The following is a 144,179-nucleotide window of genomic DNA, read 5'->3' as shown; positions in this document are numbered from 1 at the left end:
ATCAACATTCTTGTGCTCGCCTCTGCAGCTGTTTCAACCCCAGCTTCAGCTTAATTGATTAAATATCACAGTTTTTTTCCTGCTGCATCAAAGCTTTTCTTTGTTTCCTGCTGCTGTGGACGACCGGCTCGCCACAGCGTTCAGCGTAGTAAATGATGCTGCTGTATTAAGGGCAGCTCAGAATATGCTTGTGAAGAAAAAGATTCTCACTGCATGCATAATGCGCCACAACATAATTACCCCCAAACCATTAAGCGTCAGATATTATCGTATACAGTGGGGCCAAAGTGTATTTGGCAGCCACCGGTTTTGCAAGTTATCGCACTTAAATATAGATGAGGGAGGTTTGTGCGTTCCATCACAGGTGCACTTCAACTGGGAGAGACAGAATGTATCAATATAAATAACAATTATTATTCAATGACCTGAAGAGAGTTGGGGCCACAGCTACAAAGTTTTGAGTTGGGCTTTTACTATTGACCAAATATTTGTTTTCTGCACCTTTATACAGATTTTTCAATGATTTCCAGAATTTCTTTTTTTCCACATTCTGTCTCGCACAGTTGGACGTGTACCTGTGATGAAAATGACAGACCTCTGACCTTTTTAAGTGGAATAACTTGGACAATCGGTGGCAGACAAATACAAATGTAGATGAGACATCATCTCTGTGAAACAGGGTTCTTCTAAGCGTTGTAAAGATACCGATGCAAATGGCACCACATCAGATTCACCAGTTTCCAGCAGTTTTGTTGAGGCTGCTTTAAAAGCTGGATTTTCCAGATTCATTCTGGTGCTTCTTCATCCTACTCAAGAGCAGTGTTTCAGATATGTCACTGTGTGTGTGTGTGTGTGTGTGTGTGTGTGTGTGTGCTTAACAGCTAAAAGTCCTGCTCTCTGTCCATGTTCAGGCCACCTCAGCCAGCTGAGCCTGCAGCAGCATCAACACAGGCTGCCTCTGGGACATTTCCAGGTGAGGCGGATGCTCACGGCAGATGACATCCAGGATGACTTTGACTGGGACTCTATCGTCTAAACTGAGCCGTTTGTGGACGGCAAGAGACATGTTACGACAGGTGAGATGAGGATCACACTCACCTGTATGAAAAGACAGAAGACAATCCAAAAGAAAACAAATGAAAATCCATTTTCTGATCTTAGGAGCCTTTTTGTAAAAAAAAAAAAATCAACCATCTATAAAGTGGATGATTCTAGAGACAATCATTGAAAAAAGACTTTCACAGGATTGGACCAAGCCAAGATTGTCCAAAGCAAAAGGACGTCTAAAGCTCTTTGAACTGTCTCATGTTTTGACCCCTCTCAGTGCCAACAGGGTTACAAGTCGCCAAAGTGTTGTAAAAATCATCTGTGAATTGTTTGATGGTTTCGTATCCAGCGTCTGCAGAGATTCGGCACCTGTCTGAAATGACTAGAAAACCAAACTCACTGCAGAAGGTCCTTCAGTGCTTCTCTCACACACATTCAGCAGGCCCGTCCAGTTCATCATTCATTCTTTTGTCACTGGAATATTGCACACCTCTGTGGTGTGTGGATCCAAACAACTGCTGCCAGGAGAGGGAAACAATCGTGCTCGCGGTGGATGAGTAGAGCACCACCTGCTGTTCAAAACAAGCAACACATCGCTTTTTTTGCCTAAAAGAAATTCCTATGCACCACAATTTCTTTACAATTTTTGTTCCGTTACATTGCACAATTTACTTTACCATTGTAATTGTTTGGAACAATGCATAGTGCCATGTTCTCAGGGTGTTACATCCACGTCAGACCACAAAGCCATTTAGTTGTGAGGTTCTTGCGTGGTGTTCGGTGCTGTCAGTGTTTACTTCCCGTTGGCCTCCTCCTCAGAAGGTTGTCTTCATTTGTCAGGTTATAAGCTAATTGATTTAAATATGGTTTTCAGCAGCTCAAAAAAAAAGAGCAACTAATTAAAATGAAAATGAGACGCTGGCTCGGTTTGGACTTTGTCGGCAGTTTGACTTTAATTTTTTTACTGTGTTGTTTAATTTTGTCTGTCTGTAACAAGTGTATAGTCGTCTCTAATTTTCATTATCATACAGTTCCATACAAAAATAAAATAGATGTTAGAGCTCATACTTTTCTTTAAATGAAGTGGGTACACAGTGAAATAAAGAGAAATAAAGTGCTCCGTGGTTTTGGAAGTGATCTCAGTGATTGTTGGTCAATACAAGGTTTCATAGTGGAAGAAAAAGAAAAATACTCTCATTCTATTATATCCATTAAATGCTGTATTACAGTGACCAGCATATATATCCTGTATGTTTGTGTGTTGTTGTCCCTGTAAATAACAGAATGTCTCTCCTGTTTGACCATGAAAGACCCAGACCCCCCCAAAAAAAGAAAACAGCAAATGGAAAAAACGTATTTTGTTAATTGCCCTTTAGAAGACAGGAGTATGTATATACCTCCAATATATTGTAAATAGTGAGAAAAAATGACAATGGAGTTATTGTTTGTCATAAAAAAATCAAATCTGTGTATGACGGTTTAAGAGTTGAAATCTGTTTCAGTGTTTATTAAATTGTCATTGACCATTTTTACTGCGCTAACCTTGCGTCTGCTGTTGTTATTTAAACGCCTGTCGTGCGTTGTTGAATTAGCGGCCTCACCAAAAAAATACAAATAAAAAAAAATCGTTAAATGATGTGTGACAAGTTGCTGCACTTGCAACTGAGTCTAAATCGTTTTTTAAATTTCAAACCAGAGAATGACTCAATTTCTTCCTTGCTTGTTTTTGCACCTTCGACCCTTCTACCTTGTTGCCCAACAGGTGTCAGCCTAGTGCCGTCCCGCAGTTTGTTTGCCCTTGATGCATGTAGGCTCAGCAGACCACCCATGCCTGCCGGTGAGAGAGTCACACATAATGCTCTAACTGTATTTGCAGAGCCCTCTCATTGGGTAACGTGTTGGAGAAAGCATCTCCCTTTCGCCGCTGTGTCGGCCGTTCATTTGCACCTCGTTCGTTTATTTACCCTGTGAAACTGACAGGCAGACGCTTTGTGGAGGCTTGTGCTTGGCCCGACTCCGTTGCAGCTTGTGATAGGTGGCGTGAACTGAAGCTGTGATCCGCTGCAGACACCTTGTTGACTCTTTAACGCTGTCATTAAGGCTCATTTGGAGACGGCTCGGAGCTCTGTTTACATCCGACCCCATTCGTTCAGCTAATTGTACCGGCTGCTACTGTGCTGCACGCCATGAGTCGTCTGTCTTGTCCTGATAGAAAAGTCGGCCGGTTGTTTATCAGTATTTCTCAGTGTGTATGTGCTTGATAAACCGTTTGCAATATGATTCTGGCTGTCCACCAAGAGCAGAGCGAGTCTGCCATGGATCAGGAGGGCCTAAACTACCTTACTGCCCCAATCCGGCCGTCCTCCTCCCAACCCAACCAAACCCGCCCAGCCCAACACCGGTACCAGCACCCCTCCTCCACTCTCAGCTCAGTCGCTCACACTCTCCCGTCTCTCCTGCTGTGCGTCAGTCTGTCTTTGCCTCCACTTCGTCAAAGTGGCCAGAGCTCATCTCCTCTCCTCTCCTCTCTACATATTCCACTCTTTTGCTCCTCCAGCTGTGTGACAGCATCTGACCCGGTTTTCCACTTCTCCTCACTTTTCCAAAACTTTTTTATTTCTTTTTTTGGGGTCCTTAACCCTTCCCCTTTGGAGAGCCGGTCGGTGTGTGTCTGGCGGCAACGAATACGAGGGCTCTGGTGCCGTGCTCTTTGCCCTGAGGGAGTCCCTGAAGGTTACGACTGAAGGAAAGACGCTTTCACCGAGATGAACGTCCAGCTGCTGCTCCTGCTGGCCCTCGTGGGGCCTTTCTGCCCCTTCACACAAGCAAGTAAGTTCATTCTCAGTTCTGGCTGTCCTGCTGTTAGCACACTCTGTCCCCGCTCTCCCTCTGCCTGCATGTGCCCACACCACACCGCTCTTTGTCTGCTTTAATTCCATGCGGTATAAATAATAACACTCCGGAGGCTGCTTTTACAACTTAGACTTAACTTACATTTCATGTGTTTCCATTCAATAATTATATTCTTACGTTCCATTACATTCAAACACTTTTTTTTTTATGTTTCTGGTTTGAAATAATCACTGAAAAACTTTGACCATATGTTTATCCTGAGCTGAGAAAAGGAGTTTAAAACAATAATGGATGGTCTCATTTTCACCCTCCTCCTCCTCGCCGGATGGAGGGAGAAGTTTGATTAACAGGCAGGAGGAATAAATGTGATGTAATAGCAGGAACTCTGCTGCCTCGTGTCTCTAAATTCTTGGCACCGGCCAAGAAAAGAAAGGAATATCCTTTGGACGGCTCCCAAAGCAGTGCTCATACTCCGGGGTGGGGGCTCTGGGGGTGGCGTCAGACTGTAATTTACACCGTACACATTTAACTGAAAACCAATCTGCTGTCTCCTCTCATTTTACTCCTGATTCTCTCCTTTCGTACCCGCTGCGACCGCTTTCCTCCGTCGCTCTGGTTTTCCCTTTGCATCTCGTCGCCTCTCCCTTCATGTTTGGGTGTTTTCCCTTTCTTCTTCTTTTCTTTCTGTTTCCTTCCTTTGCCTTGACCAGCAGTATGTGTGCATGCCCAGAGGAAGCATGCAGGCACTGGGTGGAGTGGGTGGGAGTGTGTGTGTGTGGCTGGGGCATGCGGGAGCCTCAGAGCGGTGCAGGTTTTTGCGTGAGGGTATTAATAGAGAGAAGCTCTATATTTAAGGAGAGAGAACACCCGCTACGTGATGAGCTTCATGAGGCACCCCACCCTTTTAGTCCTCATGTTGTTCGACCATGCGGCATCCCGCCCCTTGGCATTTGGCTGTTTTTGGTGGGGTATCAAGCTTTACCACTCAAACTCCCTCCCACTCCTCTGCCATCTTTTAACAGTCCTCCACCTTGCTCCAACTCTCTGCCCTCTTTTCCCCATTCCAGCTTGATGAGTCTGAACCCGGAGGTTGATGTGGACACGGGGGGGGGGGGGGGCTATTTTTAAACAGCAACCTTTTACCAGTCAGAGGCAACATGCCAGCCTCATTTCCATGGAATTCACTCTGACAAAGTCCTTAAACGTTCAGGATGAGTCTTCACTTCAAAAGTTAATTCCAGTTCTCTGCTTCACAGTCTTTTAACACCTTGAGTTACTTAACTAGCATACCCAATGCATCCTGTAACCCCCCCCTCACCCGGCTCGAACAGCCCCCCCTCTTAATGAGTTTTGTCAGCCTCTCTGGGCCTATAACATCTCCGTCACATGTGGCCGCTGAAGGAAGAGGTCAATGACCTTTAACGCTGCCCGCTGATGGAAAAGATTCAAATGTTTGCGGTCGTACTTCAAATTTCAAATATTTGCGGGCAAAGATCAAACATTTCTTCTTTCAAAGGAGAAAAAATTTGAACTCGAAACACGACAAGTAAAGCTTTGAAAAAGCAATGAGAGAAAAAAAGAACTGTTTATGGAAGGGAGTGCGACGCAACAAGTCGGATGGATGCGAGTGTGCGTCTCCTCAAATGTCTCATACCTCGAGCACACAAAAAAAGGTCAAGCTGCTAACTAAGGAGCACTTACTAAACCGAGAGGGTGTTTCATGACGTGGGAGTTGGATTTGAAGGTTAAAAGATAAAAACTGCATTAAGAGATCTGCTCCGTGAAATGGGACGTGAGGAGTGGCGCTTTTATCTGAACACTTTGTTTACAAGGAAATGGAGGGATGAGAGTGATGTCACGGCACGATCTGTTCCTTTCTGCTGTGATTCATTACGTTTTAGGTATTTAATCATAACCGAGATAAGGAGCTCCTGAGCTGGTACCCCTGGCCACCCCTGGCGATGGAGTCCAGATGTCCTGCCGTTTCCTCCTGCCCAATGAAGCCAGCAGAGGAAAGAATGAGTCCCTGTCCGAGCTCGGATGCCCATTGTGTTGTGTTTGTGATAAGACGGGCTCCACTCCAGCCTGTCCGCTGATTAAACCCTGCTTAACCCCCCCCCCCCCCCCCGTATCTACAAGGCCGACTTCGACTGGTTGCGCGGGGGAGGTTGCAGCTTGTGCCATCCTATCATGGTGCAGTAAACATGGGCAGGGCAACTATCGCTCAAATGTCTCTCCTCCAGTGCTGTAAAAACATTCCAGGGCTCCAAAGGTGGATCCTCTCACACTCCCTCATACCATCTGCCAGGACCCTTTCCTCCCACTCGGGAGGTGGAACTGGACGCTCTCTCTCACACACACAAACAGAAACCTCAGTGACAGCTGATTGGGATCATAACTGATGGAAGTCGGTACTCCCCTCATCACGCCCCGCCCTTGCTTGGAGGCTTTATTTATGCCGGCATGGCTGTATTCCTTTACTCCGCTTAGTTTTAGCTCTTTTTTTTAAGTTTTAAAGTCCACCTCTCTGCACATTTGTTTGTTCAATTAGTAATTAATAATAATAATAATTAATACTAATATTACTACTTTCAGTAATACACCTTTTTTCTTGCCCCGTTCATTTTGTATCTCGGTTGTCCACAACCCTTCATCCTTTCTTTTTACATAAAGGATGAGTGAAGTGGGAATTTGTCAACCCTTCAGTGTCCAGTCATGATGGCCACTCACACGTACAGCATGAACCCACTGGTAGGATGATTTCAGACTGTTCCACGCCAGAGAGCACGTGTGGTCAAAGATGATGTCATCGCGGGCAAACTGACCTGGGCGTACCACTGAAGTGCCACAGTTACGTAATCATATCCAAGGCTCTAATTGAAGGAATGAAAAACTGGAACTGATTCTAACTCTGCAATATATTTATTGGCTGATGACAAGCAGCTTTGGGTCCTTGATTTTTTTCATGTCTATAGCCATCACATGAGAAGCGTGCATTCTGACCCAGACTCAATCCTGGTAGAAATCCTCAGCAGCTTCAGGGGTCCAGTTCTGGGTCCGAGCTCCTGTTCCAATCCCCCTGAGACTGAACGAGACACCCTGCTTTCCCTTCTGCGCTCCCTCTTTCTTTCTCTACCGTTCTCTTCAGGAATTCCTCCTTATCAAAGACATCAGCAGCGGGCAAGCCCCTTAGGGAGCGGCACAGTCGTGGAGCGTGGAGCTTAAAGCGAGCGAGGATGCAGACCGCATCAGTCTCGCTGTGATACTCGCTGATGCCGCTGTGTTTGCAGTGGGGAGGAAACACGACTCTAATTGTAGGAGCTGCACACATAATGAAGCAATTGTCATAAGAGGTTGAGGGGCCACTGCACAGAGCACGCAGCCTTACTCTGGTGCGTCCGACGACTTCATCCTCACTCACAGACATTCCAAACAAACAGTCTGGGTCGCGTTTGGAACCTCCCGCCGCAGTGGGAACAAATGTTTTGTTATATTTATCCCGCCTGTTGCTAATGACACACGGGCCAACACAGGACTAGGAATAACTGCACCGGTGGTTCGACACGAACAGAGTGGTATTTTTACCCCGAAGTATTCTTTATTATTTCATGCATTTAGAACAATTGTAGAAGAGGATGATGATGTCAGACGCTGAGTTTAGAAAACTCTTACTTCTGGAGAAACAGAAAGGGGACTTTTGCCTTCCAGGAGAGGTTATTTCAGGCCAGTGTCCTGTCAGTGGAAAGTTAACTGCAGAATGCCATTTCAGTGCCATGCTGAAATCTCCCCTGCTTAATTCCAAAGTGGTGCTGTCGTTGGGAGAAGTAGCTACGCGGTTATTTGGGAAATTATATGTTTGTATCCAAGACGCCTAATAGTCCAGGCCTTAATGAAAGGCAAAAAGGATCAATTCACGTCTTCATGTGGTTGCCAACTACAAAACGGGATCCTCCAATTAGATCCTTATATAAAAATGTTCAAATTAACCCATTTATAACGAGGAGAAAAGCACAATTTATGGACACTCAACGTGTGGATTTCATTTCCTCAGGGTCTTAAACCTTAACATTTAGAAAGTCCCGATGTGGGCTCCTTCACATGATAAGGCGTTGTCTCTGCACCCCCCCACCCATGGGGGGGGGGGGGGGGGGGGGGGGGCATTTTAAATCCCTGAGCGTGAAAGTCCCTTCCCTCGCTTTCCTTTCACATCAGCTGCTGCTGCAGCAGCTCCCTCCACAGGAAATGAGGCAGAGGATGTGGCATGCCAGCAGGCTAACACAAAGCCTTGCAACAGGATGAAGGAGGAGGGGCTCTGGGGTGTGGTGGTGGTGCAGTCGTGGTAGCCGTCCTCTGGTGATGGAGGAAAGAGGAAAGTTAATGCCATCACACTGATTCATGCAGGAATCTAAACAGTTACATTCTCGCCGTTCTTCTTCTTTTTTTGTACAGAACTGAAACGAGATGAAAACTCATTTTAAAATTTGCTCATGACTCAAACTATTCAACTTATCAATATCAACATACTGGAATATTAACAAATGTGATTTCACTCTTCTCACGTGTCCATTTCCTGTACTGCAAAAAAAAAAAAACACTTGGAAACTTCAAAAACAAAATCCCCTTTATATTATTATGTGCAGCATTTGATTCTTTAGGGGAAATGTCTGATTGGCTATCACATATAACATGAAACCTATAACAGAAACAATATGCAGCAGCTAAAGGATCTATTCCTTTATTTATACCTGAAAACATCTGTGACCCCTAATTGCTTTCACAGGCCCCACAATCGTCCCCACTGCCCAAGATGATGTCATCACTGAAGGCGAAGCAGACGTCGGCCACCCACCCATGACGGAGGCGCCAAAGGAGGACTTTACCGTTGTGACTGGCCTTCCTGAGACGGACCTGCCATCAGTAGCCCATGAGGACGTCTCCACAGCAGTTGTCACAGAGGCGACAGCGTCTCCCCTCGCAGACAGTACTGAGGAGTCCATCACTGAGACGGCAACGGAGACAGAGGTCCCGGGCGTTCCTACCTCGGGACCAGAACCCCTCATCCCTGATCATCCCACTGAGGAGACCAAAGCCACGAGTGAAGCAGCAGAGTCCGAGGTCCAATCGGTGACGACAGCAGCATCCGAGTTGGGCACCGACGTGGTCATCGAAGACGAGGCAGTGGGTGAGGAAATGTTTATGGTTGGATTGGATGGTCGAGGTATTTCCTCCGTGTGATTCGCTCTATCTCAGAGGTTATTGATTGACGCAAACTGAGCCTGAAAATTACATGAAAAGCTTAATTGAAATTGGATGATGTGAAAATGACTTGCATTGTGTCCCACAGAGGGTCTGACCTCTGGCCAGGTAGTTGGCATCGTGATCGGCGCTCTGCTGGCGGTGGTCATCGGCATTGTTGTGGTAATTGCCCTGGTGCGGAGGATGGACAAATACTCGTAAGTCGCTCCTCGGTGATGAACCCTGTGATGGCATGTCAGTGGTGTAATGCGTCTGATAAGATAACCTCTCATACCCATCGACGGGACAGCAATCCCACACCCTCCCCTCTGAGAACAGTCACGAGCTGCGTGTCTGTGAGTGATAAATGTTGCTCGTGTCACAGGTCTGCCAAGAACAAAAAAAACAACAACTTTAAAACACACCTGACACACTTTGTCTCATGGTCCGAGGAAGAAAACTGTCCATTTACGGTGACAAATGGCTCCAATCGGTTTGTTTATTGACCCAGTGTCTGTCTTCGCGGCCCGCGACCACTAAGCAGGCAGGATGTTATACCAACATCTGATTTAATTCCTGGAAACAGAGTACGTGTTTCTCAAAAGTGGGGCAGCAACACAAAGTTGTCAACTTCTGATTGTTTTTTCTAATTATCAGCCCTTCTGTAGTTGATTTTATTATTTACTCTTTATATCATATTATATTATCTTAAGATCTGCCAAAACCTTTTCTTTAAAATGGAAAATGAAGTCCTAAAACTAATCCTTTAACATGTACTGTTTATTTACCTCAGCCCTTAATATTTTAATTAGATACACAAATCTTTTATTTTTTCCACCACCATGTGCCCTCTTTGCAGAAATTTATTTTTCTACACCAGGAAGACAATTTATTGCTTAAATCAAGCTCGGCTAGGAAGTACTGCAGAAGAATCGTCTGTTTTCAACCAGTCACTGACGCTTTCTCTCTGTTTTTGTCCCAAAGCCCTTGAGGAAAAAACAACCAAGCAGCAGGAGCACCCAAAGTTCTGGAAATTCTGAACTACTGAGCTGTGACATCATTTCTGATCTTTAAAACAAGCACAAAACCAGAACTCAACTCACCAACCAGGATTGTGGACAGTTGCCCCCCCCCCCCCCCCCCCCCAAAAAAAAAAAAATGGGGAGGGAGGGTTATGTGTGTTTATGTATGTACCATATGTGTGTGAGACAAGAGGTGTACATGAGCTAACATCCTCCTCCCGGGCGACTTCCCTGACCCCACCCCCCCACCCCCACCCAGGAGCTGCTTGATCATAGGCTCTGTCCGTCCCTACTCCCTTGGACAGAACAAACCAAGATGATAGAAGCATGTCACAAAGAAATTCAGGCCTGTTCAAATGCATTTTGTAGAAAAAAAAAAAAAGAATGAGAAGGAGAAAGATTGGACTCCCATGTGTAAAATCTCTTCAGAGAGTGACTGATTTAATATTGTGTGCTTAGTTTGGGAGGGCTTTAATTAAAATGAAACGGGAGCAGGAGAGACTGTTACAAATTCCACATGATGTATATACAATGCAAGGGGACTACATAGTGCACAGCTAATGAATATCGTATGTGTTGCAGTTGCATAGGCTAGCGATTGATATAATAGATTGCACAGCATATACAGGCAGCCTGCTGGAGACTATTGTTTTTAGCTCACTAAGACGCCTCTGAGCGCCGGTCGAGCCTTTTTCCTCACGTCGTTTGATGTGTTGGCCAACTGTATGAAGCACTGCCTGTGCAGACGTTGTTTCAGCATGACACTAGCGTGGGGCGAACAGGAAAGAAAAAGGCCACCTCATATTAAAGAGTCACGTGACGTTCTGCCCCACTTTGACACTGACGTAGGAAAAACCTAATGCATATCTGTGAAATTCAGCAGAAGGGTTTGTGCCACTGTCTCGAGTCTTCTCTTGGTATTCAGGAGGATTTGAACTTTGAAGTGCATGATGGATATAAATTTACTGTATATTTAACTGCCACCCATTCCAGAAAGAACCGATTTGATGACTTCCGGCTTGCTCCTCATGAAGGTGTGTACGCAGCCAGCGTTTATTAGAAGTAGTGATAGCATAGTGATAGCGCTAACTTTTTCATGCGCTCCTGTTAATGGATTGATACGACAGCCGTGCACTCTTTCAATTGAGCTAATCCCAGATTGCATGCACGTGGATGAAGTTTTATAGTTGCACTTAGTTTCAGTGCAGTGAGAGTAAGGCAGCAATGCCTTGTTTTTTAATCAGATGCCTGCTAAATGATTGTACAAATAATGAAGTCTCAGCTTAGCTCCGCTTGCTCAACAAACTCATTATATGTGCACTGAATGAGTGATGTAATGTTTCATGAATAGGCTTTAGACACTGCAAATGTTTGCAAAGACATATGTTTGTTTCCTCTCTTCTGCTTTGACACATCATCTTATCAGTTCTAGTTTTTAAATGTGTGTCATACGACTTGTTTGAACCCTTTTAATTTAATTGCTGTGTTATTGTTCATACTGTTTCAATAAAAAAAGAAAAGAATGTGAAACCCTCCAAAAAAAAATATCCCTCTGAATTGTTGTCTTAAAGCTTTTTTTAGCCTTTCGCGTGTGGAAATCATGAATCACTTGTTCAACTATATATTTGTCCTTCAGGCATTTCCTATCAAATAGATTATGTAAGCACAATGCCTAAGAGTCGCCACATTCCTGAGCAGCGCTGTATTCAGCCTTGAGTCAGGCCAAGAGTATCTAAAACAATTAAAATCTCATGACACATACACTCTATTTCCAAGTGCAACCCACACTGGATTAACTGGGCTCCATGCTGGCGGCATCCAGTCCTCTGCCTCTGTGATTGGCCCATTCAAGAAATACTTCCAATATTCAAAAAGCAACCCTTTTTTGGGGGGGAGCGAGAGAGAAACAGCACCAAATATGGAGGAGCATGTGGTCTGAAACCGTTGAATCGGTTGGGCCCTCTGACAGTTAGGTGTGTTGGGTTTTTTTTATGCCGTGTTGTGGACTTTGTCATGCAGCGCTGTTAAGTTAAGGCACGGCTCCAACAGTCGGCCGCGAGCTGCACAGAGATGCTCTGTGTCTGGCTTCCTCTCCTCCGTGTGGTTTCAGGCAGCGACCCAACACCCACCTCCTCAGCCTCTGCCCAACCGGCGAGCTTCATAACGCTCTTTAGGTCACACTCTCGCCTCAGACTGCCGGGGAAACAATGGAGCCTTTTGAGAGGGGCAGATGGAAGGGGCTATGGGCTGTGGCTGTGAAGCTGTTCACCAGCAGGTCCCCGCTCTTCCCTTCGGCAAGGGGGGTTCTGTGCAGCGCTATAGGGTGGGGTCACTTCCTGGGTGGGCCCAGCAATGATCATGCGCGTTTCCACACACACACACACACACTTACATAGACAGAAACCTGAATCTTTAACTCTGTGCCCTCTCTGTGGATGAAAACACGTTAAACCTACCATAACAGTCATGCTCCAGTGAAATGTTCCAGCAGGAGCAGCAATTAAGGCAGACCATAAAAGTGTGGGATTCACAGACACGGTGTCTCGATCTGATTCATGATGCTTGGTTCCAACATTGCACACACAGGTCTGTCTCATATTTAATTATGAGACTTAAAACTGTGTGGGTTGTAGACATTCTGTACTGTTCTGTAATGTGCTGCATGGACCTGCATGATGAAATAAATTAAATAGATACCGTTAATGGGGTCGCGTCAAAAATGCGACTGAATTCAAAATGAGAAGTGGATAAACTGCTCGGCTACCGTGGACAGAAGAGAACCTGCTGTTCCCTCTAAATAAAATCAGTGCATTTTGATAAAAAAAATGACATTTTCATCAAAGTCCATATAGTGGAACCAGAAATACCAGTAACTTCCACTGGGCCGAAAGCTCTGGCCTGAACTGGGCATCATCTTTATTGGTAGGGAACTGTTGGTGCACACTCAGCTAATTGTAATCCTAACAGTGTAAAGAAAGCACAGATTGTTTAACAATAGAGGAAACTGATTTTTTTTTTCCAAATGCAGGGATTTATATAAACACCATGCATCAGGAACATTCTGTCCTACGCCTGGTGGAGTATCTGTGTCCGATCCAATCAACTAATGATACTTAAATATGTCAGAATATTGAAAAGGAAAACATTACATACACACAAAAAACACAAAATGTACTAAAATGAAAGGACATTTTAAACAATTATACAATTCAGCTCTACAGTAAATTATCATTGTTGTTGTTTTTTTTTGTTTTGGCTTCCAACTTAGGGATTTGAAATATACCCTTAAATCAAGCAGCACAAATATCCGAACACTGATCATTACATATCACTTCTGGGTTTCCTTTTATTATAACAACAACTGTGCTGGTCAATAACCAATATCAATTAAGCAACCCATCAGACTCCCTCTAGGTTAATTGTGCTTCAGCAAATCAGTGAACTGCAGTTATGATCCACGTGTATTCATATATCCATAAAGCGGCTGCCTGTTGATGTTCCTGGTGTTTGGAGAGCTCAGTGACTCAGTCATGCTTAAAATGGAAGAAACATTCATACCTTCAGGTATCTCTTATCTGATACTGAGCGTGTGTGATTGTGGGAAGAAGCTGGTGTTCATGGAGGATATTCCTGCACAGGGAAAGAATGCACAACAGACACAGTAAGGCCCGCTCCTCTTTTTGCTACGACTACGTTACTGGAACAGCAGCAGTTTAAAAACGTAGAGCCTGTATAAAATCACATTGAATTAAAAACAATGCATTTGTGGTTTCATTTTGATATTTTCTTTAAATCAATAACAAATGAATTTTATATCTCGGTTACTCTTACAGAAAAAAGTAGATGAATTTTAGAGCATTTTTATGAGCTACTGTTTGACAGTAGCAAATCAGTGCTCTTCTTCATGTGTGCCACTAGTTTATGTCTGCACTCTGGGGGGTTCGTGTCATGAGGATGACATGAACGCCATCCAACTGTGTAGGTCGTCTTCAATGCGAGGAGAAGCCTACAAAGAGCATGGGCTTGTGATGCCATGACATAAATGTCATGGGCTCGTGGAGTTTGAGTGCTGCGGACAGCTGGGTGGATAGACAGGGTGGAGGGGCAAGGGAGGGGGATAAAGTTGGGTGACAGGCAGAGTGTGTGTGTGAGTGTGTGTGTTAGGCCGGATACAGTGTAGATGATGCAACAGAGGTGAATTTGCTGGAGTGTGACTGTGTGGCAGCGGAGACCATAAAGGTGAAAGAACAGAAGGACTAATGTTAAAATGTGATTCTGGGGGGGGGGGGGTCTCGGCGTGTACAGTCAGTATATAAATATACGGTACACAGGGCTACAGTTGTGTTTACTTGTGCAAATTATCAAATGTTTTTTCACTAAATAGTTGGTATTTGTCTACAAATTAACATATTCTTCCCTGCACATCTGGTATTTCCCACGAGATGAGGCAAAAACATTTTTTTGGTCCCAGTGACACGACATGTCATTCCATCCAAGGCAAGGCTTTGTCTGTGTGTCACTCACTTCCTATAAGGCACCCTCATCGTTTCATACCAAAGCCCTGCTCACTGAGCCTTATGATGCACATGCATGCTGTGGGCTATGGACCACTCCTTTGTGATTCAATTGTCAAGTGTTGAGGAAAACAGAAGCACATGTTTGAACACATCATAAATCATCTTGTCAGCTCAGTCTGGATGCTGGTTTCTCAGTAGCTACAGTTGACATGACACTACAGATAATAACATTGGCTTTTTTGTAACATCAGAATTAAAATGGCCACCAAACTACCACATGTTCTGCATGATGACATCAAATTAAAAGTTTATACATTGGCTCTGTGTAGATTGCACTCCAGTACACAATTGCGTTTTGACAATTCCAGGCAATTTTGAGTTTTTGGGTTATGTATATGAATTATAATGTCAATATATAATATATATGTATAATATAAAAGAGCTCACAATAGTAAAAGTATAACAATATTTCGTTTGTATTAAAAACAGCTATTGCCAACTTGTTAATCTTTTTCTTATTGCATATCCCCATCTAGCGATCAAACCGATGTACTGCAGTAGTAGTACTACAATAAAGCGATGAGGCAAGTGTTTTTTCGATTTATTTACATACATATTGTGTAATTATCAGCAACATATCAGCTTCTGATCATTCAAATCCCTCAATCATGAATGCATGCATGGTTAAATCCGGTAAAGTATTTTTTCTGAGCGTGAAGTTGTATATAATAAAAATAAAAACAATTACTCAGCCATAGGAGACAATGCTCTTTGGTGCGTTGACAAATGCTTTAATTGCAATAAATAATGTCTGATGCGTGAAGATTCTCGTTTTTAGCAGAGGTAAACAGCCACCTTCCGCTCTTGTGTTTCTTTTTCAAGGGCTTTAACAAACCTGTCTTTGATTGGTTCAAATTTCACATCCGCATTTTCTGACCAATCAGGGCACCGAAGCCTCATTGGCGCATCACGGAAGAAAACACAACCTTCTTTATGAGGAATATATGCCTGAATTTGGCTGCTAAAGGAAGTAGGTGCGTAAATTGAAACACGCCGTTCTTTGTAGACTATTCCGTATTTGTAGCGGTTGTGTCCGAACATGCTGTCCTATATATAGCCGGGGCTTCGCGAGCTAGCGATGCAGCTAGTATTTATACTACACGCTTTAGCGTCGACAACAGCTGTTTTCGTTCACATGGCAAACGAAAGTCTTGTCCCGGAAACTCGACGGTCATTGTTTTGTTCTAGTTTGGACGCGCCGTCCGTGTGTCTCGAGGACGCTGGATGGGATTAGTTTAGAGAACGTTTCTGTGGACGAGCTAGCAAAGCGTCCGTAGCAAAACAGTGAATGTGACGACGTGTTGTGTGGCCAGCGAGCAATGGTGCAAGGACTCGGGAGGGCGCGTCATCAAAGCAGGTGAAATAGATGCGAGGGAGAAACGCCCAGGCTGGGGCGATAATTAACTCGAGTTAAAGTAAGTATTATTGTTATGGATGCATTTGATCCGTGAAAGTGTCGCATAAGTTTGTTTCGCCGCGTTTGCACGCAGGTCGAGGTTTAACGCCGCGACCGGCTCACATAATCCAGTAAGCAGGCCTTTAAATGCTGCGGGGAGACTTTTCGGTTCTTTATTTTGTTGCTTATCGAGGCTGATTTAATGCTTTACGTGTTAATCGCGCAGCAGGAAACAGTGACGGGATTATTGCAACAGATTTCAGGGTCTATCTTTACATGTCCTCGAGTATAGTCAAGTGCGTGAACGCGGTTAGTACTGGAATAATTCAGGATCAAATATATATATATTTATATTTACAATGAGAAAATTACACAGTAAGAGCAGACGGCGATTTTGAGTGTTGGCGCATGTTTGACGAGGAAGAGGTAGAAGATGACTTGATGTTCATTTAACCAGGAAGTCCTTTGATGTGCTTGTTTGAGGGTGACCCGCACGCGACAGCTTCCTGGTTTTAGGAATCACTAATAATAATAGTCGTTGTTGTAAAAAAAAAAAAAAAGCGCTTTGCACCACTTTCATCTGTTAACGATTCGCTCTCATGCTGATATGCAGCCACAGGCTTTGAGAAATAGTAACGCGTGTAATGAGACGACCGCATCTGCCATTTTGTCCCACCAAAGCCGAGATGCGCGTCGACAGGCGCCAGGTCGGAGGTTTCCATCCTACCTGAGAGAGAGAGAGAGAGGGAGGGAGAGAGAGAGAGAGAGCTCCTCTAAAGGGAGGTCGGTGTCACCTGAATGCTGGAGGGGCACCAGCGGTGACCCCGAGGCTGACTCAACAGCGCTCTGTGCTCGGCTGCTCCCACCCACAGATGCTCGCTGAGATTATGTCATGCTTCTCTTAATTCGGTCGTTTCGGGTTGGTGTAATTCTATTATGGAATTGGCTTCAGTCTTTAACATGTGTCTGTCGTCCCCCTCAGGGTCGTTGTTGTTGTTGTTGTTTTTTTCTCCTTCCAAGACGAAAGCCAAAACATGCTGTGTAGCCTCGCCATTAAAATCAGAAGGCGCTGATTAAAAATAAAATAAATCCGTACACTGCAACTGTACCGTTTAACTTTGATGCTGGCTTGTTGATTTGGCTGTAAATGTCGATTTTAACAAAAAACAATAATTAAAATAAATTAATACATATAAAAAATATGAGGAAAAATAACAATTACCAAAAATATTCGTATTTAATGAAAGAATTTCAGCACAAAATACAGGCAATGCTAACTCAAACTACGGTTAAATGCTATTGTTAATGTATTTGATGTATTTATATTGATGCTGATTTTCATTCAGCCGGATCATGGTGATCCTTGAAAGCTGAATCCACTGGACTTGTGTTTGGGGTCTAAAGACATTTGCTTCTTCAGTTATCTCTGGTGGGAAGTACAGATATTTTCTTGGATTAAATGAAATATGCAGATTTGCTAAATTACAGTCTCATCTTCATCTTCCCTACAGGGTGGACAGCTGCCATAATTTCTGCGGTACAGACGCCTTTCAGAGAACTGGATACAACCTTCAAAGAAGATGGATGACTCTCCCAATTTGTACATCTCTGAACCCGGAGAGGATGAAGATGTGGACGTTTATGAAGAGGGAAATGACTCGACTCGGGAAAGGGAAAGGGATTGGAAGCCTTTTCCCTGCCAGCGCTGCTACAGACATTTTACCAGTCAGCAAGGCTTGGAGCGACACATGCACACCCATATGAACAGCAAGTCACAGGCATACAAAAGCAGTAAGAGCAACAAGTCTTCTGGTTCAAACCTGGGTCAGCGGCAGCATGAGAAGATCACAGCTCACCGTTCAGAAGGTTCAACCATGCAGCTTCGTGCTTCCTCCATCACGAGCTCTGATACTCCGTCAGCTGCAGACAACGCCGCTCTGCCAGACAAGCGGGAATCACAAGTGGACAATCATGCGTGCAAGTATTGTGAAAAGATATTCACGACGCATACCAACAAGCGACGGCACGAGCGCAGGATCCACGAACAGCAACAACTGCAACTGTCAGACGCAGTTAAAGCCCAACCGCCCCAGGAGGAAAGTCTTCAAAGGCTAGCCGGTGAAACGTCGCAACACGAAACGGGGCTCGGTGTCGGCGCGGCAGCTGTTCTGGAGAATGAAGAGGAACATCCTGAACAGTACATGCTCGACGTGTCGAGCAATATTTCAGAGAATCTCAGCTTTTACATCGATGGGAAGATAGTGTCAACAAGTACAGTCAGTGGCTGCGAAGCAGCTGAAGTCCGTTCTGGGTCTTCAACTTTCGTTAGACTGGATTCCCTGATTCTAGACTCCGCCCATATCAGCCAGGTTTTAAACGCAGACTTGGTTCTAGGCAAAGATATAACTGGTCAGCCGTTGGTAAAGAGAAGAACGGCAACGCCGCCTCTCTTGCCACAAATTAAAACTGAGCTGGAGTCTGAGGTTGTGGTTTCTTCCTCCTCTTCATCATACGTGTCTTCTTTGATAGAGAATCTGCTTCCCCAGCATGCGGAGTCAACAGCTGTTCAGAAGGAAAGAACAGTGTTCCTGTCCCCGAAGCTCAAGCAGCTCCTAGAAAAGCAAGACGGCCTTAAACCGGCACTGGCCCTCATCACAGATGGCCAGACGGCCTGCTCTCCGGTGTCCCTCTCTGTCCTGCCGGCTGGAACGGGGAGGTTTAAAAGACGGACTGGGTCTCCGCCCAGCTCCCCACTGCTAAACCCAACGTCCAACGAGGAAACGCCAGCGGAAGAGTGCGACGGCGTAAGTCCAGGACAGAACGACGCCCAGCGCGGCTTCTCGCCGGCGGATGGTGCAGCGTCCCCTGTAGGGGATCCGGGGGTGAAGGCGGTCTTAACAGAGCTCTCGCCCCCCCTGACCCGCAGTAATTCATGTAACCAACAGCCGCTCGATCTCTCAAACACAGTCAAAAGAGTTGAAGGTGCGCTGGACTTGAGTTTACAGAGAAAGACCCCCGGTGAGACCGAACTGACATTAAATGTAGTTTCACCGACGGTCGTCAAAGACGAGCAAACAGACGCTGACATGTTTGAGATGGCCTTAATGGGTGTGGCAGAGGAAAATGCAAATATTGGGAATCCCGTGACGCCTCTCGTCACCGACTTCACCATAGTTACCAGTCCAGATATGATGACCCCGGGGGACGCTGTTGCAGACGGACTCGTCTTTGGACTTGCCCTACCCACCAGCTCTCTGAATCCATCAGCAGCCGCTCTTACCCCTGTTGCCTTGCCGCCACCGTCACCGTGCACGATAGCGTTTGCTTCCCACGCCTCGCATACCATTCTCCCGACGACTCCATCGCTGATCACGGTTTTGGCCCCTTCACCAATGTCCGACCCTTCAAGCCAAGAGATCCAGCTGTTGGCCCCAAACATATCTCCTGAGCCCTTGGTAATCTGCACTGAGAATCCATTAAACTCTTCACAGTGCTCTTTAGCCACTGCTTTTTCGTCTGCAAACTCTGCCGACATCGTCGCTCTCTCCCAGTCCCTCGATCCGACTCTAAATCTGCCGAGCCACATGTTTCTCACCGATCAAATAACGCTCGCCCCACCTATGATGGCGCATGCTCCTGTATCAGAAGTGCCATTCACACCCACCGTAACATTAAACGATTCCCTTATCAACTCTTACAACATTACAAGCGAAACCGTGCTTATAGAGTGCACGATAGCGCTGGAAGCCCCACAAAGTGTGGTCCCTGCTGCGATTCCGTTAGAAGAAAATTCTCCTGAGCCTCCGGCAGCATCACAGGTGGCTGTTAATCACGTGGAACCGCAGCAGATCGTATCGGCGCCCAACCCTCAGACCGTGGACTCCGCAGTTCTTGTTTCATCCATTGCAGAATCGGTAACGCTATCCGCTGCCGCCTCAGTGATGGCTGATTGCCCTGCTGTGGGTGAATTAAGTCCTGACCTTGAACCTGTTGTCGATGCACATCCTCCAGCCAGGACGGAAGAGAAACCTGCAGACGGTGCCGTTTCCATGCCAGAACTGCCATCTCAATCCTCGCCTTCATCTGTGAAAGCTGAAGAGGAGGAATCCTCGAGCGATGCGGAAATACAGACGTTCACAAAGAATTTCATCTGCAATGTGTGCCGTAAGCTTTTTCATTCGATGAAGGACCTAGGGAACCACGTGGGTGGTCATGCAGACGAATGGCCTTTCAAATGTGAGTTCTGCCTGCTGCTTTTTGGCAAACCGTCTGCATTGCTTGACCATCGATCAAGCCTCCACGGCGTCGGCAAGTCTTACGTGTGCAGCGCGTGCACAAAGGAGTTCGTCTACCTTTGCAATCTGAAGCAGCATCAGGAGGAGCTACATCCTGGCCAGCAGTGTACACACACTGAAGAAGAAAAGGGGAAACTCAGACCTCAGAACCACAACTCGTCAAAAGTCGGCACGGATTCGTTGCTGCCCAAAGAAGCAGGGGAAGCCAAGATAGCAGTGAAAAAAGAAGGAGGTGAAGAAGATGTTGCTGCTGAAGAGGTTTTTACAACAATCAAAGTCCTGGCCGCAGATGGAGGTAAATTCAAGGGCCCCGATGTTCGTCTCGGCATCAACCAGCATTACCCCAGCTTCAAGCCCCCTCCATTTCCGTACCATAACCGATCACCTGCTGGATCAGTGGCGTCGGCCACAAACTTCACCACCCATAACATCCCGCAGACGTTCACTACAGCTATTCGGTGCACCAAGTGTGGAAAAAGCTTTGACAACATGCCAGAGCTACACAAGCATATCCTTGCATGTGCAAATGCCAGTGATAAAAGGCGATACACGCCGAAAAAAAATCCCATCCCTCTCCGCCATTTTGCTAAGACGCAAAATGGCGTTCTGGCTACCACTAATTCTGCCAATGAGCTCAATGGTTCAAACAGACCCAGCCACTCGAATAGATCCAAATCCAACCGAGACCCTTCAGTTAAGGTGAAGTTCAAGGCATTAAACAAAAGGAAGAACAAGTTGGTGCAGAGGGTCATGCCTCAGAGGAACAAGTCAGTCCCTTCATCAAATAGAATATCGCCTGCACAGGAGCAGCAGGAAGTTTTTGTTTGCCCTCACTGCAGCAGGGAGTTCACGATGCGTCGCAGCAGAACCAAACACATGGCGGTCTGCCCCAAGAAAACTAAAGAGGCGAAGAAACGGAAGGACGGAGGGATCTCGGTCACAAAGGAAAATGATGGCGACTTGCATAGAGGGGTCGAAGAGAAACAAGCTTCCCCCCAGCATAAAACGAGACTCCAGACTTCTGGCCACGCAAAGAGGCCTGCCAGCCTGCCAGTTCAAACGGTGTTTTCCAGCAAGAGAAGTAAAATAATCATAAAAGAGTCCCTGCAGCCAAAGCAAGAGACGGACACTCTGAATGAACTTCCCATTGTTCGCACTTTCAACCCCTCCATGCGCCAGTATAGCAGAGTGCAGTCTGGCGTCAAAGGAATCCCCATTAAAATCACCATCGTGAAGCCACAACCGGCTGCACCGCGGAAGGACGAGCTGCCTCCCAGCCAGATCCAAAAGGACTCGGCCGGAGCCGTTACCAGCAGCGCCGAACAGAGTCCGACAGGTTGAGCTCGACCCGGCGGCGCATCGAGAATCATCAGGTGATAAAGCACACTTATCTGCAAATGATGGGAATCACCTAATGTCATTGCAAACAGAAAGGATGCACACAGTCATTTCTCATTTGTTCTGAAAAGATTAGTTCCTTTGTTGCTAACCCCCCCCCCCCCCCGAAAAACCCATAAACACCGTGTGAATGGTTGCTGTTAGTATCAAAGCCCTTTAAGATCACAATGGAATGATCGACTGCTAAAACAACCTCGCTGCTCTATTCATATTGAATATTATTTATGAAAATAAACATTGAAACAGCTAAAATAAATTCATTCAAGAGAATCTATATATATAAAAAAAACACACCAGATATTTCTGTGTTGTGTTTACTGTTTTCAGGACTGCTGATGGAGCGCCAAAATAACCTGAAGGGAGTTCATTGCTAACCACACTGGTTAGCAGTTAGCTCCCATGGACTGCATCTGTACAATAAACTGAACCCACCGGACTGAACTGAGCATGGACAAAGGGGATTGATGAGGATCCTGCAGTGAGTGGACGTTTCAGTGTTTTAATACTTTTCTAGTAGCTTGGATGTTTGTAAGGTTGGTTTGTAAATCCATTTTGTAAATGTTCCTTTTGATGCTGGGATTTGCACGTTAATGTTAATCTGACTGCTGTGTTGAGCAGGCAGGCTCCTCTTCCTACATGCGTCCTCGGCGGGTGGCAATCGATGCCTCTGCCAGGGAGCGCTCGCGTTCATGTGAGCGCCCGATGTTTTTGTTTTCGGTTTGTTTGTCCATGTGCAAGATGGCTCCAAAAGCTGTCCACAGACATTTAAGGAATGATGCTTACTGATGGAATTTGGGCCAAAGGATGATTCCGTTTCGAGGTGGGTCCGGCTACCATCACTGATTCCAGATCAGCTCTTCGCTGTCTTCATATTTGTGAGCTCCTAAAAAATAATATGAGCTTGATTAATAAAAATACATTATTGACATTGATTATTTCCCACCACCATGCCTAATTACATCCAACTACTATCTGATTGTTCTGATTTTAGTGACCTTAGCAATGGCATTGGTGGAAGTATTTGTAGTTCCTGCATGCACCTGCACTCTTCCTTATCTGTCTGTGGCCTCTTGGTTTGAACTTGTTGCTTGCTGCAAACCAGTGAAATGACGATATCGACTCTGGATGGATTACGTTGATGTAATTGGGCCTGATGTTGCTCTGACAGAAACCAGTGCATTTAAAGAAGTCTCATTGAGAAAGATTAGAAACACAAGACTGAATATTTATAGAAAACTAACTTACCCCAAATTGTATAAAATCTGGTCGATGCAGTTACTACTGTATGTACATGTATAAAGTTTTGAGAGCGATGCTCTTGATGTGCCATCAGATGTAAATATGTGATGGACAAACATAATTTTGTGTTATTACATTTCTTTTGGTGGCAAAATAAGATGCTTTTTGTTTTCAAAAGTTGAAGGTTTATTTTAAATATATATATTTAGAAAATAAGCTTGTGTTCTATCATGTTTATAAAAATAAATAAATAAAAGGCTTTGGTGCCTAATCTTGTTTTGGCCACCACAAACACAATTTCCACTTTTAGGAAGCACTGCAGTTTAACGTTTTTCCACTGCAATCCAAACAGTACTTCTGTATTTTATTTCATGTTATTTTCTGTATTGATTTGGAAGCAGTTTTGCAATTTTCAGAAATTGTAATTTTTTTTTGTCCATTTCAACAAACTGTTTGTTTAGGTTATTGATTGTGTGAAGGCACTTCATTGTTGCTTATTTATTTATCAGTTAATTGTGTGAAGTTTATTCAGCAAATTCTAACGTGTAATAATTACAAAACTGTAAAATCAAAAGATCGTAGTGTACTTTCTGCTGAAACTCTGCAGTGACATAATCTTGTTTTATTTAGTTGTTTTATAAGCAGCTAGTTTGACGAATCATACAGGGTAGTTCTATTTAATTTTGTAAACTGAAACTTGACAATAACCTGAATATGAGCGAGTGCTTCTGCCTTTTCTTCTTCGAGAGAGACTGATCTGTACTGGATGTATGGGACTGTTAACTGTGAAAGTACTCGTAGCATTTTGATTTGTAAATTGAGTCGTTATATTTATTAATAATTTAAAGTTGTGTCATCAATCTCAGAACAGTTTGTATGATTTTGCACTAAAGGTTTTTCAAGTAGATGTTTAAAATAAATGAGGAATGTTAAGTTTATCTGTGACACTTGTGTGAAATCTTTAATAAACAACTCAAATTAATCACACTGGTGTATTGCTGCTATTCAGAGATTCCACTAGAACGGTTTTGATGGCGTTAACAGACCTGCAGAATATCTGCTGCACTGACTGTGGAATAATAAAATGTCCAGCAGGTGGCACTCTTTCTGCCTTTAACTTCAGTAGAGGGGAGACTTTCATATTTAAAAAATAAAAGCAAATCCTGGTGATGCTTAGTTGTATTTTTACCATTTTCTCTCCAGCCCTAGAATTTGAGTATTTAGAAATTGCAACAGTATCCAGAGCCTCTGCCTCCTGGCCTTTCATAAGACTGCGCTGAATAATCTTTAAGCTTTTGTCCGTTTTATTTATTTATCCCACATATTTATCTTCGACAAACAGTTTAAATAATTTCACAAGTAACAGAGCAACAAGCAGCCAAGCCAAATGCAATAGTCACGCAGGAACGAAGATAATCGATACAAAATCAAGGCAAAATCAAAAAGCCACCACCTTGTCTTGACGTGCGCAAACCAAAAAAACCAACCGAAGTGGGCAAGATAAAGAAAATTTCCCGAGTCAATGCCGCGGAAAAGACGTCACCTTCAGGATCTAACTGGCACTCAGGATCAGCACTGGACAGCTCAATGGAGCTATCCAGTGCTGATCCTGAGTGCCATATGTAGCCGGGATCAACATGTCAGCACATGCTGGAAAAACAACAAACAACTTTGGATAGTCACCGCCAGCAGATTATTAATTTCCTGACTGCAGCGTGTTGCTATTGTTAGTGCCATGTTGCTGAATTTTTCCGTTTGATCAGTTCACTACTTAAGTTGCAAACATTGCATATTCAATTGTATAGTTGTAAATATATATGGATAGATTATTGCTGTTATTATAACATAAATCCTTTCAATTGATCAGGTTAAGAAAACCACATTACTCCATCGATCAATAATCAAACTTATTCAAGTAAATAATATTAAATAATAAATAAATAAAGATATCATCCAACACAAGTTATGGCATTAGCTTTGTTCAAAACTCTTTTGTCACAGTTGAGAGGGGCAGAACTGCAGAACAACCATCAAATGTGGGCTGTTAAGAACATGTGACAGATGCAGCATTTTACAAAAACAAATGTCTGAACACATCCTACATCAGAAGCTGCATAGACTTACAGACTGTATTGGGTTGATGCTTTTATGACTCGATATGACTGCAGCAGCCACGGTGACATGCACTGAGGTGGAATCATCGCAGTTAGTACCCTCATCTTTGTGCTATGGCGACAGCAGACCTGAGCAGGTGAGCTGGTTCAGCCGGGGCTCCGGTGTAACGTTTGTTCTCCCTTGGTGAATCTTATAAATTCTCTCGTCAGGGGCTTGTAGTGCATTTGTGACAAATCAACACAATTGGTTTGAGTTTCAATTACCCCCCCCCTCTCAGACAACTTCAAAGCGCCAACTAAAAAAAAGATGGAGAGAAGCCTGCAAGCCAGTTCAGACGGCTTGAGGTGCGCTGCATTCGTACATGACTCTCCTCACACCATTATGATTGAGTTGTCAGACTGAACTGAACAGAAACTGCCGGTACAGAGAGAGAGAGAGGGAGGACAAATCCGAGGCTTTCAGATACCATCTCTCAGGATTCGTTGCAGAAGTGCATAAAAAGACAGTTGAGACGCTTGATGTTCTTTTAGGCATTCAGAATGATGAAATAAACGATCAGGCTTCAGGTGATTTAAGCAGCAGTGACAGGCCATGCGGTTGCTCAGGGTCTACAAGAATATGAATAATGAGATCAGCACCAGCTTCCAAATATGAAGCTGCATTTGTCTGCTCAACTTAACTTAGGATTGCAGCCCAGAGCCATTTGAATTCTCATAGGGGGCTACCATGAGAGATGAGGACACGTGATCAGGAATGATAGAATACAGAAGCATCCGTCCCGGAATTCTGAGGAGAAACCTTTCATGTCCTCCTCATTAATTTCATCATCCTGACTGGAAGTTTGATAAACAATATTGAAGCTGAGCTGAAGCAGCGTGAGATGAAGTGTCGTTTTCCCCTCTCCGAAGGTGCTCGGCTGTAGGGAAGCGGCCGTGTTGCATTTGGATGATGCCTCCCAGCAGTGATGAATGACTTTGTAGGTGAACACTATAGTGCTGACGGTAAGCCTGTCGTGATCACAGAGTTGCACGTGAAGACACACGGGGCAGGTCGGTCACGATCTGGCGCCGCTCGTTCTGGCGGAGGTGTGTTTGGAGGCAGCTATATTTCATAAACTGTTGTTTTTCTTTTTCTTTCCCTTTCATTCTTATCGTCAACACTATTTTAATATTAACCACAGCTTTGTGGTATGATTAAAGTAATCCCCCCCCCCCTCCGAGCAGCAGTTGGGAGGAGGCGACAATGCATCAGGATACTGGGATACAGCCCCCCCCCCCCCCCCCCCCCCACATGCGGTTTAGGAGGGAGCAGAACAGACATAATAATGAGGGCATTAATAAACAATGTGAATCCATTTTTAATGATCCACTGGCCCCTTTAGCTTTTTTTTTTTGTCCAATGGTTGAATTCTTCAGCTCAAAATCTGTTTTGCTTTCAGATGGACTCAAATAATATATGCACCCCCCCCCCCCCCAACCTACACAAGCAAAGTACTGCATAAGACTGGAGTCTCATGCAGTACTTCTGTGAGAGACAGAGAGCTGCAGGATTCGTCTTCTCTTTCTCTTTGGGTGACGTAGGGAAGTTAAGGGGTTAATTTTCCTGAGGGAAATATGGAGCCATGCATCAAACACAGATCACAGAATGAAGACGACAAAGTAAGGCGTGGGTGTACGTCAAATGAAAAAGCTGAATATGAGACGAGTATTTGGCTTTTTGTTCCCCCCCCCAAACCAGTTTTCTGTTTTCTGTGTCTGGTCAAAGTAAGTGATGCAGGTTGGCTGCATGAACTGTTGTCTTTACTTTACGTCTGCGTTGCTGAGTGAAGTTCTCTGTCTGATGACGGCGACGCTGAATGAACAGACCTCATAGGCCACGTTGACAGAATGCTCCGTTCTCACGGCGTCCCTCGTTTGTTTTACCTCGTTTGATGCTCCACTGACTTGTTCTCATCTGTTGTGCATCTTTTCCAGCCAATTCTCCACAGAGGATTATAAAAAACAACCAGAGAGATCAAGGAGAGCAGCCAGAGATGACAAAGCAGCACCAACTAAACAGCAAACAGTCCAACTGGCTATGCGCACACGCACACTGTCATCTCTGTTCTCACGTTCATTGGGGGGGGGGGGGGGGTCTGTCTTCTCTCTGCAGCAGGCTGCTTCTTCTCTCTCTCTCTCTCTCTCTCTCTCTCTCTTGTATGTGCTCTGTGTGAAGCAGCGCCACGCTGGAGCGCTAGGGAGCAGACTCAGAACGGACCCTGTATGCAGATCTCCCGTCAGCTGAGCGGCAGCAGCATCTCTGACAGACTCTGAAGCAGCGAGACGCGGGACTGACCTGCGGTCAGAGCGGAGGAAGCTCAGGGAAAGGCGTGAGAGTCGTGAGGCGGTTTCAGCCGTGAATGAGCTCCAGACTTGGAGCCGGAGCCTCAGCGCGTTGTCCCTTCTCTTCCCTGAAGCAGAAAGACCATGGAGGAGACGCTCACCTGCCGCCGCAGCCCGTTCTCCCAGGTGTTCGGCCGTCAGGGTCAGCTCATGCAAGCCAGTGAGTGTTAAACAGCCGCCTTCAAAGTGTGTGTTCTGGCGTGTAACTTATTTGCATGTAGTGTTTAAATGCCAAACGCAGCTTATTGCTGAGAGTCCTTCAAATTACACTGTTGTGATAATGCAATTTAAGTCCAGCAATATTGGTATGGAATAATGAGCAGGGAGGAAACAGTTGAAGACGTGTTACTCGGTTTCACTAAAAACAATTGACATGATTTCTAACATAATTTTCCTTTTGAAGCTGAAAAAAGATCAATCATTCCGTTCTCGCAGTCTTTTAATCCTGTCAGGCTTTATTCCTTTATCGAGGGCTATTAATATATTTTAATATTCTCTGTTTTGTTAAAAAAAAAACTGTATAAAAGACAATATTTAGATTTCATGCTCATTCATTCCACGTGGCTCGGTCAATATTGAATCTGACACACAGATGTGTTAACGTTGACCGAGTGTGACGCTCCTCTCAGGTGTAAAAGAGAGGTGTCAGGTGTGAAAGTGTGTGTGATGCACCAGACTGGAGCAAAGCGAAGGAAAGGATAGGAAAGGAAAGGAAAGGAAAGGAAAGGAAAGGAAAGGACATTTATGAACGGAACAAATTTCAGTTAAAATTCAGGACACGGGACGATTTAATGAATCCTCACAATTTTCAAAATGTTTCTGCGTTAAATGCTACTCTATAGATTCATTGGCATACATTTTAGTTTGTATGAATAGGACTACCGATTGGAAATGATTTTACACATGATGCCAGAATGAATAACAATTTGCCGTATTTGCCTCTGCAAAAACCACTTTTTTTTGATGGATTGTTCTACAGAACTGCTCTCCTGTGATTTTCTCTGCTTGTACATCAATAGTTGTCCTTCATTTGTTTCTAGAGTCTTCAGTTGTATTTGGGATGGCTGGATAGTTCTCCTGATGTGGGCAATTAAAATGATTTCTCACTTCACACCCAGTGTGAGTGGGAATGCCGCTGAAGCTGACAGAGTCCCACTCTGGAAAATAAACTGGAGACTTAAATTGTTTGGATGCACGTGCAGCTTTTTCTTTGTGTGTGTAATTTGTTTACCGACTAAAAGAACAGTCACACTGAATACTAATTCTTTATTTAACAATTGTTCAGAGGCTAACATTTCACTGATTCTCTGTCGTTTCTCTGTCGTTTTTGCTCAATCAAATGAAATTAAAGACAGCATGGAGTCAAACAGTGGAGCTCCTTCTCAGCGACTTATCTGTCACAGCATAAGGGAGAGCTCTGGTGAATTAAATCTAACCACTACTCTGTGTTTGTGTGAAGAACATCATCATCATCGTCATCATCATGTGGTGAATTACTGTCAGGCTTATGCGCCCAAGTTATCTATGCTGTTTGAAGCCTGGGCTGCATGTCTGTGATTTCGGATGTGCTGGAGAGGAAAGGGAAGGGGAGTGAAAAGCAAGGGAGGGGAAAGGATGGGGGGCAAAAAAAAAAGTGAGCAAGCTGAAAATTGTGTGAATATGAAATGGGTGTTTCTTTTTTCTATTTTTAGCCAGATCCTTACTTACTGTTACACGGCTGCTGCAGGAATAATCCACAGGAGCTCTGGCCAACTATATCTGCACCGTAATTAGAGGGGGATTTTATTTTTTTGTTATCATTGGCTGTCACCCATCATTGGATCAGAAGTCCCTCAGCTCAAGCAAAGGCCTGCCTGAACTGCAGAAAGAAATTCCATTACATGAGCATTGCACATCCAAGACTTGAATATTAAAAACCTTCGGGTGGTACCTGGCAGAATAAATACTTCACAGACTTTTTTTTTTTTTTGTAAATCAAATTCACGTGGCAGTGCCAGGTGCATAATCCTGCAACAATTCCCCTTCCCCCCTGTTGAGGTGTGATTCTGTGTTCAGTGTTTTGATGTGTTGTCAAAAATCCCTAAGAGGGAAATGCTCCAGTTTGCAGAAGTGCGACAACTAAGTTCCCATGACATGAAATAATCACAGTGTTTCAGAAAATCTGTTTCTTATGTGTAAAACCTCTCAAAGTAAATGCATTTAAGGCCAATACAGATCTCCTCTGATCGCTCACTGCCTTTAGGCTTCCAGTAAACCGGGTCTAAAGATAAAAGACACTTCCAAACATAGAAATCTGCTTTAAAGGCCACTGCACAACAGTTCACTGCTCAGTTGCAGGAAATGATCTGACGAATACATAGGGTGTTGGAGGATTGGGGATCAGTATAATCACGTTGGCGAAAGCAAATCGAACAAACACAAGCTCCCCATGTTGTCATCCCTGCTATTGTTTTGTGTCCCACATCCCACTTATAAACCTGAAAATAAACCAGCATGTAAACATCCAGGATGGATTTTGTGTTTGCTATTTGTCCGTCTGTGTGCTGACTTGCAGATTGACATGTTTAAAGCTGCACTGACAGATTTTGATAAATTAACTCTTCTCTTTTTTCAAAAAGATGTGATAAATGCATATATATATATATTTTTACTTTTATGTAAAAATAATGCAAAAACTAGAAATTGTTTTCTTACTTATGTTTGAATTTACCCTTGAATAGCCTCCAGAGCTTCAGTAAAACACTGGCAAAGATCTGCTCAGCAAAAGCGAACGTGATGCGATGTTCTTATAGGCGACTGCTGCAACATATTTTTGGTATTCTTTGAAGTGATTAATTCCTCGCCTCCCACTCATGTTATAGCTCCAGTGCACTCGCAGATTCCTCACACCTTCTTACCCAGTGGGCTTTCCTGTAGTGTGGGATTAGCTTCATGCTCCTGGTGTTGCTAATCATGTAGTGGAAGTCACGTTGCAAGTCAGTGTTCACTCAGGTATCATGTCTTTTTCTCACTTCAGCTTCCAATTTTGACTCTTTACAAGACCCTTTCTTGTTTTATTTGCTCTTTGAAAAACTGTCTATTACAATTATCGCCCTTGTGACTCCATCAGTAGTATTGCTCATGATCCATCTGCTGTCATCTTCAAGGGTGCAAAAATAAATTAATGGAACATAATTTAAAGAACTGAAGACCTGAGAGACACAATCACATTTACAATGGCTTCACACAAATATTTCGCCACATTAGAAAAATCATCATAAATCTATTAATGTGAAAACCGCTTGGTCAGCAATACTTTGGGCTGTACATTTCTGCATACTTACAGGTTTTCCTCAATTTGCCTGTTGTTTTTCATGTTAGAATAATATGTGCATCTGAGAAGAATTATAGTCCACATAATATAATTGATCTAAATTGCATTTACCGACATTTTTTAAATTTAAAGTTCAGTACAGTATTACAGGGTTTGCATATTCTTTAAGAATATTAATTGCTAATAATTTCAATATTATATTACATCATATAATAATAATAATATTATGGTATTCAGTTGTCATTAATATTTAGTCTCTGTGAAGACTGTTAACATCATAGCAAGTGAACATTCTACAGAGCATATAGGTGCATGTGAAGACATTAGTAAGAATGTAGCTGAAGTAATAATTTCAATGGGCCTTCTTCATTTTGGAAACCAATTTTAATCTCAATGGATCTCAATACGGAAAAGTCTGTATTGAACAGTAGAACATTTCTGCATCATAACATGAATCAAACTGGATTCCGTTACATTAGCCTCAGCAAACATACATTATGCATGGCCTCATCTTTAAGTCTGTTTCACTCGGGATGTTTCCAGAAAGATATATTTATTTATAAACTGTTTTTTATTTTCATTTAATAAAAAAATCTTACTGCGTGCAATATATGTTTCCATGGTGACCTACATTAAAAGGAGACTCCTTTGTGACACCACTGGCCAGGAATTTTACATCTTTTGGTATCAGGGTAGCGTCCTTTAGCTCTGAGGGTGGGATTGGGTGTCATCCCATCTCGAATGCCCAGATTGTTGAGGAGGTGGGATGGTCTCAGCAAGTCTACCAATCCAAACCAGTTCCATGCGGACACAAAGGTATTTGTGTTGACACAGAGAGTCAAAAACAATATTGTATTGTTTTGTATTTTTAAGGCAGTAACTTAAACACACCACGAGGTGGTGGTGTAGTTCTGCTGAGCCAAGCAATTTGAGTTTAGTCCTTCGTAGGACACCGTAGTTTACTGCTATAACCATGTTTAGCTCACTTTTCTCATAGTGAAACAAGGAAAACCCTTCACTGATGGAGAATACATGAAGCAGGCTGCCCTATGGACTGTGGTAAGCTTTGTGTCACTGATTTATAGATGTGCACTATGACGTATAATGGTCAACTAAGCACTTAGTAGTTCAGTAAACATGTTTAAATACTGAAAACTGTAAAAACAGATGATTTACAAATGATTTTATAAAAATAAGTAAGTGTTGGCACTCTGGGCTTGAGTATATTGTGGCACGCCTCATGAAAAAGGTTCCCGCTTTCAATGTTAAAATGTCTTATATTTTCCTGACCCCATTCTGGATCAGATCCAGAAGACATTTTGCATGATAGTGCATATCAGACCACTTTATGACTGTGATTTTTGGTGCTTGAATTGAATGCATATTTCACAAGATGAATGTATGTATATATATATATATATATTTTATTTTATTATTTTAATTATAAGTAAATGAAAAAGTACAAATCCATATATTTTTTGGTATCCAGATGGGTATCCAGATCGCTCTCAAAATTGTCTAGGTTCTAAATTAGACCAAGATTCATCCAGCTAACAGTCAATCAATCAATCAATTATTCAAACAAATGGCTTCAAAAACACAACCTCCTTGGCAGAGGTAAAAAGTAATCTCATAGGAAAAAAAGAAGTAAAGTATCTTGACGTACTTTATGTCCAGACCTATTACTGATGCATGCAGACCATCTGTCTGCACCAGTGGGTCTACTCTTACTCACGAGTTAGAAATCAGGCTATGACCATCAGTAAACCTAAAACCCAGCAGGAGCTCAGAATCACATGAGAATGGGAGACACGGTCACCCAACCAAGACCATACGCAAAAAAGAAATGTTGTTTCTGAAATGTAACATATTTATTATATTAATACATATATTCAAGTGAACAGAAAATAAAAATACCATAATAAAGGGTGTGTGAATGAAAAACTCAGAAAATTGGTCTGTTTGGGTTCTGAAAAAAACGATTAATAAATAAATAACCTAAACTGATATTGATTGTTTTGAAGCGAACCTTCTCTTTGCTGACTAAAAAGCATTTGTGCACTCCCATCCACAGCGCTGCATTGCTCGTTCGACTTCATTCACCAATACTCCTGCTGTTTCTTTGAAATTGAAATTTGTTGTTTGAACTGGTGTCTTCTAGAAAGCTGTTTTTCTAACACTATGTTCTAATTTACTTAGGCAGCACATGGGGACAAGAAAAAGTGGGCTCATAAAGAAGTCAAACAAAAAAAACCTGCCCCAAAATACCCCCCCAAAAAACAAAGAAATAATAATCCCAAAAGGAGTCGTGTCTTAAACTGCTCAACGGCCGGTAGTTCAGTAAAGTGTTGTTTCAGTGTGGAGAAAAGCAACCCTAACACACCTGCTGTAGAGTTCAACAGCTTCCTCGACGACTGAAGCTAATGATTATTGCTGGTTTAATTAAAGCTGAGACTCTTTGTGGAGCTTAATGAGCAACATTTCACAAACTGGGAAACTGAAAGTTGGTCTCATTAACCTCTAGAAGTTGCAGACGGTAATATTGAGATGTGGAAAATTCAACAGGGTCTCGAGATTAAAATGAAAGGGTGATTTCATAGGTGTGTGCAGAGCCTTCGTATCCACCTTGTGGTTTAGAGAGCTTTCACTGTGTGAAGCTCTCCGTGTTATTATTCTGCGGGTGATGGAAACTTAATTTCCTATATCAAGCTCTGAGTGATGAACACTGCAGAGATGAAAAGCGAGAGTCTGTGGTCTATGACGTGTGACATTTCAAGCTTCAATTGCTGGAAAAATGAACTATTCCCTCTTTTCCTGTGACGAAAACCACTTTTAGTTATGTGGGAGGACATGCCATGCGTCTTTGAGGTGAGCAGACACTCTGACATGGTTCTATTAGTTACTTCACAGATTGAATCGATCTCACCAGCCGTTCCTCGCTGGCTGTTAGCTCTGTCTCTCGCTCTCGCTCTCTAGCCATACTTTAAACTTAGGCTTCATTATGAGGACATTAACTAAGTCACCACCAAGTCCTAAAAATATTTCGTTGCCAAATGATGTTTGAACTTATTTTTTTTAAACTATTATAGCAGTTTGAAACAACTCAGTGGCAGTAAGTTGATGTTGACCCAGAAACAAAGCAAGTAACAACTGGTGATTATCTATTATTCAACGGTGTTATTACACATTTATTATGTATGTATGCCAAAGTAGTTCCTTACAAAATATTTTTGTGTGCATGTAATTTATCCGACTTGAGAACATTCATCCTAACTTGGCGTGTCCGTTTCTAACGGCTCAAGAAAATGCAGTGTTGGATTTTGTACTATGTAGCTATTGGACTCGCCCACTTCACTTCACTTCACTTCACTTTTATTGTTTTGTCCCTCGGAGGGCAATTTGGTTTACAGCAGTTCCACACACTTTCTACAACATTTAAGGGACATGTAAGGCAAGAGTTACGTTTAAGGGACATGTAAAGCAGCATCGTTGTAAAGGTGCATAGTGATTCCTCAGGATAACGACATAGGCACTTTAAAATCATATCTTATGTTCGGAAACAGCAGCTAGTAAACACTGCAAGTAAACACTGAGGAATCATAATCTACCATGACATCATCATCATCCCAGATGAATCAACTCCACCACGTTCACCAACATGCAGGTGCATTCTCATTAACATTTGCTGCTTAGAAATTCAGTTTCCATGAACATTCAGCTGCATCAAAAGTTATCAAAAGGGGAAACCTTCCCATTATTTTCCTTTTTTCCACGTGAAAAAAGGGGCGTACAGGTTGTAAAGTTTAATTTAAATTTTACAACCTGTACACCTTGTGTATTTTTTATTGATTCTTGGTCTCTGAAACTCTGCTCCCTTGTGGCAGATGTGTTGTAAATAATGTAGAAGAGAGAACTCTGAAGCCAGATTTCTTAAAATAAAACTATGGTATTGAGAATAAAATGTGATGCTGTTGGTTTAACACTATTTCAGGGATCATGGAGCGTGGCGCCTTGTTTGTCTGACTCATCCGCAAGGCAACTGTAATCCTCACTAATCACTGAGAGTTGATTATGTTTGCTCTTGTGATTGTTCCGCAGTGTTTTGTGTTATTTGGCATTTACATGATGTCTGTTTCCTTTCTTGGTTAGATTTCTCTGCAGTGGCAGTTGGACGATGCGTCAGCAGCAGCATGCAATCTTTCTGCCAATCATGTCGATCGGAGTCTTTAATCCGTCACTTTGCTATTTCTAAATCCTCACTTCAGGCACATGTGCTCTCTGATCTATAGGCAATCTGTCTCTGCAGAGTTTTCCTCCGGGAGACAGATCATTGATGAGTGATAAGATCTTAGGCTTTAATCCCAATGCGAACAGGATTGCAGGACAAATTGCACATTTGGAACAAATAGTGTCTTTGAGCTCAAGTTTAAATTTTTTCAAAGAACATTTGTCGAAGGCCAGTGATTAGAAGTCATGGAAGCATTCGCTTCATCTTCATCGTGACGAAATCTCACAGCATGCTCTCTTTCTGCACCGCAGGCATGGCCGTACCCATCTGTCGCCATTACAAGTCATGATCTGAGGCTTCTATGTGTACGGCCTCAGGCAAGGCATCTTGCTGTGGCCAATTTTACTTGTGTAATTTTAGAAAGTCTTGTCTGTGTCAAGTTTTGAAAAGTGGATCTGCACTTTCAACCACTTGTTCAGACTCACTGGTCTGAACAAGCCACAGTCTTTATGCTTAAGAAAGATTAAGATGCGTTCTTAGATTTGCCATATTAATTAGTACACAGAAGTACCCAACTTTAATTATAACTATTTCAGCTGCAGGTTATCAGGCCAACAAATGAGTATGTTACCATCATAATTGTATATTATATCATCTACCCAAGGTTAGATGGCTATGCTTCTTTGCCTGGATGTGCGGAGGGACTATAAAGTCTCACATTGCGCTGCCTGTCGCTATCGGACACACTACCGCCTGAGGGACTAATCTCACTCTAGCTGAGGTGTTAGGATAGAACAGCGCAGCGGGATGGAAAACCATTCATCCCTGTTACACTGATCGGGCCTCAGGGATCAGTCGTCAGTGTGACTCAACTGCAACCTCCACAGGCAAGAGAAATCCATCAAATGTATCAATATGCTAGAAATGTGTCCTGTGGAAATGTGTGACATGAATTATTTATTGTAATTCATTTGAAACGACAATAATAGGAAGTACAATAAGAAGATCAATAGCTATTTGTTTTAGCAGGTGGCATGCAAACTGTAGAATTAACAGCTAGAAACAGTTAGCAGCTGACAAAAAATAGTGGAAGTAGTTTACTGTAATTAAACTTATGTGTCGGAGAGAGGTCTTCGTCTATAGCTGCACAACCTCTGAGTGAAAAGAGCGGCTGAGCATTTCAGGTGTTCTGATGCCCTTCAAAATAAAATAACATTCCTTAAATATTTCATATTGTACAGTAAAATCTTCTTAGTTTTCCCCTTGAAATCATTGCTGGATGTTTTGTTTACTTTTACTCCTACATGCCTCCCGATGCTCCCGACAACCTCTTCCAATTTTCCTTTTAAATCAAAAGACAAAGACATTTACTGAAAAGATCATGAAAAGCATTTGAATTACCGTATTGGCCCGAATATAACACGGTGTTTTTTGCATTGAAATTAGGCTGAAAAAGTCGGGTCGTGTTATATTCGGGGTCTAGATGGCGCCAGATATCGTTACAACTAATGGTGAACTGAAGCGAACGCCTATCATTATTTTATTGTGATGTTTTTCCTTATTCATATGTGGTGAGATGTGTCTGTGTGGATGTGTGTGTGTGTGTGTGTGTGCGCGCGTCCAGCTGGGGCGTGTCCCGCCGGAGCAAGCGAGTGTGTGTGAGAGATAAAGAGAGAGAGCACGCAGAGCAGCAACAGAGAGAACTCTGAGACAGAGATATGCGAGCGATAGGAGGAAACTGAGTTTTGTTTAACAGTGCAAGTAAAATAAAGCAGCTTCAGTGATTCAGCATGTCTGGCCGGCGTCCATCTTGTGTTGCTGCGCTTCAGCCTTCGTCCCCAGCGTGGTCTGGAAGTTAACCCCGGAGGCGCTGGAGAACAACGATCCCCCCAGTTAGACTTCACTTTGATGGTTAATGCAGTTATTGCAATTTTGTTGTTTTATCAGTAGATTGGTTTATTTACATTTAAAAAACCAGAAGCCATTCATTTACAAATGTGATTGCGCTTTAGTTCACATATTTAAATGTTCAGATATTAAGATGTGAGACAGTTTTTGCATGATTTGAATGTGCCAAAATAACATGCTTTTTCTCTCGAATTTATTGTTATAATCATTTGTTTCAGATGTACTGTAATTATTTTCTGTATAAAAATTGAAATTAGTGTTCAAAAAGTATTTTCTCAAACTTGAGTCTTGAAAAAGAGGGGGTCGTATTATATCCGGGGTCGTGTTATATTCGGGCCAATACGGTACATGGTGCACTATTTTGTTAAAGTGTGTGCCTCCTCCCACTGGAGCCTTCACACCAATCCATCAGGCCTATACTGTTTGTGGAAGGGCATTTTCCCTGCAATGGAAAACATCAGCACCACGTGAAGATGATCTGATTACGACAGGCCTGCACTCGCATCATGCTGGAGCTCTGTGAAGAACTGTTCAGTGTTCTGCAGCATGAAATAGTATTGGACTGACACATAAATACAAATGCTACACTAGGTATTGTAGCGTTCCTAGTTGACTTGTAGCATTCCTTGTAGACTTGTCAACATGTCAGTCATTTAAGTTTTGAAAAATGACATGAGCTTTTAATTTATTATCATTTGGTTGCTGTGTTTGACTTCTTGCCTGATATTCTTTTGATTAAAGTTTTTTCACCAGCCTTGAGAAATTGCTTCAAGTCAAGTCTAGTTCTCTCCTTCTTATTTTTAGATTAAAATGTTTTCAGAAACATTTTCTTATTATTATTTGTTTTTAGTTTTTAGCTCTAAAATGAAAGGTTTCTAGATATCTGCCCATTTGTCATGACTACATAACCGTTTCAATCTTATTAGTGATGGATCCACAGGAGCGGTTTCATCACCTAAATATACCCTGATGGAACTTAAATATTAAACCCTGACAGAAGTCTGTCATTTTACATGAATCCAACTTATTTATGTTTTGGCAGCAGCTTCTGTGCCCCAGAGCCAAATCAGCAGGGATGACAGCGAAAGGAAATGGGCTTGTCAAGTGTGATTCATGTCCCTCATGCCTCACCCTCGCTCCTGGAGCCAGTATCCTGACTTCTCATATGTAGCCCGAGAAACGACAGCCTTATGTTATTAATAGAATCCTCTTCACTGATGAACAGTTTTACCAATAAAACACAGCCGGGAGTCTAATCTTCTTTGCTATTATTCACCATATATTTTTTTATGCACTAAATATTAGTGACTAGCTGCTGTTCCAGGTGTGCAGAGAAAGCGTTGGTAGAAAGAGAGTTTTGGTAATCAAAATTCGCACGGCATCGAAATCATTTTTCTTTTCTTTTTTTTTTTAAGTTCCACAAAAAATTGCTGCCTCAGGAATGTGAGACTTTCATGGAGTTCTCAGATGTTCAGCCTTGAGTTTCAATGTGAGATTTTTATCCGGGGATCCACATTTTATACGTGGCAGTAAAGGCGGCTTCAATAAACGAGTGAAATGTCTTTTATGACAAACACAGGCAGAGATTCACCAGCCTCTAGATACTTGGCCTAGATCCAAACTTTGACAGTATTCACAAAGAACATTTTTAAAGTGCGCAGATCTGCTGTGACAGCACAGAGTCCGACCACCCGGTGTCTGTGAAAAGACTCCATATAATATTCTCAAAGCATGTACACGGCAGGCAATTTATTTATTTATTTGAGCACAGAGTAATCTCAGACTTGGGCGGTATTGAATCCTTCCTGTTTGTGCAGAGACATCTCACATAAGGCTTTTCATTTTTAATTGAAGAGCCCTGACTCTGTTTTATCAGCTGACAAGTTTATTAGGCTAGAATTTTATTAGAGGATGAAGTTAATGCAAAACTAACTTAAGATACGGCCACGGTCCCTCTGGATCCAGACTTCAAAGGCTGTTTCTGATTGTTCTGTCTCACATGCTGAACTACAAGTACAAGCTTAAGCTGGTTTGTAATCCATTCAAGAATTGGGGCTGTTGTTTCAAATATAGCAGAGAAAGATGAGAATGAGGGCAAAGAGAGGAAGAGAGCTTCAGTTGAGCTCAGCAGAAACAGAGAGAAAACAACTGAGGGGGTGTTTTCTCTGTTGGAGGCAGAAATAGGAAGATATGGAGAAAACAAAACAAAAAAAAAATCACAGATACATATTTTAAGTGCATTGTGAACCATATGCAGGACACCACATCTAATTTGTGCTTCTCTCTGCTTACCCCCCCCCCCCATTACCGCGGTAACAGATAGGATTAGTGGGATTTAATGAGCTCTGCAGAGAGGAGGACTGTTCTACTGGTTGCTGTAGAACAGCCGCAGAACCCTCCCGGGTTCCACTGCTTGAAGCAAATGATGTGTTTTACCACTCCCTCTCTGCCACTTTATCATCAGCATGTGAACCTCGCAGCATTACATGCTTTCATGAAAATACCTGGCCTGAAAATACGCAGAAAGGGTGAAGAACCGTTCATGGTGTGAGAAAAATCTGCAGTTTATTCAGAGATGTCGCTTCTGTGTTTTCATGACTGGGAGAAGACACAGAATAGAGCTGCAAATTCAGAGTGTTTAACGATTCCACTCTTTAATTAGTCTAATAAATATGTCACAATATCTTACATTTTGATTGTGCCCAAAGGACTTCATTTTGTCCAAAACTGAAAGGTTAGCAATTTATAATTATATAAATTGGGAAAGAAAAACTTAAAATAGGAAATGTTTTGGCATTTTTGCTAGATATTTAGGATAGTTTATGATTAAAGATGACATGATCTTTTTTGTTGTTGTCAGAATAAAATTTGCCTTCAACCATGTGGCCAGGCAAACTTGTTTATCACAGCAGTTTGAAAGTCTTTTTATTTCCAATGCTGCAAATGTTTTAATACACTTTCCAAAAGAATGTATTTAGATCCTATTTTATTTTACAAACTCGTAGTGGACGAATTTCAGGTGGTTGCATTTAGAGAGATACAGAATTGCAAAAGTCCTTGACCCTCACCATGTCTGAGGAAAACTAAAGCTGGGAATGTTTTTATTGCTGCTTGTGTTTTATATAATTTATTTTTTATAAATGCATGGCTTCAAGGACAAAATGATATTCAACCTGCATTTATGCATTCTGTATAATGGATGATCTGTATTATTTAATATTGCCTCAAAAAATGTAAGACGCCCCTCCAAAAAATCAGGGGCCAAACTTTATTGATATCACATAAGATTTAAATGCTGAATATATCTTTGCACGGCGCTGTAATGCACCGTTCTTGAAATCAAATATTCCGGTCTTGTATATTTTTACGTGTTTACAGCCTTAGACCTTAGATTAATGAAATGAACAAAATTGTGCATTTTTGTATTAAATTATATGGATTGCTTAAATAAAATCAGGTTCTTTGCTCCACGGGAACGCACCAGCGCTGCATTGTTTTATGCTTCCGTTAGGGGGCAGTGTCGTATAACATTACTGATTAGGATTTTTGACTCTTGCAAATGCATTTGTTTTTTTTCCTGACATTTATGAAGACAGAAACAGCAGGTGTTTCCTTCCTTACTAATTCAGTATCAAATCCGTAACAAAGCTTTGTTTTCCCTCAGCATAAAATGATTTGTCCTGTCATTCAGAGCAGAATAATATTTCCTGCATGACTTTATAATTCTGTTCTAAAATGTGTCAGAGCGCTCCATCCTGAATTTGGCTGCACATAGCCTGACGTTTCTACACCCTAATGTTGACTTGACTTAAAATAACTTTGTTATTGCAACGTTAATGATGCTATTAATGGACTCATGCATACTTTAATAGTTTTTTCAGCTCTTACAACCCATCTGTTCCTTTTGCCAGACATTTAAGAAGTGCATCATATTAAAGTGATCTTAAATGTTCACACACTGAACAGCATGCCATTCTTCTAGTTGGTAAAAGTCATTCCAAAGGAATATGAACACGAAAATGACTATTTCCTGGCTGGACCCGAATTATGAGACTATTGGATCCTTTGATCCAAATCCATCTGGAGAATATGGTTTGAGAAAAAGCAATGTGACGAATAAGACAAATCTGTTTTCTCGTTTTTACATTTCTTTAATGTTCTTATTATCGGATGTCGGTGTGTACAACTGTTGCACTCTCATCATCAACAGCTGAGGAAATGGACCTGTGATTCAAATATTTGGGTTTTCTTCACAAGTCTACTTAGATTTTACTAGTTCACTACCAATAGTAGGATAAATAAAGCATTGCATATTGTTCTGCATCTTGGAGAGATGATGTTGTCTACATATTTCAATAGCGGTTTAAATAAATATGGATTCCATTTGAGTTCAATCAGATCTAGTTTTATTTAGTAAGTTCATTATAATGTACTGCCTTTACGCTCTTCCTGCGTCATCCTGATTGTCCCCGTTGTTTTCACGCTGATATTCTCCTTTTTTATTATTTGCATTTTAGCTTTATATTGCCAAAACTGTATTATTATTACATGAGAACTGAAACATACAACATAAAATGCATTTTAATTCCTGTGCAATAAAATGAAATGTAAAGTACCACAGATTTCCTATTCCAAGGTAGGATAAAAAAGTCAACTGAGAGAAAATGAAAGAAGACAGGAAGAGCACAGTCGCTGAAATGGAATAACAATTTCCTTTTCTTTTCATGCAATTTTATTTTTCTCTTCCCTTCTCATCTCATGCATTTTCCTGTCTCATCAGGTTTCAGATTTGCTAAAGGCAAACTGCAGGTGAAATCTATTTCAGTTTGCGGCTGAAGACACAGAATGTCAGAGCCTGTAATTTGATGCAGGTTGTATTATTATCCTTGGCAGCAATATCCCTGCATTACTCTGTCCATCACTGTGACAGAGTGGCTCACTATAAACACACAGAGTTTCCGTGCTTCTTGTTTTATGTGACCAACTAAAGTAAACTCTGACTGAAGCACAAGCATCTGTTAATATCAGTGAATTATGTCATCTGTAAAACGATGAATTATATAGTCAGTAATTATAGGTGGTCTGCTTGTTGACTAAAGTACACCATGTAGGATGTGAAATAAGTATTTATGTATAAAATAATACATGTCCATCTAATAAAGAGACCACACTGTGTATTTCTTTAGAGTAAATGTATCCTTATTCACTTCCTGTTCCTTAGGAAACAAACTGGATCGCTCTCCTCACAATTATTACCCTGTCGTTGTCGCCAGGGCCTGGATGTTTAACCAAATGGCCACTAGAGGGCGCCATGAGTAAGTGGTTGAATGAGGCTCTAATGAAGGTTTGACTGATAAATGTGCAAATGTGATTCACATTTAAGTTAAAGCTGAAATTCGAAGTAAGCAAGTATTTATCCTTTCACCTTTACTCTGTTCCCTCTCCGTCTTGCTGTGGTCCGTTACCCAGGTGACAACCAGCCCACTCGCGTATTCAGACATCCGTCTGCTCAATGCTCACCTCGAGGGGACACAGTCTTCCTCTTCAGTCTCTTCTTATCTCCTTTGCCTTCAGTGCTGACAGGCCATATTTTCTTCTCAAAGCTTGTTTGATTGGAAATGTCAACCACTCAAATAATTTGTTTGGGTTATGTAATGCATTAACCTATGCACTTGCTCTCTCTCTGCCTGGGCTTTTCGGTTTGAAAGAGGCTTTTTATTTTCATCCTGAAAAGCATATCCAGATTCTTGTTCTGAAATCACCCGTCTCTATAAGGATTTAGCAGGCTGGATTTCTTTATTTGGTGGAGATGGGCTGGATTCCATCAGAACAGGGGTCAGAGTATGTATCCGAGAGCATCTGGACACAAGGTTAATCCTTGATCAACATACATCTCTCTCTCCCTACTGGCAAATACTTTAAATGTGAGGGTTTTTTTAGGGACGTTTGTGTCCCAGGAAGATGGATAATGAGACATTAGGGGGTTCCTGCATGTACTGCCAAAAGATGTGCTGAAAATAGACAAAAATATGCAAATGCACTTTTCTTTAACTTTTTAATTCATCCGACATTTCTACCAAGTGGGTGGTCTCGAAAATAGCTTTGCTGACCTTTCAAAGACTGAGGGGATTAATGGCATGTAGAAGAGGAGTGAGGAAGTCTGTGTGTCCATTTAAGTGTGTGTTTGAGAAGAAGGAAATAGTGCAAGGGTGGCTCGGCTTTAATGTGGAAACGGACAAGGGCAAGAACAGAGAAACAAAAACAGGATGGCTCTCAGGCTGACATGGAACATTCCGGAGCAGAAAGGGTGTCGGCAGAGAGCGTTGGTGACGGCGTGTAGCACGAGGAAACCAGTTGCTCAGTAAAAGGCTAGCTCTGCAAGCATGGAGGAATATATTAATGTACGTTATTATCTAACCACGCCTGCCTGCACACTTATAGAAATGACATACAAAAAATGCTCTTTTCTAATAAGCTTCTGGAACACAATCTCTTGTTTGGCAGACAAAGAGGAGTGTAGCGACATAGCATGAATATATTTTTTTTGACCATCACTTTGGCTAAGTCCAAATACAACTGATTCTTTGTGTCAGAATTTCACTGTGGTGCCATTTATTTTTGTGTCTCTCTCTAGCTGTGCAGTCTCTGAACAGCCTGAATGACCAGATTGCGAGCTTCATGGTGACTGGATCCAGGCCCCTGGAGCAGGAGGCGCGTGCTTTCCGTCCTCCAGAGAAGGAGACGATGCACAAGTCCATGACCCTAATGAGGCACCTCCTTGTGGATGCACAGGTACAGGAAATGGTGCATTTGTTAGCTCACATGAGGATGGAGAAAGTGACAGTGGTGACATAACTCCCCTCCCAACTGCTGTCTAGTTTTTGTTAGTTCTCCACCACACTATTCCCCCCTTCTATTGTCTGACACAACATACGTGCGACTGCATGTTTTACCTGTAATAAACAGGCTATACCACTTTTCACCCCCCCCCCCCCCCCCAAATAGAGCTGCAGATGTTTACTCATCTTTGATTGTTTGACTGGTTGGTTTAAGTATACAGTATATGAGATATATATTGCTTAACAATGATATGTAGCTGTCGATGCACATTTAAAGGGATTTCATGCATCTGTCAGCTACAGAAATCTTCACCAGCATTAATTTGCGTCAGTGAAACGGTTGTAAGCAGTGACGGTAGTGACGTAAGCAACTCAATTCGCAATTTGACTTTTATTTGCAATACCAGTTTGATATTTGGATGCAATAAATCTAGTTTATCTCATGTTTGGTAGAGTCAGAATGGCGCCAGCTTCAAGATCAACCTGTTACTGTGAGACTTCTTCTAATAGTGAACTGTAAATGAGCAATCTGGTGCAAAAAGACAACGTACAGCATCAGTACTACACACATCGGCTTCTTAATTGGTCAATCAGGTGAAGCTTAATCAAGCAAACTTTGAATCATTAATCATTAATGTCTAGCTCCATTTTCTTGCAGCAAATGAAAACATTTTGCGTTTGGACTTCAGGTCAAAGACGAAAAGCTAAATGAGTGTTCTACCAGGCAGACGCTGTTCCAGGCATTTTCCCTCTAAATGATGAATTGCTTGATAAACATGAACATAAATGGAGGTTAATCAGTTTGAAAACACAGAGCGACATATAATTCAGCGAGATTATCCAGGAACGATATAAATGGCATGCATTTTATGTCATTTATAAATTGCTGGATGATGGTCTGTTTGGGAACAAGGATAAAAATAAATAAATAAAAAAAGACACTGTTTGTAAAACAGAAAAACACCTCCTTTATGTTAACACCTGCCAGACTTGTGTAGGAGTCTGCCTCATGGTTCATTTCATGTTAGTGTAATTTGTTTTTGAGGACGCAGAATGCTATTTGAGAGCCGCTCGTATGCAATGAAAATATTGACTGTGTCTAGCGGGGATGCATCATGCTATCAGAGTTAATTTCCCTTTACTGAATATGATTTACTCAGTCAGAAATGACTTCATTGTGCTCATAAATGAATTTTCTGTCGAATCAATCACCCAATTAAAGACCTGCGATGACTGATGTCTATAGTAATGATAGGAACATAAAATTACCGGCACTTTATCTCCTCCTCTCCTTGTCCTTCCTTTGTGATGGGGGGGCGGGCAGAAGGAGGAGATGTCCGTATCCTCTCTCTGCTAATTGGAAATGCTGCCAGCTGGAGAGGCAATGTCACGAGTGTGATTGAAACACATGCGATTTAATACACACATGCTTGTAGTGTTAATTCTAACAATGTGATCTGTATTCCCTTATAGAATTGCTAATCGATTTTCATTTGCTGAAAATGTAATGTATGCGCTAGAAAGTCACAGACGTTGAATGAAGCTGGTCATTAACTTTAATACACAAGGTTTGCGAGGCGTTAAACGATTTCTGGCTTCCTCTCTGTTTGCCTATTAGTTTTCAGTCCTTTGTCCAAAATCAAAATGGATCAGCACACTGGAAATAAATACATATTTTGTTTGCTCTGATCAATATGCTCCATGCAATAAAGGCAGGTGTATAATTATATATATAAAAAAAAAATCTACACATTTAATTAGTCAGATCAAACCTATTGATCCATTCATTTGTGTGGATTGATGGATGGGCCTACTTTGAAAAACACAAGAAATATCAAATTAAATCTACAATAGAATAAACATTTGAATGTCATCAAATTTATTGAGGTGGCTGTCATTGTGTCACAATTTTAAAAAACAATTTTTTGGTTGACAGAAAGTACTGTATGTACGTTTTTTTTGATTGTTTCCAGAGATGTGATTGATCAATCCCGATTGTGACTTTATCATTGAGTTCTGTGGGGCTCCTGCCCACCGGTTTACAAACACACTGGCTTAATGAGAGCGACAACCTTCCTCTGACCTTTTCAGCTTGACCATAGAACACGACAGTCTTACTGCAAGCTGCCTTCTGTGGATCCGTCTCTTCCTCCGAAGGCTCATCTGCCGTGTTTCCTTCAGTCAAACTGAAAGGAAATTGGCTGCTGAACCTTTGCCCCTGATCCTCCCGCTGCCCCCCCGTGCCGTACCTGGCTGTGACTACATTAGCCGAGCTCACACTCATCACCGGCGTGGAACCGGGAACGTGGGCGCTATTCCGAGGCCAGTAGAGGTGACTTTGATGATGACTGAGTAGAGGCACTGATAAATAAGGTCTACCTGACTCCCTCCGACCTCCACTCTGTTATAATCACCAGCTCGTAGCTGCAGACATGTCTGTCTTTCAGAAATAGGAAAGCAAGTCCATATGCACAGTTGTATTTTTTTTTTTTTGGTGGAAAAAGTGCAGACAATTTTATAGCTAAAGAAAAATGAATGAAATGTATGGGGAGCATATTTCATTCTATTCAATGTTCAGAAAGGTCAGTAGTTGTAGCACAGAGTAAATCAATACTGCTAGCATTGTCTGCAGGCTGCAGACTCTGCTCCCTCATTAACTGTTGTAGCGCTGTAGACGTCTGAACTCGGTGGCTTGTGAATGCATTTGGATACAATGGTTGGGTAGTAGTTGTGACTTCAAGCTGCACTAATGCAAATGTTCAAATTAATGGTAAAACTAGAGCTGCAGTTAATCGCGAGGACATGACTAATGCGTGTCTGTTTTTACTTGACAAGAGGTCAATTTTGATTATTTCCTAATTAGATGTAATATTGGCTCAGTGAAGAGTCTCGGGGATTCTCATCAGGCAGCGACTCTAATATTAGCTGTGTTCATTCAGGACTGGGCTGTTACCATATCTCGGCAGTGTCTTTAAATTTGCTAGCCATTCATAATTTCCTGACATTACCGCAGCCGCACTGTTCTTCTGCTGTAGCGGCGTTTTCTTCAGTGGGTCGAGAGTTGTTCTCCAACACATGGATACATCCGGAATGAATGACTGGACTTTCAGCTTTGTGGTGTTTGCAGAACGAAATTTGAGTTCTTTGGCCATCAGTTTGCACTTGGCTGATGCACCAGCAAACAGTCGGTAACGACCCTCTACATGATGTCATGTGTGCCACATGCTCCTTCAGTGCAGACCCCTTGTGCTGTGACCATATTGTGAGCCTTATCAAAGAGTAATACTTTAGACTCGAGCTGTTTCTGTGGAAAGACAGTCGCTGCAATGCGTGCACGACTTCTGTTTGATTTAAATTCCCATTAAAAGCTTGGTTAAGCGAGCTTTTTATTAAATTGCAATTATTTGCGCATTGATGCATTAATCTTTACCACCCTTGTAAAAGGAGACTGTTTCCTAACCCCTGTGCAAACCCAAGTGGCTACATTTTCAATCCAGTGGACAACGTGTCATGTTTACCGCTTGTTCTGTTACACAGAGGTGCTTATGTAAAAATCAATGGAATCTGCTTACATGACATCCTGTTGTGTTCTCAGGTATTAATCCTCTGTCTACAGTGAGTGCAGACTGAATATCTGAGTCACTTACCTATCTGGGCCAAATTAATATTTCATCTCAAAATAATGACTTGCACATGCATTAGCCAACGGTGCTGGCCCTGTGCCCAGGGTCATGGACGAGCACCAGCTGCCAAGGGCCTCAGACAAGTGAGGGGAGGAGCTGTTGGGGAGTGAGAGTGTGTGTCGGAGCTGATGGGGTCAGTCTGTCCCCCCTTTGACTGGGGCCCTGCAGAGTCTGATCCTTGTCTATGCATAATGCATCATCTTTGTCCGGTTCGCCCTCTCAACTCTTCCTGCCACTCCACCAGGCCTGTCGGATCGGCCCTAGCAGATCGATGCACTTCCATTCTGTGGCAATGTAGTGTTGCCCAGTTCAATATGACGAATGGGGGTTGGTTCATTTTGTCTTCATCGACTGATTGAAAGCGTGATCCGTTAGTTGTTTCTCCACTGCCAAAACAGGAACCAATATTTTCAGCCTAGCTGCCTATCTTCATCGTGTTGTTTGAATCTGAATATGAGTCCTTCACGTCAATGGCATCACCTTGAACTTGAAGTCCGTCTTGTGTGTGCATTTTACATTCCTGGCAGCCTCTCCTTTAAGCTATAAATGCTCAGTCGAATGAATGTCATTTGAATTTTGTGATGGTACTTACACAAGCAAGGCCAGACCCTTGTCACTTTTAATGCTGCTGCTTTCAAGCGTATTGCTCTTAATGAAATTCCCCCGGGAGACCTGATTCAAAGAGTGGATAGTATCTAGATATAAAAATATGTAAAATGATATCTTTAATGCTTTATCTGCGATTTAAGAGTATTTCTTTTGTGCCACAACAACTGAATTGTGGGATGCATGGTGATGCAGTGGGTAGTGCTGTTGCCACACAGCAAGCAGGTCCTCGGGGGGGGGGGGGGGGGGGGGGGTCACTCCGGGTTCTCTGGCTTCATCTCACCACCAAAAAGCATCCACTGTCGGCGAATTAATTTGTTTATGGAAGCATGAATGAGAGGGTGGTAAATTGGCGACTTGTCAATGCCCAATGTCAAGAATAAGGAATATATCGAAAACAGTTGAATTAAGTGATAACAGTTCAGAATTTTGTGTGCAGAGTAAAGAGCAGCATCATGAAACAGTGATGATAATAGACTTGCTATGTAAGAAACTATATTCTTTACTTTAACATCAAGTTTGACCGTCTCTGCAGGGAAGTGAGATTTATAAGACATTTATCCAAATCCCATTTTGACTAACAATATTATCTATTGTGAAGAATATTAAAAGACAGACAACAATTAGATTTGTTAGACGTTGTGCACATACTAATTAAAGATACACTGATATGCGGTGGAGCCTGACTGTTTTTTTTTTGCCAATTACAGCTTATCAGCTCGTTCGTCATCTGATAACAAAAGTGTGTTTATGAGAGAACACTGACAGATGTATTTACCAGAGCACATCCTGGTCATGAACACGCATCTTTTGTGATGCTTCGATAGCTTGAATATGAGCTGTTAATACTCATTCTTCCTGTCTTTTTTCTTAATTTCAGTTTGCATGTGAGTCAAGTTTGGGGTATTGGGTTTGCGCTAATATCCATGCAAATTATTACCTGGCAAGTAGACAGCGAGATTTCCCGACTTGCCTTGCATCGACAGACCCTTTACATGTTTCAAACTCGCTGTGCATGACAAAAACTGAAAAAACGACTTTCAATAGATCCGGGGGGGGGGTGTGCTTAACAGAGCGGGGTAGAGCGATTATAATTGTGCTTGGCTTTAACACACTGCACAGTTCCCAAGCCATTTTCCCAATAAGCTTGAAGCATTCTGATCAGAGGTTAAGGTCCGTCACTAACATTGACAAATGCAACCTTGGGGATAGCGACAGAACATGGTTAATTTGATCCACAATGAGATTCTGTCGCTACTAAGCCTTCAAGTCGGTCTCCAGAACACGGCGGCAGCAGTAACTATAACTCTCCCTTCGGCCTCCTGGGAGAGCGAAAGATAAATGTGCATCCTTTCAAGGTGAAATCTTTGCTTGAGGTCAAATTTGAGCAAACAATTCCAGTCATGCAGTTAAACCGAGAACCAATGCTTCCAGATTGCAGATTAGGCTGTGTATTGAAATGCCTGATTTATCCTCCCCTAAACGGTTGTGTTTAATTTTGGAATTGATTTAGAAGTTTGCTTCTGGCTGGCGTTTAAATGGTTGTGAGTACGACCATCTCTAGAGATGCAGCAGCTGAGTTGTTACCGATAAGAAAGGGATCAGAATTAATACAGCTAAGAACCGGATTTAATTCATCCACCACAATCCTGCATGCTAAGTGGTTTATGGACGACCTTGTTTATATTCTAGAAACCTTTGACCTTTTGTTTCAATGGGTTCAGTCAGAATTACACGCTATTTGACCTTTCAGACTGTTCAACAATTAATTACAAGATTTTGAGACATTTATGTGACTTCCCACATCTTTCTGCTTGAATGAGGTTTCCCTAGAAGTTGCCAATGGATGTCGATGACGTTTTGAGCAAGGATTGAGAGTGATGCAGACCTGAGTGAGTTTGTGTTTATATTGTGTTCCTTGCCTTTGTTTCAATGAAACAATGACTCCCACCTCTAAAAACATGCAATTTTGGCTAATTGATTAAACCAAATTGTCCGTAGTGTGTGAGTGTGAATGGTTGTCTGTCTCTGTGTGGTCCCACAATGCACTGGCGATGCCCCGCCTCCCGCCCACCCACAGCAAGCTGGGATTGGCTCCAGCAGAGCAGACGAAAATCAATGAAATCAATGAATAATAAACACATTGGCTCGATGTGTATACATGATGATTATATAATTAAAAAGGTGCAGCTAATTACTTCAGCAACAGTAAATGAAGTCGACATTTCTAATCGCAGTTAACGCACTGTCACTCTCGGCTCAGGTAAATGACCCCAAGCGTTACAACATGCCCACACTGTCAGACGCAGCAGGTCGAGCCATATCTAGTCGCTTTGGCTGTTCACTGCGCCACTCCAAGACATGGTGAAAGATCTCAAACAAGGAGATAATTCCGTTAGTGGCCCACGATGGTGATCCGCCTCTTCATGTGGAGAATCGTCTGAGAGGCTGAGCTGCATCTGATTCGGTACCTTCCTGATCCAACTTGTTCATCCCTTGATGTCGAGGAAGCCAGTCTGCTGCTTGTGTCTAGCCATGCACGCACGAGGCAGTGTGTTTCTATGGAAACAGATTATTTTGATGGTATAAACAGAAGTTATGGGCGGAGATAGTCAGTTCCAGCATGTAATGTGTGAGCCTTTCCTGTTCTGTGTGTTTCCTCCATACTTCCACATAGTATCTCCCGAGATGAAGGGATTTGCTCTCAATATCAGGAACGTATTGGGCCGCCCGAGACACAGATGTAGCTGTACTGTTTTGTGGAAGTTAATTCATTGCTCACGCGAATGTGTGCGTGCAAACGTGCACACAGAGTCACTGCTGTTTCTGCATTCTGCTTCAGTCCGTGACAGCCAGTGACTGCGCCGACCTTTTCTTTGTCTGTGTACCAAATTAACTCCGACTTTGCATCTGCCAAGCGAGACACAGTATCCGTGGTAACAGCGGGTCATAGCAAAGTTACGAGGGTTAAGAGAGTAAATTAAGCTGATGGTGAAGGACATGCAGACTTTGGCGTAGGCGTAATTGTAAAGTTTGTAATTTACATTATGAGCAAGATGACGCCTTACAATAGCTCTGTGCTGCTTTCTGGCCCCTTCACAGTGGGAGTCAGGGTTTATGCAGTACGCTTTGTTGACCTTAATATTAGATGTTTACAAGACAACCCACACACCATTGTGGGACTATGGACAATACCCTTTGATGATAATGCCAGATTGCGGTGCTTCAATGTCATGCTGTCCCCTGCATAGCATCCACTGTTTTTATTTCTGTCCCTTTTGATACGAAGTATACACAGTAAATGAATGTAAATATGTTGTGTGCTTTCTGCACATACTTGTAATTCATTTCATTTTTTTTTCCTTCAAATGTATATATTCTTGTTATTTTTATTACTCTATTTTGTCTCATGCGGATGTATGAGTGAATTTATGCTACCAGGGAATGGATTGTGTGCTATTTTAATTTCATTGTACACCGTACAATGACAATAAAAGATTTCTATTTCTATTTCATCCTCTCATCATTGATGAGGCGCTGAGTAATGCGAGCATGAACTGAAATCTGAGATTTGCATGTGTGCTATTGTCAAAGTTAATGATGCACAGCAAGGGTTACAACAAGAAAATGTTTTGCTCACCACCATTGTGTCCAGTGTCTCTGCGTCTAACAAGTTAAAGATAAATGAATATTAAAATGTGAATTGAATTGCATAGAAAGTAGTGAAGGAGGTGCTGCAACGCTTTCACGCTTGATTTATGGCACAAGTGGAATTTGTTTTTGGTCGTCTAAGGGAGCTAATATTGGATTGGATTGTTCCTCTTGTGTGAGATAGTGGTGATCGGAGATTACGTTGTCGGCATTCATATTTGGAAACTGACCAAAGCTTTTATTTGTGTTGAAAAGAACATCACAATTGACACTGTGGTCAGTATAGCATTGCTTTTGTCAATCAAGGGATGATTCACAATATCAAATGTTTTGCATTAATTTTCTGACTTTCAAATTCAAGTAGTGGCAAATGATAATAGCGACTTAAAACATGTCCGCTTCATGCAGCACAAGAAACATCTTTTAGATACTTTTGAGAATCAGAACAAAATAATTTTATGTGATGGAGTCCTGACTAGTATTAGTTATAAGGAAGACAGTATATTTACAGAACTTTATTCATGGTGGGTCCCAGAGGTTAATAATATTTGTAAAAAGTGTGAGTACAACATACTTGGATTGTATCTAAAATATTTGAGGACTACAAGTTTTGGCACAATTTGCAGAAATCTGCAGACCAGTGTGGTCAATGCTGTTTATACTGCCTACAATTCTGGATTCAGCATGGAGGATTCTAAGCATGCATACTTGTCGCAGCTCCCAGCAGTGTCCTGTACACCCCTTTGCAAGATTACCAAAGGATGGAAAATGGTTCATCAATAGTCAATATCCATTAAAGATGCAAGGCTTGGATCGATTCTCTGAATAAGCCAATTTCCAAAATTCAGGTCTTGGTAGCAAATTACATTGGATCACCTCTAGAATTCAGACACATATAAATTGCAAGTTAAATATTTTTTACATCAATCAATGCGGCACGTTTGTCATATGGTAAGATGCAAATTAGCATTTTGAGCCAGCTCAACCTATCAATGGAAAGAGTTAATGACACTGCGGTGGAGCTTCAAGCTATTTCATATAGTAGACGTGTCACCAGTCTGTTCAGGCAAACAAACGCAGACACAACATCCACAGTCAGAGCCAATGAGAAAGCGTGTGATCACGTTTCAAAACAGAAAGGCAAGAATCGAGTCAAGGACGAGGTGTTGCGCACCCCCCCCCCCCCCCCCCCCCGGTACCAAACCTGCTGCAGTGTAATGCCGAATTTATGGACAAATGGATTTTTGAATAGATGTGTCTGCACTCTGTTGCACAATAGAAATTGTTAGCCTGGGGCTGCTCATTTCATGTGGGCCATCGGTGGAACAAGGGCTGGCGGGGTGGGAAACCCACATTTGAATGAGCTGATGGAAGGATGAAAGCATTCTTTAAATATGTGGTGAGGGGTGGGGGGTGGGGGGGGGTTGTCACATTCCTGACACATGTCACTTCAGTAAAGCCCGCTAGGCAAGTCAGCAGGAGATGACACACAGAACAATTCTGACACTGATCTGATAACGATTTGGTGCTGTCATCAAGACTATCTCGTCTCATTGGATTCCTTTCCCTGAAAATGAGGTTGAAAGGAATAAATAATGAGAGCGAGAACTTCATCAAGGCTCATCTCAGCAGTGTGTGGTTTGCAGATAATCTCTTTTCTGGTGGCTGGTTGTAAATAATGAAGTTGTGTGTTATCTTTGGAATCATTAACATTTTTGTCTCATGCATGAATGCAGGGCATGCAGCCCCTGTGTGTTTGTGAGTGGGTGTGCCATTGGTTTTGGAGAATGAATCTGTGTAGTGAAGTGATCTGGTGGTTTCCTTGTGATAAGAACCCCCAGAGCAAACACTTGAGCTTTGGGTTATAATTGTTCATTTTATTTAGATTTATCTTAGGGTAGATTTAACACATTCTTATTCCGGGCCTTGTGCATCAATGCGTTTTTTTGACGCCTTATTCAGAGCAGTGCACAAAGTCCAACATGTGGGGGACATGAAACAACCCTTTCATCGTGTTTAGGCACCATTTAGGCGGTTTGGGAGGAGACATGTGACATTTACTTTAACACAGGATATGAAGCGTCCCAGTTCCCCATTGCAAAGCTCTCTTGCTCTGTAAACTGTGTGTGCTGACAGTTTTTTTTTTTTTGGACGTGGGCTGGTTAACATTACAAACTGCAGTCTGCTTTAAAATACAGTGCATCTGATATGGACAGCATTTGTGTCCAAATAGGAAGCAGAGGAACATGAGGAATGGAGGAATGGCAGTGATCACACAAGAGATATCTTCAGGGATAGAAAGACGCATCCATCCATCTTCTTGTAGACGACACTCTCCCGCGCAAATTCTTCTCGGTATTTCCAAAGACGAGGGTTGTACAGTGAATGGTGGCAAGCCTCCTGGGAAATTAGCTATCGTTCTAAAGAATTAAGTTCAATGAAAGAAACTATAGCTTTGGGAACGCACTCTACCATGATCTATTATATTTGCCTGGCACTCGACCTCCTCCTGAATATGACTCACAAAAGAAATCCACTCAAGGCAACAGCAAAAAAACAAAATACAAATATTGCACACTACAAATATTACCTACTGCCCTTTAAAAGAAGAGACTTAGCACAGCAGTTCCTGCTATTTTACTTTGAAAAGGAACATTCCTGCTGGTGCCGCATGTGATATCGGCTGCGACTTTGATCTTGGCCAGCGGTTACACCCTGTAGACGTGGACAGGGCAGGACCCCCCTGTGGCTAAATACCAGAGCAAATGGGATTAGTTTATGGCTTCCCATGATGATGATGATGATGAATATATTTATTAGATAGAATGTTAGAGTACAAGTACAGTCACACAGTAGCATGTATTACAGTACTAGTACAGTCACACAGTAGCATGTATTACAGTACAAGTACAGTCAAACAGTAGCATGTATTACAGTACAAATAACGTCAAACATCCTGTCTAAGAGGAGCATTTCAAAAAAGCCCTTGCGGGCTTGTTTCCGTTGAAAGTCCTTCGTACATAAATCATCCACAAAAAACAATACAAATAACAATACAAATAAAAATAAATCCAATACAAATAAAAATAAATCCAACCCATGAAGTCTGCTGAGCCCTCACTCAAACACAGTAATAGGTAACAGTGCATTTCCATTGCTTATGTCATGCATACACTTTATGTGGACAGTAGGCGTCTGCATGAAGTGAGCTTGCCAGAGCTGGAGTCCCTGAACAGAAAAGATTCATTGACATATGTTTAGGGTTGAGTGAGGGTTTTACATCCACGAGTCTCGTGTCACCAGGCTCATCTTGTTTTTTTGAATTAAGAACTAGTTCCATGATGAAATTAGGATATCCACTATTGAATAAATTGAGAGCATTAAACACAGCTGCCTGTGAAAACATGGGAATCAAAAGATTTTGTGTGAAAATTAGCTAAAGGTATATTTACACATATTAAAAAATTAACAAGATCCTTTGAGGAGATTCACCTCAAACAAACCTGTTAATTGTCTCCAACTTTGCCAATTAAATTTTTTCCACTGTGTTTTTCTTTTTCTTTCTCTTTTAAACGATTATGGATGGATGTACCTGTGCAGTTACTAACACTTCTAGAGTGTTCATATGTATAATGTCTGCATTTTTTCCTTGCTTCCTCTCAATCTGTTACAGTTTGTCCATAAATTCTTCCTATATACCATTTCTTCAATTTCAGTTTAACGGTCATCAAATCTGACGTTCAGTTTTGCCGACTCTGTCTGGGCACACTTGGGCTTATTTCAATTTATCTCCTTCAGATAACTCAGCCGCTTCAAATGGATAAATATTAAATTAGAACAAATGAGTCTCACTTTCTCACCAGGCAATTGTGTTCTCCTCCCCGGAGGCTTTTAGCATTTCTGCTGCAATATGAATAGAAATCGGGGGGGGGAGGGGAATCACACACGACACATTTTAACTGCTAAATGAACAACCTCTGCATTATTGAGTCGGTTTTACCTGACCAACGTTTCGTATAACTATTCTTTCATACTCATCGTGTCCTTTTCATGCTCATCATCAGCACAGACTCTGGTTGCCAGAGAACATCGCACTGCTGCTCGTTCGACGGTGTAACATTGTCAATCTTCAGTCTGATTGAGCGTCTCCGGCAGGAACCTTTTAGGACGAAGGTATAAGATAGCGTAGCATCTGACTATCCGGCGCAGGCTACCAGATGCTTGTGTGATGGGGACATTCTGCGATGCTGAAGGCTGCGGCATCTCGTTGGGCAGCAGCAAGGCTTCGGTGTAATATCCTGAAACAAGCATGCAATTTCCTATATTGCTGTTCTGAAATCAGTCTTCGTACCATTGATACGCCTATCTGTCTGCTGGCCTATTTATCAATCTGCTGTGTTATTGCTCAATGTATTTATTTTTGTTGAATTCTTGTGCAGCCACCATGGTTGTGTGTCTGCTTGCTGCATGCTGTAGGCGTTAAAGTGAGAAAATGCATCACTATTTTACTATTTTACTGCATCAGCCTCATTGGCTTTTGTACATCCTTCTGAAGTTGATGTAAAACATGTGTTTATACACTGCAGCAATACATTTAGTCATATTATAATATCAGTCCTAAGGTTACCCAAAGCACAATAAATCAAGATACACTAGGACTGAATGTACCGTAAAGTTACTGTCCTGAAAGACTGTTGGCGTCAAGGACGGTCGGGGTTGACGTGTCATTCTAAGGCTTTTAGGTGCCTGTGCAATTATGGCTAACAAAATGTCGCAGAGAAACGCATGGAGCTTGTTAATATAAATGCGTTTCGGAAGCCACACATTTCTCCCTTCACTGAGAGCCGCAGTATACTACTCCTCCCTCACGATTCTTAAGTGAGGCATCTGGGAGGATGAATGATGTCAGGATTACGACAGAGAAACTTCACTTTGATCTGGGATTTGATTTTGTGGGTGACCAAAAGAAAAAAGATGCAGCATGCATGAATGTCTCAGATGTTTCAGCTTTTAGCATTGAAGTTGAAACCAGACTGTTAGTAGGAGATTCATCCTAAACCCAAAGTGTTGTTTTGTATAAATGTACCGTACAACTTGCTCTCCAGCGGAGCATCCATCAGCGTTCTCCTTGATGCTCTACTTCTCATTTGCAACCTAATTAAATCAGCCTTGTTAAGTTTGGAGGATTTGTTTGCACCTGCAAAAGCCTTTCTGCTCATATGGATGTGAAAATTAAAAGTCTCTTATTGCTCACATTATGCTCATTTCTGTCTTTTCGAGACTGAGCGTTACTTTGAAGAATGAATGATCCGCAGCGAGAGTGCTCACCTGGAAAGACCTGGGTAATGTTGCGCAGCGCTGCGGAAGCCGTCCTTGGCCATTTAGCCGTAGCGTCACCTCTCTGTGAACACAATGCAATCCATTATCAAACGTGGCTGAGTCTCCTGTGGTGTGTGTGTGTGTGTATGGATATTAATGGATCGCAGTAATTTACATTTCAATTCCAGACACTCCATGAGAAATTAGTCTTATGCAAATTGTGGATTGGTGAATTGTGAAAGAGAAATGATTGACATTTTTTCCAAGAAATACCGCTAGATGAGTTTAATAGATTTTCTGCATTCATTAAGTGGAGGAAATAGAAATGACCCAAGTCGAGGTAGAATTAGCATGATCTATTCGAGGGTCTCACGGGGTCGATTAGCTGGCGACGACCAGAGAGCGACAGAAAGCCGAGCAATGTTTGATTGATGTCTATTCATATTCATTTTGATGGAAAGGTGTAATTACTTCACTATCTCGGAATCGGATCCAAATTACAAAGGTCGGACTTCCAGCGTCTGACTTCCTCTCTGTATTTTTGCTATGACTGTTTGAAAAGGTCAGATGATCAAAGTATGTAAATAGCATGGTTAAAGTGGCAGAATCTGCCACACAGCTTTGTGTTGTGTGGTCGTTGCTGCTGCTGGTATGTGACATTTCTGCAATAAGTGACAGCGCCGTTAACTGATGCTCGCTGCGTTCCTCGCCGTGCTTTAATCCCAGGAGGCGTTCTCCTGCATGCTGTTGAGATATGAAACGCAGCATGTCTGAATCCGTAGACAACAAACGCATAAACCTGTCAGGCGGACACAACATGAATGAAAGAAAATATATTGTAATCAACGCTGAGATATGAAAGTGTCCTGACTAGTGCGTTCACGCTAGACATCAACAATATTTATTTTCCTTCTCCTTCACCTTGAAATACGAGATTCTGGTTCCAGCACAATAAATGATGCTGACAGATTCTCCAAATTTTAACAAAAGGTGTAGAGACGCAATCTGCTCTGACGTCAGCATTTGTCGCCTCCTTGCAGTATTCATTATGATTGCCGACGTTGTGCTTAGTTTAGAATGTTTGAATTTTTTGCCGGCAGACTATTGATCTGAGGTTTTGTGGGACTCTACACAGAAAACTGTTGCTGAATACTGATCACTGATCACCGTGTCCTGCATCGTCAACTTCTGCATTATTACCCCTAACGTTTCATAAATAGTGAAAGATTTGCATCTTTCATTGCTTCTTCCTTATTCGATTTCATTCCCGGCTGTTTAATTTCACAAGGAGTAAATGTTTTATTTAATGTGTATACTGTTTAAATAATGTGTTTATTGTTTGTTGACCCTTTTGACCATCACATGTTGCCACGGGAACAGAATTTCTTCTCTCTTACTTGCCTGCAGCCAATTCAACTCTAGTTAATCTTTGTCCTGTGCTGTTTTCTGGTTATATATTTAAAGTACAACATTCTAAAGACATATATTTATTGTTTATGATGAGTTATAGAATGTTTTCATTGTTTAAACTTAAAATAGTGCTCGTCAAACCGACGATGACATTTCAGTACTTCCTCTCCTGCTCCACTCCTTCCTTTAGAATCAACTTCACAGTGGGATTCACTGCATTCACCGAGTTGCAAATCATATGTGACTACATTGCAAACAAACTCATCCCGAGCATGCAGAAGTTTAGACTAGACTGGCAGCAGCTGCAAGAGCTCCCCAAACGCTGGTGCATCCTCCCTTGCTGGATAACTTGGATCAGTCTCAATCTTGTGCTCACACTTCTGAACTCTCGCTTTCACTCCATCAATGCAGCAACACTGTACTGTTCTTGACTCGCTGTTAACACCTGGGTGGATTCCTGGAGGCTGTGGGGTCAAACAGAGATGACCTTTGAAAATTGGTAAATATAGGGTGAAAAAAAATAGGAAACAATTTATTCTCACATCACATAGACTTATGACCCCCCCCCCCCCCCCCCCCCCCTCCCCGCTAGTGAGGTGGGGCAGCGCTGGGAATCCCAGGAGGCACAGATTCAGCTTTTTTAAAGCAATAATTCAGCGAAAGTGTTTTTCAGCAGGTCTTTGTATTTTCATAACCATGCACCACGTTCTATTCACTTTGTAAGAATAACTATCAAATCACAATCAAACATCACTCTGTTAGCAGGGACACCAATATGTAGGATAATCAGGTACACATTGTGGTAGACAGCAGATGACACAACTAAACAAATCAAAACTACGACACACATCCTGATGTTGGCGTGTCCATGCAGACTAGGCCCAGACGGTAATCAAATATTACCCCCCGGTATATCATTGTTCCTAAAATCAGCACTTAACTGGTTGACAAACACTTTATGCAAATTTAATTCTGAAGAAAATGCTTTACTCTGCAAATATCTGCATATTTTCGGGAGACAGCGTACGGCAGGAGAAGCGGATTCCCTGTGGTGTGTTTGAAGCTCTTTCCAGTACCGTTGCTGCTTCCTCTCTCTCCCCTGTAATAACAATGGCAAAGCAACGGCCTATTTAATTCTGCTACAAATGAATCAAGTGTAAACATCATTAGGTGTTGATTTCAGAGAATTGAATTCATTTGCAAAATTTGGTTTGGTAGTCTCAGCTCTGTCTTTTAGAGAAGTGGAGTTATGCGCTGGAAAAGAGAGGAATGAAGGTGAGCAGGAGTAAAACAGAGTATATGTGTGTAAATGAGAAGATCCCAGGGGGGACAGTGAGGTTACAAGGAATAGACGTAAAGAAGGTAGAGGACTTCAGGTACCTCGGGTCAACAGTGCAGAGTGATGGAGAGAATGTGGAAAGGAAGTGAGGAATCATGTGCAGGCAGGCTGGAACGGGTGGAGGAAAGTATCAGGTGTGCTCTGTGATAGGAGAGTGTCAGCGAGGATGAAGGGAAAGGTCTACAAGACAGTGGTGAGGACAGCCATGATGGACGACTTAGAGACAGTGGCTACGAGGAAAAGACAGGAGGCGGAGATAGAAGTGGTGGAGATGAAGATGCTGAGGTTCTCCTTGGGAGTGACCAGGTTGGATAGGATTGGAAATGAGGCAATAAGAGGGACAGTGAAGGTTGGACGTTTTGGAGATAAGGTCAGAGAGACCAGACTTTGATGGTTTGGACATGTCCAGAGGAGAGACAGGGACTATATCGGCAGATAATGCTGAGGGTGGAGCTGCCAGGGAACAGAGCAAGAGGATGACCCAGGAGAAGATACATGGACATAGTGAGGGAGGACATGAGAGTGGCTGGTGTTGTGGAGGACGATGCAAAGGAAAGGATGAAGGGATTTGCTGTGGCGACCCCTCACGGGACAAGCCGAAAGTACAGTAGTACTAGTCGTAGTCTTCAATTAGATTCCATAAACCATAAAATATTATTTTCGTGATTCAGACTCTAAGTTTGTGTAATCAAAGTGAATTGCCGCATTATTTTATTCTTGGCTTTGACTGAAGACAAATGCATTTGTCTCCAATTATATCTTTATTATAACATTTCCCACCTTTCATGTGGCAATAATACATTTTATGTCAAACTCCTGTTGATGGTATATTATTTCCTTCATGCCACATCGACCAAGAAGGCCGAGTTCTCCTCCTTTATCTGTTCTTCCCCAGACACCAGTGACATTGTTGGGATTAAGGAAGAACGACCGGCTTTGCCATCTTGGATTCCTGGTCTGCGCCTCTGGGTAGAAACGGGGCTTGCTTGCCACTCAAAAACTAAATTAACTTGTAAACCTGCCACGTTTCCGGCAGCGAATAGCAAATAGCATTCCAGAGGATGTTATGGATGAGGGTGCGTTTTGGAGCTGGCGGTTGGCTCCGATATGCAGTTCTGTTTTTTCCATCCAGCATATTGCAGCAGAGACATGAGGTGGAGAGGGGCTGGGTTGCATTTTTCGGAGCACCGGTAATAGTATTAAAGTCTGATATTTATTGGCAGCTCACATTTCAGCTTCCAACTTAGTTTCGGCTAATGCTGCTCCCCCAATGCAGCACTAATATTGCAATACAGACACTGTGTGAACATGACATGTCAGTTGAGACCAAGCAAATAAGTGATCTTTTTGTTTTTCTTTTATCATGTCGCTTTTTGTACTTCATTGACTCGTGCTGCTCCAGCGTCGTTGGGATATGCAAACGTGTTCTGCGCCTTGCTGGTGTGTGCGGTCCTACTTTATGCTAATTTACCTGATATCCTTCGTTTCAGTAATTTGCTTGGCATAGTTGTGTAACTTTGATTGTTGCCCAGTTAGCTTGCTTTGTATAGTTGTGGGTGTCAGATTGGGATTTTAGCCTCTCTAATCCTAACATCAGTTAAACTTGAAATGTGCTGTGTGAATATTTGAATTCCTCTAAAACGCATCTTAAAAAGAGGTTTACTGCGTGAAGGGATGCCTGTCTGTCATCCATGTGCTGTGTCTTTGAATGGAAGTCGTTTTGAAAGGATGCATCAAACCAGCCAGTGTCAACACAACAGCTAAAAAGAGCCCCTCTCGATCCCCGTCACGACGGCTGCTGAATACTGAGCAGAGGAGACACAAGCTGCCCCTCATGCTGAAATACACAATTATCATTCTCTATCTGACTCACAGTCACACAAAGATGCAGTTAACTCTACCGAATGAAGCGCCACACACCTACGCCAGGATTTCAGTACGCAGCGCACTGAACGGCATCGCACTGAAACTGCACGCTCTTCTTTCAGCAGGATAAATGGACCATCTGTGAGCTCTTCAGGCCACCAGCCAACGACATTGGAACTGCATCTTGCACGTTTGTTGTTTGCTGGCATTTGGAGTTTGAAAAGCCTGTTTTGTTCTTGCTGTTCTGCAAACATCTGGACGTGGATGTCAGAAGTGCTTTAATCTCTTTCGACTAGTCTTTGGTAGTTTCTTTATTGTCTATGCTGTTTCATGAGTAAATAAAGTACTGTTTGGTTTTTTGAAGATGAAAACATCCATTTCCAAGCCACATTCCCTGGGAGGCAATCAATGATATCAGGAAACCAGATTCCACGCCACATAATCTGTATGAGATGTTATTTCCCTGTTTGTCTCACTTCAAAGGAGGGCCTATCTTAATTCCGATCAACATCCATACACCTGTTTGTGTCTGGGATTAGCCTCGATCGCTTACGTTGCAGCTCGGGTCCATTTTTCACGCCCATATATGTCCGTTTCTCTTCCCCTGTCTGAATCTGTTAGCCATGTGAAATCAGTGTGAACGCAACATGAGATTAGAGAAACTGGGAAGAGGACATCGGATATTCTAACTGAACAAGGGGGGGTGGGGGTGTCAAAAAATCTGCACCTGTGTTTTTATTTATAGTCCAACGTAAAGACAGCAGAGGCACCGATGTTCCTTCCTGACATGATCTCAACTAATTTTATTGTAAATCGGAAGGTGACTGTAATCTCTGATTTAGGATTGAGTAGAGATGAAAAGAAAAACAAGTGGCATGAGAACTAAGCAAGGCATCCCTTTTAGAATCATTTTTTTTTTTAAATCTAATGTTATTAACATTTATGAGGATTAGTTTCCAATACCATCTTGCTCAAGGTTGGCAAAATATTTGGACACCCGACAGTGGTGTAAGGGTTAAACGATGGGTCAGACAGTGCCGCAGTTCGGCGTGGATCCGGACACAGCAGCCCAAAAGTCACGCCATCTTGCAGCAGGAACACGGCACGAGGTGACGCTTCATCACCGCTCATTCTTTCACGATGGTTTAGCCTGTTTTATGTCGCCGTGGCTAAAACAGAGCGAAAAATTACACAGAAATATCAGTTTATAAGGATGGCGTGAATTCGCCGGTATTTCCCAGTTACAGCGGACTTACAGTTGAGCCGCCGTAGCGCTCGTCTGTGGTCTGATACCATTCCCCTTTCTGCTCTATTATTAACTTTTGAAAACTCCACCTGGCTCTTGGGTGCTGCATGTCCCTTTGTGACAACAAGCAAGGTCAAACTCTCGTTCACCTTTGGACATCAGAAACGTAAGTGAGTCTCAGTCACTAACACTTTGGGAATCCAGCTGGGTTTGGACTCTAACACTTGGCAGGAAGCTGGTGACCTTTCAGTTTTCACAACTGTCTCTGTAATACCACTGGGTTAGAGAGACTGACACCACAAAACAGAGCCGCCTGCTGTCCTCCCAAGCAAGATCCATTTTCAGATATAAACAGTGAAGTAATAGAGGCTCTGGGGATGAATATATAACAACGCGGCCTTGTCTGTGCACCAATCATACTGTCTGCTTTCAGGGTCCCACCCGGGTGGGATGACCTCTTGACTTGCCCACTCCCACTTTGCGGGAATGATTTTTCATCTACAATTGAGATGATGTACACGACTTCTATGAAAACTGCTTTTACAAAACTTGGCTTGAAGCTGCAACACTAGCCTTAATTAATTATTAGAAACATAAAGTCTTATAATAGCAGAATATTTTTTTTGCCTTTATATTTAAAAAATATTCAAAAACTGATAAACAGGTGATAGGCATTTTGTCGCTCAGTAGTTCCAGTTTTTAGCTGTAAGCCCGGAAAACATAAAGTTCCTAAAAGCTACGAGATTAAATGGTTTAAGTAGAGAGAGCAAGAATAATAAATGATTCAGTTAGTAGGTCAAACCCCAGTCGATGAATGTACGTTACCTACTAATACACCTTATATGCAGCTTCACTGACAGGCTCTGGACCGCTGGGAAAAGACTGACAGCGTAAGCTTGGATATATAAATAGATCCAAACGTGGACACCACAGCGTCCTAATTACCCACAACAGCCCAACCGACTTCCACGACACCTGACGAGATGAGTTTCATTAATGAACATCAAATGACTTTGGGATTTCTAACTCCCCTGTGTGTGTGTGTGTGTGTGTGTCATTTTCCCTTCCTGTCAACAATACATCGTATGCAGGCCTGGATCATTTATTAAAACTTGATCATTGACTGAGGGTTTCTTATGTGCCGATAGGGTGAGTGTGTGTGTTGCTACACACCCTTACTTTGATGGTACTGAGACATCAGTTACCTACACACACACACACTCTCACTGTTTGCCCGAGGCTACAGTAACATTTTCTCGGAGTTCGCCCCAGTTGCTCGTGACGTGTGCGATGTGGGGGCTGATTCATGCTACATGCGGGATGGGTTGGGGTCAAGCTCCATGCAACCTTGAGCAGCATAGCACAGCTGCACTGCTCACTGGGCGGGCATGCTTTGACAGCCAAATGTGAGACTAAAACAGGATCATACTGGGTTGTTGGGTGGAAACCGGAACAGAGTTTGCATGCTCCGCAATTCCGCAGTCCGGACCCTCAACATATTCTTGCGTAGACGCTTTGCTTGGCTTGCAAATTGATTGGCTGGATTAAGTATAGGCTGCAACGGCCGTTTTCACAGACTATTCTGTATTTCTGTACACCAAACAAAATAAGGTGAAGCCAAACTGCCCCATGGGGTGTACTTTATTCTTTATTCAGAATGTCTGCTTGTCAACAGCAAATACTGGCATCAAACCTCTTGCCTTGCACGTCCTTTAATGAGACACTTAACCTCTAGGTTTCAGGGAAACCAGCCAAAGTATTATTATTTGATTCAGTTACTGACACAGCAGAGCAAACACAGAATAGAGAGAAGTGCAATTAACAAGGATAATTTCTACCAGCTGGTAAATGACACTTTCTGCCTGCTGGATGGAGAGGATTTAGCAGCCCCATCAAAAAAGTAAAAAATACAAATTATTTTTTATTTAACTCTTTAGCCGCCACAGTAATTACAATAAAATATTCAGTTTTGATGTCACTTTTTTAAAAGGTTGTAACTTAAAAATTGTTAGAGATAAAGAGAAATGAGAAAAATGGGCAAGATAAAGAACATTACCCGAGTCAATGCCGTGGAAAAGACGTCACTTTCAGGATCAGCAATGGACAGCTCCATATATCAGGGGTGTCAAAACTAATGACTTATAGATACACAAATAGATACACTTTTTGTGTATTCTGCCCCTTTTCATGCAGTGTGAGGGCTTTTTGTTAAATGAGATATTCTGGTATCAAATCATCTCTTATTTGAAACTTGGTGGTATTTTAAAATGTGAAAATAATATCAAACAATATGTCAGGTAAAATAAAGCTGCACTGACACACTAATGCCTTCAACTAATTTAATTTAGTAAAGGAGGGAGACCATGGAGAAAAGGAGTCTTATGAATGACACTGTAACTGATTTAATCCACGAGGCTGATGAGGGAAAACTGATAAATATTCAATTTTAATGAAAATGCACCACTGTTAGATGGATTCAGAAATACCCCCACTCTTCAGCTTCAGCCAGTCACAAAATACATTTTATCAGCTGAGTTTAAAAATGCATTTGTTCAAAGGAGGGCTGTATCTTGCTGTGTTTCTAAGATAAAGGTTTTCTTTACCAAACTATTATTGTTTCTCTCCTCTGCTGCTTCTTTATACTAATGAGGTCCTTTCCTTTTGTCCGTGAGCCCGTGGCAGGAGGTGCGAGGAGTGTACACAGAGAGACACGGAGGAAGAGCCGCAGTCTGTCACTGAAGTCTGTTTTCAGAGGCTTAGTCAGAGTGTTTATTCAGTCAAACACAAAACCCAGAACCTCACAGCAATATCTCCCCCAGACAGCCGGAGCGGAGGACCTCTAACTCCCATCAGTTCACATGGTCTCGCTCAGTCCGCCTCCCCACCCCCCCCAACATTCTCTGCAGATGGTACAATCCATTTAAATAGGTGCTTGTCATCTCACGGTGCTCTGTGTCCTTTCAACAGTCAGCTGCAGGGAGCACATTTCACAGGGGCAGTGCTGGCTGAAACACACACACACACACACCCACACACATGCGTGCTCTTATGGAACTCAGGGACGCAAACACACACACATTCACAAGCACACGCATGGTTGCACAGTGATACACACACACACACACACCATGCATACCATCTCCACAGCGTACACTCCTCCCAGCAGATGCACATTTCCCCTGCCCGATGCCTCTCTCTAAAGAAAAGGACAGACTGCTCTGAGGATTTAACTTGACTTTCTTGACTTTGAAGGAGTGTGAACAGACAGAGAAGAGAAAAAAGGAGGGACTTATTTGGGGCCACCGTCCTCTACAGGAAATGGTCAACTTGCCAGGATGACACCTTGTCTGGATTCTCCTCTCCTCCTCAGGCAAAAATCCTGAAGATGATGGACGACAACAAGCAGTTGGCCCAGCGCATTGATGGGGCCATCCAGTCCGCCAGCCAAGAGGTGACCAACCTGCGGTCGGAGCTGAGCGCCACCAGCCGCAGACTGGCCGAGCTGGGGGCCACCGACGCCACCAGCATGCTGGAGACCCTGCAGCACAACCACAATGGTAGGAGCGCTGCCCGGGGGAGTGGAATGAGGCAGAGAAGTTACAAACATGTGGAGGGATGAATGCGCTCTGATGCAGCCGTGTGTCCAAGTTGTGTATTTGTGTGTGTGTCCGTGATGGATGATGTCCAAGAGTGAATGTCCAAGGAAATGAATGCAGTGAGTTGAAGAAAAGAAGTGAGGAGTTTCTCCTGGCTTGGCTCCACTCCGAGTCCTCACAAATCCCCTCTCATGTTGAATAATTAACCCCCTGAACCTTTGGGATGGGGGTAGTGCTGCACCATAGTGGGGGCAGAATGGGTAAAGTTACATCCTATTTTTCACCGTCTAGCGCTCTGTCTGCCGGTTCACTTCTCCTTTAACTGGGCAATGGATATGTGTCTCTTGTGGAGGAAGGGAAAGGGGGCTGGTGTTAGGGGTTGCTGTGGGTTACTGTTACTAAGAGCTATTTGAATGTCTGCCCAGTCTATAGAATGCCGTCCTCTGCATGTGTGTGTGTGTGTGTGTGTGTGTGTTTGTGAGCACTGCAGCTGCTCCTTTTGCCTTTTTCCAACTTTTTTTTTTGTTGTACCCAATTTAACATACAGTTAGATAACAGCTGCATGTTTTTATTATTTATTGTACATGCACAGGAATTAGCGGCTGCATTATCGTGTGTTCCCATCGGCCGTCGTGTCCTTTTAGCTCCTGGTGCACACACTCTTGCGGTTTCCATAGCAGTCAGCTGGTACAGGACAGTGAGCTGTCTGCTGGACACGACCCATCTCAGCTTTGGCAGCACTGAAACCACATTACCTGTCTCATGCTCAGTTAAAGGTCCGCTGGATTTCCTTTCTCATGTTCACCAGGAAAAGCTCCTCGCTTCATTTCCCTTCATGTTGACAGAAAAATGTTTTGTCCTCAGTTGACCACTGTAGTCCTTTTCATGGGGGACATGCACTGTAGTCCTTTTCATGGGGGACATGTGACTGTTATCCAACTGGTCACAGACATTTTTTGTATTGCATAACCTGTTTTTTCAATGGACGCAATTAATCATTTTGTTTTTCACTTATTTCTTTCGGCTTTTGTGCGTGTATGTGTGCATGTCTGTGTGTGTGTGTGTGTGTGTGTGTGTGTGCGCACCTCGTGGTGTCCCTTAACATTCACCCTCCTGCTGTTTCCATAGCAGTGTGTGCACCAATATGAGTGATGACAAGCATTCCTCAGGGAGGGTTTGAGCGGTGATGTCATTTTCCGCTGAAGCTGCTTCTCTGCTCAGTAAAAAAACAAAAAAAGACGCCAGATTTGTTCCTTTTCAGTTTCAGCTCCATTCATAAATCTCCTATTTAAACACTACCTTAAATTAACGCAGAATGTTCAACTGTCTGTTCTTAATGTCTACACCGCGGTTCAGAACCGAAACACTGTCAGATGAAGTGTACTCTTTTTCTCTCTGTTAGACACAAACAGTTTGGAAACACGTCGCTACGCGCAGCATCAGAAATAACATTCATGCCCTTTTGGAGGCTCAAGAGTCGCAGCTGCTCTTTGCTGCTTTTATTTGCGCTGCATGTCTTCCCAAGGTCACTAGGTGCGTTTACATGGACAAAATGTCTTTAATCCTATCAGAGTTTGTATTCAAATTATGATCGGATGCACTGTGTTCGTGGACCCTAAAAATATTGATCCGATTAGGACTTGCATGTTCATGCATCACACTTTCGATCGGACTAAATTATTTTGACGTGCTCAATTTATACCAAATATACCGGAAATAGTAGAAGAAGAAGCCGTAGAGACTTCCGTTGTAAACAAATCATCGCTTACGCTTTTCTGCTTGAAACGTTAGCGTTATTTCGCACATTTTCCTCGTTTGCGCTTTTAGTTTCCTCCTTTAATATCTCCGCCAACGTGTCTGTCTCGGATATTGACCAGTTCTGTCTGGCGCCCGCCATGTCTTTCGCTCGCTCTGCTTCAACTAACTTCCGGGAATAGCAGAAGCGCGTAAAGCTGACGTCAGAGACAGAAAGGACGGTTTGTAAGTGTTGTCATGCGCCCTGATCGGATTATCAATCGGTATAAACCATCCCTTGAGCTTGATTGGGTCAGAATAATCCGATTTGGGTGTGTACATGAAGCATTTTTATTCCAATCAGGCTTTTAATCCAATTAAATGTGTCAAATGTAAACGCACCTACTGAGTCTTTTTCTGCTGTCTTTTCTCAAACTTCCTTCTCCCAGCGTAGCTGTTCTTTACGATCCTATGAGTGTATGATAGAAATGGCTCGGTATTGAAAATGAGGTCAGGATCCCTGAATGATCAACTGAGCAAGAACACAAGCATAAACAATTATTCCCCCCAAATGTCAGAAGCTTGTGCCATGCCCACATACTCATTTTTGCTCAAAGGATTTGGATGTTTTTAATTATTAGAAAGCCAAAATGATTTTTTTTTTTTTTTGCTTTTCTAATTGAATCCATTGGGAAATGTTGGAGCCTTTAAAGTGAATAGTGTGAGATTTGAGAGGGACACAGGAAATTCATTAGTGATCAGTATTTGAAGTTACGGGTCACGTGTGGTTGGTCCGACATTTACTAAATTATTGATTACATCACAGCCTGAACAGGCAGGTCCACTAGAATGTAACCCACATGAAGTCGCACGCGTTTCAGTTCAACACATTTTATTTTCATCATCATTGAGAGCTTTGACGTTTGCATCGCTCCAGTATGCAACGTGCACGTGTGAAAACACCCCGACACATGTAGCATACCCTCCCTTTTCCAATTACAAAACTGTATGTATAGGACACAAAAAGGAAACTTGTATTGTAATATTGTACTCAAATATTGTTCCTTTTATACTGTTCCTTCAAATCAAGATATAACATACAATAATCTAAAAATTGCATACAACATATAATAAACAAACTATTCCACACACAATCTATCATGATGCATTCATGCACCATTATGTTTCCAACAAATCCAATATGAAATGTAATGAAGTGCAATCCTTGAGACGGAAAAGGATTCAGCTGAAAACAACCCTTCCCCATCCCTGATCACTCCTTACAATCAGACACATTATTAAAAATGACTGCTTCAGTTGTAAAATGCAGCTGTGTTGCTTTCATCCCTTGTACAGATCTTTTTTTTTTTAACTTGTGGATCAGACTCTGAATTAGTCCCAGGACTCATTTCAACGTTGCAGCTCTTCGAACATTTTTCTTCTGGACTTGCGTACGAAGTTGCAAATGATCTGTCCACAGAGTCATCTGGAAATTCTGACATGCCAATACTGCTGTTCTCTTCACACTGCCTATCATTGATTTGATGAAGAGGGACGGGTGTTAAGCTGCTGTCAGTCAGATAGGCAGAATGGGTTGCCAGCTGAGTGTCTGAAAAACAAAGACACAAAAACAGAAGAAAGCAGCAAAGGGGTAATGAAGTGTTGGAAGCCTGCTGTGAATCACCTCAAGCTGTGAAAATGGCCTCAAATCTCATTAATGATTTTAGGCAATGGAGATGGCTTTTCTATTCCGCTCTCCAGCTCTCCATGGCAGCAAGAAGCTTAATGACTTGTGTGATGCTTCCACAGGTTTCATGGTTATAGTATTCTTCATGGATTTGTTTTATTGATGAAGTTACCTATTAGATAGTTGCTCAGGAAAGCAGCCCTCCCAATAAAAATCAAAATAGAAAACCCCACAACTGCCTTTTGCAAACTTCATTTAACTTAAATTGCAACTTTGCTAATGAATCAGAAGTTTGAAAATAGTCACCACCCACCAGAGGTTGTGGAATGACCCATGTCAGTCTAATTAATAGGGCTGACACCTGAACATGTGGTTGAGGGTAGTAATTACCTGCTTATAAACCATGGTAATGATGAGTGATGATGTTTGCAAGCGTGTGATTAAGGTTAATTTACATGTAATCATCGACTGAGTGAGAGAACCCTATGAATTACACTGACACAGTATGCTATTAAAATGCTGTATAAGATGTACTATTTTGGGTGTGCGTTGACAGAACTGTCTCACACACACGTACACACACACCTATACCTGAATAGATAATTTGGTGCCCTTGTTTGCGTTTGGGTAGGTCAGGTCTGCAGTGTGTATTTGCTGTTTTGTGTTGGTCACAGTGTGCATTAATGAGTTCGAGCGGCTCTCTGGTATGTAAATGACTGTTTTCCTCTGTCCTTCAGTCTGCCTTTACCGAAAACAAGTGCAAGCAGCTTCCTCAGACACAGCGGCAGATGGCTTGAGCTAGTTTGCCCGCGGTCTTTGACATTCCACGTATTCCAAGGCCATGAAGTGCAAATGCTGAGGAGTGTGTGTGAGCTGTGAGAAAGAGCGAATAGGAGAAAAGGATCGAGGATCCTTCTTAGCCGCATGAAGGTGACAGGCCAGCGTAATGGATAGTTCATTGTGGATATAGTATATTACTGTGAACAATGCATAGAGATCTCATTAAATTGATGAAAGGCTTCATTATCGGCAAACGGTGGGCTGTGTCCATGCTCGTTTTTATGGAAATGCATCAGCTATGACTCTGGTGTGGGACTGTGCACATTGGAAGCTTATAGCGCTGCGCTGTTGCCCCAGAGAGAGGGGCAGATAGCTCTGCGCTGTTGCCCCAGAGAACAGCTCCTAAAGGCTGAGTATGAAGATGAAGGAATCGTGTGCTCGTCTGCAGCAAAGCCCCTCAGTGATTGACAAATGACGTGATGTGACGTATACTAGGGGCGGGACTTCCTTGATATTTTGTTGGCAATCATTGACAGTGAGACAGAGATAGATAATATGCTGTTGCAGCAGTGATGAGAAAAAGACCTTTCCTGTGCTCATTTCATTTTTACTGGCAGTGATGCATTGAAAGGATTTGAGTTCCACCCGTTTTTCCGTCTTGTGTTCAATGAGGCACTTTTTTTTTTGCATTAAATGTGTGTTGACCAGTAGGGCTGCAGCTCTCCCATACATCGTCCATGTAATTGATTAAAGGTAAGAAAGCATTTCATGATTTCACTCAACTACATGCTTAAAAACTAAATAGGCAAGAAGTAGCTGTTTAATTAGGCCCGAGCGCCTATCCTAGGCATAAGGGGCTATTGCTTTTGCAACGCAGAAGACGACAAGTTGACGAGCGCAGCGAGTCAACCCTCGACAAAGTTGACAAGCGCAGCTTCTAATAAAAAGAACACACTGTTGTCTGGAAGAGGCAAAAGTCGCAAAACCTGATCTTCATATTTTTTTTAATTATTATTATTGCACATCCATTTTTCCTCTCTTAACGGTACTAATCGGCAAACACACAATGCTGTGTCTCTGTCTGGTCCAGTCAGATAGTCAGGCCTCTGCTGTTGTGAATAAGAGTGATCATCCTGCCTGCCATCTATCAGCACGGAGTCTGTCTCGCCAGCTGGTGCCTGCTGCTTTGTAGCGGCAGATTGGGCAAGCCTGGAAGTTGCCACGGTGGCAGGTGGGCCCCACCATCAGGTACCGTAATGCCCACTGGCACAGATGCCGTTGTCTCGGATAGATGAGGAAAGGAAAGACATATGTGGTGGAGGAGGAGGGGGGGGGGCATTCTGAGCCACGTGTATGCCAGCCCTGACAAATTGGATAAAGCCTCCAGAGGATAGGAAGGGCAGTGCCAGTGTGAGGCTGACACATGAAGAGGACTGGCACAGTGGGTGGAATGGGAGGGTAGAAGGGTGGGGGAGACCAGATGTGTTCATCGTCACAACCCTGGCATCATGCTGAACGAGCAGAATCGTCACTTCATGTGAACCGACAGAAGCAGACTCTGTCTCCTTGGGTCGTGTGCATGTTTATGATCGGATGTTACAGACTTTAAAAGGCATTATTCACCTGCTGATGCATCAATGCTTTGAAAAATGCCAATATGCTCGCTGTGTTCAGGTCAAGAGATCAAGCAGCAAGCATACAGCTCTGAAGATGCTATTCAGAAACATTCAAGGTGTTTCTTTATATGTACACCAAAGACGGAGCTAACTGACCAAGCCAAAGGAAACTAAAGCAACTGCATATCTGGTGTCACTTCAGAAGGTTTCAGATTAGTGCGAGTGTTTGAAAGCTTCTTTGTTCAGTCCTGTAGATTTTGATTCACTGATTAAAAAACATATTAATAATAAAGAAAGGCTTGGCCTCAGCTTCCTTGTTGTCAGACAGATATCTGTATTTCCAACTTAAAGCTGTGTCCTGTCTTCATCTGAACATTCCCTTGAATTTCTCAGAAACACCAGCGATGTAGGGGATGACACCAGGTTTCCGTTTGTCTTTCCTCTCCTGTTCCTGGTTATTTTTGTTGTCATATTTGTTGGTCTTGACAAAAGCCCAGTTCGGCTAGCCACATGTCTTCAGAGCGTTCCAGATGTGTTCATGCTCTTTGGCCTTTCCTTCCACTCTGGTGGGGATGTTTTGGGCCCAGTGGATCAGGCCTCTGATGACCCTGGTGGGAATAATTCTGCATTGACCAAAAATATGAAAAAAACACTTTAAGGAGGACAATATGAGATGATGAGTTGAGAGCGATCTGTAGTTGCTGTATTGTTGATTGTGTGAACCTCTGGGAACCAATCACAGTGCAGGAAATGTGGCCTTTAAGACAGCACACAAAGTTGTTAGTTTAGAATCAATGTGTCTCGTTGAGCCCACGCGAGCCTTTACCGCCAATGACCTGCAAACGGAGACTGTGATGTCCTCACACAGCCTTTATAGAGCGTTGAATGTGTCACCATGCCCATTTTAAGCCTCTGAATCTTAATCAGGAAGAAACCTGATCAATAAACAGGGGAAAGAGAGCAGAGGTTTTATAAATGCAAAATGAATCTTGTCAAAGAAAGAAATAATTCAATCTTTCAGAGTTGTTGTTTATCAGGCTGAATGCAAAACACTTTGTTTGTGGTGTTAATTTTCTGAATCGCAAATGGTAATTGGATGATCATTCATAATTTGGAGTTAATGCTCATCTTGTCCTCTTGGCGTTCTCTACTTTTAGCTTTTAGCCCTTCCACATTTTTTTAAACTTGTACATGAGGTAAGATGTTAGAAGAATTATGGGCCAATAATACTGTGAAATAAAGTGTAATAATAAAAAAAACGACTGATAATGATAACCTTGCTTATCGCTGGGATTTCTGGCACTGAACGTTACACTTTCTACTAAGCAAACCCCCACAAAGTGGAGACTGGCACTGTGTTGTTGGCACCTTTCATTCTTGAACAGATAATGGCCACAGGCTTCATATTTCCCAGTGATACATGAAATATCTATTTACAAAAAAGTTTCTTCCCACGGAAAGACCCTCTTAAATGCTGTCGTCTGCCTCATTCTTATTGAGGAATGAGTTCAGATCTTCGACACAGCCAGCTGTTCTGCCTGTCTAAAAGCAGTCTTGACATTTCATCTCTCTTGAGAAAAGAGGCTTTGTCTTGCATCCCTCATCCAAACACGGATAGTTCAGCCAGAGTTCAAAAGGAAGTTGAGCATGAGAGCAAGGCTTTTGCTTCCCCTTCTGTCAGTCAATTCTCTCCATGAAAGAGAGGCATTTGGTTTGACAGCCTGTAGGTTGCAGACACTTTGTGTAAGGGAGACATCTTTCTTTTTACTGATCCTTGTGTGAAACAAGTGAAGAGCGTCTCTTGGGAGTATCAGTGGGGATCTTTAACTTAATCAGGTCCTGGGGGAGCACTTAACTGTGAAGAAAAGTGATGCTATACAATCGACCAATGACAAAAAGCCATCTAGAAAAGGAATGGTGCACTGGTGTGCAAAACACCTGCAAATGTTCCACGTGATATATCGTGGCAAAGAAGTGATGACAAGCTAATGAGGATTTATGTTGAGCACCTCATTGGGACTTTGTAAGAAGCGTGACTGAAAGCTACTTTCCTCAAGTTAACTCACAGGTTAACATGGACCTGATGGCACAAGGCCAGACAGATGTTCATGTCCATTTATGCATCGTACACACGCACACACACACACACACGAGGTTATTTGCTTTGTACGGTCAGTAATCCATGTGTTGGCATGCTCTGTGGCCGTTAATTGTAGCCGGCTGTGTAGACACAATTGATTCTGCTACAGACCATAAAGCACAATACTTACAGCCTTTCATTGTCAGAGCCTGCAAGCCTATTTTCTTGAGAGGAAGCCGATGCCACCACCGAACAGATTCAAAGATAATGCAATGGACATAAAACTAACTAACCTTTCTTAAATAATCTGCAGGGCTGTTGCACTAACGCTGCCCCCAATTTAATCTCTTACACCACTCCTTATGTTGTTTCTCTTCTATAATATCTGGGTTGGTTTAGATGGGAGTAACGGTGCTTATCACTTTATGAAGTAAAACTTAAAGGAGATGATGTGTTCAGGGCAGTCAGTTAGTAAATATAATAGTACATTTGTGCAGTTTTTGACCCCCAGCTACTATGGAGACATTTTTTCTGCGTGTGGGTACAGGTTTATCGTTCGTGCGCACGGATTATATAATACACAGCCCACCCTCTGGTGTTACACAACTCCAATGAGCAACAGGTGGTACCACAACAGGATATGCTGCAAAACGCCAAGAATGTCACGAAAGACAAAGCCAGCAGGCATCCATGAATACTACGCTGAATCCCAAATTCTGGAGGAATAAATTCAGACAGCCATTGTTCTACAGAGGATGGATGCACAATATGCGTTTTCGAAAACAACACACGGATGCTAACAGAACTTTTTCTTAATTTCCTTGTCTATTTTATTTTCCTTGAGTTCTTTTTTATGTTTATGTATAGGAATGCATGTTTATGTCTGCATGCATGCTTTAGTGGAAGCAAAGAACAGTAGGATGTTATCCTACAGAGATCAGTGCAACAATATATATTTGTACACCTAATTTTGTTTGCATTTTAGTTTAAGGAAGTGTTCGTGAAGTGTTCACGCACTTCTGGAGTTGCTAGCTGCTCTGAAGATGCCGTAAAGCTTTTAGTGATGTTCTTTTCTCCCATGTATTCATAATCACAGCAAATACCAGCAGCGTTAACTTCATAAAGACGAGCCTTAGACTGCGTAAAATATCACATTGGGGATACGTGCCCTCGTCATCTTGCATCTTGTTATTGTAAGAATATCTCAGATTCATGTCTGTGTGTATCTGGATTCAAAGAAATAAGCTGCTTATATTAGACTTTAAATCCGCCAGATCGTCAAACAACATCTGTGCTTTTGTTCCATAATCCATATTCCAACCATTCACTGAGAGTCATCTGGCTGCTTCTTAAATTCACTGATGAGTCACCACAAATGTCAATATATGTTTGTTGAGTGGAGCGATGGATGGAATCCTATATATGCATGTGGGGTAAAATGGATTGTATAAGGAATAAAGTCTTATAGACAGTTGATCTTGGTCAAGAGTGACATGCCTGCCTGGGCGTTGTCTGCCTCACTCCACAAAACTGACTTACATCGGGCTTAGTGCTCAGAGATTGCTCTGCTGCTCAGGGTGAATGGAACGATTCTCAGGCTTATGTTTCTCACCGGGATGCCAAAGTGTATCAGTGTTTCTTTGAGTCTCAGCCTCCCAGACTTCTTGGTGTTCACTATGTCTGCTGCCTGCAGTTTCATCGTCCGTGCATTTGAGAGTTTATGAAGAACAAATTAGCATCAAATTGTATTTATAGAAAGATAAATTGAATATAAGAATCAGCCTCAAGGACTGTTACCGAAACATCCTGGTTCTAAAATGATTCTGGCTAGTAACAGCAGTGTGGTCTGCCCGTGCAAAAGAATACTTGGACACGTTATCGAACGTTTTCTTGCTTCCCTTACTCCTTGTAGTAATGAAGTAAGCGGGGGCCATTGAGCCCAGAACGTCAGCCATAGGCATTGTCACCAAAGAAATGCCTGCTGAGAAAAAGAATGACCCCTGTCACAGCAGTGACACACGCTACCCACATTTAATAGTGTCTGTGATGGCAACATTATACTGCTGTAGGGTTTGGGTATGGCTCTCATACTGTAGGCTACATCGGGGTTTCCAATGGGAGTAGTGGAAACAACACAGTTGAGCCCCGACCAAAGTGGTTTTTTTGTTGTTGTTTCTTGCAAGGTTTCTGTTGTGTTTAATAATCAAGTTTTCCAAGTGTACAACTTAGTGCTGTTGACCAAAAACAACGTGATGTTAATACTGATTTCAAAAGTTCTATCAAACAAATTAGATCACGGCATAAAACAACAATATTCAGACATAATCTTCGAGAGTCGAGACCTTTTCCACAAAGCTGTAGTCTGTCATAGGGATAGTGAGGACTTAACCTCGTTACCACAGATTGCTGTGTTGCAAAAGAATTAAAGGCACTTTCTTGGAATTTCCAGCAGCACAATTATCTTGCACTACAAAGACCAGCAGCCCTTTCAAGATCTTAAAAGCTCAATGAGAATAAAATCAGCACAATCATACACAATGGCTTAATTGCGTTCTTTCGGTGTCAGTTTGCTTGACAGTTCCACCTACGTGTTAAAGTGTCATGTGTAAAACAGGAATGAATGGACACATGCCAGAGGGCACTAAGAGAAGAATTGGGATTTTACTCTCCTCATGAAGGTTCTGTAGGCTGAGATGAGAGGGAACTGATGAAAGCAGTGGAGGGCCAGAAATAGATCAAACCCAAACTGGGGTTCGGTACCACTGGGCATGCGGAAGGGCGGGATTCATGCCCTGGACGGCTGCGCATGCATGCAGCTGTCTGACTCGATAGTAGACGGAGTCGCCCATGAAAATCATAGCAATAGCAAACACGCTAGCCTGCTAATGATGGAAGCTATTAAGGAAGGCTGATAACAGGAGGAAGAGGTCTCGGTTGTGATTAGAAAAGGATGAAGATTACGGACACCCTCAAGCTCATCTCTGCTCTCCCTCCTTTCACTCCATCTCTCTCATCTCCCTGTTATCTCCTTTCAGTTTGGCGGCTCTGACTGTGATTGGTCGATGGATAAGAGGCTCATGATTCTTCTATTTTCTGCTCCATTAGCCTGACTCACTTCACGCGGTGGATCTGTCAGAGGCCGAGTGGCTGTTAGTCCTCTCGGCCTTCATCGTCTCCCCTCTGTTTCTCAAAGCTTGCCACTCCTTACGCTTCCATTTGACGGGCAGTGCAGCAAATATTTTGTTAAAGTTTTACTGGAATTTTTCCGCTCTTGCATGCGGCTCTCGAAAAGTGGGAAAGATGTTTCGGGGAGGTTATTATAAATGATCAGATACCTTTTTTTGTAATCTTTTGGCTTTTGCATCCGGTCCTCAATCAGATAATTACAGCAGTTTAATCTCACTCCAGCCCTGATCTGAAGCTCTGTGAGACCTTTAGTCATTCATCTTATTTTTTCCTCACTCGCCATTTCGTCCTGCATCCAGATAGAACCAGCTCGCGCTCATCTGATAAGGAGTTCTGAAAGTTCACTATCGACTGCGGTACAGTTGTGGGCACTGCCTACGTCTTTTTTTTTTATTAGACTCACTGAGAACTACTTGCAAATAACTTTGTTTTTATGTGAACCTCTAACCTGCAATGCATGTGTTTTATTCTTCACCTCATCTCAGAGTGAACTTTCCAAAGCCCTTTCATTTCCACTGTGCAGATGAATAACCCTGCACCCGTCACCAGACAGCCTCAGCACAGAATATTTAATGTGAACTTGTTTGTGTGTTTCTTTATTGGATGTGGCTGTAAGGTTCTTATGTGACCATATTTCTTAGCGCTGTCTTTCTGTGTTTTGTGCTTTCAAATGCCCTCTTTGTCCTTCGGCTGCCTGCTATTCTCTCTCCTCCATGCGACAACCCCCCCCCCGCCCCCACCACACCCCTCCCCTGGGCCACCTCCATTTATTGTTTCATTTAATTATTCATACTCTTAATTCTAGACAAGAGAACAAAGCTGCTAAGTCATTTATTTATGCCTTTGAGCTCTTAGTTGCAGTTGACACAGCTTTCTCTGTCGCCGCTGCACAGTCACAATTGGCTAATCACACACGGAGACACCCACACTCAACCCAGATGCATGTTTAGGCACACTTGGGCTTTATGTTATGTCATATCTGGAGCTGGTGTGTGAAAAGCTGTCTCAGAAATAACACAGCACTGTGGACACAGTAGCTCAGCTGCAACCACAGTATTCCCAACAAAATGTAGACCTAAAAAGAAATAAACAAGCCATGCTCACTTTCTACTGTAAACCTCTGCATGATAACGCTGCACAACCATTAGCAATTATATTCATGTCTTATCAGTTTCAGCTCATGTAGCTCAAAAGAAACATAGTGCGGGCTGATCATGTTTTTATCTGCATGATCATGAACATTTTGAAAAAGTGTTAAATTAAGTTTCCAGCTGTTTAATCTACAAATATTAACTTTTGAATATTTCACTTCATTTTCTAACCGCTTATTCCGCTATCGGGTCGCGGGCCAAGCTGGAGCCAATCCCAGCAGTCAATGGGCGAGAGGCAGGGGACACCCTGGACAAGCCGCCAGTTCATCGCAGGGCAACACAGAGACAGACAACCAGCCACACACACTCACACCTACGGGCAATTTAGTGTCACCAATCAGCCTAGGCTGCATGTCTTTGGAGGTGGGAGGAAGCCGGAGAACCTGGAGAGAACCCACGCAGACACGGGGAGAACATGCAAACTCCTCACAGAATGGCCACAAGCCGGAGACGAACCTGCGACCACCTCGCTGTGAGGCAACAGTGCTTACCACTGCGCCACCGAGCCGCCTGCCTTTTGAATATATATATATATTTTTAATCGTCACAAATTACTGAACCGCTCCCTTTTAAAGTCACCATCAGAAAGTATGTCTGAAAACAAAGCCTCTACCGTTTTGTGCGTTGGAATTCAGGGCGGCACAGCGGTGCTCTCGGTTTTGCCTTACAGCAATAAGACCCCATAAAAATTTAATAAAGTGAATGTTTCTCACTAGTAATTAAACAAGATCAACCGTTGACATATTTTGATGGCTATAGAGGGAATTAATTAGCACACAAGCACGTCCACTGTGCAACGGACAAAGTGTTAATGTCATTCTTACTCCCACTCTACTGTATAATTCAGGTTGGGTTCACCGATGCATTCAGAAGGAGCAACATCCAGATTTACACGTCTGTTTAAACATTGTGCAGCTGCAGCATTACAGTACGGCAGCGTACATTATCTGCCAGGTACTTCACATTCCATTTTAAGAGACTTCATGATTATGAATAAGCCGTGCAGCTCTAATGTCAGCCTGACACTGTCCCAGACATTAAAGCCACATATCTAGCCATTAATTGGTTCTGAGGGCAAAACCACCAGTACAGCTGGTATTTGCAGTGTGTGATGAAGAGGATTTTCTGGGTTTACTGAAATCTGCAGCACATCTTAAGGGGTGGGGGGCGGGACCGGAAATTGGAAAAGAGAAATGTGGAAGACTGGGAGAGGGGCAGAGGAAGAAAGTGGCAAAAATGCAGCGAGGAGATTGAATGCAGGGAAACACGGAGAGTGAAAATTACCCAGGAATAAATCAGATAAAAACATGCTCAGGAATGTAATGTAAGAATGTAAAATCCTTCATCACTTTCTGATTTTCTCAGTCTCATCTTCATGTAACTTCCCTCAATTTTATACTCACCTTTTATTTTTGGTTGAAAAATCAAACATAATTGAAGGTAAATGTAATTCTGAGGGACCATATGTCACATAAAACATTATTGTGGGTCAGGACAAATTTTACCCTTTCAAATCCAGGCCAGTCCTTTACTTGGTTTCGATAAAATCTCGTAAGAACCCCCACATTAAAATGAAGATGTGGCCACTGTGTCTCCAGGTAGCATTATTAGCAGTGGGGGTTCTGAAGAAGACGGAACGCACTGCATAATAAACCGGACAAGGATGACTGTGTCATGCTGAAAATGAAAAGCTGCTTCTGTTAACTTTCTGAATGACTGTCAGCTATGCGAGTGTTTACTCAAGAATGGATCGTACCTTAACGGAGTCTAGCGAGCTACGACGTCCGTTCTGTTCCCACAAACTGAGTTACCATTTTATTCCCTGATATTCTCCAAACCAACCTGGATCACTCAGCGGCGTAGATTTACCCTCATTGTCATTACGTTTACATTTTACACTTGTAAAATAGGACGCTCAAGATGCAAGAAACTGGTTATAGAAAATACTTTTCATTTGATACAGGCATGCAGCCCACACAAAATCCTACCAATGCATTTGAGTTCACCGTACTGGGTGATCTTTACTGTTCTCTTTCACCACAGACAGGGACTTGTTCGTCTTTTCGCCTTTTCCCCTCTATTTCTTAATGCTCAAGCCGGATAACGATTGCTGCGCTCAGGAGGTGAAGCTGTCTCACGTCAACGTGTGTGATGCGCCAACACGATTGCGGAATACAGTGCATGTATGATGCAGTTTGCCGGCGATGTGAGTGGTCTATCTGCAGGGAGAAGCCATTAAATGCAGCAATGGTCCAAAGTAAAGCTCAAGAGACATGTCGAGACAAAACACCAGTGTGAGGTGGTGGGAGTGCAGAACAAAATCACTGCGAACGAGCGTTGCGTTAGAAATAGGCTCTTAATGCAGTCTGCTGCATTTTTAACATCCATTTGAATATGTTTCATGTTTTCTGCTTTGATGTTGAAGGGATTCGAAAAGCATCTAAATATAACTGTGATTTGTAGGAATATGTAGAAGGTTAATTCAGCATTCTGCAACATGGGAATACAACAAATTGTCCCCTTGTGCTGTCAAGAAAAATAAATATGCATATGCAGCGGCCATCAGTCCTGGCTATCACATGCCCTGGTTGTAACTTAATGAGATCTTGACCGTGGGACTTAACCTCGCCAATGTTCCAGACGCTATTGTCGTTTACCTGGTTTGAAATGCAAGTTCGTATTCAAATTATTATCGGATGCATGTGTTCATGGACCTGAAAAATATTGATCCGATTAGGACTTGCGTGTCCATGCATCACACTTTCGATCGGAATAAATTCTTTTGACGTGCGCAATTTGACTAAATATACCGGAAATAGTAGTAGAAGAAGAAGACGCCGTAGCGACTTCCGTTGTAAACAAACATCGCTCTGCCCTTTTCTGCTTGAAACGTTAGCGTTATTTCGCTCATTTTTATTTAACTCTTCCAAATAGAGCTGCACTGTGTCCGCCAGACCGCACTTTTGTTTTTGATCATTTTAAAGCCAGAAATACATTCCGTCTTTAAGCCATCTTTAAGATCACGGGTTCTGGTGGTGCACAGATGAATTCTCAGCATTATTTGTATCTGATTTGATAATAGTGATAATCAATTAATGAAGCGGACTGTTGGGAATACTGGATTGAAACCAACCAACGACCATGTGACTGGGGTGGGTAGCGCATTTGCTTTCCAGTCTAAAAGTGATATAATCTATTATGTGCTTGAAAACATGTTTCTGATCTTCAGAATGGGACCACGGATTGACTTTTTATGGCAGGATTACAAAGTTGTGAATGGATTTTAATAAAATGCTTGTAATAAGACTAATAATTCTGGCCGTTCAGATCATATTTCTTTCCCTGAATACACACGCGCACACACTCTCTCACACAAGCACCACACACTCCGGTTGGCAAATGACTACGTAAGCTGGCTAAGGATTCAACCACAACAGTTGCTCATGCCTGCCATGTTAGCCAAAGCAGACCGCGCCGTCTGCAGATAGGATGACACTGTTTATTTGCAGTGTATAAAAGCATGTGCTGTATTTGTACCAGACACAGAAGGTGCTTGTACTTCATGCAACATGGACACAAGGGACTGTGAAGGCTTTATTATGCGGTTATTTGTGAATGTAGTGAACACAGCGGGTGCAGGGTTAAATTTCACTGAAGCTATGCCACAATATATACAATGTATTTATTCCCACTTGTGTAGAACATTACAGTGACCTCCTCCCTCCGTGTCCTGTTGGAACAACGCTTGCTGAACGCAGCCAATTTAGCAGAACTCAAAGGCAGCCGCCGTTCAGTTGCTTTATTCAAAGTGAGAAAACATTTGCAGATGCTATGAAATGGAGTTAATGGAAACAGAAATGCTGATGAATGGCCGTATATTCATGATCACAAATGAAGATGAACGTGGGTCTTTGAGGCCAAGGATGTTTCACCTGAATGAAAAGCTATTGAATAAGTATCCGCACTTTGCTACACGCGTTTCCACAATTTGAAAGTGATTTTTGAAAGAAGATTCTCTTGTAGCTGATATCAGCTCTGCGTGTGTGTCCTTTGCTTATCTATCCCATCACACAGTTAAAATTTATCATTTACAAATGTTCCGGGAAATTTCTTCAAATTCCATTGAGCCACTTTGTTTTCCCTCTTCTGCGGCTGTCGTTGTTGTCCGGCTCCTCCAGTCCCCGTAATTTCGCAATAATTTGACAAACAGAGGCAGAGATGTTCTTCTTGTATATCCCAGATTATTGGATGACTCCTAGGATAAGGGACCAGTTTGAAGCGACATATTGACAGTCACATTGTGTCAATGTCGAACCCTTTGCTCCAACACCAGAACACATTTACACACTCCAAACGGCTCAGGGCATGGCAATGTAACCTTGCTGTATTAATGGGGAGACGAGGCAATGCCAGTATCATTGACTCAAGGATTCATATGACATTTACGATCTGTGATATGCCCATTGACATTTTATGAACCTCGTAGTTGGTCTAAATGACCTGCACGTTTAACTGGCAGTCTGGTTAATGCTGCCTTTGTCTCCTGTGGTTGTGTGTTTGCCCCCCTGCTGATCAGGGTGTGACTTCAGATGGTCATCACAAGGCCGATGAGAGGATGCTTGGAATGAACACACACACACACACAGAGATTAAAGGGGTAAGCTGCACCGCTCATCTGGGATAAATGTGGTCAGTGAGGAGAACAGCTGAGCAAACAGAGCAGAGCGGTGAGGGAGAGAGGGAAGTGAGGATGACAAACTCTTCATCCCGGTACAGTGTTGGCGACCGGCTGCCACGTTGGATATACATCAGCCCTGAACGCGGGAGAATGAGGACCGGTGCAGGTAACGTAACGGGCGCACATACACACACTGATGAGATGATCACAACCTAATTTGAGTTGCTGCTTGCTCTTAATTGATGGGATTGGATTCAGAGTGCAGTTGTTTTACCTTGAATTAATTTGCTTCATAAAACATTTGTTAAGGAAGAACTGTCTGTACCAGCTGAAACACGTCATGCAGCTGTAATGTCAGAGACGTCAGCTGACTGTCCCTCATTTACCAGCATGGAAAAGTCAAATCTAAAATGTAGGAAATTGAACTGTGCAACTTTTCTTCTCAAGGCTTTCACCGGGGCCCCCATTGCCTTGCCAAGCCCCACATTGAAATCCTTCCAGTGTTTCTACATGCTTTAGGAGCTACTAAGCAAAGAAGAACTGTAAGCCTACAGTCTCAATTTGGCACATTGACGTTTCTGGGACAGGCATATTGTCGCTGAAAATTCTGTGCACCAAAAAAAAAAAAAAAGTCATAAGAATATATGATAACCCAGAAGAAGAAGATGGGCAGGAAGAAAAACAACTTGAATCTCCTGGAGATATCATGCTCACTTGTCTTTCCTTGTGGGACGTGAAGGCTTTTGCTCTCTGTTGTTTTCCTCCTTTAAGCTCAAAAAGACTTGAAATCCACTAACAGCTGCTTTGGGGTAGAAAAGGTCTCTGTCATCTCCTGCTGTATGCCTGGAAATCCAGGCAGCTTTTTGAGCTGCATGCTTTATTTTTTCTTGTTGACTGTTTGTTGTTTAAATCCATTGTTACAATGCATCTTTTACTGTTGGAAATATGCATATGTGAGGACAACAACTGGATATTAACACAATGCATTGACTGTACAAAAGTCCTGAACTGATGTTTTTGCTCAGTGGAGCGGGTGGTGGTGCTTTAAATTTCATGTTCTATGTCCTACCCTCTGTCAGTACCCCGTGTCCACATGATCAAGTACTACCAATTGTTAATTATCCAGAACAGCGGAGATAATTGCTGTGGGATGAGTGGCAGGCAATATGGAGTCTTTGGTGCAGTGATTTTTAGTTGCAGTTTTGTACAGTTTGACCTGTTATATCAACATAAATCAAATAGTTATCATAAGTAATTTTTTTATCATTTTTTTTTTGACATTTTTAGAGTACATTTTGAATCCATTAATAATAACATTGAATGATTGATCATATAACTTGCCCAGCAAACAGTCACGATCGCAGCTGCTGTTGGTGGCACTGTTTGACCAAAGCGACCGCTGAAGGTCTCTGATGGAGTTCTTCTACAGTGATGTGAAACCAAAAACACAATAATGCGTTGTATCCCCTATTTGGACTGAAAGTGAGTCGTTTAAAATCTCCGCCTGCTTTCTGAGCTTCCCTTCTGTCGCCCTGCAGGAAGTGGCTCTGTCATGCTATTTGTGGCTTCAAAGATCACATTTCCTCAGATTTGCTATTCTTGGAGTGAAGCAGCCCAGGGTCGCCGAGACGACTGGGCCTGCAGAGATGTGGATATTCTGCAAGCTTCTCCTGCTGTTTAATGCCCAAAGCCCCGCGTGAGCCGTGAGACTCTCAAACATACTTACTCACTCGCTTATCTTGATGGACGGCTTAATCTTATCTCCTCGATAGAGATGACCGATGAGCTGCTCACGTCCTAAACTTTGGTCACTTTCTGATTAATCTGCCCACATTTAGATTTTTCTACGTGATCTCAAGAATCCTTCTTTAATCCTTGGACGGCTGTAATCTTTCACGATAAACCACACGTTGCTTGTGTGTTTGTGTGTGTTGTTGGTTCCGTTCGTGTCTCCATGCCCCTGCTCTTCCAGCACATCTGCTGATTTGTCTTTTTACACCACTCGAGAGCAGTAATGAGAACAAGGCTGGTTTCGACAGACCTCACGCAAGCCCCATGCATTATTTAGCTAATGGTGAGGTGGCAGATGCTGGAGCGCTTCTGCTGAGACCAGAGTCCCTGCAGACAAAGACCACCTTTCTTTGTGTATGTGATCAGTGATGCTGCTCTCCACTGCTGGGTATAAGCGCTGAGATGGATACAGTGGACACCAGCACAGTGCAGAGATGTAGACACAGCAAGACGTATGCAGCTTAATTTGGATTGAGATAATAGCACTGCTTTATAAAATGTTAATGCTCACTGCTGTTAGCGTTGACAGAGAAGCTGCATCTCCCTGTGTCAGTCGTGATCTCGCTCATATTTACGGTTTATTCACTGTGCATGGTCAGATGTGCATTGTTTCTATCACGGAAAGATGGATAATATTTGCATTTATGACTTTTTTGTGTGTGTTGAGATCATCTTATTTTGCTCGTTTTAAATAAAAGATCTTCAGAAGTATCTCTAGAAATGATTCTTAAATGAATTATCAAATTAATGTCAAGTCTATTAAAGGGCAGAGCCAAAAATTAAATTAGTAATAAATTGGAACCTTCCTCATTTGACTTCATCAGACTACATAATTTTTCTGATGCAATCTGGGTTGGACTTAGGATATGCAGGCCAACAAATTAAAGAGGTGAGATGTGGATGTGGCCTTTCGCATTAATTAGCCTGCTGCAATAACAACAAGCTAAAAGCATTGTTCCGAATATTCATGTGCTCAGCTGTGAATTAAAACCCCTGAAATGTCTGTTGAAACTCTTCAGCAGCTGAGGCCTGCTGCAGACATTAGCTCGGCTTTAGGGCAGCGGTTCTGGTGCTACTGGGACGCTCTTAGCGGCGTTACTGGGACGCTCATAGCGACACATTCTGCTCTATTGTGCAGCAGCATCCAAAGCTAACTGGAGCACCATGGAGTGTTGGCTTGTGCAACTGGGAGACGTTAATTAGTCTGTTGGATGGAGCTTGTACTCTCGTGAGTACCGCCTTTGTTTGCTGCCCTTTTCTGTGTACAAAGCCATGATAATACTTGTGTCAGTGTAAATGTCTGAATGTGCGTTGGGTGAGGGAGGCAGAAATCATAGGCCAGTGTGTGTGTGTTTCTCTGTTTGTATATTTGCTTGTGACACTCTGGGGGCCATTCTAATGAGGGAGTCATTTGTTTAACGTCATCATCCACTAGTTTATGCCGCCCACTTCCCCTGGCATAGGGACAAGCCCAATTATTAAAAGGGTGTGTTTGAATCGCATTAGTAACAGCCCCCCCCCCCCCCCCCCCCCCCCCCCCGCCACTGTCTCGCCTGTCTATTTGTTAGAAGGATTACGGATAAACTGCTGGATGAATCTTGGTGGAAAAGAATCTGAAGATTGGTCTTGTTATAACTTAGATCCTCGTCTGAATACAAAGAAATTACAAAAAATCCCATTTAATTGTAATTGAGTTTTTTCCCCCTAAAGAAACCACATGAAATCACAATCATAAAGGGATCCGATATGCAAAATGCAAAATGTCTTCTGGATCTGATCTGGAATGAGGTCAGGAAAAAATCTAAAATTTTAACATTTATGATTAAAATATCAACTCTGATTCACTTTTCGTGGTTGGTGTATAAAGATATCAAGAACCATTTGTAACCTTTTGGTGATGATCCAGATCACCATGTGGACGGAGCTGGTGTCAGATCTGAATCTGATGAAATGAAATAAATTTGAAATGGAAGAGTGAAATCCTAAACTGTGCCAACCCTCAGATTCTTGATTCTGATCCGAGCAGTCATGACAGCGCCAGTTAAACCTCATGGTGCTATTGACACGTAGGTTTATTTTTATGGGGGAATTGTTTGTTATAATTGTCATGATGAATTATCCAATCAGGCAGCCCGCCAGACAGAGACCTATCTGATCCTGCAGCTTTCTGCCTTCACCAAGACTATAAGCATCACCAACAAGAAAGGCTGAAAAGGAATAATCTGCTAATTAAAACAGGCCTGTCATCACTCTCACGTCTACACATCTAACGCGTGAACTTGAGCTGTTTATCTGTTTCTCATTGGGGAACGGAACAAACACATCGCATCGTTCCTGGTTTCAGCTTTCCATTCACGAAACAAGTATTTTGTTTTTGATTTATCCTTCATGTGTCAGTTTTGAAAGGTAGGTGCAAACCACACTTGAGGGAAGTGTTGTGCAAATTAGGCCTGGGTGTAACAAATGGCTTAATCTGAGATTACATGGCGAGCGCTGCAGACATTATGCTGGGATCACACTGGAGAAGTTCCGCTTTGCATTCATTGGTATGAAAACCCAAATTATGAAGAGCAAATTGGTGCAGACTGTTGTCACAAGCTGCAGGCTACAATAATGCTTGTTGTATATTTCTTTTAGATCTATGCATATATGTATGCATCTTGACTGATTTTGAAATGTTTGGACTATGATCTGGTATTCAGTGAGGAGAAGGCACAAAACAAATGTATGAGAAATTAAACATTATCTGCTACCATCTCTGTGGAATAATATAGCGTCCTCACGATCAGACAAAGAATCCTACTTTTACAAAATAAATCTCAATTTTGACGGGGCCCTTACTCTCTTCGGTCAAATTTATAAAATCAACCGTCTCCTGAGATCTGACTCGCTTTTCATGTTCTGAGCCAGAAACGGTTTTGCAGGCAGCAGGTGATCGGACTAATTTATCTTCAGATGCATTGAAACTTAACCGCAAGAACAAAATAGACCATTAGAGAAACCTAAAATATGCAATGTCTGAAAATCCAGGTGTCCGTACATCAGGTTGTGATTTGGGGCATTAACAAGAGCGAAGAACCATCGTGTAACCAGATGAGCAGCTGGACATTGATGCTTCTAATTGGAATGGTTATTAATGCAGGGGCTAAAGGGCCAGCTGAGTCCTGTGCTTTATCCTCTGGGAGCCCAACTCCACTCTGAGGGCCAAATCAATGGCTCTGATTTAAAGTGCAGCTGGGCCCCCCCCCACACACACACACACCGCCATGTGTGATGCCGGCTGCTTGATCACAATAGAGGACTCTTCACAATAGCTGAGAGGAACACATCAGATAGGGAAGCCACACATCGAAATGTGACAGGGACACAGAACTGTCATTTAGTGTTTGATTGATTGTTGATCAATAATGGGGGGGTTTAACAGTTTGAATTGCAACATCTTTCATCCCCTTTTCTTGCTCTCCTGTCCCGGGATAGAGACAATGTGTACAATGATTGGATATGCTAGATGGGGGGAATTTTTGAAACTCAAACATGAACAGATGGGAATTTCTTCTTGATTTTCTAAATGTGCGTGTATATCTGGAACAATGTCTACGTAAACTGCTCTTCAATTGGGCCAGAGAGGACGTCCATAAGACATAACAAGTCAAAAGAAACCATAACTTTCAAAGTGATAGCCTATTGCGGGCTGTTTTTCTGCTGGAGAATACACTTATAATTATTAACGTTTGTGCAAACCTCCCTTTATGATGACATACATAACAGCCTGCGCCTTTTTTTTATCCCTCCACACTGTTCGCTTGGTAATAAGTTCACTTCAATTCCAATGTTTGAATTTGTTTGATCAGATTTTATCACTGGGAGTAAAAGCGAGTTTATATTTATTTTGCTGCCTAATGCTTCCCATAATGCACCACTAGTCTTTTATTTACTTCTATCCATCTCATTGTTTCCTCGAGCTATGGCAGTCGCAGCTCGAACGTTTTACCGCCGAGGGAATTGAAGGTCCGTATTTATCACCGGTGCAGTTTACCGCCATAAACAGTTCACCACACATCAGACATGGTGATTATGTTGATATTGATCCTTATTCCATAGATGATGTTAAACCTGCCTGACTGCTGAGATTGCTGCCCTGTAATTCCCACAGATGCAGCAGGCAAATAACTGTTGTATCTTTTTATGCGTGCACTGCCTGTGTTAGTATTGATCACTAATATATTACATACCTCTACTTCAGTTATGGCAATGAAATGAAATATTTAATTACAAGACGACCCTATTAAATAGAGCTGCTACAGTCTGGAATCCACCTGCATAGAACTGGCTCCTCTAGCGTACATGCATGTGGCCGTGGACCGGCTGATCTTATTTCACATTCTGCATCGTCATCTTTTCAATGAGCAAACTGCAGCAAACTAAATCAGCCTCAAACAAACTGCGGCGTTAATGCTAACAGACAAAGCCGGATTCTTCAGCTAATACAAAGGCGCAGAGACTGAAACGTGTTTGGTCTTCGCCCGCTGTTATTGAAGATGCAACAATCTTTGTGGACATTTCCAGAAGCAATTTGTTGAACGTATTTACTGCCTAATGAATTTGGAAATGAGATCCAAGCAGGCGGAGTAATGGTACAGATAACAGTTTGATTACCAGGATGCTGTCTCTTTGGAGACGAGAAATTGCTGATCAAATATTTCGCTACATCATGCTGTGCTCTTGTAAAATACATTTCTGCTCATTGATTACTGAGGAAGTATTCACCGAGCTTGCTCTGGAACATTTTTACAGTTTCACAATGAGATTAAAACCAACAAACCAGTAAAGTAAAGGGTTATGTAATTCATTCTGACCTCGGAGCATGGAGGAGCTTTATGGGGATGTTGAAATTTTTTAAATAATGCCTGTTCAAAATTAAAATGCATACCCTTCTCTAATATCTAATAAATGTATTCATCATCATCATCTCATCACTGTTGTTTTTATTTTTATTTTTTTCCCTTTTTGACCATCTGTGTTCTTTGCATAAATATTCAGCAACTCCACAGGACACTTCAGAATACTGATTGGATTATTTGTATTTGTCAATCGTTCTTTGTTTATCTCAGCTAACATCTACTTGAGTGAAGAGGAGGCAGCCTGACAGCCTCCTTCTAAAAGGCTTTGGAGTGACTTTTGCTGCACTCTCCTCCATTTCCTATTTCCTTCCCTCTTTTACCTTGGGGGGGGGGGGGGGGTTGTCGTCTAATCGGAAAATGTATTTTATTATCTCGTTCTTTCTTTACGAAATGTCAATATCAGGTATTTTTCTTCGTCTTCCTGTTCATAGTATTCCTGCATTCTCTGAATTAAAATCCCTCTTTGTATTGTTGCTCTTTCTTCAGTTTGCATCCAGAATATTTCTGCTTCAGCTTTTATTTCCTATGATTTGTTTAAATGTCAGTCCAGCGGGGTGGACAGATGTATCACTGTTCTCCATCTGGGAAACATGCTGCTGTGCAGCGGGGTGAAATTGTTTGACCTTTGTGTATCTATAACGAGAATCTGCACCATTGTTGCCTGTGATGTCGTAGAAAAGTCAGTCGCACTGTGGCGTATCTTTTGAGATGGTTCCGAAGGATTCACAGCAAACAGCAATTTCACCACAGCCACTGAAGCAGTGACAGGATTGCTCCAGGTCAGCCATGGAGCGTTTACCTTCCTCTTTTTCCGATTATACAGAAAATTTCACCCAAACTTGGTTAAGCCCGCTTGATTTTGCCCAGAAATGTAATAATCGTCACACTCTGATAAGTGTTAAAAATTGTAGGCTCTCCCAACAATGATGACGCTGAACTCACTGACTCCAGATATCCTGGTTACTTTCTGGTTCTTGCTGGGCAAAGAATCCAGCATTGGAGAGAGGAGTGGGAATTTGTCTTTATTGGATAAGGTTTAGTCTGCATGCATCACGGTTCGGAATGAAATGTTGCTGTTGTGGAGCTGTAGATAAACTTGCATGTTCAGACGGGCAAAGCCTCAACTGCAAGTCAAATCTACATTCGTGAATTGAAGATGTCAACATCTACACAGGCATGTTTGCCTGCTTTGTCTGGAGACAAAATTATTCTAAAACATGATGATTGTTGTCTTGTTTTTGACATCGGATCTTGAGGCTCAGCAGATGGAAAGCCTCGATGTGCCCCTCAAACATTCTGTCACTTCCTTCTGGTCTGTAATGGTGTCACCTGGCATCAGCACGCAAGGCTCAAGATTTACTTTTGACAGGCTCAGTCGATTTTTACAGATGGACATTGTGACACATTTGTCCATCCATCCAGCTGAAGCCTATTACAGTATACCAGCTTGTCACTGGCGAGAGGCGCGGCGCACCCTGGATGAGATCACCAGCTCATCGTGGAGCCATACGAAAGACAAACAAACACACACGCACACACCTACGGACAATTTGGAGTGATCAATTCATGTTTTTGGTGGAGGGAGGAAGCTGCATGGAGAACTCGGAGAGAACCCACACAGACCCGGGGAGAACATGCACACTCGGCACAGAAAGGAAACCGCACCTGCTGAGATGCTAGTGAAACATTGTTGACATCATGATTGTGTCAGAGTAGATTGTGTATTGATGCTAAGCGTCATGTTTTGAGAGAGCAACTGTAGAAGGAGTCTGCTGAGGTTTGCCATTTGGCTTCCATCATTTGATTTGAGATAATTGGATTTTTCAAATGTTTTTGGGGGAAAGAGGTGACAGAGGGAGAGGAGAAGCTATCATTTTCTCATTTGAATGGTAGCCCCTCTGACAGGGACATGCACGCGCCGGATGAGAGCAGCCTATTCTTATACAGAGAGGACATGGAGGTAATAAGAGGCTGTTTGACAAGAGGGAAGAGGGGTGATTAATGGAAGCCATCAGATGGCAGAGAGGAGATATGAGGAGAACCAAAGATGAAGTCAGACGGAGAAATGAGACCAGAACGGAGAACTAATGACTGTGAATGGAAGAAATTTAACTCACGCATGCGATGAGTGATGAACCTTTCTGCAAACATGCACTTCAGATTAGGTTTGGGACAGTTTGCTAATCTGTTGATATTTTGAATACGCTAGTATTGTGTTCGTAACTCAAACCTTTTTGGGTTTGACAATTTGAAGGATTATATATTATGTAGAGAATTTAATCATCTGAATAAGGATGAAGATTATTCACAGCCTTACAACTGATGACATCACAGAAGTAACTGAATGAAGAGGACATTCTTAAAACAAAAATCAAAACCCTCCATCAAGCCACAAAGGTGCTGCGAATCCTGCTTTGTCCCCTCTGAGTAATGGTTCCTAGTTACCATTACCGTCTTCCATTTATGATGGGGAAAATCCAGCTCAATTTTCGAGGCGATAGTCTGCATCATAATTTCCTATTGGTGTATTTAGCTCTTAATTAAATGTGTTTAAAGATATAAATGAGTACATGTGAATTTAACAACTCTACAATCAATCAGAGGATAAAATCCAGCAACCAAAGTGCAGGAGAAGTAGCACATCGGAGCAATACCTTCTTGATACACTAATGATGTTCATCAAATGGATCTGAACTCTGCGGCACCCGAGGGTCAAAGTAAGACAGTAAAAGACAAAGAAGAATCTTCCAATGACTCCAATGTTGGATGAGTATCCCTGAGGAGAAGGGAGCGACAGGGAGTGAGGGACGGCAGGAAATGAACTCTGGAACCAGAGAGAGACACGAGGGACGGAGTTTTATTTCTACATACGGTTGTATCAAGGATGGAAGGGATGAGGGGTGGACTGCAGGGAGCGGATAGGGGTCTCCTGCGGCTGTAGAGGAAAGCTGACTCTCCTTCAGGCGCTGTCGGATTTTTCTACCGGACATATTTCGGGCTACCAACGAGGACACAGGTGTGGAAACAGATTGGTGTTGCTAAATGAGGCGCTGCAGGGCTCATGAGACGAGCAAGGCTGATTTAACTGTTGGGTAACTTTGACTGAACCCATCCCACCCCATGCCTTGAGGGTGGAGTGAGAGGGAAATTGTGTTCATTAGTAAAAACAAGGATTGCTTGAGATGATGTCATCGATGCCAGGCAACCCTTCTTTTATAGAAAGTGTTGAAAACGCCGCCACATCTGTAGTTGCGCAATGACAACCGGTGGCGATGTTCCAGCACGGTATCCGTTACAAGACGTTGTTTTTAACAAGCCTTAAACCGGACCCCCCCCCCCCCCATCGTATGTCCACTTGTTCAGCCTGTTGTGCTGCTTGTTTTTTGTTCTAAAGGCATGTTTGTTCAAAATTCCAGATATATTTCCCAACGTTCTTCGAAACGTACGAGCAGTGCGTGAGCTAAACACTAGTCATTGAAGAAGCTTCCACCGCGTGTTCTCTATTGTCCCCTAATCCTGAAGATTATTACCGCTAAATCTGTCCGTCATTTAGGGATTGATTGACATCGGCAGGGTCACAAACCCGTTACTGTCGCGGTGCAGAGATCCAACTTTTGCTCCTCTGTCTCCTGTTGTGTTAACTCAAAACGGGACTTCTTGTTGGTGGTGGACAGACTGAAATATCAACACCCAGTTACCCCCCCTCCCCTCCATTCATTTGCCTAGCAACACATTGCTGTGACAGCTTATATCACCAGTGTTATCTGTTACCGTGCTCGCAGAAGCTATCTGTATGTGGGTAATCGAGAAATGCTAAAAAAGGTCTCAATCTGGGTGCATACATGTGTGTGACAGGCAGACAGACAGACGGACACATAGATAGATGGTTAAAACCTTGTCTTCTTGTACATTCTTCTTGCTAGAAGAAATGATTCTACAGCCACTGAGTTTCCACATTAATAACGTGACCACTCCACTTCCCACCCAATAGCCTCGGGCCTGCGCTGACTTGCCGCCCTGGCTGGTTCCCTGAAACCTGAAAAGTTACTCGTCTCCATATTTCTAAATGGAAGAACTCAAGTGTAGGGGACAGCCCATTGACCTCCTGACCTTCAAACACTTGTACATTCTTTAATAAAGGATGTGGAAATGAGCAGTATTTGCATTTGGACGTGTGCAGTGAATTAAAGACAATAAAAAAACATCATTCTATAACTAATCAAAATAAATGAATAAGCACATATTGATGCTGAGCAATTTTTCAATGAGGCTCAGGTGCTGACGGGAACGGCAGCCTGCTGCCCCCTGCTGTGTTGTCTGCTGACAGCTACCCAGCATCGCTTTTCCCCCATCAACCAATCAATAAAGCTCTGTGGCGCGCCTGAGTGGTTTGCTGTGGGGTGATGGAGAAGGTTTATAGAACGGCTGTCACACGAGCGTCAAGGGATGCGGTGCAGTTGGGGTAAAACGTTGTCTTTGTCTATGTGCGTTCAGTAAACTATAATATATAAACTATGTTTCTGAAGAGTTTTAGACAACAAATAGACGCTGCAATGACAGACTGTGTATTCGAACCCGCTCACCATTGCCTTGTTTTGATCTTAGATTAATGACACTGGGGAGGGCTGAACATGCCTGATAGACCGACCACCAATCAATGCAAATGTGCATGCGACATTAAATCTGGATGTCGATGATCCTGTGCCTTTGGACCTGCGTTACCCACCACATATTAGACAAACAGTTGCCATTAGCGCCCTTGAAGTTCCAATATGGTACTGATATTAATCATCTTGTACATGGCCTTGCCTTGAAGTCCTCTAAACACATTTTTGACGCGGTTTCAAACTGAGATACATTTTTTTGTGTGTCCTTACTCCTCAAAGCTTGTGGTCAGGCAGCTGAAGCTTAAAATGCTAATGAATTGAGGCATCTTTCTGGACGTCAGTGTGGTTTAGGCTTGCAGGCTTTTCTCTCTAACGTGTGTGTGTGTGTGTTAGAAGAGGAAGCTCTACGCGCTCACCTTGGCTGCCTAACGGAGGAAGTGCAAAGCCTTCTATGATGTCATGTTGGCCTCATTATTGGAGCAAGGAAAAGACAGAGATGATGTGTTTTTTTATTTTTATTAGTCATGTCGGATGCCGTCTGTATCGGCTCGAGACAGGTATTTTTGTTGGAAAATGTACAACTGTATAATACGGGAGCTTTAATTGAAGGTGGGCCTGATGCTTCGGTGAGAACAAAAAGAACACTTGGGCTAATTTCAGGCGCATTTGGGTCTTGTTGATCGTAATAAAAATGTTTTAGAGGAACCACTAACCTGCTGTTTAATATTTGGAATGGAAATGCAGCCCCCTCCAGTGGTAATGAATGCTCTGATCATTTCCTTAACACACAAATTAACAATAAACAAAAAATACTACTCAAAAATCGAGTAACGTAACAGAAGGAATGACTAAATGTAGTAGTTAGTAGTACGAATGTTGTGTACTGGACTCCCCTTACTGCCCGCTCAGTCTGACCCACCTCTCACATCTAGGAGGTGCATTCTCTAATATCTGCTGCTGAGCCACGCCACCGAGCCAGAGGGGGGTTTAAGTGGCTTGTTGAACAGAAATCTCACCTCTACCTGTTGAAGGAGGAGAATCTCACTTACTGTATTTTTCCACCCACACTTCTCACACCGGTCTGAGATCTGGATCTGCTGACCCACTCTCTCCTCAGCGGCCTCCATGAGTGGTAGTTCTTCCAGATGTTTCATTTATCCACATTTATTCCACGCCTGAGTGACATCAAAATATATCTTTGCTTTGCTCCTTCTCATGTGGATGTTTTATTGCAGCTTTTAGCGTGTCGGATGTGCTGTGCATTTGCCAGCACATCCGACACCTATCAAAAACACTCAGTGAGATCTAACGTTTAGTGACCTGGGAGACATAGAATTATTGACGATAGAACAAGTTAAATAGTTTAATTCATATGTTTTTTCACCGATAAATTCAGTAGATAACAAACATTGTCAACATCAACCAGCATTTATTTGTATTTGCAACATGTAATTAATGTGGCCAGTTTAAACATGACATTTATTGCATGTTTATTGATTTCTTGCGCCAAGGAGGTTATGTTTTTGCTGAAATTTATCTGTCTGTCTGATAACAACATAACTCAAACGGTTACAGACAGATCTGGATCACATTTTCAGGAAATATTGGGAATGTTACCAGGAACAGATGATAACATGTTGGTGATGATCCAGAAGAGATCCTGGAGTATGGATCACTTTGAGATTTTCGCTAACATTGCAGTCAATGGAGCTTCAAAATGTGTTTCTCAATATCTCGGTTGATTACTGACCGATGTTTATGGAATTTGACATCGTAATGTAGGGGGGGGCCTCTATCTCACCACCGAATTTCATTCAGAGCGGATCCTGATATCAGATATTATCGAGATTCTTCTAAAAATGGGGGATTGCTTGCGTTTCGGCTTACTGTGCATTTAATATTAGAGAACACCACAACAAAGATATTTTGTTTTTGGACTTCTTGGAAAATAATATGCAAAAAATATTTCTAAACAAATATAAATTTTGCCACAAACTGAACAATTGTTAGATTTTCGAACTATGTGCTGTGTTTTGTTATGTCTTTGTTATGTGTTTTTTTTATCAGTATTTATTGTGCAGCGTCACGATCAACATGGAATACATTTATCCCTCCAAGATGACTTTTCCTGCATCAGTGTTGGGCAATCTTAAGCATTTGTGCCTTTCACTGTATGTCTACCCGAAGGGAAGGCAAAAAGTTCCACGTGATAGAAAGAAGAAATAATTGCCACAATGTGGAGACTCACAATTTAAGACATTTCTAATTGAAAACTTTTAAGTTAAGTTTTCCAACTCAATCAAATGTAAAAGTGAATTTACAGCAACCACACAGCAGTAGGGCACAGATCAATCTGTTTTTTCAGAGCATTAAAGACAGGCTGGTGATAATTATATTTTAAGGCGGCATTTCTTTCTTTCCTTTTTCAGATTCTGAAAAAGCGTGAGCGTTTTGATAACCTTGGCTTACTTTAAGATGTTGAAATTAATGGCGCCATAACACACTCATTAAGCCCATCACTCATCACTAATTCATAACAAATGCTGGATAAAACACAGGATCATCAGTCTGAGGTGCGATGTTATCAAAGTGAAGCCATTATTGATGCATGAGCAATGCACGCACGCACACACACACGCGCGCACACACTTTTTCCTCTGGCTGCTCTGCCTCCTTTTAATGTGCTCCTTGTCAGTTTTCACATGTCTTGTAATTGGGAACGTTTGTCATACTTCAGGGAAACGCTGCGGTACATCTATCACAGGCGCTGCACAGAAAAACATGTGCATAATGGTCCTTGATTGGACGTGCTCCTATTGTGTTTGGTGCTTTTAATTGGGAAGAAGAATCCACTTTGTGAAAGTGCATCGCTGTTCTCAGTAGCTGCAAAATATATCATTGCTCACTGCAAGGATGAATTGCCCAAAATTCTCTTGCTAATTCCACATTTTGAACCAAATATCTCTCCTTTTTTAAATCTAAGATGTTTGTGGCCTTTTTGGTTGCAACCTTATTCCATTTTTGACAGTTTCCCTGTTGCAGGGCCAAAAACCAATAACTAAAATGACAAATACCGGCCACTTCCACGGGGTCTGCTCTGTGACATCTGATCTTTGAGGTTTTAGGATCAGCATTTTAAAGTAAATCATTCTGCAGCAGCACGAACAGACTTGAACTGGCAGTGCCTCCTTTGAGAGAAATTAAACAGCAGGTAGTTTAATTTATTCAATATGGCATCACATTCTCCTGCCAAAGACTTGGCCACATCAGTAGGGAGGAATAAAAAATAAGAAGCCAATGGTGATGACGGGCTGAGCATCAAAAGCATGTGTGAGGCAGGAGAGCAGGAACAAACATACAACCCTCACAGCCGTGAGGCAGCAGTGTTATGTCACCGTCTTTGCTTAGCAACCAGATCACGTCATATGGAATGACGTGATCTGGTTGCTTTCATGGAATGTCAACGTCGAATTGAATGCAAAACTGGCAGCTTAAAAAACAATGAATGCCGAAATGGAACATCAAAGATAAAATCTAAACTCAAATTGTGCTTCCAGAATGTTGCACTGAGACATACGTGTGCTAAATAACATGGAACATACTCAGGCTGACAAACAAAGAGCATTAATGAAAGCAATAATAAATGTCAAAAATATGCATAAACTCTGACTGCGAACAGTTAATAAAATGCTTTTTTAGGTTTTTTTGAGGTAGATTAAGTAGTTTCTAAATTTAGGGGACAAGAGATGGAGGTCTACAATGTTGTGATTAAAAATTATCCAACATGGTTTTGTACAAGAGGAATACATGAATGTAGCACTAGCCCACAATGTGGACAAATACAGAAAGCAAGAGAGACATAGGGCGAGCGACCTGCAGAGAGAGGACGAGGTAATGATAAGAAGAAAAAGCAAGAGAGGGACAGGGAGATGGGGAATAAACAGATATATGTGGAGGGAGCTGCAGCAAGCGGATGAAAAAGAACGAAACGGAGGAAGAGGAGGAGAGCTTCAGCTGATCTCTCGTCAGAGAGGGTGTGTGTGTGTGTGTGTGTGTGTGTGTGTCCTTCCACTTGCATTTGCAAACACACGAAGCCTCCGAGCAGAGTCCCCGCTGCCCTTCTCCACATGTCACACTCTTCATCCTACAGAAGGAGAGGCTGATTTAGTGTCACGGTAGAATGAAGAACGGCAGGATGGGGAGTCGAGGACAAACACTCGCACAAGAGAAATGATTTGATGAGGAATCATGTTCACATCTCTGCCTGAGTGTTGTCGTGGTGAACAGAAAGCACAACAGCACATTTCCTTTTCATCTGCTTTTATTAGGGTCACATTAGATTGATTTTTTTTGTTTTATGATCATAGATGAACTTTATATGGGATCATAACTGTCATCCACAATCTGGGTGAACGACAGTTATCTTTTTCTTGGATTGTTTCTCGTGCTCGCTCTTTCCATCCTTCTGATGATCAGTTTTAGAGAAGTGAAACAACAGTGGTTAAACGCTTCTGTAAACCTTTCTGCACTCTGTCTAATATCAACATATTAAAGTCAACGGCTGTGCTCTTCTGAGAGACACTTTCAGTCCAGAGTTGTGCAGCATAATCTGTTTGTTTTTGAGCGTGTTTATAGATGTCAAACTGACGATCCTTTAAAAAAAATAAACTTGGCACCAATCATGTTTCATGAATTGTTCCCAAACTTCGAAGCTCCACACCGCTGTCGCTGAATGCTCCCTGACACATTTACGATGACAATGATGTGCATGAATGGACCAGAAAACAAACAACGACACTTTCAGTTAAATCTGGAATTACGCAGCAGGTCATGAAAACGTCAGTCTTTAGAACGTCTTGAAAGTCTTTTCAAACCTTTAAATCTGACTCTCAATGCGAGAGAAGAAAAAGCATTGTTTAGTTTCCAATGAACCAAACACTTTGGTATTTGAGTAGCCGTCATGTTTAAATGTCATGGAATGCTAGTTGTTGTTTTTTATATATAATTTACACTACTATACTGAGCAACACTGAAATATAAGCTGCAAACAATGCAAACAGCATGATTGTTTAATGTGCCTTCCCAAGGCAAAGGGATATGAAAGAAAACAGCCTCCCAAGGTTCAGGAGATTGCTGCACTTGAATAATTATGCACTGCCTCGAGTTATAATTGCTGTCAAAAGCTGCTCATGATACACAATTGGAAGAGGATGTAGTTAATACATTCATTGAGAGCAAATTGTGTGTGTGTGTGCTGAAGAGCATTTTCCGTTTTACCTTCTAGGATTTTGCATAATTGAATTGAGATGATTATTCAAATGTCATTCCCTGGGAGAATTTGAAATTACTTTATTAAGTCGACACAGTTTCTGTTTTCCATGATAACATAGTTGGTTAAAGTAACATGGCTGTAACGCCAAGTCTCAAGTTGCGTTTTGCAAATATTGCAAGACTAGTAATATCATTAATGCAGTATTATGATTCAACTAAATGAATATTCCTGGTTTTAAGGGGTAAGGAGATTTACAGAATATGTTTCACTGGTTTAAAGGGAGAATATGAGGATATTTTCATATAACTGCCAGTAAGTAAGTGAAAAAGGGAATTTACTGTAATTATATGTGATCTGTACAACTGAAAATAAATTATAAGCACGTCCTTCAATTTATCAATTCCAACCGTATGAAATCTTACTCACACTGGATCTGTGCAGCTTCATCAAGACAAACTGACCATCACTCACATTTATGTATATATATATAAAGAAATCAACTCTGCTGAATAGATGTATTGAATTCATCAACATTTCCGATCAGCATTTATATATATACTGTATATATATGTACACACACGCACACATATATATATATATATATATATATAAGGATCCATGTGGCCAAAGTGAATTGTTGTTAGTGCTCTATAGCTGAGCTTTCGAAGCAAGTTTGTTAGTAAGACTTCAATGAAATATACTTTATTTATTTGAATGCGTCTTTTGAATGTGTCATCGAGTCAACTTCAGTCATGGATTGGATTTTGTAAGCATGTATTTTAATTTATATCATAAGTGGGGCTTTTGTTCTATATTTACTGTAACAAAACAAAAACAAACCCTGACTTTATTAATTGTAGCTCCTGCATCTTTAACATAAACTGGATGCGCCTGAATCAGCTCATAATCGCTCGTTATCTCATGCAGGATATCATCATTAAAGCTAAAGCCAGCTGTTAGAAAGCCTCAGTAAATATGAGAACATGTTGGAAGTGGTGCAATTCAAGTGTTACTTAAAGCCTGTCAAATGAGATTCTGATGCAGCATGGTGTCCGCAAATGCATGTTTCGTTGCCATTCAGTTTCCTGATAAGAACTGTCACGCAGCCTACTCCCGAAGGCGTCTGATTCCAGGCATGTGTTAAAGTCGCCGTGCTCAAGACATTTTAAAGCTGTGGCGTTTGTAGGCACCGATATCGGGTCTGACGTGGAGCTCTGCATGCAGCGGTGATGTGTTCATTCCTCTGATGGGGGGGGGGGGGGGGGGGCTGTGAAAATGACATTCACACACTAACAATAGCCTGCTTCTCTTGGGTTTAGTCTCTCAGGCGGCATCTCATTTCCTCCCCGGCCCTCCTTGCACTGACTAATAACCTTCCCAGCTGACACACTTCTCTTGAATGGCCTGCCTGGTACATTCAGCATCCTTTCGTTTTGATATGAATTGATGTTGAGTTATCCTGCGATCGTGTATTTTTAGCACGGGTAGCTAAACAGGTTGAGAGTTGGTCCAGTAGGTCTGTTTGTCTGCCGGATATTTATAGGGCACCTTGAATTGGGGTCTTGCGGTATAGATGATGCAGTAGTCCATCCTGGCTGCTGGTGATTAATGCATAAATACACTAGCTTTATCACAAGTCCAGCAGCCTCAGGATTGGAGAATGTCAGTGCAATTAAAGGCGAGTGGCAGACCTAAAAAAAAAAAGGAAGGGAGGAACTGGCTATCTGCAGATTGCAGCCCGAGCTGGGGAGCATCATGGGCGTTTCTGTGAAGGTTCCCGCAGCGGTGTCTATTCTTCCCTTAATCACCTCCACTACTCATTAGGGACTTCTTTTGTTCCAGCCACAGTATTTTTTTCCTGCAGAGTGCCAGCAGATAAAATATGGCTAGCTCAGGCAGGAAAAGGTTTTGGGGAACCCTATTAAATGATGACAGAGAAAGGATGGAAAGTGAGGAGGGGAAAAGGAGAGGCGATGCTGGAGTCTTGGATGCACTTGGATGAGGAAGAGAATGAGACTTGAGGGCGAGAGGAGGTGACATGAGTAAGAGATGCAGAGAGAGAGAGAACTGTCTGACCATGAAGGCAAGTAATTCCTCACGATCTTCCCTTTAGGACAGTTGGAACACTCAAGCAGAAGAGCATTACAGTATGGGAAGTTTTATATAGTAATCATTCCGTGTACAGCTCTTTGCGCTGCATCCGTTGCAATCTACAAGTTGAGCTTAAGTGAAGTAACTGGATCTGAGTAGGAGGTTTTATTCAATCATTCTGCTTCTATAGTGCGAGTATAGGAAGGTATCATTGCCTTCCATTCAATGTCAAACGATGCCATTATGCCTCGTTCATTTGTCCAAATGAGAGTAACAGAGCAGACGGGAGTGTGAACACCCAATAGGACTGCAGGTAATGAGTGAGGTCTACGACGTTGTTAGACTTCCAGGAACAGAAGATTCTTATTCACTCACTACTGAGAAACATTTCAATCACCACTGCTTCGAAAATGATTTCTAGGAGCGCAACGCGTGTAAATTTAGCATATCCCGTATACAGATTGGGCTAAATAAAGCAAACAAATGCGACTTATTTCATTATCAAATATCATTATGTTTGAAATAAACAAATAAACTATTTTTAATGTCACATTTTTGATTTGTTTGTCCAACTCAAAAGACTTAAAAGTTGGAGAGCAGTATACATTCAGGAGCTGCACTAAATCATAATGGGTGTTCTTCTTTTGCAAACAAAGTTCTTGCACTGACACAAGGATTTGGATAATGGCATCATTCAAAGGGCACACAGCGTGCAGCAGTTTTAGTTTCTGTGTCAACTTATCACAGCCTGGTGCTCGGCTGGTAAAACCTCATATATCAAAGATGGAGTTTGATGCTGAGGACAATGAAATCATAAAATGATACATAGTCTCATTAAGAAAACATCTCTGCCACAGTGCACTTCATTGATCTCTCCTTTAAACTGCATAGTTAAATAGTTTTACAAACAAGCCTTTCTTTGCATGGAAGTATTTTCAAGAACACAAAGAACAAATGTAACTGCAGTGTGAGGAAGCAGGACGGACACTGACCTCTGATGTCATCAACTGGATTTTCAACAAAAATATTCTTATGCAAATCTATTTTACTTCTGTCTTTCTTTTTTAATTACAAGATCTAATGAATGCATCATTTTCCTTTTGCAGGAATATATCTTCCAATTTTGAGCCGGGGGGTAAAATAATAATTATAGTAAAGTAAGATTATTTTTTTCGTCACGTTATCTTCCTGTCAGCAAATGAAGAAAGGACTGAGAACAACTGAAGCAGAGAGACAATAATATTGATCTAACATCTCAATAGATTATAGATTCCTGCTTAGCTGTAACACGTAGCAAACGCAGGGAGCTTGAGCAGTGAGAGACGTTATGGTCGGATTGTTTCTGCAGCCCTTCGATGTCGTCAGACCCTGAATTCTAATTCAGTATTTTTCTCCAACCCGCTGCTCGTCAGGCTGCTGTGTCACTTTCCCTGAGACAAAGATTTTAAGATCAATATGAAGCACTTAAACATTGCCAGACACAAATGTTCAGTGTGATGAAAAGGATATTGATTTGGAGGCGTGGACAGTGACCCAGAGCACGTTCCAGAATACAATCGCCAGCTTGATAGCTCAATGTGGCGTGAAAAATACTATTTTCATTGGTATGCATTTACACACACGCACATACACACACACACAACACACACACACAACACACATCGCTGCACTTATCACAATTGTTAGCTGAAGCAAACCTGACTTCTTGTCCCCACTGGCATCACATTGATCTACCAGGGAACAGAATCCATTAGAAAATGGTTTTAAAAGCTCCAAGATGCAAGATTTCTTTGGAAAACAAAGAAAATCAGACCTCAGTGAATCTGAAAACACACACACACACACACACACACAATCTCTCCATAATTGTAACTCAATGAATTTATTATATTTATCTGAATTATAAACAAATATAATTAATTATGACTGTGTTGGCTTTTCAATCAGCCATTTCTCCTGGGCAACGGCTGCTTCCAGAAAACCTTTTTTAATTTCATTTCAATTTCATGTCACATTGCTATATTCATTCGTTCATCTTCTTGACCGCTTTGTCCGTTACCGGGTTGCAGGTCATGCTGGAACATATCCCAACAGTCTATGGGGGCAGGGGGCGTGGTTACACCCTGGACAAACCGCCAGTTCATCGCAGGGCCACACACAGACAGACACTGTTGGCAAGTTTGGAGAAATTATACATTTCCACACTGGCTGGAAATGTCTTTGGCGTAGCGTTAAAAGCGGCCTTTATGTGTGCTTACCAACCGCTATGGGTGGGGTCAGGCAGCCTGGTCATTATTCCTAGCCCTACAAAGTCCAGCACAGCAAGCATGATGACTAATCTTCCCATAATGACAGATGCCTCGACCTCAAGCTCTTCACCCAGACACGTCTGTGCTAAATTTGAGCAAATAATTCAGGAAGTAAAAGCATCTTGTTAGGCGGGTGGGGAACTGAGGAGGCCAGAGATGAGCAGAGGTTGAAGGAGGATGTGGACGAGATGTAGCTGGAATGAGAAATTAAGAAAGAAATATTTTGGAAATTTTACTGTGGAATAAAGTTTGCAATATGTAAGATGGAAAAAAAACAACTTCTATTAAAGCTGGTGCGATGCATTCAATATGCTTCCACTGCTCGCCACCAGTGAGGCTTTGCAAAGCTGTATTAGAAATCACTGAACCTCACCAGAAATCAAATCAGATTTTGCTCGTAAAAATGCTAACATTTAAATGCAGCCATCGCTCAATGCTGATACTCTGTTTTCGCGTCTGTGTGTGTTGGCGCCCACGTGCTCCCACTACAGCTGTGTGTTCACACTCCCCTCGAGACAGTAGCTGTTTTGATGAATGGAAAGCAGCTGTGGGCTTAGAGTATATAGTGAGGAGTAAAAGTTCACTATGTGTGTGTTGATGGATCAGTGTGCAGCATTAATCATGTTGGGTCCCAAATTTCTTCAGGCATTGTGTGAGTAAAACCTGCACTGATGATGGCTGAACATTCGCTCATTCCGTTTTGGTGTCAAACTGGCTTTTGCTCTCCATTATGAATGTCAGAAATACATTTTACAGCCCGACTAATTCAATTATTCATACTCCCACCAACATTATCCTCTCACAACAACGAATCACAATCAATGTGTGGGATACAAAATTCAAATCCAGATCAAATAATTGTCTCTGGTTTAGAGAGTTGGACATTTAACTGTAAACTCAAACTTTAAACTCAACCAATCAATTGTGTATTGTTTATTTTTTATCTTTCCCACAGATCCCTCGTCTCAGCCGAGGCAGAAGCCGCCGGCCACTGACCTCTGCTACAAGACTGAAGTCAGCAGCCTGATGGGCTTCAACTCTCCGGATGCTTCCCTAGACAAAGGTAAGGTATTCTATTATATTCTATGTAAGGCCTGATGACGACTTCTGCACAGAAGCTTTGTTAACTAAAAAGATTTGTTCCTACTTTGTCTCCATGGAAGGATGTTGTGGCGAGACAAACACATTAGGGTTGCACCATATTTTCTGTGATTCTATAATAAAATAATCATTTTGTGTACTTTAGAGGTCTGCATCGCAATAACTTCTGGTTTTCATTTCTTATTCTGAGAGCATGTGGAGAGGCATTTTGGAAAAACAACCAATGACCTCTGAGAAATGGGCCTAGGTGTCACCCATTAAGAATATATTTTAACTGTGCCCTTTATTTATTTAGGTGGAAAATATATTTTTTTAATGCATATAGACATTCCTCATTGTTTAGTCTGGGTGAATAAGAACCCGCAAGGTAATTAAAATGTCTTTCTCGACATTGTGCGTCCCACAATGGGACTATTTTGTGTGAAAGCCATGGAGCGTTAATGCAAAAACAATCTATTGTTGTACATCGCTCTGATGTAGATGAAGTAGCTGCACGAAGACAGCGTTTCACAATGAGCTGACACAAGAGGCGAGTGTTCTTTCAATCTATAGTGTACCGGTTATCCTAACAATGGGCCAGGGTTATAATAGTTTTGGATTTTTAATTCTAGTTTAGTTTTAGTTAGTTTTGAATTTGTTTTCTCTAATTCAGTTAGTTTTAGTTAGTTTTTAGAGTGGATTTGTTAGTTTTTATTAGTTTTAGTTTTGTTTTTATTAGTTTAATTTCGTTTTTATTAGTTTTAGTTTTTTATACTTTCAGTTATTTGTCAGATGCAGGATTAAAATATAATAAAATAATACAAATCAACAAAAGATAACATATAAAACATTTATTCAGTAATTTTAAACAACCAACCGTAACAGTCCGCAGCATAGCTGCTAACGTGCTACAATCTCAGACCTAATACTTCATTTGCCGCTGATGATTTGCTCTCAGCGTGGACGAGCTTTCTGGCTCTTGATATCAGCGAGTCAGTATTTGGGTACTTCAGGCAGCGTTCAGGGTGAGCTGGAGGGTGAGAGCCAGACATGGATCCTCTGGAACTTGTTGGTTTCTCCATCTGGCAGGTCAAGCTCTGAGCAAAAAGAAAAAACAAATGTAAAACACACAAAGAATAGTACAGTTTAATAATTATTCATGAATTACGACTGTCTGTAATAACCCTTGTTTTTACAGCAGGGATAATAACGTTACTCGTTTCATGATGTTTAATTTCTTACACTGTTAGCACCCTAAACTAGTTTCCCCAGGATAACACATTTAATGTTGTATATTTATAATGAAGCCCAATATTAGATCTGAAATCATGACATGACAATAACGATGATGTCGGTGTGACAATTATACATTTCAGGTTTTAGCGGATGGAGGCTCCAACATTTGTGATTGGCATTTTAGGTTTTGGATCAGAATGAGTAAAACAAATAATTTATTTCATCTCCTTTTGGGACTTTATGGGGTTTTAATATCAATTAAAGTTTACAACACTGATTATTGTTACATTTTATATCAGCATAAAAGGTCAACAAGACGAATGTATTTGGGACTAGAACCACTCACCAACGTGTTCAGTGTCCTCGTCGTCTGTCTCTAATCCAATCCACGGTTCATCCAGACCATCTCCAGGGCCTCCTGGCTGGGGGGGGCTCCATCGGGGGGGCTCCATCAGGGGGCTCCATCAGGGGGCTCCTCACTTTGGGCTTGGCCTCTGTCTCCAAGCAGCTCATCTTCTTCTCATGTCTCATTAATGCAGCGAGCCGTGCCCCCCCAGTGTGTGTGTGGGGGGGGGCTCCAGTCGGTGCAGGTTAAAAGCAGCCCGTTATTGTTGTCTCCTTCGCGGTGCTAACTGCTAGCCGGGGGGCTGCTTCTGTTACGGGGGGGGGGCTAATCGCAGTTAGCTTTCTTGTTTCCCTCCGTCGTAATAAACACATCCCACATGGGGCTGGAGCGCTCGGCGCTTCCTGCCGGCTTCCGTCGGAAGTGACGTCACCAACCCGATTCTCAACGATTAGTGAGGGGAACAGCCGGACGGAGCCGCCAGCACGCGTAACTCCTCGAGCAAAATAAATCAATTTCAAAATCGATTAAAACGAAAACGAAGAGATTAGTGTCTTTAATTTTTATTAGTTTTAGTTAGTTTTGTGAACGGACAATACCGTTTTAGTTAGTTTTCGTGTTCTATTTTAATTATCGTTTTTATTAGTTCTAGTTAACGAAAATGTTTTTTCAATTCTAGTTTTCGTTTTTTCGTTAGTTTTCGTTAACTATAATAACCCTGCAATGGGCGTCTATTACACATCATTGTATTTAATGTCTGCTCGTGAACTCAGTGAGGCTTCTGTTAAAAAAAAAAAACATCACAGGCAGCATTTTGAAATAATGAGAAAAGGCTGCACGTTCATGCTCGGAAATACAGGCAGAGCACATATTCTAGCACTTACTGCAGTTTGCAGAATGAAGACGACAGTTCTGGCTGAAAATGTTCATAACAAAGTACATAGGAATATTTAAATTGTATTTGTAAGAACAATGTTACAGATTTTGACTTTTATTTTGACTTCCTTTGTATTTACATGTCATACTTTCCAGTCCTCTTGCAAATGGATGTTAGACCTTAAAAGTAGCCCATGAACATTAACGTCTGCCTTTATTCCCGGACTCTCGTCTGAGTGGGTGGTCAGAGCGGTCCCATATTAGCCTCGCCATCCCGTCAGACAAACACCTACATTCATCTGTTGTCGCTTTTCCGTGTTCTACCAGGTTTATGGCAAGAGAGGTTGTGTTGGAGCTGGAGTCTTGAGATTGTCAGTCGCTATCGGTGGCAACACTACAAACGCATCTCATGGATTGTGTGGCTTCTGTAAAGCTGCCACATCCACTATGGATCCCCGGTGTCACCCAGGGAACCTTTCCTCATTAACATGTCCTGCTCTTTGGCTGCCAGCTCTGTCGTCTCTCCTATTAGCATCTGTCAATGTTTCAATGATCGTGTCAGCATCTCAATGCGATGTCAAAGAAGTGGATTTTTAGTTACACTGAAATGAGGTTTATATCCAATCTTTTATTGATCTAGAGCATATGTGCCAAACTCAAGGCCCGGGGGGCCAAATGTGGCCCTCCAAGTCATTTTTGGGGCCCCCGAGAGCTGTGTGCAGACATTTGTTTTTGTAAAATGCTGCATCTGTCACATGTTCTTAACAGCCCACATTTGATGGTTGTACTGCAGTTCTGCCCCTCTCAACTGTGACAAAAGAGTTTTGAACAAAGTTAATGCCATAACTTGTGTTGGATGATATTTTTCTTTATTTATTATTTAATATTATTTACTTGAATAAGTTTGATTATTGATTGATGGAGTAGTGTGGTTTTCTTAAGCTGATCAATTGAAAGGATTTATGTTATAATAACAGCAATTATTATCTCTAACAATTTTTAAGTTACAACCTTTTAAAAAAGTGATATCAAAACTGAATATTTTATTGTATTTACTGTTTAAACTAAAGAGTTTAAAAAAATAGTTATTTAACAGCATGCTAAGGAGTAGTTACATTTATTTTACATTAAATGACATTACATTTAGTTATATTTTTTACTGTGTTACGGTTTACATTTGGCCTTTGGAGGTTAAACATAATGCTAATGTGGCCCTTGGAGAAAATGAGTTTGACACCCCTGATCTAGAGTCACATTAATGCAGGTGCTGCACACAAGTAGAATGTTTAGGTAGATACTAGGATGGGACGAGTGACAGTACTTTCATTGATGATTGTAAAGAACATAACTAAATGGGCTCTGTGACACTTTAAACTTTGCACAGCAGATGCAGTTTTACATGTCAACTTTTTTGCATTTGGGTTGTACTTGTGAAGAAGCTTTGTGTCTCATTTTGACCACAATACTTTTTCTTGAGTACGATGTCTAGGATCAGCTCTTTCTGTAGGTCTCTCCATCCATCCCGTAGAGATTTAGGCTGGAAGGGGTCAGATAAATGGATGACTTTAAAACCATTTCTACATGTGCATGTGCAAACACTCTGCTCCAGCAGCTCTGTGGTCATTTTTCTGGGGGCTCTCAGACCCGCTTACTAACCACTCCTGCAGGAGCCGAGGCCAAGCACATCAACAGAGGTTTCATCAGAGTGAGCATGGACAATCTGAGGGGGATATTATCAGCACATTCATCTCAGGTCCACGGTGAGACAGCGACAAAGAGACAGGGAAGAAGACGGGAAGCAAATTGAAGCAGTGAGTCCTGTGTCATTACGGAGACAGGTGCTGCTTCTGCACAGCACATTAACACAGAAGGCCACAGAATAGAGTTTGGACAGAAGCCCAGAGGAGTAGCGTGGAAAAACGGTGACTGTTACTGTGAGGACGTCAAGGTGAAAGAAGTGCAGTGTCACCTTTAACTGTAAGATGAAGAGACACTGTGGAGAAGGGGGGGGGGGGGGGGGGGCAAAAACAAAAAAATGGGGGATGTGTGGGTGGAGGAATGCATGCAAAGTGTTCTCTGGGGAGTGTATTTTTCTCATATGCCGACACTTTCCAAAATGCCTGCCTCCCCCGAAGACCTCGTGCAGCCATTGGGAGAGTGCCACTTAAATTGGCTCCTGTAATCCACTGTAATGTACGTACATTAGAAATAGCTACTCAGACGAGCTCAGTTAAAATGACTGTAGCTTCAGTTGTGCTTAAATGACCCTCATTTAATTATTCTAGAAAAACAATATCCGGATATTGTTCTTCTTTTTCTTTGGTGTCACATCTGGAGGTCATACTCGCAGGTGACATGCCTTCTGATGAAATCTCATAAGGATTCACAAACATGACTATGTTTGTGAATCCTGTGACTGACCTTCTAAAGTGACAAAGGAGCTGAGCAGCATTCTGAGTGGCTGCAGGACTCTTTTCTGTCCAATTCCCTTAAAGGGGACTGCTGACAAGTGAAACGATCTGGAGCTGTGCTGTTCAATTAAACCATAATTTTATTATAAACTGTAGAAATGTAGGTTTGAAAGTATATATCTTAGCACTTTTCCACCGTCTCTCACTCATTTCATCTCAGTGATGGTTGTGTGTAATGTGTCTCCTAAGATTACCTGTTGTCAGACTGTGTGTGAAATTTTGCTGGAGGCGTATCACTTGCTTTTCCTCAAATGGACCAAAAACAAATGTGCACTTCGGTGCTGTTGACAGCTCAGCAAGGCCTCAATTTGCTGAATAATGTGCTCATTTCAAGTCACATCACATGTACACAGAAACATGTCAGATATGTTTTTGTACTTTTTTAAAATATATATGTAATTCCATGCAGCTATACATTTTATGCATCCAAAAGTGCAACTTTAAAGACATTTTAAAGTTGACATCACTTGGGCTGCGTCGCACTTCAAATATGATTTGCCGTGTTTAACATTTAATGCGTTAATAAATCAATAAGACCCCATTACTTTAAACGGACTTCAATCGTATTTCATAATTTCTTCATGCTTACATTTTTATCACATGTATTTAAAAACTTCCTTAAATCAACTGAGTGTTGTGACGTTGCTGACTTTTTCGAGGCCTGAATCTTTGGCAACTCCTTCCTGGCTATGAAATGAAGACCAGCTTTTATTCTAGCAGGGATCCCGGAGCGACTTATCTCCTCCAGCACTTTTGAAAACTTTTTAATTGTGTTTTTTAGATGCTCATGGACTGTGAAGCTTACAAGTCCTTCCCCTGTACCTAAAGTGAGAGTCGTGCCAGTGGGTGTCGCTGAGCATTAATTCAACAGGTGGACGTGTGTAGCTTTGACAGAGATGTGGACGTGGGTACTGTACCAGACTGTCATTGTGTGGAGGCCGTTGAGCCGAAAGCTGATCTCAGTTTGTCAGTTCATCTATGCAACACAAACCATCTATTGGAGCAGACGTACAGTCAGGATGCAGGATGTCTGGACTCCACCCAGAATCATTCAACATTCATTTGTCAATGTGTGTGCGAGCTCTGGCAATCATAAAGAATTAATAGCGTAGCTCTGACAACATTTTTATACTTTCAAATGTATTTACTATTTTTTCAGCTACTCTTTTCTTGCAGTAAAGGACTTACAATATTACCTCAGACAGACAGGCATACATCAGCTGAGGTCAAGGCGAGGATCCGAATGCAGACAGAGACCAGAGACGAGGGAGGAGCAGTTCGATGATTTAATGGACTAAAAACATCAAACAAGCAATCCAAAAAAGGCATGCTTCATATAGCAGGCAAGTAGTGAGTCTCAAAATTCCAAAGAGGCTACGAATCCTATCCAAAAAGGTAACCAGTATACATGAAGGATTGATGCCCATGAAACATCAACAACTGGCAAGAACGGAGGGAGGAGTGAATATAGAGAGGGAACGGGTGGCACAAGGGGGAGGAGACAATCACAAGGGAGGCAAAATGGGTTGACAGTCTGCATCCCGACAGACGACAACAATTGACTTCTAATCTTGCTGTAATTGTCTGTGATTTACTCCCACATCTTTCTCATATGAACGATGACAATCGGATGTCTTCTTGGCAACGGCGCCTGGTTTGCTGCTGTCGCTGCTGAGGTTTATTGCGTGAAATGATTGAAGATGCAATGATTTTTATTTAAGGGATACCGCTTTCAGCTCGTTAACTCTGAGCATCACAAAACTTTTCACCCAATCTGCTTTTTTTATATATACACTTTTTAAAGATGTATCGTTTATTTTGTCTTAATCAAAAGATCCTTTGGAAACACAACAAATAGCTACTTTTTTACTTATAAGAATCCTGATCTGCAGCTTTTATGTCTTAACAGGTCTGGAGCAAGGATAGCAGGATTAATATTTTGTATCTACCATCCATTAGGAAAGAATTGTATTTGCTCTGTGTTCAAGCAATTTCCCTCATCTATACATTAAAGTCTAGTCGTCCTGAATGATAATAATGGCATTTCCGTGCTTGCCTGACTTTATTATTTCAGATTATTTTCTTTTAGAAAAAGCGTTTTCCGATAAAATGACATTCTTCTCGGTTGCCACTAAGTTATTTATTGCGCATGTAGGTAGAAAGTCCAAAATCCAAACCATTTTACATGCATTTTTTAAAATTAATTTAATAACCTCCTGCGCGGCTTGATATGTGACGATTTTTATCCTCCCATATTCGATTAGCCTTCCTTTTCCAGAAATAGGGGAAATTTGCTGAGTCATCCTTATCCTCAGGTCTGTAATCTTAAACCCTTTATGGGAGCAGACAGAAGTACACGATGTCCTTTGTAGCCGATATAATCGCTGTAGCAGGCTTCTTCTCTGGCATCAAAAGATATTTGTTCCCATTTCACATAATGGCATTGTGACTGAAAGAGGGAAATACAGTAGAGCCAAAATCAATGACTGGATTGTCTAGCACGGGGAAACTAAGTAGCTCTCTCTCTCTCTCTTTCAGCTGAACTTCTTATGTGAGTCATCATGACCTGGGATCAATAGATACTCGCATCCACGCACACGTTCCTCACACAAAGTCTCACACTGTCATCTGGCATCTCATATAGTTAGTAGTTCTCTCGCTCTGTCCCTTCAGCTGCTGTAAATCAGTTGAGGGCTGAAGACGAGGAAGATGAGCTGACGTTCTCCGTGGGCCACAAACGCTCCTCTGAGGAGGCCATTTTCAATTAGTCACTTTGTCCATTATGCACCGGCACAATAGTCAACAAGAGAATATTTTCTGCAGCTGTTTGTGCGAGAGGGACGAACACGCTGGACGATTATCAAATGTCACCCTTTAGACAGAACCTAATTAGCTTTTATGGCACAGATTGTGATTGACTTTGAAATAATAGCAGGGCTATGGTAGTTTAGTTTTTCAGTTGCTGAGTGAAATGCTACGTGCTAATTGGATAAATCTTGTTTAATTATTTTGTATAGAATAACCCTGTTGTTTCCACAGCCTGCTATTCGGTGTTTGGAAGACACTGGCTGAAGCTTATAGAGCAGCTGGAGCATATTCTTTTAGTCATTGGTGAGATAAGGAGGTTCCAATGAGCATTTTAATTAAATGTATTTTGATAGTATATTATTTGCAATTAATTTATGAATATGTTTAAAACTTTTGTAAAGCTGTTTAATTAAATCTCTTCTAACAAACTGCATTGTTTTGCCTTTCTAATGGAAGCAGCATGTTTTAAAGGCTGAGCTTAAAGTGGCCTTGTTGATTAATAGACCTTGAGAGGATGTGGACTCAGCAGAGGCCACCAGGATGCCCATGGAGCTGCTTTTACTTATTCTGAGTGTGGATTAATTTTAAATTTGCAGCAGCAGCATACTGGCCATACTATTCAGTATAAAAGGAATGATAATATAGGTAGGAAAGGCTTAAAGATTGCTCTATTAGAATCTGAATTAATTACCTTGTAAAATATTTATAGTTACACACTTACAAATGATATTCAGGTTGGAATGTGCAGAGATTCCATAGAGCTTTAATGTTGAAATGTAAACATATCTGGTTTATGAGAAATTCAAGAAGGGGGGTGGAGGGGGGGAGCAAATCCACAACTTGATGACAACTCACCGATATCCCGTGATTGTAGATCTAATCCGCATTTAATTACAATGTCTGACTGCAGATAAGCAAACGAAAACATCACCATCCATCTCTGCTGAGTGTTTGCCCCTGCAGCGGGCATTTTAGGTTTTTTAATGACACCTCAGGTGTTCTTTTAAATGTATCAGGTTACCCAGACCCTCAGGCGGGTTACCAGCTGGCAGACGGCGCTGTGCTACCTGCTGCTGTCAGACTATACTCACACACTGACACTCACCTCTGTGTAAAGTGTGAACCAGCACCTGCACAGAGCTCCTCCCTTCATCCGAGCATGTGTATGAAATGTGTTGAAATCATGACAGCCCTACTGATCTCCTCCTTCACCTCCTAGTAAACCATTTGTGTTGAAGGGGAGGGGCCGAATGCACGTATCTCTGAACCCGTGGGAGTCGGTTTGAATAGGTACGCTGGGAGAGGGAATGGCACAGCGGCAGCTGCTGGATAGATTTCCTGTCAACAGCGCAGGTCGATTTTAATGGGGGGGAGAGGTTGAAAGTCGTCTTGGTTTGGTCAAGGTCAACTCGAGAAAGGAGAGGTTTTTGGATTTTATCTTTGCCCCTGTCTTAAAAGTCTCCAGCACACTCCTGACAGATCCTGGAATTGCCTGGAAAACTCCCCTCTGAGGAGGGGAGCAAGGCAGTTGGGGAGCAAGGGAAATGTGGTGAGTGAGTGGAAAACGTTCTTTTTGAACAGGAGTATATTTTAAATGAGATTCATTCCCACAGAGAAAAAGAGAAGAAGGTAGACTGCAGGTTCCAGCAGGGGAGATCCTGAGTGCCTCATTTTCATGTGTCGTGATTGTGAGCTGGCCGAACTCTCACCTGTTTAGCTGCTGAGCTGTTGGAGGACTTTAACCTTCCCTGATCTCGGAGGGGTTATTATCGGAACATGAACGCAGAGACTCCATTAATTCAGTACTTTCTGCTCAGTTGACTAAAGTTAGGTGAGATCAGATTCTATTTTAGTTGACTAAGCTGCACGGAGGTACACGCTTCTGAGCCATCGCAGGACACAGTGCAGTCCAGCATTTAATCTGAATCCCCCCCCCCACCTGTCGATGACCACATCACAGCCTTGGGAATCCATGGCGTGACATTTGTTTCCAAACAGCAGCATTTTTATGGTCATGTAAAAACACTCTGGTTCCGTTTATACTGTCAACACTGTGGTCTCGGGTTGCTGGCTGCACTTTTTAGACTCAATGCACTTGCATTCACAGAAGGAGTTGCTGCGTCAGCCGGAAGGATGTCAGACTGGTCGGCATTAAATTACAGCAGCGGAAAAATGCTGCAAATGCGACAACAACTGGATGTTTTTTTTCTCCAAATCCTTGCATTTTAGTCTGCATGCTGGCCGTTCACCTATACCCGTCAACCTGGGCTATTTCACTGAGAGAAATAAAATCACAGGTGGCACTGTGGTGTAGTGGTTAGCGCTGTCACCGGGTTCAAATCCTGTCTGTGCGTAGTTTGTATGTTGTCCTCGTGGGTGTTCTCCAGGTTCTTCGGTTTCCTTCCACCTCCGAAAACATGCAATTTAGGTGAGTGGTTGTCTGTCTCTGTCTGGCCCCGCACTGGTGACACATCTGAGGTGTGTGTACCCCGCTTCTCACCCATAGCAAGCTGGGATAGGCTCCAGCAACTCCAGGGACGTGGAAGTGAATGGAAGGATGGATGGAATTAAACAATAGCAGCTGTGAAATAATGCAAATGAGAAATTATAGTTTTGGGTTGTTTTTTTTGCCATTTTCAGCTGTTCACCTGCCCCTCAACCTAAAAATAGTCCTTGCACCAAGGTAAATACTTTCCATGTGCCAACAGCCCAAAAAGGTGACGTAAACCCAGTCGTAAATCATTGGAGTTTAGTCACAATTGTGACACAACTTGTCTTTTCAAAGCAAACAAACACCGGGTGGCTCTGAATGACTGTTTTTTTTTTTACCTAACCTTAAGGTCTGGTTGTATTTTTGAAATGTCCTCTATGTTTACTCAAGTCTGTCACCACAAACTGAATTTAAATATTAGTCATGCCTCCATTATTGGTCGCTTGCAACACAATATGTACAATCAGGCATCGGCAGACGTCTGGGGGCCGATTGCCGAGCAGAAATTAGAGAGAGAAATCCTCTGGTGCTGGGCTCGTTAGATCGTACCCACGATGTTCTGCGTGTCAAGCTGCCTCCACCCTGGATCGATTAAGATCATGTCGCGACTTTATGTCTCACAGCTGTTGCTCTGATGAGTGGCACAGTTGACGAGATTTCACAGGAGGTTTAATCCTGTGGATTAGCACCTCCTGTGAAACAGGCGGTAAAACAAGAGCTGGCTCACGCGAGACAGCTCTTTACAATCTGACTGACACTCTCACTCGGGACCAGGTCAAGGCTGTGGGTGTGTGGCTGCATTTAAATAGGTCTAAACGCTTGCATGTGTCCATCTGGGAATATATGCCGTTGTTTACACATCGGCCTGCGCCTGCTAGCAGCGGCCACACATTTTTGTCGTAGATGTGTGATCGCCTTCTTCTGCTGACTGTGCTGTGAGTGTCTCTCTGCTGGACGTATTTCCAGCAGAGATTGTCCAGTTTGTGAAAAAAGGCAGAAGACAGTTTGAGACGAGCTGAATATAACCAGTCAACGCTAAAGCTAAAGTATAAAATAATCATGTCAGCTTTTGGGTTTAGAAAGAATTTTGATTCCAGGTTGATTTTTTTAGAGCCTTTTCCATGCGTCTCTGTTTTTCTGTTTGAACACATTCACACAAAAGGAAAAATGTTAATTCAACTGCTTACGGTGCCGCCATCATCAATCAGATTGATCCTAATGCTGGCTGCTGTGCAGCCCACCATCCATCCACTCCTACCGTCATCAAAGATACCTGGATGGATGACAGAACTTTAATGTGCTGGAAAGGTAACTCGGGGAAATGAAACTCACCTCGGTTTCACGTTTCCGCTCGCTGCAGCTGCGAGTAGCCGCAGATGAGATCTCATGTCGGGAGGCAACTGAGACCTCCGTTCTTTATTTGACGGCAAACTGTCATTGTCGTCTTTCTGTGACGTTTCTAGGTGGCGCTGTATTTTTAGCAGCAGTCATGTTTGTTTTGTCTGCTGACTGATGGCAGCACAGGATTTCTTCATACCGGTTGGAGCCACCTCATAGAGGTACGCTGACTGTGTGTGTGTGTACGTGGGCTCTGATGAAATATAGACGGTGACACTGTTTCTAACCTTTCATTTTCCCCCCCCTGCTATAAATAACTACACCATTAGCCTTCAGCACAATAGATTTCTCAGCTATACATGCACAACAACAACAACAACAAAGCACTGCTCTACCACACAAGCACGGACACACATTCCTTTGCTCCCTGCTTCCACCTTGCAATCGGATCTCTACCCACAACACAACTTGTTTATTGTTCCTGTTGCATCAGAAATGGTTGCTTTGTTATCTCCCCGATTCCCCTTCGTGAACCACAAAAATATTATCTGAAAGCAACTCCATCTGCTTCACAACACCACCCCCGGGAAATTCAGGTCAACACAATAGCACCACAGTGAACAACGTGCAACAATAAACGTCAACCAAACTGTCAAAATAGATCAATAAATGTTCAATTCTTGTGCATCCCGGTTCATTTGTGCTATTTTACGTCACGACTGAATGCATGACACGGTGGCTTTTGCATTATACATCCAGCACAGCTCATAAAGTATATCCACAACAGCAATTATCGCCTGACCTGATTCAACCTATTAGCATTCTCATCGTGTCGGGTATAAGCTGTCCTGAATGAAACCACAAGCCATAGCTTCTCTCTGGAGGACGCTCCGATTCATTAACCCACCAGACAGCAGTGTGTGTGCACAAGGCTAGTAGGTATTCTGCCCAATAAGCAAATGCTGCATATTTATGCAATCACCGTCTCCTGTATTGTCTGTTTAATCTACGTGGATCAAAATGAAACGCCACCTGAATACACACAAATACAGCACCCTGAGAATGGTAAATAACACTGCGCTAATAATGAAGGCCTGGACTTTGATTCTCATGTCTGTGGACGGGTTTCCTTTTGGTTCACCTGCAGTCTGACGCCACCAGTCCTATTGAATGGCTCCATCCACCCAATAATATACTATAACAGGCATTTTATCTTCCGTCCAGCCATTCATCCCTCATGACCCGAGCAGCACTTCTTCCACTTCCATGGAAGCTCTGCTGCTAATCTCCAAAAGCAGACTCTTTCATGCCATAGATTGTAGACAGACAAGTATGTTTTCATGGAATGGATGGTGCTGGATATATGCTAGAATTTATATGCGCAGATATACACTCACACACACACACGTTTGGCTCTTTTCTGAGAACGCCAATGCAAGTTGTGGCGAGTGTGACTGATATCATCCGCAGACACACTGGAGGGATTTAATCCCTTGGATGCAGATCGCGGTGGAATGCAGCTGCGATTAGCGCCTATCTTTCTCTTTGATCATTTTCCTCGCTGTTGAGCGCCGTTCTAGCCCCACTCTCACAGAAGTTCAGCCCCCATTACTCTAAGGACCTGAAGCATGAAATAGGCTTGCCAGCATGTGGCTGTGAGATCCTGAGATGTTAAGGTATGGACGAATCAACACTGGCCTGCTACAAGGGAGAGGGAGGGAGGGGGGGGGGTCTCATGCGGTGAGCGACATCACCATTTAAATGCCTTTGAAGGGAGCGAGTGGTGACGGCTTGTTAGTTTGATATTTTGGAGCTCGCACCTTTCAGCCAGGGACGTTCATTTGGGTCATTTTTTGGGGGGGGGGGGGGGGGTCATAGGCTAAATGATGTCACACATTCAACATCAAGAAATCAATGACATTTATGAGGCTCCACCTTCAGACTAATAATGAGATTATATGAGGCTATGGGGATTTGAAGGCTTGCCTTCAGGTGGGTTAGCTCATCAATAAATAGCAATCCATCTCTGTATGTGCTATCCCAAATACCAATATCTCTCCATCATCGCCATTAACACAGAATATTCGAGCCTAGTTTCTATGATGGAATGCCCCAAGACAAGGCGTGTTTTCGTCTTCTTCTTCTTCCCCATTTTCATGAGGCGTGACCCTTCCTGTCATCTCCTCAGGCGATGCAGTGAGATTGTTCTTCTCATGAGAATTGACTAACTAATTCAGAGGAAAACACTCCCAGACCGAGCAGACGCTGCAGACTGGCCTCATCAGTCAGAGTTTGGGCCGTTACGACTGTCATGAGCCCCTGATGAATTTGCTATCAATGGTCCATAAAGACGAGGACGTGTTTGTGGTGTATGAGTGTATGGGCATGGGATTGGGTGGTGTGGTTTGTGTGTGACTCACTATAGTATGAATGAAAATCAATGATCATAAGCTTTAAACTTTACTAAATGACTTTTTGCCTTGCCAGTGCAACACAAGTGCATTTTGATTAAATAAAGTCAGCAGTGCTTTACCTCATTGTCCCATAAGCACCAAAAATAATAATAATTGCTTGTGTCGGATTTTAAGACTCAAGTTTCATGAGTGTGTTATATCATTATTATCTGTTTAGAAGAGATGCCGAGATACAGAACACCAAGCACGCTGGGAAAACACACGAAGGGACCTTTAATACATGCTCTCTGCTGCCAGTCAAGAAACGGTCTCCTGCGTTTAGCAGCAAATCCATGATCAAAAGCAAAACTAAAAAAAAAAGCAGGGCAACAAACTCCGATGAGTGAACAAACGAAAGGTTAAACAGACTCAATATCCCAAAAAATATTTTACTGGGAAATATGAGTTGCAGACAAAGTGTAAATGCTGGATATAAAACAAAACATGAGACATGAGCAAAATAGCCTTCAAAATAAGTCAGGAAAAAGACTACAAACAATCCCAGGATCTATATATATATAAAAAAAACCATGCACTCCTTTGCTCTTGTCTCTTAAAGGGCCAAGATTAATCAATATCCTGGCATGCACTCAATAATGTGTTACAAGTCTATTGGAGTGTGTCTCTGACTGAGAACGTTCCACATTATTTTACGTAGAGTAACGCCTCAAATTAAAAGTCAATGCCCTTTAGTTGTGCTCTTTGACTACAAGGGATGGACTCCTGCAACGATCGCCTACAACACGACTGTGTTTGAGCTGTTTTCAATATCTGTGAGTTTTGTAGCTCCGTAGTGTCAAATCCATGAAATCCATGGACTTCCTGAGAGATAATCGCCACAGAGAAACGGAACCATCTCGGAGTGGGCCCATTAACCTGATGGCTGTCTGGCGTGTTCAGTGAAATAACAGTGCTGATTTTAATGGATTTTATTGGGGTCCAGCTGTTGAGTGCTGGCTCCAATGGTTTTTGCTGTCACAGAAACTGTTGAGGCAACAGGAATCCCAAAGAGGCAAAATACAATTACTGACTGAGCCAATCCCTGCTGGAGTGAAAACACAATATCTTCCTACAGATTCGGTAAATTCAAATAAATTATTATTAATTATCAGGGATAATAAACCCTGCAGGCTCTGTAATTACACAGTAAGGCAGTTTGATTCTTTGAATTCACTTTTGCAGTGACGTCTGCAGGCGACATTGTGCAGGTTTTGAATTTTGCAGGAGATGGAAATTCCCTTGGTTGAAACATTTTCAAGGAGTTCCTTTGCTGCTCCTCTGAGCTGATGAAGAAGCTGGAACTTCTGTGTTAGGCCTCGATTTGATTAGAGAATGATTATTTCCAAATTATTTGAAAAGAAGTAATCACAACAGCATTAACATTCTAAAATCAATAACTTGCTCATTTTAGGTATATTCAAATGCGGACTGTGAGTGGAAAGCTTTTAACCCAGCGTGACATTGGTCTTTAGAGAGTGTAATTATTCACGCAGGCCTCGGAGGAGTTGCCAAGTCCCAAACAAATAAGAGCCACAGGCTTTTGCCTCCTGTTGTGACAAGCTCTTGCTGTTCACTTCCTTTACCCCCGACTGCTCTTTCATGCTCGTTTTAATTTAACTCATTCAACTCAGATTTTTATTATGTCCTATCATAACATACTCTGCATTCAGAAGGTGTATTTGGTTTGGATTATTATTATGACACACACACACAATAAAATGTTACATATAAATATTTGATTTTCTTCTTCAAACTATCCTGCTAGCCCCATTATTTATATAGTATTACATGAACCGTTACAGTATTAAGTGGATAACATACAATATATATTCTCATTATTTACAGCTATAGAGCATAAGGGTGGCCTGCTATAGAACAAGTTGTCATCTGCTTCATACTTCTAAATCTAAACCCTCTGCCAGCAGGCTGAATGAGAATTCTGAGGGAATGATAAGCACATTAGTTGATTTTGTCTCCAATAACAGCCAAAAGTCAAACTTTGCTTGGTGTTTCTCTGCCAGTCGCTCTGAAGAGGGAGAACCAATCTAAAAAAAATCCCCCTCAAGACACTTACTGTCATTTCCTATCAATTTTTGACCTCCAATCCCGTTCAAAGCCAATACCAATTTCAGCTGCCTCATAGCTACTGGACTCTGACAAATTGCTGGACCTCTTGCAACTTTGTTTTCTGAACCCTGCTGGTTTTGGGAGTGGCAGAAAAGGAAGAGGGAAAAAAACGGTTGGCATGATGAGAGATTTTGTGGGAAAACTATTTTCCTGATTGATTAACCTATAACCTATAACAATAATTCTCGAAATAATTAATCATTTGAAATGTGGAAAAAATGCTCATTACAAACTCAATCATTTTCATCTCCCACCATAATGGACAAAGAAGAGTAGCATGTATTTTTTTACATTTTAGAAAATCAAACAAGCAAACAATTGGCATTCTTTCTTTCAAAAAAATCAGAAATTACTCTTGACTGACCCGATATCTGGCTAACTGGAATGTAAGTTCCTACTGCAGCGTTACATGCAGACAAAGCCCCTCATACAGAGATAAAACGACCAAAAATACACTCAGGCGTCGTCGTACAGAGTGAAATCTGCTGATTACAATGGCTGACATGTCTGTTAAAGTGCAGGAGACTGGAAGATTTCATGAAAATTGATTCACTTCTCGCATTTATTTCATCCTCAGATGTGCAGCCCCTTATTTTTGACCCATTAAATCTAGGAGACAGGATGACAGATGTTTTGTCCTCAGAGTAGAGCTTTTACGTTTCTATGACTGGCTTCAAAGCTGCTATACATAAAGTGTGCAGGATTATTTAGGGGACAGTTTCAGCTATTTTATTTTTCTTGATCATACAAATAGGAAATGACACTGATCAGATTCATTATTCGCTGGCACCAACTCTGTGTTAGCTGATTCATAGCCGCCATTATGCTAAAGCACACATTTAAGTAGGCATTTGCATCCGTGACCGAGGATGGAGATTTTATTTACCGTTTCAATGGATCATATTAACACGAGGCGAGCTGGTTTCGGGGTGTTGGATAGAAGTGAGGCTGAGATAGAGGGACAGTCAAAGAATACACGTTTCTTTGCAGATCACGTCAAAGAGACAAAGATCAGTTGTCATTAGCCTCAGTTTATTCCCCGCAGTACTTCATAGTTGCATAAGACTGAAGTCAGGGAATGCATTTAGCCTTTATACTAACATTTTCCTCTGAAAGAGTTCTACGTTTGTCTGCAATGTTGGAATCAAAGGAGACCGGTCAAGATAGAGAAGGTGTAGCAAGGTGTCATGTCATCATGTAAATGTATATGTTAAAAGATAGTTCTTCAGCTTGGGTTGTATTTTTTCAGTTTGGCTACCTTAGTTATAATAAGATTGAATAACTTAATCCTTGGGATCTTTGAAAGCAGTTATGTTAATATAGAGAAGTCAGATGGGTTCAAAAACACACATCAAAGTCTTAGACAGATACATCTTGCTTTGTTTCCAACACGTTGGCTCATTTGATCATTTGCGTTCCTGTCCCTGTACGACGGCAGAGACGTAGCACGTTGCCAGAGCTTGGCAGGTACTGATGGAAGTAGATTGTAATTATAACAAGTATATATGGTGGCTCTCATTTATGATGTGAAGGCGCCGCTGCCACTGTCAGCCAGCTGGGAGCAGTTTATGCTGAAGGCTGACCCATCGGCGCATCCTCTCATCCCTGACAACACCGAAGCTGTGAAAGCAGCAGATTCGCTCCACCACAAACGAAATCATTTATTTTGTGTTCTCAAAGTTGCTGTTTGCTCAAAGTGTTGACACACATATCTTTTTTTTTATAGTTATCATTTTGTTTTGTTTGGGCACAGAAGTAATTAAAGCCAGAAGGGTTTTATTGACTGCTTTGCTGAAAGGAGCCAAGAACAGCAGTCGGGCTTGAGATATGAAACATGGGACTGTGGCGAAAGTATTTCACAAACACTCAAGTTGTTTGTGCCCATTCTTTCCTATCGGGGTTTATTTTTTTTTGTGTTTGATGTTTGATTATGTTTAATATGAATAGGGAATTATTTTGAGAATATTTGCTGTCTTTGTCAAATTTTCAGCTTTTGCAAAAAAATGTGGGGCAAAAATTAATACCTGAAACAAGTAGCAAAGTTATTAAGTCAATATGCATCTAAATAAGCATGGTAAAGTATAAATATATATACTCCACACTTATCATAACAAGCTGGAAAACATTGCAAGGAGGCCTCTCAAAGGGAATTTGCTTGCAGATCCCAGAGTCCTGCAGGGGCGCGTTGGAGAGATTGCACTTATCAGGAAGCTCCCACTCATTTGTAATGCACAGCTGCAGCGCATGGTTCCTGCCAACCTAGAGATGATGCAGACATTGAAGAATAGGTGGCTGTCTTCATTTCCCTTCACCCGGCCTCACCCTCTCCACACACCTCTGTCTGTCTTATCTAAAGTGCTCCAGCACATTGCCCATCTGCAGAAAGCGAGGGAAGACAGTAACATGTTTGTTTCCACCTCTCACGCCGCGGCATACACAGCCATTCAATCTGGTGTATCGTGTTATAGATGCTGAGGCTCCTCTTGCAGGCTAAGTGTTGGGACTTTATTGTTTCCACCCAGTTTTAGCTTAGACTTCAGTCTTGTGGACTTTATGTTCCTATCAGAAAGTAGCAGTAAAAACTGGTTGTAAAATCTATTTTTACCTGCACCAAGGAAATGTGTTTGTTTTCCTGCATTTGTGTGTCTGTTAGTTGGATTACTCAGTCAACCAAAGATGTAGATCACATGCTGTGTAGGTCAGTGATCTACAAGGCACACGGCACTGACAAATTACATTTTGAGCCACTGAATATGGTATATGTGGTTTCTGGATCACCAGTTAAATGTTTACTTTGGACATAGTGCTCTATTGCGACACCTAGTGGTAGTGATTGTCATTCATAGAAACTTTTCAACTGGATGTGTGAATGTGAACTGGGTTTCTCTTAAGGGCCTACAGACCCAGATCTCTTTAGTAATGTAACTAAAACTCCAACCATTTCTAAAAAATGTACATTGAAAAGTACCCGATTTGGTTATTGAGACCAAACATAATATAATAATAATAATCGTAGGTTCCGGGTTTAATTTCTCTCTGTGTAGAGTTTGTATCTGCCGGGGTTTCCTCCTACCGCCAAAAACATGCACTCTCCCCAAAATTGTCCATAGGTGTGTGAGTGTGTGCGTGAGTGAGTGGTTGTCTGTCTTTCTTGTGGGCACGTGATGTGCTGGCGACACATCTGGGGTGTACCCCGCCTCTCGTCCGTGGCATCTTCTGTAGCTCTTAGGCTCCCCTGCAGAGGTGGAATGCAACCTCTTCATGCAGGGCTCTGCTGAACTGATGTCATGAAATGCAAAAAGTAAATTCCAAAGACTCATGGATGTTACTAAGAATTTCAAAAAGGGAAACGTTAACAACGAAACAAATTCAGAAATAAATTAAATGGTGAGAAGCATATCAGGATGGAGGCGGATCCTGATGAACGTTCAGGTCAAAACCAGTGGAGAACAAAAGTTATTTTTGCCTGGACTGACATTTATATATTATGTAAGTGGTTTACTAGAGTCTTATCTCATCTGGATGTTTTTCAAAGCTCCATTTTCCATAATAATTTTTATTTATTTATTGTTTTCTGTGAAAAATAAACAGCACCCTGCTGCTGTCTTTATTTATGATTCTGCAATGTTCTAGTGTGATAATCAACAGGACGAGCAATAACAAGTAATGTTTTGTGTCTTTGTTACTGGATGTTACTCTGTCAGGTAATGAAAAAGAAAAGCTAATATATGGAGTAAGAAAGTTCACCAGTAACCTAATCTGCATAGTTTTGCGCCAGGAGTAATCCATAATTTGTAACTCGTGTCTATGGCTTCAGATAAATATATATTCTCTTCTTTATGACTCCCTGTGTTGTTGCCTTTGCACAATCAATATGCACAAACATAATGGATAAGCTATTATGTTTTGGGGTTTTTTCTGATATAGGATTTTTAAACACCAATGAACTGTGTCTTACAATGTTCTGTATCCAAAATTGGACATCTCTTTAGTTTGCAGAAAAGATTATCCCTGCTTGAATAGTTCTGTAAAATGAGGTTCTATTATCTGGTCCATTCAGTCTACCTTTGTGTAATGACACTGCACCCACCAACGTTTTTCTCTCGACCCTGAGAGTTCTTTTACATTTCATTTTTTTGTATTTAGGGGGCAGTCCTTGTCCTCGGCCTTGGAGGGGGGCAGTGGCTTTTTTGTTCATTCAATCATTCAGTGGTTGTTTATTTCAGTTTCAGGAGATGACATAAGAAAAAGATTATTGCATTAGGTGCATAAAGGTTGTATAGACCCCGTATGTTCTATTATAGTTTGTTAAAAAAGAATTTGAAGCATCTGTTTTACTGTTTTACTTCTATTACAGGAATAGAACAGCAGGTCTGCTGGAAGAGGAGTCAGTTAAGTTAAATTAAGTGTGTATTTAAGTTAAATACACACAACAGGAAATATTCAAAATACATTAAGTGTCATTTTTGAATCAGTGGGATGGACATGGTAAAGTCTACGGTCGTTTCAGGTGCTGGTTCAAAGTTATGGCACTATTTTAAGTCTATTTTATGTGTTTGTTGTTAAGAATCACAATTGCATGTTCACCCAGTGTCTGCGTTTCCTCCCACCGCTAAGAAAAAAAATGTTATTCAGGTGAACTGGTTGCTCCAAATTGTCCGTAGTGTGTGTGTGTGTGTGCTTGTATGGTTGTTTTGTCTCTGTAAAGCCCCGCGATGCGCTGGCGACACATCCGGGGTGTGCCTGGGGGGCAAATCCAATGCTTTTGATCACATTTTAAGTTTTCCTTCCACTAAAATTCTTGCTTGCATAAAATAAATTCATTAACAGTTACTATTCCATTGCTTATACTGATGAGGTTTGGCTTTAGAAAAAACAAGGCCCACTCTGCATACATCTCTGTTGTCACAGCCTTCAAGTCACTTTTACACGAGAGAGTTTAAATGGTACAAAATGTCACATGTATGCAAAGGCTCTCTTTCTTCACTGTCACGACGGATTTAAAAGAATGTCCAAATAAAAGTCTCAATTATTGCTCATTTCCTCTGGAGAATACGCCACTGTAAGTGTCAGAAATTATTTTCTCGAAATACTAAACGTACATTGTGAGAAAAATGCTCGTGGGACAGTATTATCGCCATGTGTGAGTTTCTGTTTTGCTGAATTGGCAACTCCTGGAAATCCAATTCTGCATTCATCCTTAATTTAGGTTTTCACTCTACAACTTTCCATCAGCTGTGAAATGTCTTCAATTTGTCTATTTAACATGTCTGTTCCCCTCACAGTGTTTAGGACTTATATTTAGTCACCTATAGTCACAGTTTTTCCCCCACATCTCTGATTGATTGTCGTTTTCAAATGGTTGTGTCGGCGCTGGGAAATGAGACTAGGAAGTGTGATTTATGCGAGGCACTTGATAGTGGAGCCATGTGAGATGGGGCAAAACTGCCCCCCCCCCCCCCCCCCCCCCGAGCCCTGAGGATGCATGAAATTGAGCAGAATGACTCCGCTCATCCTTATATAAATTACTTTCCATATGTACCACCTAGACGGGAGCCTTCATTGCGTGCAGATGGATTTTTCGATTAAATGTTTCTCTTATGGGGTTTGATGTGAGAAATTGAAGCGTGACATTTCTCTGTTGTGGCTCGTTTTTAAAATGTGTGAAGTATCTCTGCTGCCAGAGTGCTTTGAGAGCCCTTTGAAACAGCAGGCAAGAAGATGTTTACTTCTCTCTGCTGTTGTTGGGTTTTCTTTTTTGTAAACTTTAATATTGATGCCTTTGTGACAGCGTTTAGGGAAGAGCTAAATAGTAAATGGTTGCACATCCATTTCTCAGTAGTTCTTCCAACGGAGAGCAAGTCCAACAGGCAGCCACAAAGACAAATTTCATTACATTATCAATGTCCTTCTTCTCTCTTTGCCCGGACCCCTGCAATGCTTTATTACCCACAGTAATTTTGCAGTGTAGTTATCCAAAGTACAAATTGAGCATAACCTTGAATCAATTTAGCATTTCAGGCATAACCATTGCTGCAGTTACGTAGCCTGTCAGTGCGAACCCGCCTTTGTGAGATTGGGTTCCTGTATGCATTTGACCCTCCTATAACTATCAGACTGTTAAAAGCATTTGTCTAAGAATAAACCGGGTCATCATGCTAAAGCTCCATTTTTGCTCTGTGTTTTTTTTTTTAGTCCTGCTGCGCGAGGAGGTGGCACAGCTCCAGGAGGAGGTGCACCTGCTGCGGCAGATGAAGGACATGTTGAGCAAGGACCTGGAGGAAACCCAGGGAGGCTGCTCAGCCGACGTGCTCTCAGTCACCGAGCTCCGCGTGCAGCTGGCCCAGAAGGAGCAGGAGCTGGACCGAGCCAAGGAGGCTTTGCAAGGTAGAGAAGCTGTTTGTGTGCGATTAAAACACTTATGTTATGCCATACTTCCTCTCATTTCCCAAACATCCTTTGGTGAAAAGGAGAATTCACATTTTCCCATTATATTTTTGTATTTTATTTTTTGTAATGACTACCAGGAATCCTTTTCCTTTATCAGCAAGACATTTATTTTTCATTTCACTTTTAGACATCGTATTCTCTCATCCTGATAATTCATATAAAGCACACGCAAACAAGAACAAGATCATCACTCAGTGCATAAATACTGAGAACTCAGTCAGCAGTGAAACATGTAATCCATTTATGTCCACGTTGTACATTATACAACAAAAAGAAGATGAAAAAGACATTAGTAGCTGGAGGTGGTGTCGCTCTGTTGGGCTGAAATGTGCAAAATGCAAGTGTGATACGTTATTACCATAATGTTAACATGAGTGTTTGCAACAATGGGATTAATGCTGCCCATCAGTGGCTTTATGGTCGATCTTTCCAGCAGAGCGATGGGCAATAATGGTTCGAGATTTCCAAAAACCCACTCCACAGTGGGTTTCCCACCTTGGTGTACTTAGAGCAGCTTCTGATCAGCCTGCGTGTGTTAGGAGAACAACTGCTGATCCCAAATGTAAAGATGAGTGCAGACAAAAATGTAAAATAACTACCAAAAAGCAAAAGTGTTCAAGTCCCATGTGTTGACCAGACATAATCAATAAACAGTGAAGCACATTGTAGACAGTAATGAGCAAGGGTGGAGGGGGGGGGGGGTGTTCATCTCCAAATATCTTAATATAAAAGCAAGGCTTTGATATTACAAAGAAAAAATACTGTTTCCAGAAATTGATTTGAAGTCATTGAAGGGTTCAGACTTCATTGTGTCTTGACTTGCAGTTTTCTTTTAGTTTTACACGCTCCCCCCTTTTTCAAGTTCAAAATTGCCGCCCTTTCTCCCTTTAACCCTCCTGTGACTCCATTCAATGTTTATCACTCAAATAAATAATAGTTCACTTTTCTTTTTTACTTCATATTTCATTCATCAATTTGAAAGTTTCTGGTTAAATACGGCTCATGATTCTTGTCGCCCGTGTTGCTTATTGCTCAGCTGAAACTGTTTCTGAAACATATATTGTCCGACTAAAGTTTATTCTTTTCTTTTTAGACTTTGACATTGTCTTAATGTAGTCATTGAAAATACAAACAAACAGACGTGCTGTCTGTTCGTTTGCCTCAGGCAACTTTAAAAGCCTTTGCCTGTTTGGGCTTTTACCTGGAATCAGGCTTTGATGTCATCAGCATGGCGCAGAATCATTCTTCAATGAAATAGCGAACATGGAAGGAGGCCGAGTACAAACCAGCGAGACAGACACAGGACGCGCTGTCAAGAGATTTTGTTTTGTGATGTTTCAAGAGACTCTTGCAGCCCACGCCTTTTCTAAGAACTGAACAAAAACTAAATGGAAGCGTCATGAAGGCCTTTTACTTTGGCTGGATCGCAAGAAGCGTTGAGCAGGATAGCTCTTGGGTGCAATAAGATTGGCTACGTTTTGAGGACAACAGGATATTGGCTGTTGTCAAATTGGAGTTTGTCTGAGTAACGTGGGAGACATTTGCTCTTTTTGCTAAGTTAAGATTCATCTGCAGCTTTTGGCCAGAAAATCACCTGTTAAAATAACTGCGTTCAGCATCAGCACAGAGGCAAGAGAGATTTCTGAATAATTGATATGCTTTATTGTTATTTTCCACATGACCCGGCCTGGACAGCCGGTCATGGTTTGAAGGTCCTTTGCTAGAACACGGTTTGTCACACACACTCCATCTTTATCCACTGACACTGTGCGAGGCTCACGCTCCAGAGATGCTATTGTATTAAAGACAGCTATGAAAATCTGTCCAAGCATTAACTTGCTGTTATGAACATTACATGGCTTTGTCCCCGCCGACATTCACGGTGACAATCTGTCATCCTCCTTTGTCTCCTTTTCGTACGCTGTGCTGCAGACATGGCCAACATGAAAGCGCTGCCGTTAATTGTCGCGTGTGGGTTTGAACGGAGAAGGACTGCATGCGGAGGGGAATTGTGAAAGACACACTTTGTGTGTTTTAGCACTGTGGCGGCCTTCCACAGCTGTGAGGAAATACATGAGGTACCGTGGTGATTAAAGACGCTTAAGATGAAATGGATAAAGGAGAAAGTATCAGAAAATGCTAACAAGCAAGCAGTATTTTCTTTCATTATGTTCGCAGTGTAAGTATCACCTTCTCTTTACCATTCAGATATTACAGACTCTTCAGTGCCAGGCAGCCCATTTAGAAAAGTCAGGCAACGTTTCAGATTGCCTTATTTCAAGTGGTTTTACAAGTTGAAAGCAATCAAATCACGTCAGAGTGGCATTGAGTGTTAGATCTAGGGTTGGCCTGTTAGAGGTTGATATCTGATGCTGGGCTTATTAACCTCAAGGTCTTCTTCATGCAGGGCGACGCCGACAGAAAGAGACACCTGCTCACGTTTCTGTATCTGTCTCCTGTTCCTTGACGTTCAATCCTCAGGCAACTTTAAAGGTTTGCAGTAAAGCCAAAATGACTAATTAGCTGTTGGAGTTGAAGCTACTGATGCAAATAATAAAAAAGATAAAACATATTCAAAATATCCTTGAGAATTCCTCATTGGCCACAACAATTTCCATTTGCTGCCAGTAGATGAAGGCTGGATGGCGACTCGATTTGATTTCCCCAGTTATCACAACGGTGGGACATTATGCGCATCAGCGCCAGATGCTCGCCGGAGGGCAAAAAAGAATTTTCCTCAAAGAACGAGAAAAATGTTTGGAGAACTTCGACGCCCTGGGCAACAACCAACACATTCTGTGTAGCAGAGTAGCTTCATGTTGTTGTTTTATTTTTGCTTTCCCGTTGTTCTGCTGTGGATGAAAAAGCCCAAATCTGGGCTGAAGCAGATTGAGCCTAACGCATCATCCACGCCTTTGCTCCCTGCCACTGGAGATGATACCTGCAGTTCAGACATCGTGTGGCTAAATTGCATGCAAATTTTCTGGTGCCATGTGAAAGCAGAATGGAGAATTCAGAGACAAAGGCTTGTTTTCTCCTGTTTCCTCTCCAGTTATGGCTTATTTTCCTCGCTTCTTTGACGCTCCTCCCTTTGTTTGATGAGTCTTAAGGCCTGAGCTCACTTCCACTGTGGGCCAGAAATGAACCTTTGAGCACTTTCTTTGTAATTCCTGCATGATGTCTCACATCAGGCTGTTCTGTTTTACCATCAGTGAAAATATCCTCTCAATCTCCAAGGCCTGGGATGAAAGTGAAATGAGGAATGAAAGTCATTAGCTGGATGCAATTGGGCTACGTTTGGACTTGCTCTTCAAAAGTTGCGTTTACGGGAATGATTTTTAAAAGTATGGCTGTCCTTTTTCTGTTTTTAATTAGCTATTTTCACTTGAGCTAATTGCTGTCACTGAGGGACCTGCAGTGGATCTGCAGCTCAAATGAAGGCAGCAGACTTCCATGTATCATCAAAGCACAGCCTGCCTGCTCTGCTTAGTGTCATTTCACGCTACGATGTGCTCTGAAAGCAGCTCTGTCCTTGACTACAAGGCCTCTTCTCTCACTAGGTGTCTCTCTCACACACACACACACACACACACACACACACACATGCTTTGATAGTAGCAGTTCCTTTCATTTTCCAACAAATTGGTGTGAAAAAAGTCATTGTTGGCCTGTATATTTTTGATGTCACGGCGCCTTCATCAGGAAAGGTAAGGAGAACAGTTTTGCTATTAAAGTTGCACGTGGTTTTTTTTTTAATCTGGTGCAGACATAGAGGTGAGTACTGGTATCAAAAGTACAATGCTTCTCCTGATCCCTAACGTGGGTTGTTCTGCTCTTTAAAAAGGCGCGCACGAGCGCACACACCTCCAGATCACCTCTTAGTGAGTTGTTTGATGTATTTTTAATTGCTCGTACCTTTAATCCATATGAAGTCAAATGTCACTGCTGAGGTTCCCAGATTTGGAATAAAACTTGAATTCCCTGTTAATCATTGCGCTGGAATGACAGCATAACCGTAAACGATGACGTGCCTACATGATATCAACGTCACACAACCCTCACTGCGGAAGTCGGTGCACACTCGGTAGCTCCAAGGCTCCTGATTCATTATTCAACTGGCAGATTTTAAATCGCACGCCGTGAACAATGGACTCCCTCCAATGATTCTATGTCTCTTTTGTTCTCTCCATAAATAATTATATTAAAGGCAGACGAGAAGCCCATCTTCTCTCCTTAGGACTGCAGTTAGGCAGAGCTTTGCTGGTGTGGAGTGGTTGCATTCATTAATGTGAAGAACATAATTTTCCATGTTGATAATTGGGTCTTTCCTTGTGATTTCGATGGCAGCGGCATTAAGCACAAAAATGGAAACGCTCTTGACATCATTCCTCAAACACTAATGTATTGTTGCCATGCTCTCCTTTCGATGATATTTAGCTGATAACATGGCTGGAATGTTTTCATCCCGAAAACATGTTTTCATACATTTTCTTTAGCGTGTTTTGTTATTTGATAATCTGTCAGTATTAAACAAAAACTACTCAACGGATTTCTTTCTTTTTTCCACCTTCTTAAACATTGTTAAATACAGTAATGCTATTTTTCCACCACTTCTAACTGGCCTGATCTAATAAAAGCTGGTGGAACAGTCCTGGATGTCATGAAGAAGACCACAGGATCATTTTTTTATTTTTCCATTTCTCTCACCTTCAGCATTTTTTATCAGTGTACAATCAAGGCGTAATATTTTTTTTCCCCCTGAAGCACCAATAACTCTTGACACATACCCACAGAGTGTAAAATGTATTTTATAAAATGCAGAGACTACAGAGAAACTATACAAGACACCAAAATATAATGAAGTATCATCATTTATCGTACAACAGAGTCGTTGGTGCTTTGACCCCTGTGCAGGTGGAACGCCACTAAGAGAAGCCTTCCAATGAATTAGGGCTTCTGGAATGAGGAGAAGGCAAAGATGGCAGCTGGATCACTGCAGAGCGAGAAAGGGAAAGCATATTTAAACTTTGGCACCTGGAAAGTGATTGGCTACTGGAAGAGTGCGGCAGGCTGTCATTGAATGAATGGATACAGAGGCATTTATGTCTGACACAGCGACGCTACTAGTGATCAGCTCGACATTTAAATTAATATTTGACATTAGGGGCTGCATGCTTTTTTTGCATTATTCCTCGAAATGAGATCAAATTGATATGTCTCTCTCATCTGAACAGTATGAAGTCAGCAACAATGCCAGGATAAATAAATATCTGCCCTGCTTCTCAGGGTAACTAAGTCTTAGTTGTCTGTGGGATTTCTGCGGCTCATAAGCCTTCCAAGCTGCACACATGTAAACCAACTGCTGGCATAATCTTCACGCAGACATTAGTGAAAAGTTAATCTCTGACAAAGAAAGCAGGTGTAATTCTATTCTGTCGAGGTTCTGTTGAATGAAGAGTGCCTGTAGCTTTTGCTTACAGAGATTGTAATACGACATGATAGGAGAGCGTGGCACCGGCAGGACGTTTTAACGCTGGGCTGTTGAATCATTGGCTTTGACTTTTCAATGGCGAGTGCCAGACTCGGGCTGTTGCAATGAAGTAGCTTTTAAGAGCCCTAATTTACATGCAGTCTTGCAGGATTTCATATGGATAACTATTTATGTATGTGTTGGACAGAGGAAAACAATATACAATCCAAAACGTGCAGGAATGCTCACAAAAATCATGTGGGAGGACATAAGCGTTGTGGTTCCTTGGGCAGTATTCTCCATGATCTTCATCACTGCCTCTTCCTCCTACTCTGCTTCAATACATAGCATCTGGAGGCTTTTGCAGTGCCATGCTGTATGTCAGTCATGTATGTGGTCTCCAGTAAAAGGAGCCATACGAACATTTTCCCATCTCCCTTGCATTGTTGAGTGTAAAATAACTAGCCATGAGCCTCGGGGGGGGGGGGCATCTCTGTTCATTAAAAGCCTCCATGCGTATCTTATAAATGGTCGGAAACACAGATGCCATGAATTGTGAGTGTGAATAAACCATTTTACCCAGTCACAAGGACTGCTTTCTAGTGTCCAACACCAAGAGGGTCGATGTTGCCAAATAGTCACAGGTGCAGGATGCGAGTCGGTAGCGGCGGTGTTCTTTGGCTCATCTCAAAGATGCCTTTGATTCCACTTCCTGAGGCAGGTGCTGGAAGGATTCCTTTTTCTCCCAGCCAATGAGAGGCATTCCTTATCTGTTCGTTTGCCGATGGTTTGGCTTCATGATTCCTTTCATTGTGGGATTCCACCTGTGAAGAAGAGATGACGTCGGTAGTTGTATGAAAGTTTGACAGGTGAAAAATGACATTGAGGAAACAAGCGTGACGGCACTTCCACCTCGTTTGACTCGACGTCAGACTGTCAAGCAATTAAACAGACTTTGATATGAGATGATTAATAACCCACAGCTGGATTGTGTGGGGGGGGGGGGACAAGAGCATCAAAATAAAAACAGAGACCTGTAATGCAACAAAATACCAACAGAAAGAGACGTGGTGTAAGAAAATAGATGTGAAAGTGGAGGAGAGAAAAGTTGATGGAAATGGCAAGAGTACCTAACATTTGAATAAGGCTTGTTTTTGTCAGTTTGGAAAGATAGCTAGAGGGGAACTCAGCCTTAAGCAGGCAGATGTCTGGAAAAGCGCCTTGCATGAAAATGAAGGCAAAGCGGGGAAGAGGCAGATGCAGAGGCGAGCAAAGAAAAGGAGACATGTTGTCTTTGAGAAAATTAGAGCTTCTGTGAATAACTGCGCTGAACCACATCCTTTATCATGATGCGTGGGTGAGGTGCCAGGGGATGAGAGCGAGTGTGTGGCAGAGAAATAGCCGGGAAGAGAGATCACAAATCCGGCAGCGCTGAGGTCAGATTGGCAGGAGGTCCGGGTTTGTACGTGATTCACTCATATATCAACAGGGACCGACTGACCAGAGACAGCAGGTGTGTTTGATGCTTTAACTTCAAATACCCCACAAGTGATTAGTTCATTATTTATTATCCCACCATCTGGACCTGTGGATGACACTGATAGAGCACTGCACAGTCGCAAACACCAACGCACTGCAACCAAATGTTGCTGCGATGCTAACAAGAAATCCATCTGTCACTCTCTCTGTCTCCCTATCATCCTTCCTTCCTTGCAGCCATGAAGTCCGACCGGAAGCGCCTGAAGGCAGAGAAAGCGGACCTGGTGAACCAGATGCAGCAGCTTTACGCGACACTGGAGAGCCGGGAGGAGCAGCTACGCGACTTCATACGCAACTATGAGCAGCACAGAAAAGTAGGGCTCATATGTTCTGACAAAAGCAGTCACATGCACACGCACGAAAAGACACACAAACACAGCATCACCTCACCGACACCATTATCACTAATAAACATTTGCACGCAGGTGAGAAGTTCGTCAGTTGTGTCGTTTCCGTCTGTGGTGAAGGTGCCATAATGACATTTTTAATTAATTCATCACTGAGTTAGAGACAATTACATGATATTCCAAAGAAATGGATCCAGATCTATTTTGGCCGGATATAACATCTTACTTTTCTCAGATCTGTGAAATCTGTTTCAGTGATTCTAAATCTGGATTATCTCAACTAAGTATTTGTTGTAGTATTTTTGTCCCTACCGCTCTCCATTACCGTACCTCTGCACTGTGACTCGATACGTATCCCAGCCCATAAATATACCTTTGAAACTGCCAGATCTTGATTATGACTCTATCCTGGATCCGGTTATCCACAGTGGTAAATGCCAGGTCTAGTTCAATTTATTGGTTTATTTTAATGTATCATGATATTAATTAAATATTTAAAAGGTAATATTTGAATATGAAAAAAAAAAGTAGAAGATGACCATGAACCTGTATCCTACTCATGTCTTCATCAAAATTATATCAAGAGATCCTTTGTCCAGTATCCACACCGACACCAGTTTAATCATATGCTTCAACATATCTACCAGGTAAACAAACAGACAAACTAAAATAAATGATCACAGTGCACACAGGTGCACACGGTCTATTATTTATTGGTCCATCAGGTAATCCTTTAAGACATCCTGTGGGTGAACCAATCCGTCAGTATCTCTGTGTTCACCAGGAGAGCGAGGATGCGGTGAAGGTCCTGGCCAAAGACAAGGACTTGCTGGAGAGAGAGAAGTGGGATCTGAGGCGGCAGTCCAAGGAAGCCACGGAGCTCACGGCAATGCTGCGCTCTCAGCTCGACCTCAAGGACAACCGCGTCAAGGAGCTGGAGGCTGAGCTGGCCATGGTGAGAGTCGCAAACGTTCAGCAAAACGGCCCCAGTTGCATTGATGCTGCGTGGATGTACGCTATCGTGTCTGTCACTGTTCAACATTTAGGATATACTGCAGATCAAAGATCAGAGAAATGCTTTGAATGCACCGTATAGACATCCCTCCCTCATGTCTCCAACCCTTCAGATGAGTAACTGTGTCAGTCAGAGAATGGAGCTGCGGGTGTTTGCAGACAGAGACTACACTTCTAGGGTCATGGCGGTAAGATGCCCCCCCCCCCCCCTCCCCCAGCTTTAAATCTGGATATTTCCTGACCGTGATGCTCCCTAGAATTCCACCCTACTTGTGACCTCATTATTATTTTGGGAAGTCCCTTCTCGGCTGCACGTGTTTGACTAACCCTCAACCAACCCCGACTGATCACAGTGACCCTAACATGAGTTATCCCATGAATTCCTGCTGTGATTGAATGTTGAAGGCCTGATTGATTGATTAAAAGCTTTCAGGAAATAAAATAAAAAAAGTCATGATTGTGACTGTGTTTGGTTTTGCACGTCAAAATGATTAATATTCATTTGCCTACTAGGTTAGGAATGATTGCAACAAAGCTCAATGTGCCGGTGTTGATTTGCAGCCCATCATTTATTGGCGTGATGATCAGCCAGAAGATTTCAAAACACCAGCATCACAAGGCCAATCAGAATGCATTCACACAAAATAAAAATAAAAAAAACACACATGAATAAACACAGCTCAGAGGTTCCAGATGTCATTGTTGCTGCCCCTATAATGGGGCGACTTGCGCTTGTCGGAACGAATGCATTTTTTAAACAGATGGAAGCCTGCCATTATCCCGAGTTCCTCCTCGCTCACACCCAAACAGCACTGGAGAGGAATCAAACAGCAGGCACTTGTTTTCCACCTGTCAGGAGATTCTGCACAACAAAAGATGAACGGGAACACAGCTGACAACAGTCAGCGAGGACATCGCACACAGTCGCACTGTACTCAGATGCTGGATAGATAACGTGCAGGGAACAGAAATAAACACCACAGTAACACCAACTCACAAACACTGGCTGATATTTGCCTCTTGACTGACTGTATCTGCCTCTCTTTCTTTGAAGGCCAAACAGTCACTCGCCACCCTGACTAAAGATGTGCCCAAGCGTCACTCTCTGGCCATGCCGACAGAAGCGGTTGTCAATGGCAACAACCAGGAGTGGGTGATGCAGGCTGACCTTCCCTTGACGGCTGCCATTAGACAGAGTCAGCAGACCCTCTACGTCCACACAGGACATCCCACTGACAGGCAAGGTAGGCCGACATGATGCCCCTCGGCCCGCACATTTACTGGCTCACTCCTGGTGGTTTCACCCTTGTTCACCATCCGCATGCTGATGAGAGCCTGCTTCTAACACATCCACTCCCTCTGCCTGCGTTCAGTGTGACCGTACTGCTGGCCGCGGATGATGCGCCAGTCGTGACACGTCATGCGCCTTATTTAGCTGCAATGGCGAGCACGGATTATCCTCTGTGTTATGGAACAGTGGCTATGTTGAACGCAAAATTCAGTTTCTTTCTGTGTACACGTATTTTCATAAAAGAACAGAAGAGCATGGGTTCATACATTTTGTCTGAGATGTTGCAGACAGGTATCCGGATCCCTCTCAAAATAAGATGGGATCTAAATTAGACAAATTAGACAGTTTTTCCGTAATCCTGCTAAACGCCATGTGTAATCCCATTTTCGGAAACAACATCCGCAATCCAGATCCAATCCAGGTGAGATTCGGTGGGGAGATAGAGGCCCCCGCCCCCCACCCTACATGACTGTGCCAAATTCCATAAACATTGGTCCATAATCAACCGAGATATTGAGGAACAAATTCTGAAGCTCCATTGACTCCAGAATCCAGGCTCTCTTAATATCATCACCAAAATGTAATCATCTATTTCTGGTAACATTTCCTCAAAATGTCATCAAGATCCGTCTGTCATTAACTTTTTTTTTTAATTGTTGTTTTTCATGCCGACAATAACTGTAACCTTTTGAGTTATGTTGCTAACAGACAGACAGATAAACAAACCAGCGCCGGTGATTACATAACATCCGCCTCGGCAGAGCCAATTATAGAGGAAGATGCGTCATCCAAGTTTCATCCCCAGACTTTCCAAAAACATTGAACTAAGCTCCAGATTTAAGCTCCTGGCACCTCCCAGCCGATTAAGACATTGCTACACAAATTAGCCTTGCTGCTGCCAGATGAAGAGGTTTGTTCCACAGGCAGCTGCTGCATCAGGAGTGTCTGACTATACTTGGTGACATTTGGAGAAAAAGCAGACATGAGCGCAAAAACAAACACGGTAAAAAATACAAAACAGGGAACATGAGTCAACGGTCACGAGCTCCAAAGCTGCTTTTGTAATTGGTTGCACTGTACTTATCAGCATCAGAGCTACACACACACGCGCACACACACACTAGCACACATTCTCACTCAACCGCTGTAAAGCTGTTTTCACTGTTGCTTAGCAACTGCAGATGACTGCAAATAATGTCAGGCCTTTGAAAGCTATGTTTCATGTAAGGCTGTTGTCGGATGGTAAAGGGGAATCGGATTGTCCCCGTTGGCCCAACGTGCACCGAGGAAAACGAGCCTTTTCTCTTCTCCCCGTCATCGTTCCAGTGGCCGCCATCAGGCTGAGCCCCTGCCACTCCCGCCAGCCCTCCATCATCTCTGACGCCTCGGCGATGGAGGGGGACCGGTCGTCCACGCCCAGTGACATCAACTCACCGCGCCATCGGACTCACTCCCTCTGCAATGTAAGCGCTGCTTGCCCCACACGGCGCCTCCCCCAGTAATCACCTCCTTGGTAGCTGCTGCTGGCTGCACTGCTCCTTGGCCGATGCTGTTTCTCCTCATCCATCATTATGGATGAATTTATGTTCAGCCCGTCCAGCCCCCCCCCCTTGTGTTGAGGTCTTTACCTATTCTGTATCACCCGGTCTACTCCCCCCTCCACTAACCTGCCGTCTATCCTTCTGTTGCTTCCTCCATCTCTTCATCTTCTTGCCCCCCCCCCGCTATGCCTTTCTCTTATTTTTTTCCTGCCAGTCCTTAGAAGATCTGGAGGAGGCGAAGCGTAAGAAGAAGAAAGAGAAGATTGGACTGGGGTCTCTGTCGCGTGTCTTCGCCCGGGGAAAGCAGCGCAAGTCCCTTGAACCTGGTTTGTTTGATGGTACTTCAGCGCCTGATTATTACATAGAGGAAGATGCAGACTGGTAAAAGCACACAGAACCACCCGGACAGCCTTTGAGGCAATTATCAGAGGACAACAGTTGTGTTGAAGTGCGTGAGGAAGGGGGTGTGTTTGATGTTGGCATGTAAAAATATAATAACGTGTGTGTGTGTGTGTGCCTGTGCGGTTTCACGTGCATGCATACCTGTGTGCGTGTGCAGATGAGAGTGTGTGCATGCGTGCTTCATCGGGGGTCAGGGATGCGCTTTGTTCCGCTGAAGTGTACAACCTAAACAGCAAATTGCACCTGTATATATGTCCGGTCCTGCACAGAGAGTGGACAGCGTGGCGCGGCGGCCATGTAGATATGTTTTGTTGTATCTGCCCTGCAGCTGTGTTATTGGATCTCTTAATTGTTCTTTACATTTTGACTTTTTGTTTTCACTCAACTGGAAACTTGAAGGACTGCTGTACTTGTAAATAACAAGAGTCGATGTGCACTTTGTGCGTGTAAATGTCTCCTTGTCCTGGACCCCTTTTGTTATTTTTGACATGTACCCTCGTCCTCTCACTACCTTTTAACTTAAAGCCCTCTTGTTTATTGTCCTGCCTGGTCCATCCTCCTCCTTCTGCACTGCCATGATGAGAACAGTTTCCTGTAGGCAACATGCAGACTCCTAAAATCCACCACCAATTTAGTCACACAACGCCTCCCTCAGCCCGTCAAGGAAACTGTGCACCCCTTGATATTTGCCTTCAGACACTCTGCTGAGAGAGGAGTGAATGCTCTATTCAAAACAGCAACATGAAGCCAAACAGGAAATGTAAGAAATGTGTTTTGAATCTGTGACATGCATGCACAGAGTCCCAGTCCTTGAATGCATGTTGAACAGGAGAACAAGGACTTTGTTAACTGTGTTTAAAAAGAAACAAAAAGAGAGGTCAGTTGCTGATTTCATGATATTTATTCGTGATTTCCATCATTTCAAATTAAGCTCCTGGATTTATTCATCATCAAATGTTCCGATGTATTTTCTGAATAGCAACTGATCCCAAACTGAATATAGAATGTGTATAACTGCACTCATAAGGTTCTTCGTGCGGAATAACACATTTTTTAGATATTAAAGGTCACCAGTGGCAGCAATCATAAAGAAAACTGTAATAAATATAATTAATACACTTATTCAAGAGACATTACCATTCCAATTTTGTAGGATTGCACAGTTGCTCATAGATATCATATTTCAAATAGGCTGTTCAGAGGAGAATCATTCAGTTGGGAGACGTTTTATAAAAAAAATGAAAGTTGTAGCAGGCTGATGGTCATTTTAGCAGAAAATTAGAGCTTGGCTGTCAAGGCCTGAGCACAGAACAGCGGTTAAACGAACAATAGCAAGTGCCAACTCAGGATTTAAGGAGGCAAATTAAACTGAAGCAAAAGTGTGTTTTCTCCCATGACCTAATGAACTCGCCCAAAAAAATTCAGATATAGAGTTCAGACCATTGCTGGGAAAAAAAGCAATTAACTTTGTGTCAAAGGTTAATAGCATTTCTTCAAGCAAAATAATGACTACAGACTTTCATTGGATTGAGCCTGAGTCTGCACTGCCACCCCCAGGAAGTCTTTTCTCTCCCTGATATCAGACTAACACTGCAGGGTATTTGTCAGTCTCATCTGAAACACTGTAGAGTCACAGATTACATTGGGAGCTGTATTTAACCACGGTGCTTGTAAAAAAAGAGCGCTCATGTAAGCAGTGAGGAGATTAGCGTTTAGCCTGAATCTGAGCTCACAAATGGATTTAGAGTCAAATTAAAGGTGCATCGCTGAGGGAAAGGCAAAGATAAGTCATTGTGTAGGAGATCATTTGCACTGAAGCAAAGGTTTAGCCTGTTTATGTCATTAAGTATTTAAGAAACTGTCTGAAAATCTAGGCTATTTTTATATTTTTAATTCAACCGCGATGATCCTCTAATTATTGGAAGAAAAAAAAACATAAATGAAAAACGTTGTAAGAATTTTATGTTTTGAGCCACAGCCTCTAGGTATTTCACTTTTTTGTAAATGAGACAGTATTACAGGACTAAAAATATTATTATTATTATTATTAATATTATGATAGAGTTCTATTTAATACGTGAAGGCGTCAATGGAGGGCTTCTATTGTGTTATCATGAGATGTTTGGGAGTTGATTTTAGCAAACTTTGAAAGGCATGGGAACAAAATTGCGCTCAAAAGAACTAAATGAGAAAGATATCATTATTTTAAAATAAAATAAGTAACATTGAACTTCCATATGGCTGTCCTCTCTTTCCCTGTGTGATGTCTGTGTGTGCATTTACTCATTTGTTGTGTTATGGCCCTAATCCTTTTTCCCTTTAAACTGGGGGTGGGACCGGGTGGGCTCCCAAACATTTCCAAATGGCCTCCTTTCCTGTCTCTCTCAATTCTGAGTCTATTCTCATATTCTCACAGAAGAGCATTTATTCTTCTCCTGTTTCACTTGATGAAAGCAACAATAAGAACACATAGAAGCAAGTGGAAAGGAGGCCATGCCAGCTTGTTGGAACAGAACTCATGAGTGTCAGCACATGGTGTCAATCATGTTCCAACCTCTAACACTGCCCCCCCCCCCCCCCCCTTGTCTGACATCCACCGGACTCTCAGCACAGCGGCGTGACCCAGGAAGTCGCCGATCTGAATCTGTGAGATCGAGGGAGACCGGTCCCAATCGCTGTGTTTGCAGATTCCTCTCAAATCATAAAAAAAAAAGAAAACCTTACCTTGGAATTACGCACTTCTTCAAGTTGAATCAAAGTGTGATGAAAACATTACGACTGTTTATGTATAGAAATGCTTTTCCAGCACAAAAAGAGACGCTAATGACATCTTTGTGAAATTTGCCTCCTGGAACGGTCCTGAAAAAATCTTACACTATGCGAATGTCTACGACGACAATCTGTGATAAAGTGAACGGTGTTGCATTTTTGGGAAATGCATTTTAATTTTCTCCGATGTGTAAGTAAAAATTGAAAGCTATAGCTTATCGTACCGTGGACTGGAAACAGTAGCCTCCTCGTATATACCGCATAACAATGAGTGAGCGCAATCTTCTCCTCATTACTCTGCAAGGCAATGAGGAAGCTAATTTCCCCAAATGTCAAACTACAATTTGCAATGAACCTACTTTATTTTTCGAGCTACAGCGGTAGTCAAACAAGCTCATCTCAAAGGTTAGAAACAAACTGGCTTGGAGCTTCACATTGGCAGAAATTGGACTGATCGTATCTCTCAAAAAAGAAAAATGCATCAGCCTTTCTCCTCTGGAGAGCAACAGTGTTTTATGCAGGGCAGTGACTCGTCACTTTATCGCCGTCCATTGCAGGAGCTGCTGAAGGGTCCCATTTAATGGTTGATGCTTAAACTAAATTATGTTCTCGGCTACGTGTGGCTTACGTACTTCCATTACATCAGATAATAGAAGCCAAACTCTTTACTTTAATAAGCGGTAGGAAACGTGTAGGAGCTGGCTCTCAAGTCACCAAGTGCAGTCTGCAATGGTTTGTCCTTCAGATGGATGCCAGGCAGTCAATTATGCAGTTCCTAATGTGAAATGTCTTTGTTACGACTCGCTCTCTCTGGAACAAAAAAAAAACCCTGAGCTTGTCCGTCATCGAGGCAGCGGTTCTGTCCAGAGAACAGATGTATAACACTTAATTTGAGTCACTCTCAGAGGACCTCTTAGACTGCTCCTTGAAGGGCACGTAAAAAAAGCGTTCAGCATATGGGAGAAATTCCTAAAGTCGAGCTAAATAAGAAGCTGTTCGTTCGCCTGGTGCTTGCAATCATTGCGTCGTGAATCTATTTTGGAGTAAACACACAGCAGAGGCTTGCCTTTCGATTTTAGGTCATCACTGGGAAAAACAAAGTACACATGAAGCATAGACATATTAATATTTTCCTTTAGATTTGGAGTGCAATTCAATCTCATATCTTCACTTTTCCAACAAAATTACAATTCTGAAACGGCTATGTTGGTGAATAAATGGTCCAACAGGTAGGACAAAGATTTTGTGGCCGTCCTTCACGTGCTTTACTCTCAGGTTCATGAGCTATGATCCTCCCTACAGTTTCATACTTAATGACTAAAGCTGCTGTATCGTCACTAAGAGTATGACTCAAGGACAGTGCAGTATTTGAACTGATGTACAGATTTGCATACGTAAGGTGACATTGAGATATTTTGATACTACATAGAATTATTGTTGCCTGTCATGGACCTCACAATTCAAACAATCAGAGTAATTGGAATATGTGAACGATTAAAAGTAACACATCATGATTTGCCAAGCGCCGAGCCTACATTTGTGACTGGATCGCCACCTGCTGGTAAAGCCAGAGAAATTCTGAAACACTGAAATGTGTTGTCCCTAATTACATTAAATTGTTGTGAAAAATGTAAACAGGAAATATGATAACCCAATAGTGAAGTAAAGGTAAGTTAAAGAAGACTATA

General features: G+C 42.3%; 3 protein-coding genes and 1 long non-coding RNA gene across 5 annotated transcripts in view; all 4 read left to right on the top strand.

The window, feature by feature from the left end:
• LOC137904654 (forkhead box protein J3-like) overlaps nucleotides 1-1,036 on the top strand; it is a 38,685-nt gene extending 37,649 nt beyond the window's left edge. Inside the window, exon 13 of the mRNA XM_068748860.1 lies at nucleotides 912-1,036. Coding sequence (XP_068604961.1) covers nucleotides 912-1,036 — 125 coding nt within the window. The remainder of the gene's footprint in view (nucleotides 1-911) is intronic.
• Nucleotides 1,037-8,823: 7,787 nt separating this feature from the next.
• LOC137906359 (uncharacterized) lies at nucleotides 8,824-10,262 on the top strand. The gene is made up of 3 exons (XR_011105897.1): nucleotides 8,824-9,082; nucleotides 9,245-9,353; nucleotides 10,120-10,262. It is a non-coding gene; the product is annotated as an uncharacterized lncRNA (long non-coding RNA).
• Nucleotides 10,263-16,090: 5,828 nt separating this feature from the next.
• On the top strand, nucleotides 16,091-22,193 carry prdm2a (PR domain containing 2, with ZNF domain a). 2 transcript variants are annotated; one of them, XM_068748211.1, is made up of 3 exons: nucleotides 16,091-16,149; nucleotides 17,642-21,798; nucleotides 22,151-22,193. In XM_068748211.1, exon 2 carries the CDS (start codon nucleotides 17,711-17,713, stop codon nucleotides 21,764-21,766), a length of 4,056 nt encoding a protein of 1,351 aa, XP_068604312.1. In that variant the 5' UTR covers nucleotides 16,091-16,149; nucleotides 17,642-17,710; the 3' UTR covers nucleotides 21,767-21,798; nucleotides 22,151-22,193. The 2 variants fall into 2 exon arrangements, with proteins under 2 accessions (XP_068604312.1, XP_068604306.1); XM_068748205.1 differs by lacking the exon at nucleotides 22,151-22,193 and having other exon boundaries at nucleotides 17,642-21,900.
• A 44,158-nt stretch (nucleotides 22,194-66,351) lies between these two features.
• On the top strand, nucleotides 66,352-139,705 carry kazna (kazrin, periplakin interacting protein a). The gene is made up of 10 exons (XM_068747127.1): nucleotides 66,352-66,523; nucleotides 79,870-79,882; nucleotides 85,678-85,691; nucleotides 105,401-105,508; nucleotides 127,864-128,055; nucleotides 135,305-135,441; nucleotides 136,259-136,429; nucleotides 137,543-137,732; nucleotides 139,106-139,242; nucleotides 139,535-139,705. Exons 1-10 carry the CDS (start codon nucleotides 66,352-66,354, stop codon nucleotides 139,703-139,705), a joined length of 1,305 nt encoding a protein of 434 aa, XP_068603228.1.
• The last annotated feature ends 4,474 nt before the right edge of the window (nucleotides 139,706-144,179 follow it).

This window comes from Brachionichthys hirsutus, chromosome 2 (assembly GCF_040956055.1).
Source record: "Brachionichthys hirsutus isolate HB-005 chromosome 2, CSIRO-AGI_Bhir_v1, whole genome shotgun sequence".
In the NCBI taxonomy this organism is placed as follows: Eukaryota; Metazoa; Chordata; class Actinopteri; order Lophiiformes; family Brachionichthyidae; genus Brachionichthys; species Brachionichthys hirsutus.
The sequence above is the reverse complement of the archived record's forward strand: the minus strand, read 5'-3'. Positions and strand labels throughout refer to the sequence as shown.

Bases quoted from the DNA above. Each gene is read 5' to 3' on its own strand.
- prdm2a (XM_068748211.1), top strand. From the start codon at position 17,711: ATGGATGACTCTCCCAATTTGTACATCTCTGAACCCGGAGAGGATGAA.
- kazna (XM_068747127.1), top strand. From the start codon at position 66,352: ATGATGGACGACAACAAGCAGTTGGCCCAGCGCATTGATGGGGCCATC. The intron at 136,430-137,542 runs GTGAGAGTCGCA...CTTTCTTTGAAG, and splicing joins TGGAGGCTGAGCTGGCCATG to GCCAAACAGTCACTCGCCAC. The intron at 137,733-139,105 runs GTAGGCCGACAT...TCATCGTTCCAG, and splicing joins ACATCCCACTGACAGGCAAG to TGGCCGCCATCAGGCTGAGC.